The 112,880-nt window shown below is 50.5% G+C and overlaps 1 protein-coding gene across 2 annotated transcripts; it reads left to right on the forward strand.

The window, feature by feature from the left end:
* The first annotated feature begins 11,002 nt into the window (after positions 1-11,002).
* FA2H (fatty acid 2-hydroxylase) lies at positions 11,003-73,749 on the forward strand. Of its 2 annotated transcripts, none has more exons than XM_048817102.2 (7): positions 11,003-11,307; positions 35,800-35,892; positions 58,895-59,037; positions 60,150-60,256; positions 64,442-64,614; positions 65,759-66,011; positions 70,237-73,749. In XM_048817102.2, exons 1-7 carry the CDS (start codon positions 11,041-11,043, stop codon positions 70,314-70,316), a joined length of 1,116 nt encoding a protein of 371 aa, XP_048673059.1. In that variant the 5' UTR covers positions 11,003-11,040; the 3' UTR covers positions 70,317-73,749. The 2 variants fall into 2 exon arrangements, with proteins under 2 accessions (XP_048673059.1, XP_074974338.1); XM_075118237.1 differs by lacking the exon at positions 11,003-11,307 and adding an exon at positions 16,175-16,291.
* The last annotated feature ends 39,131 nt before the right edge of the window (positions 73,750-112,880 follow it).

Raw genomic sequence — 112,880 nt, forward strand, 5'->3', positions numbered from 1 at the left:
AAGCTTTGCTAAAGTCAAGAAACAATAAATCCACTGCTTTCCCTTCATCCACAGAACCAGTAATCTCATCATAAAAGGCGATTAGATTAGTCAGGCATGACCTTCCCTTGGTGAATCCATGCTGGCTGTTCCTGATCACTTTCCTCTCATGCAAGTGCATCAGGATTGATTCTTTGAGGACCTGCTCCATGATTTTTCCAGGGACTGAGGTGAGGCTGACTGGCCTGTAGTTCCCAGGATCCTCCTTCTTCCCTTTTTTAAAGATTGGCATTACATTAGCCTTTTTCCAGTCATCCGGGACTTCCCCGGTTCGCCATGAGTTTTCAAAGATAATGGCCAATGGCTCTGCAATCACAGCCACCAATTCCTTCAGCACTCTCGGATGCAACTCGTCCGGCCCCATGGACTTGTGCACGTCCAGCTTTTCTAAATAGTCCCGAACCACCTCTATCTCCACAGAGGGCTGGCCATCTCTTCCCCATTTTGTGATGCCCAGCGCAGCAGTCTGGGAGCTGACCTTGTTAGTGAAGACAGAGGCAAAAAAAGCATTGAGTACATTAGCTTTTTCCACATCCTCTGTCACTAGGTTGCCTCCCTCATTCAGTAAGGGGCCCACACTTTCCTTGGCTTTCTTCTTGTTGCCAACATACCTGAAGAAACCCTTCTTGTTACTCTTGACATCTCTTGCTAGCTGCAGCTCCAGGTGCAATTTGGCCCTCCTGATTTCATTCCTACATGCCCGAGCAATATTTTTATACTCTTCCCTGGTCATATGTCCAACCTTCCACTTCTTGTAAGCTTCTTTTTTATGTTTAAGATCCGCTACGATTTCACCATTAAGCCAAGCTGGTCGCCTGCCATATTTACTATTCTTTCGACTCATTGGGATGGTTTGTCCCTGTAACCTCAACAGGGATTCCTTGAAATACAGCCAGCTCTCCTGGACTCCTTTCCCCTTCAATTTAGTCCCCCAGGGGATCCTGGCCATCCGTTCCCTGAGGGAGTCGAAGTCTGCTTTCCTGAAGTCCAGGGTCCGTATCCTGCTGCTTACCTTTCTTCCCTACGTCAGGATCCTGAACTCAACCAACTCATGGTCACTGCCTCCCCGGCCGGGAGCTCAGGGAGCCATAACAATTTTGAACAACCGGTTCTAAAACTGCTTCAAAATTTAACAACTGGTTCACGTGAACCGGCTCCAGCTCACCACTGGGTATCACCTGACGTGCTGAGATACCACTGAGCCAGCCTGTTATGCCAGATTGGGCACCCTCTTTACCTGTTTTGCTCAGCTAGGCTATTAAGCCTCTTCCAGCCAAACACACAGGTGGGGCCACACCCAGCTGCACAGAGAGACAGAGATCCACTCTGGAAAGATTCAGCCTTAGGGGCTTGCCCCAACATTCTGATTCCCACTCCCTTTAAGGGGTACAAACCCAAAAGTTTTATGAAATTTTCCCCCTAACCTCAGCGTGGAGGGAGATATGCACAACTTCTTCCACCCCACCCCCAGTTAGAAATTGCATAAACTGGGTTTCATTATAAAAAAGAAATAAGTTTATTAACTACAAAAGTGAATTTTAAGTGAATATCAGAGATAACAGATAGAACAAAGCAGATTTCTGAGAAAATAAAACAAAGTATGCAAGCTAAGCTCAATATACTTAAGAAACAGGATACAAAACGCAATTTCTTACCCTAAATGTTATTTTAGGCAGCTTGCAAAGTTTCTGTGGTTCAGAGTTCCAGTTATATTTCTTTTCAGACTGGACTCCTGTCTCAGTTTGGACTCCCCCTCCCTGACCCGCCGCCTTCCCTTCAGGTGGCTTTAGCAGTCTTTCTTCTTGGGCAGACAGGCCTATGGAGAGGAGGAGGAGACCCATTGCCTTCCTCCCTGCCCTTAAATAGGATTTACATAAAGCGGGAATCCTTTGTTTCCCAAACTTGACCCCCCTGCCCTTACAGTGGAAAGTTACAAGAAGTTCCAGATAATGTTTTAGGGCATGGCTACACTGGAAACTTCAAAGCACTGTCACGGGAACGCTCCCATGGCAGCGCTTTGAAGTGTGAGTGTGGTCGCGCACAAACGCCGGGAGAGAGCTCTCCCAGAGCTCCTGGTAATCCACCTCCACGAGGGGATTAGCTCCCAGCACTCGGAGCCTGTCTACACTAGTGCTTTAAAGTGCTCAGACTGCTGCACCCCTGAGCCAGCAAGTTAGAGAGCTATAAAATGCAAGTGTAGCCAAGCCCTTAGTATCAGGTGACAAGACCCCTTAACTCTGTAGGATCACAGCATCCATAAGCCAGTGGCAGTATGGAGCATCCGCAGGAAGGGCCGAGCTTTTCACAGTCCATTGTCCTTACTGATGGGCCTTCCGCCCTGTCTGGCTTTTCCATTGTGGCACCTGAAGTGGTAGAAGTGGGCGTCACCCAAAGTAGCATAGTTGAAATACAGATACACAGTCAATATTCCTAACTTCAGATACAGAAATGATACCAGCATACAAATTGGATAATCACATTCAGTAAATCATAACCTTTCTAATGATACCTTACAAGACCCATCTTGCATAAAGTACACCTCAGTTATACCATATTCATATCATAAGCATATTTTTCACAAAGAATATGGAGTGAAACGTCACACCACCCCTTCCACTCAACTAAATGTGCCCTTGCTAAGATCCCCCTTCTCCTAGCAACGTCCAGTGGCCTCTCTCTTTGTCTCATCCTCTTTGCCTCTCCCCTGGCTTGCTGCCCTGAGTACAATCCCATCTAAAACCCTGGGTACGTCCTTGGGCAGCCAGGGCCTCCCACCACTTGCAGCTCCACGGCGACACTTTATGTGTAGTGCACTAGCTCGATCAATGCTAGCACACGTACATCAGCACAAGCTGGAAATGACACCCACAGTCGCAGTGCAGATGCGAGCTGAGATAGCATCCTGGTGGCTCACCAGCTGCTCAGTCTCGGCACACTGAAAGCTAAGCTCCCTCTTCTGCCAAAGCTATTTCTCCTTCTCATTACTGCCAGTGGCACCCCTTTCCCTCCTGCCATCCAAGCACGCCACCCTGGTGTCCCAGTCCCATTTTCTTTCTTCTCCCCACGTATTCCTGGTGTCACCAAATCCTGTTGCTTCTTTCTCTAAGCTCTGCTTTTGTCTCCATTGCTATAGCAATGGCCCTTGTCCATGTCCCACCTTTGCTCTTTGGCTTCCCTGATTCTGACCTCTTCCTCCTTCAGCCCATCCAGGGTGCAACTGCTGAGCTCAGTTTCCTTTCCCATTGCTTCCACCTCATCACTCCCCTATTTGAATCACTTTGCTGACTACTCATTGCCTTCTGCATCTAGTTCAGACTGCTGGTCCTCATGGCCAAGACTGTACACAACTCCATTTGTGACTCTCTGGCCTTGTCACCACTGGTGGAGGCGTGTAGGGTATATGTATCTTCATGCATCGCTGCAGTAAAAACTGACTGCAGCCATACTTTGGTGTGTAGCCACATGCTGCAGTGAAAGGCTCTGGCAGCAGGGAGGCAGCGGGACACAACACTGTGAAAAATAGCAGTGTAGATACGGGAGGCACCCCTTGGGTATGTAGAGAGCTGTGTAGGGTATCTACCCTAAGGTTCTGGGGTGTCTTTCTTCACTGAAGCCATGCCTCTCCATGTACAGTGGTATTTACATCCATGCTTGGGAGGGCATGCAGTCTGTGTTCTCTGCTCGCAGCCGTAAGGCTATGTCTACGCTTGCACGTGTCCCTGGGTACTTGTCCTGTACTGATAGCACAGGCACCCCACACCCAACACGTCCACCTGTGCTGTGCTGGGCACATATACCCACCGTGTACACCCACCGTGTACCCACGTACACCCACCGTGTACCCACACCGTGTACCCACCGTGTACACACACCGTGTACACACACCGTACACCCACCGTGTACACCCACCGTGTACACACGTATACCCACCGTGTACACACGTATACCCACCGTGTACACCCACCGTGTACACACGTATACCCACCGTGTACACACACTGTGTATACACGTATACCCACCGTGTACACACGTATACCCACCGTGTACACACACCGTGTACGCACGTACACCCACCGTGTACACCCACCGTGTACACACGTATACCCACCGTGTACACGCTGCCCCTTTTTGGTATGCGATACTAATGCTACCATTTCCCAGAATCCCAGAATTTCCAAGTATCCCAGAATTCAGTGCAGCACAGGAGACACTCTTGGTTCTGCCTTGCTGTGTGTTGCTGTGTGTGTTGGTATCATAAGCTGCCCTCACACATACAGTGATGACAGATCCTGCTCCTCTCTTCCATGTGCCAAACTGGGCGGTGTCAGAGGGTTTCCGTTGATCCTCTCCCCTGGTTCTTGTCACACAGACAGAAAGCAGAAGACCAGAAGTCTGAAGTGCAGGCAATGCGATGTTTATTGGGGTTAGTTCCAAGCAAACATATTCATAGCTCTAAACACCGGCAGAGTCTATTTCCTAGTGTTCCGTTCCCAGCTCTGATGCTGCAGAGCGATTACCCCGTGTCCCCCTTCCCAGCTCTGACGCCACAGAGCCTTGCCTGTGTCTCTGTTCCCCCTTCCCTATGCCCACCTCCTCCTTCTTAGCAGGAGCAAATATACCTGCAGAGCACACTCCTACTCACACCCCTTACAACTTATGGTCATGTTCCATTTTGGAGGGTTGTGAGTTGGGGTCTTTGTCCCACCTTTTTTGTACTGCATGGGAGGCGTAAGGAGTGAGGTTGTGCTCTGGCCAAGGCCAGGCCTTTCTTTGGCTTTTAGTGTTTCTTATGCCTCCCCCCATTCCCCCTTGCCCCTCCTAACTGGTTGCTTGACCTTGGCTTGAGAAAGAAGCCAGACAGCCTTTCAGTGTATGCTCATATATTACACTCCCATCATCCATGTAACACTTTAACTGCTCTATCCCTTATCTCTTCCCATTTTACTAAAAGCCCCATCTGGTTGTGGGAAATGCAACACATGGTGTCTTTGTTCATTGTTCTTCACACATATTGGTATAAGATACAAGAGTATTAAAAAGTCAAACACAAAATTGTGTATCAGGTTGACAAACAAGCCTATATACTAACAGGCGGAAGACTTGGAGCAAGTTCCTGACAATGTGGTTCTGCTCCTGCTCACAGGACAAATGTTCATGGTGCAGTACTGGATACTGGATGGAATATTTGAGACACTGAAGACGGCTGACCGAGAGGGTGAATGAAGATCCAGTGGGCTCGCATGGAACAGATGTGTTGAATACTGCTGGGATTGCAAAGGTATGTCCTTGGTGTTACCCACACACTCTAGGGCACCCACCTTTCCCTTCCGTGGGCTCAGGGTGTATCCTGGTTAATTTACACACTCCCACCCTTTCCCAGTTCTTAGAGCTCTGTGCAAAAAGAATCTAACCTTACCCAGTTCCTAGGACTCAGGACGTAACCTGGTTAATTTAAGTATGCCACCTTACCCAGTTCCTAGGACTCAGGACGTAACCTGATTAATTTAAGTATGCCACCTTACCCAGTTCCTAGGACTCAGGGCATAAGCTGGTTAATTTAATATGCCCCCTAACCCAGTTCCTAGGGCTCAGGGTGTAACCTGTTGATCATTGTAGCCATGGAGATATGTTTGCAGGTTTTGCATCTGTTATTCTGGCAGGGTCTGGTGCAGCTTTGAGTTGGTGTGTCCTGGTCTGTGGGGATCTTGCTTCTGATGAGGAGCTTGGAGAGGCTGGGGGGTTGTCTGAAGGCGAGAAGAGGGGGTTCAGGAAAGATTTCTTCCCAGATGGAGTTCTGATTGAGTATGAGTTGTAGTTTGATGATACCCTGTGGGGTTTCCATTGTGGGGTGCTAGATGACAGATAGGGGTGTGGAAATGTTTTTGTTACATGTTAACAGCTCTGTTTAAGGGTGCTTTTTGGTGAGCACCAATCTTTGGTAAAGTACCTGAAAACAGGTCAGTAAGGTTTGGGAAGGGCTTCGCACATTCCTTCTTCCCACCCCTTTCTGCCTCCAGTGCCCACAGCACTTCCAAGATTGCAAACAATGAATGCTTGTTGAGGATGGAGGAAGAGAGGCAGGGGTGACAGATTCTTCATGGCTCTTACCCTGACCTGGCTCTGGTTTCTGGCCTGACCTGAGCGTGGGGGCCGAAGACCCACAGTCAGGCCATGAGAAGAGCCGCCCAGGCAGCTGTGGGGAGCTGCAGACCTTCCACCTGTTCTGGGCTGGGGTCCGGGGGGCAAGGACATGGATTGCTCTTGGTCCTCCCACCCCGGGCAGGAGGAGGGTCTGTGGCTCCCCACAGCTGCCCAGGCTCCCTGGACCAGGCTCCAGCTTCTGGCCTGGCTAAGGGGTGGGGCCTCGGAGGGAAGAGGGGGAGCAGGGGGCCAGGCCCGTGGCAAAAAGTGGAGGTACAAGGCCCATCCACTTTTGAAAGTGGAAGGGGCATGGCCCCTTGGCCCCCCTGTTCCAGTGCCCCGATGAGGAGTTGTTAAAGCACAGCTCAGGGGCAGATATCTGCATTCTGCACTATACATTTTTTTACTTTTGTTTCCTTTCTCTATGTTGTCACTTGCATTGTTTACAAAGGCATGAAGACGTACATGTACATGTCACTTTTGCTCTGCATTCTGCTGCTGTGGACCGCAATAGATATTTACAAACTTAGCTCATCGTCATGAACCACGGTTTTGTTGTTGATTTTTTTTTTAAGATTGGGAATGGCTGGGGGGTGCGGGAAGGAAAAAAGGATGTGGAAGAGAGAGAGAATTCATTGCATTTGTATGGCATCGGACAGTTACAGGAATCACTGTCATAAGCTGTAAATCCTGCCAACCCATTCAAACCATGTGGCAAACATCCCATTGATCGCACTCACAATTTAAATGACCAGTAACTTTTATTTAAAGGGAATCATGGGGGACAGAACTAGAACAGTTCAACAGGAACTGGAAATAAACAAAAAATGAGTCAAATACCCTGTGAAATGTACAAACATTCACGTCTATGGACCCAGCTCCTTGCCCTTCCCCTTCCCCTCGACCTGGCCGGGGGGAATGGCTGTGGAATATTGTGGGGGAGGGGGACAAGTGGGAATTGTCAGCTGCGTGGAGTTTGAGGGCCAGACACAGGCTGGGTTGCACAGGGACTGGCTTGGGCTCACTGTTCCCCTCCTGCATGCTCTGGGGGGGTCCCCTGCAAGGGTTTTCAGGTGCTGGTCAAGGATGCTGCACTGGGCATCTAGCAGGCTCCTCCCTGGCACAGAGAGCAGGGTTTGAGCCACTGGCTCAACAGCAGCATGGGCAGCAGCTGGCGGTGGAGGAGGAGGAGGAGCAGCAGAAGGAGGAAAAGAAGGAGAAGGTATGTGTTCCCAGAGAGGAGCCAGGGCTATGGCGCCAGGCTGGACCTGAAAGCATTCAGCCACCAGCTGCACTAGTGACTGCCTGAGAGCATGACTTATTCCGTTCAGTACGCAGCACTGCAGCACGTGGACATTTGTCTCAGAAGCAGGAGAAAAGCCACAGCATCATGGACTTGCTCCACATCTTCCACCCAGTTTGGCAGATGGGAGAGAGGAGTGGGACCTGCCATTGTCAAATGTGTGAAGGCAGCATGCAGTACCAGCAACACGCAGGAAGGCGATTCCTAGAGTGTCTCCCGGTGGAAATGCTAGAACTAACATCACGTACCAAGGAGGGGCAGTGTGGAGGCAGACATAAGTATGTACACAGCATGTACCAATGCCCAGCATGGCATTTTGGACTCTCTGTGCAAGTGTGAGGTACATCTGTTAGCAGTACACATAAGAATATAAACATAAGAACATAAGCACAGCCATACTGGTCCATCCAGCCCAGTGTTCTGTCTTCTGACAGTGGCTGATGCCAGGTGCCCTAGAGGGAATGAACAAAACAAAGCACTTTATTGAGTGATCCAACCTGTTTCATCCAGCCCCAGCTTCTAGCAATCAGAGGTTTGGGAACACCTAGAGCATGGGGTTATGTCCCTGACTATCTCAGCTAATAGCCATGGATGGCTCTATCCTCCATGAACTTAGCTAATTCTTTTGAAGCTAGTTACACTTTTAATGTTTACAACATCCCCTGGCAATGAGTTCCACAGCCTGACTGTGCGATGTGGGAAGAAGTTCTTCCTTATGTTTGTTCTAAACCTGCTGCCTGTTAATTTCATTGTGTGACCCCTGGTTCATGTGTGAAGTGAAGGGGTAAATAACACTTCCCTATTCACTTTCTCTTCCCCATTCATGATTTTATAGACCTCTATCATATCCCCCTTAGTCATCTCTTTTCCAACCTGAACAGTCCCAGTCTTATTAAACTCTTCTCACATGGAAGCTGATCCATCCCCCTCATCATTTTTGTTGCCCTTCTCTGTACTTTTTTCCATTATATCTTTTTTGAGACAGAGTGACCAGAACTGCACGCAGTATTCAACGTGTGGGCATACCAGGGATTTATATAGTGACGTGATATTTTCTGTCTAATGGTTCCTAACAGTCTGTTAGCTTTTTAGACTGCCACTGCACTTTAAGCAGATGTTTTCAGAGAATTATACATGATGACTCCAAGATCTCTTTCCTGAGTGGTAACAGTTAATTTAGACTCCATCATTTTGTACGAACAGTTGAGGTGTTTTCCAATGTGCATTACTTTGCATTTGTCAACAATGAATTTCATCTGCTATTTTGTTGCTCAGTGACCCAGTTTTGTGAGATCCCTTTGTAACTCTTTGCCACTGCACTGTTGGGTTGTTGTTGTTGGCTTTTTTGGGTGCCACCTCACCTTTTTCCTGATCATTTATGAATATGTTAAACCTCATTGGTCCCAATACTGATCCCTGGGGGACCCCGCTATTTACCTTTCTCCCCTGTGAAAACTGACCATTTATTTCCTATCTTTTAAAACATGAAAGGACTTCCCCTCTTATCCCATGGTGGCTTACTTTGCTTAAAAGCCTTTGGTGGAGAACAAAAACATGAGGACATGCACAACTAGCCATAGCCCCCTATCCCCCTCTCTTCCCCATAACCTTCCTGCCTAACCATTCCTTTCCTCATCTTCTCCTCATTCCATTCCTCTGGTCTTCTCCTGTGCTGTCCCATAGGCCTGGGTCTGTCCCCCTCTCCTTGTTCACTGAGCAGCCAGTGTTTCCTTATTCTGCACATGCTAATTTTCCAATGCTAATTTTTCAGAGAAAGGTACTTCAGTCACAAAGATATTTATCAGCACAGTAAAGTAACTAATAGGAAATCTGTGTCACACAGAGTTTCATGTTCTTCTCTTTGGGGGAAAGCACAACCCCACCTCACCCGTGTCCCAGTATCCCCTTCCCTTTTTTGTGTGCCTCTGTGCTCCAAACTCGTCCTCGCACCATTATCATCTATTATCCATGCTATGGCTCTTTGTGGCTTGCCCCCACCCTATGTATTATTTCTCATACACTAGGGGAACAATGACTCCTACCTCTGACCAGCCCATGACACCAGGCTTCACTGTCCACTTGTTACATTTTCCAACAAGCACCCTTGTGCTGTGTCCCATACTGCCCCTTATGTGTGGGAGGTGCTCTCTGCAATCATCTGCCAAGCTCCCTCACTGTGCTCCTTCAAATCCCTCCTTAAAACTCCCCTTGGCTGGGATGCTGCTCACAAAAAGCTTGACAAGGGTGAGGCAGCTGGTGTGCAGGCTGTGTTTGTTTGTACAGCGCCTAGCACAACAGGGTCATGGTCCCTGACTGGGCTCCTGCATACTACCACAATACAAACAATTGATAATAATGAAAATGGCCCAGATCTTTGTGTCAGGCTCAGTGCAGGACCCAAGGGAGGAGAAGGTGGATTTACACTATCATTGCTTTCCCCTGATACCCCAGGCCAAGCTTGCCAAGGTCCAGTTCAGCTACCATCATAAGCAGCCTCAGGGCTGCTCTAATTTATGGCTGTCTGCAACAGCCCCCATTATGGAAGCTGGGGATTGTCTGAATGCAACCTCTTCTGGCCATGCTTCATCCCCAAAACACCCCCTGTACTGGGGTCCCCTGAGCATCCTCAGCCAGATTCTCAGGCAAGGTTTCATGCTGCTTTGGGCCCCCAAAGCAGTGCAAAGGGGCCAAGGATCCGGCCCATTGTATTCTCAACCTAGCTGTAGCTAACCTGCACTTTGGGGCGGGCCCTGGGTACCTTGCCAATGTGGTTTCCTGGAAGGTGACACACACAGTTATAAACCAAGCCACTTTTTGTGGATTGTTATGGGTTATTAGTAATAATTACCCATTATAGTTAATAATTAGCCCTATTTAGTGAATAGGGCTAATTATTAACTATAATGGGTAATTATTACTAATAACAGTCACCTGTTCCCTTTCTAGGTCTCCAAAACCTCCGCAAAGTAGCTTCACACCCTCTTCTGGGTGTCCAACCCCCCTCGATGCAGCTCTCCTGTCCTCTGTGGGTGGGGCATCTTGTCCATAACCCAGGCGAGGGAGGCAGCGTGTGTCTCGGGAGGAGCGCGCCGGACTGGCAGGCAGGAGAGCTGGGCTTTGTGCCCTGTTCCCTGCCGGGTGACCTAGGGCAAGCCACAGCCCCCCACTCCGTGCCTCAGTTTCCCCCCTGTAAAATGGGGCTACCGTTTCTGCCCACCTGTCTGACGTGCTTTGCCGGTAGAGGGGGCTGGGCGTTGTCAATAACACTCAGCTGCACCCAGCACCTGGGTCCCCCCCTTCCTCCGGCCGCCCCCGGGAGAGGCGGGTCTGGCTCTGGGCCCCGCCCGCACCTGGCCGCTCTCACCCCGCCCGCCGCCCCAGCCACCAATCAGAGCCCCGCGCGCCTGCTGAATATCCATGAGGCGCCGCTTGGGGGCGTGGCGGCGCTCATGCCTATGCATGATATGGAAATGAGCAGGTGCCGGGCTGGCGACTGCGGGTGCCCCGAGGAGCGGAGCTGGAGCGGCCCGAGCCGACCCGACCCGACCCGACCCGCCATGGCCCCGCCGCCCCGCGCCTACAGCCCGGCCGAGCTGCGGCAGCGCTGCGCCCAGGGCGCCTGCCTGGTGCTGCGGGGCCGCCGCCTCTACGACCTCAGCGGCTTCGTGCGGCTGCACCCGGGCGGCGAGCAGCTGCTGCGGGAGCGGGCGGGCGGGGACGTGAGCGCCGCGCTGGAGGGGCCGCCGCACCGGCACTCCCGCAACGCGCGCCGCTGGCTGGAGCAGTACTACCTGGGCGAGCTGCGCCCGGCGCCCGCCCCGCAGGTACCGGCCCCGGCCCTCCCCCTGCGCCCCCCCGGCCCCGCAGCCTGCGCCCCCCCCCGGCCCTGCCCCCTGCGGCCCCCCCCCCCGGCCCCGCAGCCTGCGCCCTGCGCCTCCCCCCCCGGCCCCGCAGCCTGCGCCCCCCCCTGCCCGGCGCCCCCCCCCGGCCCTGCCCCCTGCGCCTCCCCCCCCGTCCCTGCCCCCTGCGCCCCCCCCCGCAGCCTGCGCCCCCCCCTGCCCGGCGGCCCCCCCCCCGGCCCCGCAGCCTGCGCCCCCCCCCGGCCCCGCAGCCTGCGCCCCCCCCTGCGCCTCCCCCCCCGTCCCTGCCCCCTGCGCCCCCCCCCGCAGCCTGCGCCCCCCCTGCCCGGCGGCCCCCCCCCCCGGCCCCGCAGCCTGCGCCCTGCGCCTCCCCCCCCGGCCCCGCAGCCTGCGCCCCCCCCTGCCCGGCGCCCCCCCCCGGCCCTGCCCCCTGCGCCTCCCCCCCCGTCCCTGCCCCCTGCGCCCCCCCCGCAGCCTGCGCCCCCCCCTGCCCGGCGGCCCCCCCCCCCGGCCCCGCAGCCTGCGCCCGTCCCTGCCCGGCGCCCCCCCCCCGCCGTCCTTGTCCTCTGCGCCCGACGCGCCCCGCTCTTCTTCCCCGGCGCGCTTCCCCGTCCCTGCGCCCCCCCCGCCTGCACCTGTCCCTGCCCGGCGCGCCCTGTCCCTGCCCCCTGCGCCCCCCCCGCCTGCACCTGTCCCTGCCCCCCCATCCCTGCTGCCTGCGCCCCCCCCGCAGCCTGCACCCGTCCTTGCCCTCTGTCCCTGCCCCCTGCGCCGTCCTTGTCGTCTGCGCCCGGCGCGCCCCGCTGTTCTTGCCCGGCGCTCCCCCCCGTCCCTGCCCCCCCCCCCCCGCAGCCTGCCCCTGCCCGGCACCCTCCCCCCCCACAGCCTGCCCCGTGCGCCCCCCCCCGCAGCCTGCACCTGTCCCTGCCCTCTGTACGCCCCCCCCGCCTGCACCTGTCCCTGCCCCCCCATCTCCGCAGCCTGCACCCGTCCTTGCCCTCTGCGCCCCCCCCCCCCCGCCGTCCTTGCCCTCTGCGCCCGGCGCACCCCGCTGTTCTTGCCCGGCGCACCCCCCCGTGTCCCCCCCCGCAGCCTGCTCCCTGCGCCCCCCCCGTAGCCTGCCCCTGTCCCTGGCCGGCACCCTCCCCCCCCACAGCCTGCCCTCTGCGCCCCCCCCCCCCCGCAGCCTGCACCCGTCCTTGCCCTCTGTGTCCCCCTGCCATCCTTGCCCTCTGCGCCCCCCCCGCAGCCTGCACCCGTCCCTGCCCTCTGTGTCCCCCTGCCATCCTTGCCTTCTGTGCCCATCCCTGCCCCCTGCGCCCCCTGACCGTTCTTGCCCTCTGCACCCCCCCCAGCCTGCCCTCCCCCCAGCCTGCACCCGTCCCCGCAGCTCCCCCCGTCCAGCGTGCCCTGCGTCCCCCCGTAGCCCCTGCCTGCCCCGTCCCAGCATGCCTGCCCCATCCCGGCTTGCCCCCCCTCCTCCCCGCGCCCCCTCCCCACGCCCCGTCCCCACCCTCTGCGCTCCCCCCGAGCCTGCTCCCATCCCTGTGCCAGTCCCTGTACCCCGTCCCTGCCCTCTGCACCCCCCCAGCTTGCACCTGTCCCTATCCCTGCCCCTGTCCTCGCCCTTTGCACTCCGGTCCCTCAGGCCCTTGTCCTCGCCCTCTGCACCCTGGGCCCTGCTCCCTTCCCTGCCCCTCTGTGCCCCATCCCTGCATTGCACACACCTCCCCAGTTTGCACCCATCCCTGTGCCCCGTTCTCACCCTCTGCACCCCGGTCCCTCAGGCCCCATCCTCACCCTCTGCACCCTGTGTCCAGCTCCCTTCCCCCCCCCTCTGTGCCCTGTCCTGGTCCCCCTGTCCCTGTCCCATACCTGCATTGCGTGCACACCCCCAGCCTGCACCCATCCCTGTGCCCCGTCCCTGCCTCCTACACCCCAGTCCCATCTCTGCACCATGGGCCCCGCTTCCTTCCCTGCTGCTCTGTGTCCTGTCTCTGCCCCCAGTTCCACCTGTCCCCGTCCTCTGTGCCCCATCCCAGCATTGTGCACACCCCCAGCCTGCACCCATCCCTGTACCCTGTCCCTGTCCTCTACTCCCTAGTACCCTGGGCTCCACTCCCTTCCCTGCCCCTCTGTGCCCTACCCCTACAGTGCACACCCCCTACCCCTTACATCCATCCCTATCCCTGCCCTCTGCACCCTGGCCCCTCCCTGGGCTCCCTTCCCTGCCCCTTTTCCCTCTACACTCTGCATCCATCCCTGACCTCTGCACCCCGGTCCCCCAGACCCCTGTCTCTGCCGTCTGCAACCTGGCCCCTTCCTGGGCCCCCCTCCTTTTCCTATTCCTGCAGTGCATACCCCTACCCCCTGCATCTATCCCTAGGCCCCTGCCTCTGCAACCTGGCCGCTCCCTCAGTCCCCCTCCCTTCTCCTTTGCCCCCTATTCCTGCAGTGCACACCCAACCCCCTTCACCTGTCACCTACGTGCCCCCCTTTCACTTCCATGCTGGCTTATTGCTCATCTTCTGAACTTCAGCACTACCCCTCTACCCCCATCCTCTTCCCCTCTGTTCTTACTGGGATGTGGAAATATGGGGGGGGGGGGGGAGTAACAACACAAGGTTTGTGGTTCACTAGCCCCGCCTTAGCTCACAGCAAATCCCTTTTGCAATCTCTGCTCAGTTCTGAAGTGTTGCGTTGGTGGGGATACTCCCAGAGGTAGAGCAGTTGTTCCTGGATGCCAGGGAAGGAAGATCAGTGGCAGGGCACAAATCCCAGCAGGAGGTGCCTAGAGGTGGGCTGCATTGTATACATCCCCCTCAAGCCTCCCCCCCATCCATACAAACTTCAGAGAATGTCACCACTAAGAATGAAATAATTGTTTCCTTTAGGCTAAACTGAGGGTTTAAAATTTCAAAATTGTTCGCAGAAGTGGGAGGAAAAATGCTTCATTTCTTCATGCAGAGATCCTGGTTCTCAATTAATTAATTCCGTTCTCAGATAGCCTGTGTGCGGCTTTGAAAGGCTTCATTTCTGTGCACGGGCTAAAGGGGCAGAGGCGGGAGGGGTGGTTAACAGCTGATGCGAGAGCAAATGCTACACTCCCGTCACTGCATGGCACTGCCCTCCCTGCTCAATGCTACGCTGTCAATGATTGTACAGGAACAGTGAGCTAGTCTTGTGAGCTCGCACCCAGCCTCTGTCATAAAGCTGTGTACTGACGCACCAGAACTTCAGCAGTAAAAATTGGTCAGGTCTGAGAAATTACCAGACTTCCTCTGAAGGCGAAGAGCAATGTTTTTGTAAAAGTATTTTTGAAGAAAATCCATTCAACTGGTTTTGAGTAACTAGTCTCTCAAATAATTACCCTGATTTTTAAATCTTGATTCCTGTCTGTTTCCTGGTTTCTTATCCCCTCCAGAGGGAAAAGGCTGGTTACTAGAGCTAAATTCAGGTTTTCTTACAAGTACTTTATTTGCTAAAAAATACAGTTGCAGCTGACCACGAAGATCAATGACGGGGTGCTCACCAGGGGTATGACACACCAGGTTCAAACCCTTGCTCTGGAACAGAGCCAAAACAAAATCTTCTGATTTAATCACACTCTGAATTTTTATTTGGTTTGACTGAATTGATTTTTTTTAAAAAATTCTCTGCTGGCACTGGACCAAAACATCAGCTGTTCACCAAGCTCTGTTTGTTGTTGTCCCTGCAAACTTTCCCTAAAGTTAAATCCCCTTCAATTCATGTGCCAGCTGGATTTAAAGAAAAGTTTTGCTTAATCTTCACTATTCACAATAGTGGCAATAGATTGGGCCCAACCCTGCTGCTAATACCAACTCTGTACTATGTGTTGCTCGCTTCCATTAGCAGGCATGGGATGTGATGGGCATCTTCCCAACATGGGAGTCACTGCCCAAAAGCTTTACACTTCAAAAAGACAACAGGCAGAGATGGAGGGTAGGGGAGAGCAGGGGACAAGAGACAGGTAAGCTGGCCGGGTGATGACAGGCTACATGTTGATGAAATACAGCTTGAATGTGTAATCATGTTAAACTACATATTGGACTATCTTAGAGCTCTGCTGTTATCCCTGTAGGAGCTGTGATAGAAATGGGTGTTCAGGAGGGGATGGTAGCTGTACCACCTGACTCAGGAAACATGTCTGGGACGTGGCGTGGTGACCTGGGCTGGAGCAGCAGAACAGAGTCACACTGAGACTGGCAGTATTGGGATCGCAGCAGGGATGGAGGTGCTAAATAGGGAAGATCGTGGCCAAGGAATGCAATTTTAGCAGTGTTTTGTATCAAGTGTTGGAGGCAACATAAAGTAGGGAGTCGGAGAAGAGTCTGCAGTAATCACAGCTGGATACTTGGGTCCTGGCTCAGAGTTCCTGCCGTGGGAATAGAAAGAAAGATGGATCTTAGCTGTATGGCAGAAGAGGCAGCAGGGTTCAGACAGGTAGGGCAAAGGAGAGGGAGGCGTCAAAGCGCACTTGCGCCATATGCACCAGGTTGTTGGGAAGGCCTGTGTGCGGCCTGCCATTACAGTGAAGGGGGTGCTCGAGGTGCGGGGAAGAGGTTTGGGAGAGAAGGTTAGGAGTTCTGTTGTAGCCAGGGCATGGTTGCATTGGGAGGGAAAGCAGCCACAGGGCATTGAGGTTACAGTGTCTGGGGGGGTTGCAAAGACTGTAAATGTGGTGCCTTTAGAAGACTTACTTTGATTTCCCCCTTGTAACTGTGGGGTAGTGATCCTTGTGCTTCCATATTTGTAGGTTTGAGTCTCACTGGCAACTAGACTGTGCTTGAAATGAGGATTAAATGGAGGAAGTACTTGGCTTGAGATGAAAAGATCCAAAAATGGCTCCTTGAAATTTCAAGCGTTTAATACTACTAGTGTCCCTCTTCTACACAACGAAACCACATTGTGCCACAACATTGGTGCGGTAGGTAACTTTGGAGGCTGACTCAAATGCAGGCCGGCTTTCTAGGGCAGGGATAGAAAAATGGTTAAGGAATTATCGTTATTTGAAAACTAGGCTTGGTTCACTCCCTCTGAAGCTGCTGGAGAGAGATCTTATGGCAACAGAAGATTTTCCACCATCCACCTCTGAACCAGCTAAAGAAACTTCTCAAATGTACAGTAAATGCCAGCAGCTGGTAGCATCGCTAGTTGTAAATCAAGCCAATCAGAGAAACGTAAGGCTGGAAGGGACCGTGAGAGTTCATCTAGTCCGACCCACCCCTCCACCCCAGCTGCGGCAGGGTCAAGAATGCTTAAATGCTTATTCTCCCTTGTAAATGTGCTTGAATGTTACAGCTGGAGAAGCCGTACGTCACCACACAGCTTTGTTAGCCACCTTTCAGACAAGGCACAAAGCCTCTCGAGTCAAGAGCCAGGGTCTTAATCCTTGCTTACTTTGACTCTTACTTTTAGTCTCTCCTCCCCCTCCCCACACGCCTTTGCCAATGTTGGAGTGAAGGCGGGCTGTTCTGTGCGTGCATGGTAGCTGTACGGTGAAATGGCATATCAGGCAGTGCTCCCAAGGAGTCCTCATTAGCTTGGCCAGCAATGCTCACATCTTCAATTTAAAGAGCCAGCGACCCATCCAATGCTTGTTTAAAACTTAAACCCCAAGCAACATGCTCTCAGAAGCTAGTTGTGGGTGAGATGTGAGGGTAGTTACCCAGTGCATCTCTCACCAAACTCAAGCACTTGGAAGCAAGGCAGCAGCTACCTAAGGAGGCTATAAATAGTGTGTCCATATAACCGACATGTACAGTATTCTTATCCAGTACAAAGAGCTCCTAAGTCATGTGACAAAGTTCCTCCTCTGCCTTGGTGGGTCCTGCACTTATTGGTGGATTTGCTTGCCTCAGAGATTCATGGCAGCCCTCAGCTTGGCCACTTTTGCTAGTGGCTCAAACCTGCCGTTCATTCAGCTACCCTCATCACTGGCCAGCATGGGGAAAAAGGAAGAACAACAATCCTGCCGATCCACCATGTGGGTTGGGGAACAGACCAGAGACCTTCCCCTCTGGGGGAACCCACAGTCCAGGTCAACTCCTCCTGTGTCTGATCAGGAGTTGAGAGGTTTGGGGGGAACCCAGGCCCACCCACTACTCTGGGTTCCAGCCCAGGGCACTGTGGATTGCAGCTGTCTAGAGTGCCTCCTGGAACAGCTGCACAGCAGTTACAACTCCCTGGACTACTTCCCCATGGCCTCCTCCCAACCCCTTCTTTATCCTCACCACAGATCTTCCTCCTGGTGTCGGATAATGCTTGTACACCTCAGTCCTCCAGCAGTACGCCTTCTCACTCTCAGCTCCTCACACACACCACCAACTCAAGTGAGCTCCTTTTTAAACCCAGGTGCCCTGATTACCCAGTCTGCCCTAATTGATTCTAGCAGCTTCTTAATTGGCTCCAGGTGTCCTAATTAGCCTGCCTGCCTGAATTTGTTCCAGCAAGTTCCTTCTTGTTCTGGAGCTGCCTGTTACCTTACCCAGGGAAAATGGACCTGCTTAATCTGGGACTAATCTATCTCAAAGGGCAGCAGCTTGGGGGCTTGCGTGGGGGCGACCGTCCACAGATCAGTCAAAATGCAGACTCCAGTGGCTCTCCTTGCTTCCGCTGCTGTTCCAGGGCTCTGGCAAGGCTGGTTTCCATATCTGTACTGAGCAGGCCTGAGACTCGGACTGTGCGGCTCTCTGGTGTTTCCCATCTGCAGCCGGCTCACCGGGCGTTCCAAACGAGCCCTAGCTCCAGGTTCGTTGGTGCGGGTGCTGCCACGGGGGGGTGGACTGGTTCAAGAGCAGGTATCGGAACAGTGTTTGGCAGCTGATCATCGGCCATGCCAGGAATCCCCTCTCAAGCAGCAGCTCTTCTCCTACGCCATCCTGGGCTTTGCCCTGTCCGAGGCCATGGGACTCTTCTGTTTGATGGTGGCACTCCTCATCCTGTTTCCTCTGTGACAGCCTCTGGGCCAACCCATGGCTTCCATCACTCTGTGCCCTCTCCAGTTTGTCTGCCTCCTTCACCAGAGCGTTCCAGATTTATACTTAAACAAAAGCTTTTCTCCTGAAAAAACTAAAACAAAACACTCTCCTGTAGCCATCTGGCCTGACCCTGTCACAGTCATCACAAGACTGATGTGGGGAGGGGAGCCTTTAACCTCTGCAATTCCTGAGACTAGGGAGCTGGCTCCTTCCCCTAATGCCCTCACCCCAGTGGGGAAAGTAGCAGTCCAATTCACTTCCCACTGCTGGTCATGTCCATCCGTCTCCCTCCCTGGCTCCTTAACTACTCCCCTGCAGAGAGGGTGCTTGCCACTGCCATCCAGGGATGTGGAGGTGTAGAAAAGAGCCAACACAACAGGCCAAGGGAGCGGAAGATGAGGGCTCTCTCTTCTGCTCCTCCTGCAGGTCACCCAGTAGTGGTTCCACTCACTGCTGGCCTGGGGCTCTGTCTGCTTGCTGGCTGATTTCTAATCTCCTGTCTCCTGCTTTCAGATAAACAGAGGCCGGGGTTATAATCCAAGTAGGTCATTCCAAGGGTCTTCTCTCTGGAGTGTGGAGGGGCTCCCTTGTTGTAAGCTGCCCTGTTTGGGGACACTTGCCAGAGACCCCCTTAGCACTCTGCACCCCCTTCACAGCAGCTAATATCAGCTGGAATCTTGCTGCCTACCCCTGGAAGTGATCTAGCCTGAACTGGTGGCAGGTCTTTCATAACCAAGGCTTCCTCCCTTTCCTTTGGACTGCCCTCCCTTGGGGAGGGTGCCAGAGCCAACGTTTAGTGACCTGCAGGCCATGGGGTGCAAGGTTTCTGTTTGGCTAATTTGTTTTGTTTTGTTTTTGCTTTCTTGGCTTAGTTTAGCCCTTGTAAAAAGAAAAGGAGTACTTGTGGCACCTTAGAGACTAACCAATTTATTTGAGCATGAGCTTTCGTGAGCTACAGCTCACTTCATCAGATGTTCATCAACATCTGATGAAGTGAGCTGTAGCTCACGAAAGCTCATGCTCAAATAAATTGGTTAGTCTCTAAGGTGCCACAAGTACTCCTTTTCTTTTTGCGAATACAGACTAACACGGCTGTTCCTCTGAAACCTGTCTTTAGCCCTTGTGTTTCAGCATGGAGCAGCGAGGGCCGTGCACCAGCTGTCTCTCAGGGACGGCTTTGTAAATCGTCTGAATTTTGGTATCATAGGGTTCCTGTTAGCATTTTTGAAACAAAATTCTTCAGTCTTCCAAATCCTTGAAAGAGCAAATGGTCCCCAGTTTGGAGACTCTTCTCCTTTCTCCCATGCCACTCCCCTTCTAGCCCCCTCCCCCGTGCTCCCAACGAGCTAGCCAGACAAGCAAGTTCCTATTCTGCAGCCTGTTCTGGAGGGGAATGCCGTTCAGATTTAATAATTTTATTAAGATGATGTTAAAATAAAAAAGGTACAAAGTTTAAGTGTAGAAGCTTCTGTTTATCAGGGAATAAGGTACAGATTATCAAGGGGTGCAAAATTCGGTTTAGGATCGGATGGCATAAGGAAAACATAATCTGCAATAGCCCCGATTGGGGCTAAAAGGTTAATGGGTCAAAGTACAGACATGGAGACACGAGGGTATGTTCATACAATGGCTCTGTTCAGGTGTGGAGTAGAATGAGTGATATGATGATGAGGATGGATTTACCCTCCTTTGGTGAGATTTAATATTCAGGTTTCAGAGTAACAGCTGTGTTAGTCTGTATTCGCAAAAAGAAAAGGAGGACTTGTGGCACCTTAGAGACAACCAATTTATTTGAGCATAAGCTTTCGTGAGCTACAGCTCACTTCATCGGATGCATACTGTGGATTACAGTATGCATCCGATGAAGTGAGCTGTAGCTCACGAAAGCTTATGCTCAAATAAATTGGTTAGTCTCTAAGGTGCCACAAGTCCTCCTTTTCTTTTAATGTTCAGTGAGTTTATGGTTCCAGTCAAGAGCCGAGGAAAGCAGACCGTGGAGGGAGATCAGACATAACCTGGCACTAGACAAACTCTCTATCTGGCATCTGCTGATTTAAGTAACAAGTGACTTGCTTGCTGCACGCATGCCCTCAGACTTGGATTTGCTTTGCCTGGGCCAGAAAGGATTTAAATCCCATTCTAATGGCACAGCAAACACTTGTCGCCCAGAGTCCCTGTTAAGAGGACATGTCCCACTTGCCTTCACTGACTGCTTGTGTGTGTGTAATGGTGGTGTAGCCATGTGAGTCCCAGGATATTGGCAATACAAGGTGGATGAGGTAAGAGCTTTGATTGGACCAGGTAATAGCTTTTATTCTCTCACTGACAGGAGTTGAAAAGAGATTACCTCATCCACCGCCTCTCGTTTTTTCCATCTGTAAATGACCCTGTCCTTGTGCAGACACCGCAGCTGTTTGGGCTTTCGGGGAGGCTCATCTCCACCTGCGACGTGGCCTGCGGGTCGCACTCTGAGCATTTGGGGTGTGTGCACACTGCCCACGCTGGGATGGCCGCGGCAGCGCTGTGAAGCGGGTCGTGTAGAGATGCTTTATCGCTGGGGGAGTGCTCTCCTGGCAATTTAAACCCCCACCCCGAATGAGGGGCGGTTGCCCTATTGCTGGGAGCGTAGCTCCTGGGGACAAAGTGTCTCTGCTGGCGCTTTTCAGCGCTAAAATGTTTGTCGCTCGGGGGGTGTTTTTCACAAAAGTTTTAGCCGTGAAGGTGGCAGTGCAGACACAGCCTAAGTCTGTCTTTTTAAGGCCCCCAGGACCTCATGGCGTGTCTTCAGTTTGCCCCCAAGCAGAGGCAAATCCTTCTCGCATAAGTCTGGATTCTACCGTAGACTTAGACACCAGTTCTGATCTCGGTGATGCTGGTGGGGTTACTACTCTGCTCTGTTCTGTGAGAGAGCTTTGCTCTTGTTTCCCAAGGGTGGGAATGCCTGGTGTACTCAAAGGATGCTCAGGCAGCCCACAGCTCTGTGAAATGGGACCTGCATGATTTCCAATAAGCACCTTCCAAATGGTTCCAGTGGAAGAACAAGCCTGCAACTTAGGCTTATCTCCTATTGCCACAATCCTGTGCTAAGGACACCCTATGCAGCTAAAAGAAATTTGTCATGTCTCTGGGTGATTCAGTCTCCCCTGGATCATTGGAATGTAGGCTCTAGGTCAGCTCACTGGACGTCTAGGAGGGTTGGTGTGTATGGCTGAAGACTGGACAGGCAGGAGACACATCCTGGAGAGGGAGGATTTTGAGGAATGCTGCATAGAACTTGGATGGATCTAATGCTGGTTTCTCCAGTCTCTGTTAATGGCTTGAACCTGTTTGACCACATTCTGGCCCTGTGTCTCTTATAAAGATAAGGTCTTTGACAGCAAAGAGGCTGGAGGACTGGGTGTGCACTTGGAACTGGGGTTTGCTGCCTCTCACAGCTCTTGCAGGCAGAATTAGTTAACAGTAGTTCTGAAATGCAGGCAGAAGCCCCCTAGAATGTATGCTGATTTGTTCACTTGAACTTGCAGAGTGGCTTGCTCTGGGATTGATTCTAATGATCCCAGATAGTCATGTTATCCAGTTCTGCAATTGCCACTATATCACATTGACTGAAGGTTAAGAGGCATTCTGCTTTTTTTCACTAGCAAGTCCTTAGAGAGTGTCTTTGAGTTCTGATTACCAGATGCACTGCAGGCACTTCTTGGTGAAGTGGTAGATTCTGAACCAGTAGCCTGAACTGTATAGAAGATTCTCTAAAATCCACAGCCTGGCTGATGCAAGAACTGGAGTCCAGAGCTATAAAATAGGGCATTTATAAACAAGGCATAAAGTTGGGCCCCCATCCAACAGGTCCAAAATTTTGCACAGAAATTGAGTATGGGGATGTTAAATAGTGCTGTATTTACTCAACTTTCTTGGGCATGAATGATGTTGGAAACATAGCTTACATCACTCAGTTCTAATGGGATTTTCCAAATGGAGGTGAGTGCTCATATACTATCGAAATGCATTGGGAGTTGGGTGTCTTGGAATCTCCCTGTCTTAAGTGACTGACTTTTGTAGGCTTAAGTGGTCTAGTTCTCTCTGCCTTGTATGAGACTCAAGGGTCTCTGAGCAGCGGCCTGCGTGAATGTTGTTGTTTGGCTACTGCATGTTCTAATCAGGGTTCCCGATTCCCTAATTTTTAGTTGCTGTTTTCAGAGTTGGTGTCCCATGCGTGCCACCCTTTTGGGGTTAAAGCGTTTCTCATGTCCCAGCTTCCAGGGAGCACTTCTGGGGCTTGGGCTTCCAGGTATTTGAGTGCCTCAGGCAGGCATGTCCATTTCTGCTCATGCTTCTGTGGGTCCTGAGTATGTGTCCTCCAGACAGCCGCTCCCTGGCACATATCCTGGGATGAATCAATAAACCCAATTATCTGAAATAAAACATCACTAGTTTTGCAACCAGAACAGAAAGAAATCAAAGCTAAGTGGGATAATTATAATATAGTCTCTAGTCTGGGTAACAGCCTTGCTAGATTGGGGGGGAAGAAATCATATAATTGAGTCTCTGATTTAGGGAAAATACACTTTGATCAAGGCATCACTGGTGGTATGCTGCTGTGTCAGTAAAAAGCCCCTGTACTATCACATTCCTTGGCTTGGCATGGGTAGGGGTGAACTGCCTGCATCCTCCCTTACAAAAGAAGATCTCCTGTTCAATTCAGAAGTGCTGTAAATATCATGATCGAGAGAGTCCAGCGAAGGGCAACCAAAATGATGAGGGGTCTGGAACACGAGTTATGAGGAGAGGCTGAGGGAGCTGGGATTGTTTAGCCTGCAGAAGAGAAGAATGAGGGGGGATTTGATAGCTGCTTTCAACTACCTGAAAGGGGGTTCCAAAGAGGATGGCTCTAGACTGTTCTCAATGGTAGCAGATGACAGAACGAGGAGTAATGGTCTCAAGTTGCAGTGGGGGAGGTTTAGATTGGATATTCGGAAAAACTTTTTCACTAAGAGGGTGGTGAAACACTGGAATGCGTTACCTAGGGAGGTGGTAGAATCTCCTTCCTTAGAGGTTTTTAAGGTCAGGCTTGACAAAGCCCTGGCTGGGATGATTTAACTGCCTCTGGAAGCCCATCCGTGTTACAAGCATTTCAGTGTGTGGTGGATTCATCTGTGTGAGGGGCTCCTGTCCTGCTCTGTACTGCGTCCGCCTGCTGGCCCCGGTAGTGCCTTTTTGTCTGAATGATTGTCTAGTCATCTCTGCTCCCTCAGGGTAGGGGACGAGACCTAGTCCCGCTCCGTGGTGTTCACAGCGTGACACATGCTCTGTCGGTGCACCACAAATACACCTACTACCCTTGACGGCTGCGTGGGCCCTCAGTTAATGTCCATTTCCCGAGCCCAGTAAAATATTAGGGAAGATTTTAATCTGAATCCCGAAGGGAAGGGGGCTCTAGGAAGTCTGGCTCCGCTTGTAGTACTGGGGAAATACTCCGCCCTTCCTTCCATTACCAAAGCACCCAGTAACTTCAGAATGCTCGACAATGCACGTGGTATCAGGCTGGAACAACCTTGGAGTCTGGAGGCTGCTAGCCCTAGAATGGGTACTGCATGGATAGTGGACCGGCAAGCATCTCACGCGCTCTACCTCTGCTAATGCATCATAAATCTGACCTGGAGGGGGCATATCTAGACGTCCCAAGGGAATTCAGTTGTTTTGACCCAGTCACTCTACTGACAGGCAGTCAGCAAGGCTAGTGAAGATGGCTTTTGTGCTGTGATTATAGCAGTCTTCTCAATGAAATCTCTTTAATGCAGGCCCATGTATGCCCTAGTCATGGCGTGGGACCCCACTGGGCTAGGCACACAAACGCTGAACACACAGATTGTCCCACTATTCGTCAGTGCAGGCCGGCGCGGCATTTGAATGAGTCACCTAGCAAAGAGAAGCTCTTGATCCCATTGTCAGCACCTCATCACTTCTCTTAGGTTTTTTTTTCCTCCCCCCCCTTGCATCCTTCCATCTCTGGCTTGTCTGTTGGAAGCGGTTACTGAGTTGGGAAAGTGAAACAGAAAAAGCCAGTAGAAGCTTCACAGGTTACCATGGACTAGCCCTTATCAGGTGCTGGCTCTTTGCAATAAAGCTGTGATAATGATAGACTGAGCCTTGCACCCTGAGCAGTGCATACCTCTGAGGAAAATCTACCCCAGATGAGAAGCTGTGAAAGGTGCAACCTTCTGTCATGAAGAACCAGGCTTCACGCATTTTTTTAACATGTTCTGCTTTTGTGTTTTCTCTCTCCTCAGGAGGGAAGGGAGTAGTGGGAAAACATGTGCAATTGTTCAATAACCTTATCTAGCAGGCATTGTTCTTTGCTGCTGTTTAATGATCTTTGTGACGCTTGTTTGTAGTAATGGTAATCAATGCAACTGCCCAAATTCAGCACCATAGTAGAGGCTGCCTCCCTTTAAATCTAAAAAGCTCTAACTAGCTAGTTTGGCAGGGAAAATGTCAACAGCAGATATCTCTGGGTGTGTGCTGCTTTGGATTTCTTTTGTTCTACTCAGGTTAATCACTTCATAGGCCAGAGCAGCCCAGTGGAATGTGATACCCAAGGGAGTAAAACGCTGCTTGAGAGTACATGCATACTTCTTATGCGTGCCTGGCTTGCAAAAATCAGACACTGTGTAGTGTTTCCTTCTGGAAATGGTTGGTTTCCCAACATGCAACTAGTAGTATCTGAAGTATTTCATTCATAGAATAGCTAATGTGACGCCAATTTTTAAAAAGGGTTCCAGAAGTGATCCTAGCAATTACAGGCCTGTAAGCCTGACTTCAGTACCGGGCAAACTGGTTGAAACTATAATAAAGAACAATATTGTCAGATATATATAGATGAACATAATTTGTTGAGGAAGAGTCAGCATGGTTTTAGTAAAGGGAAATCATACCTCACCAATCTACGAGAATTCTTTGAGGGGATCAACAAGCATGTGGACCAAGGGGATCCTGTGGATATAGTGTACTTAAATTTTTAGAGAGCCTTTGACAAGGTCCCTCACCAAAGGCTCTTAATCAAAGTAAGCTGCCATGGGATAAGAGGGAAGGTGCTCTCATGCATTGGTAGCTGGTTAAAAGATAGGAAACAAAGGGTAGGAATAAATGGTCAGTTCTCAGAATGAAAAGAGGTCAATAGTGGTGTCCCCCAGGCATCTGTTCTGGGACCAGTCCTATTCAACATATTCATAAATGATCTGGAGAAAGAGGTAAACAGGGAGATGGCAAAATTTGCAGATGATCCAAAATTACTAAAGATAGTTAAGACCCAGGCAGACTGCAGAGAGCTACAAAAGGATCTCTCAAAACTGGGTGACTGGGCAACAAAATGGCAGATGAAACTTAATGTTGATAAATGCAAAGTAATGCACGTTGGAAAGTATAATCCCAACTATACATATAAAATTATGGGGTCTAAATTAGCTATTATCACTCAAAAAAGAGATCTTGGAGTCATTGTGGATAGTTCTCTGAAAACATCCACTCAATATGCAGCGGCAGTCAAAAAAGCGAACAGAAGGCTGGGAATAATTAAGAAAGGGATAGATAATATGACAGAAAATATCATGTTGCCTCTATAAAAATCCATGGTACGCCCACATCTTGAATACTGCATGCAGATGTGGTCGCCCCATCTCAAAAAAGATATATTGGACTTGGAAAAGTTTCAGAAAAGGGAAAGAAAAATGATTAGGGGTATGGAACAGCTGACATATGGGGGGAGATTAATAAGACTGGGACTTTTCAGCTTGCAAAAGAGAGGGCTAAGGGGACATATGATTGAGGTCCATAAAATCATGACTGGTGTAGAGAAGGAAGTGGTGTCTCTCTCTTTTTTTTTTTTTTTTACTACTTTTCAGAACACAAGAACTAGGGGTTACCAAATGAAATTAATAGGCAGCAGAAGGGAGCCTCCCAGTGTGTCTGACTCTGAGGAAGCAAGGAGACGCTTGCACTGCCCAGGGCTCAAGGTCACCTGAATAACTAGACTAGGGGTGAGCAAACTATGCCCCACGGGCCGGATCCAGCCCACGGGATTGCCACCCTTGTGGAGCTGCAGGCCCCACTCTGCTCTGGGAAGCAGCCAGCACCATGTCCCTGCAGCCCCTGGGGGAGGGGGGACCCACTCCATGCATCTGAAGAAGTGGGGTTTTAACCCACGAAAGCTTATGCCCAAATAAATCTGTTAGTCTTTAAGGTGCCACCACCGGCCTCCTCCTTGTTACAGTGGTTGAATTACTGCAGAGTCTATTAGCATCACAGAACAGCTGAGTCCCCACTGCGTTACTAGCTCCGGTGTTGTCAGCACGTGAGTGTCGCCCCATGCGCCCTGGAGCTAGCTGGCCTGCCAGGTTAAAGCGCCGTTGAACTCACGCTGAAGGATTCAGTGTGTTGGCAGGAGTCAGGGTAGGGGCCACGCTTGCTATAGCTCAAGTGAACATTGCAGTGAAGACGAGCCCTTAGTTAAATGGAAAGCGCCCTTACTGAAGCAGTGTTTGCACCCGGAGGTGGAAGTTCTCTGTTCACTGCTTGAGCAGCAGCAGTGTAAGCTGCAGAGGTGATGTTTTGTCTTGATGCCGCTGCGGGGGACAGCAATCGCACTGGAGACTTTTAAGCAGACCCACATCTGCTTTTAAGCAGACCCACAGATCCACTGCTGGGAAGTGGATTGACTTGACCATTCGATGGCAATGCCTTTGGACTGAGGTGCGCAAGTGGCCTAGAGGTGATGGCCTCTACATCCCATTGCCTGCCCCAAGCCATCCTGTTCCTAGAGGCAAATGAGCATATGCAGGTAGTGATGCAGCAGACGTCCTGACGGAGGTCTGCCTACAGAGGAGGTGGTGATTGTTGTACATCAAGGTCCTAAACGTGCAGCTGGGTTTGGATCCTTACATGAAAAGAAGTGAAGCTATCGACGGTTCTCTGCATATCCGAGAGAGGCTCTCAGACGCTCGCGTAGGAAGTGTCTGCCTCACTGTGTCATAAATGCAGCTCACCACTGTTCTCCATACTCTCCCCATGCTTGATTCCGAAAACTCCTCCAGCCCTGATGAAGACCCATTGTGGGGGCTCGAGCTGTGTCAGAACAGTGACTGTGACCTTGTTTCTCATAGCCATGATGGTGCAGGCAGGGCCATTCCTTGGTCTGCCCTCGCTCGGGGAAGCACTAGTACGTTCCTCCATACTTGGGAGTGCATTGGATCCTGAACATTTAGCTGCGGAGGGTTTTGTAAACTCCTGTTTGAACCCTTTCCCACAAAAGAGACCTTTGCTGCTTGCCATGATGCAGAGATGAGGTGACATGACCAGCCATCTATCAGAGCTAGGATCCTCGCCTTGTTCCAGAGTTCCTGCAACCGAGAAGGGTGTTGGCTAGCAAAGAAGGATGTCCAACCTGCTGAAGTGTCCCATGTTAGTGAGCACTCCGGTGAGCTCTCCTTCTGTTGGATGGATCCTTTGCAGTAGCCCAATAACTATAGGGCTTGTGATCCATGTATGCCCATGGGATAATCCAGAGTCCATTGAGGTACTGTCTTGCACTGAGAAGAATCACAGGAACAAAGAATGATGCATTATTACAGTCCAAGCTGTATTACTTGAGCACTCATTCACATTTTCAAGTACAGTTGCTTTAGCTGTTTGCTTTCTACAGACATTGGAATGAACAAGTTCACTGGGAATGCTGCCTGAAATGCCAAATTTTCACCAGTTAGTGTATTTCAGTCAAACAAACATACCACAGACAAATCAAAACAGCCCATAAGTGATGTTCCCTCTAATTTTTGACAGGCTGTGTGCACAAAAAATTTCTTCTGTGCAAATTTTTGTGCACACAGTGTTTTGCCATGTGTGCAGGGTTTAGGATCTGTGTGCACGCTCACAGCTTAGAGGGAACAGTGCCCGTAAGTTAAAGGCACAGAGCAAAGACTTCACAAGCAGCTCATGGGCAGAGATTGGCATAAAACAACTGGAATACCTCAAAAAAACCAAACCTCTAGAACTTCGGATCTGTTCACAGGCCTGGAGGGAAGCTGGGGATGGAGTCTTAGTTGTTGCAAAGTGTGTGCGTAGCTACTTAGAGCAGGGGTAGAGGAGATGATAGCAATCCCTCTGCACCAGACTGCACGATGGCTTGCGCCATTGAGTCTGGTGCAGCTGCGGCACTGGAGGAAAAACATTTAGACTTTTCCTAGCCAAGGAAGCTGACTGTGAAGTCCGGGTTGGGGATCTTCCCAGGGCATAACATCCACCTTAGCCTGAGCCTGGAAACTTGCCATGTGGGGCCATGGTCTCATGGGACTGACAGAAGGGTGAGAATCTTGGATCTTACTTGATTCATATTCAGATAACGCGCGCGCACAGTGCCTTGCAGAAGAGACGGGGAGGAGGTACCGGATGGGGCATTGAGCAGGGATTGCTGGTGGAGGAGAATCTGTCGGGCTTTGATAGATGGGTAGACACCCTGCATGGGAGGACAAACTGCAGCGCCTCTCTCTCGCTGGGCTGAGGAATCTGAATTCATGAAGTGGGCTGGGTGTTTCTGCTTTGACTTCTTGATAACTTGCGCTGTGATAACGCTGCTAGACGGTACCAGGGTGGAAACATGCCCTCCATGCAGTATGTGCGATAAAAGAGGCTGCTAACGCGTCTCTCTAACCTTGGCACACGTGTGCCCTTCTAGCACCCTTTAACTTGCTTTCTAATGGCACCTCTTGTGTTTAAAGTTTCTGCTCGTAAAAGGGATGTTTTACTGAATGTTTCTAAACCAGAGCCGATGCGTCATTAAATTCCCACCTTTCCCACCACCCCCATCAAATCCCGGGTGCATGTGGGTGTCATGCCACCCTCCACTCTGCCCTCGAACTTTCTGAGCAGGCAGGTGACCGTCAAACATCCTGTTCTCTGAGCATTGTTGAGAGCAGCAGCCTGTATGTTCCATTTCCAGCTAGCAGGGAACAACACTTTGCGAGCACCTGCATCATGGGCGGCAGGAATCACAGGCCAGGGGAGGCTGAGCCTCCCCAAACAGCCCTGCATGGCCCTGCCCATGCTCCACCCCCAGAGCCTCTCCTGCTTCCCGCTGGTGCTCTTCCCTCATGGCCAGCCTGCGGTGCAGGACTCCAGGTGGCTGGGGCCAGTGCTCGCATCTCCCACTTGGGGCTGGGTGTCGCTGGGGACTGCGCCACCCTCCTGGTGCTCTGGGGCTGGGGGCACGGGGAGCTGCGCTGCCTGCCTGGCCAGCACTCCGGGCCTGGAGGCGTTGAGGCGGCGGGGCCGGCAGCTGCGGTGGGGGGGGTGTTTGGCTATACTACGGCGGGGGAGGGGAGCAGAAGGGGCAGGGCAGGAGCTAGGAGCTGGCAGTTCATGCACCTCCCATGATCTGCGTTTATAATACTTGGCCTTGTGGAGGGTCGTAACGTTGTCACAGCCCTCGTTCAGGAGTGGTGGACCCTCTAACTTAGGGTGGGGTAGTGTGCAATGTTTGACGAGTGTCTTTCTCTTAAATAGTGGCAGTGGAGCTGGTTCAGCCTGGTGCCTGCCTGGTTTCCAGCCTGGGGGAAGGTGATTTACTGCAGCTGGGAGCAGAGTGGGGAGGGGATTGGGAGCGTCCAGCATCCTGCTGCATGAATTGCCAAGCAGAACAAAAGCACGATTCGCACACTCTTCCCTTCCCAACCCTTTCCTAAATGCTGAGCAAGAGTTTAGTTAGAGGCTTTCTTCCACATGGAAGCATTGGCTTCTGCAATTAAATGTTTCTGCATTTTGCTCCTAGCTATGTTTGGCTAGAAATAGGCCTTTCTGGCATTAATGCTCAGTGGGTGGGGTGGGAACACTAGCGTGTAGGTTGTCACTGTTTACTGTAACCATCGTGTCATCACTGAGCTGGCAGGGTTTAGATAACAGGGAAACACTCTGGCACCCTCTGTCAGTTTCTTGGGACTAGTGCTCCCACCATTGGGCCAGTAGCAATGGTGGGAAACTTTAGGAGAAAGGACAGTGAATGCAGGAGGAATTAAATCCTTCAGTTTTAATCAGGTGCAAGGCCTCTCTGCCTTCTCCCTTGTGGAGAACCTTGTAATGGATCCATAGGCACTGACTTCCCCTCTTTCCTGTGGGTGCTTGACACCCCCCCCCGCCCCCACTCCGCCCCTCCTCTTCCCAGCCCTTCCCCAAAGTCCCTGCCCCAACTCCCCCCCCCCCCCCGCCAATATTCCAACTCCTTCCCCAAATCCCTGCCCCGCTTCTTCTCCACCTCTTCCCCTGAGCACGTCACATTCCCACTCCTTCCCCACCCCGGAGCGTGCTAATGCTGCCAAACATCTGTTTGGCGGCAGCCAGGCAGGAAATGCTGGGAGATGGGCGGAGGAGCGGGGATGCAGTGCACTCAAGAGAGGAGGTGGGGCAGGGGCTGAGGGGGAGCTTGGCTGCCAGTGGGTACAGAGCACCCACAAATTGTTCCCAATGGGTGCTCCAGCCCTGGACCACCCATGGAGACAGCACCTATGAATGGATCTATTCTAGAGCATGGCAAAGGTAATGTTTATTAAACTAATCATGCCTCTACTAGGTCTATACTAGGAGCTGGACTTTCTTCTTTGGTCAAAATGATATATATATATATATATATATATATATATAAAATCATAAATTTATTATATAAACAAATGGAAGAAAGGGGAAGTTGATAATAATGAATATAAATTAGAAGCTAGGAACTGCAGACTATTGATAGGGGAAGCAAAGGGACACAAGGAGAAATCTATTTCCTGCAGAGTTAAGGATAATGAGGAGATTTTTAAAGTATATTAAGAACAAAAATAATCTTAACAATGGAATTGGTACATTACTAGATGGAAATGGTAGAATGATCAATAATACAGAGAAGGGAGAAATGTTCAATAAATATTTCTATTCTGTATTTGGGAAATAAACATATGTCATAACGTATGCTAATACTCTTTCCATTCCACTAGTATCTTGAGGATGTTAAACAGCAGCTGCTAAGGCTAGACACTTTTAAATCAGCAGACACAGATAACTTGCATCCAAGAGTTTTGAAAGAGCTAGCTAAGGAGCTCATGGGGCCATTAATGTTAATTATTCCCCCCCCTCCGAATAACTCTTGAAAACTGGGAATTTCCAGAAGAGTGGAAGAAAGCTATTGTGCCAATATTTAAAAAGGATAAACAGGATTACCCAAGTAATTATAGGCCTGTCAGTCTGACCCCAATCGCAGACAACATAATGGAGCTACTGACATGGGACTTGATTAATCAAGACTTAAAGGAGGGTAATATAATTAATGCCAGTCAACATAAATAGATTAAAAGCTGGAAAACTGAGAGGTCTCAAAATGTAACCTTAAACAGGGAGTCATCATCAAACAGTTGTGTTTCTAGTGGGATCCTGCAGGGATTGGTTCTCGGCCCTATTCTGCTTAACAACTTTTATTAATTAGCTTTATCTTCACTGATAAAGTTTGCAGATGACCCCGAAATTGGGAGAGTGGTAAATAATGAAAAGGACAAATCACTGAGAGAGAGTGATCTGGATTGCTTGGTAAACTGGGTACAAGTAAACAATATGCATGTTAATACAGCTAAATGTAAATGTATACATCTAGGAATGAAGAATGTAGGCCATGCTTACAGGATGTGGTGGACTCTATCCTGGGAAGCAGTGATTCTGAAAAAGATTTGGGGGTCATGGTGGATAATCAGCTGAACATGAACTTTCAGTGTGATACTGCGGCCAAAAGGACTAATGCAATCCTGGGATACATATCCAGGGGAAAGTTGAGTCGGAGTAAAGAGGTTATTTTTCTCTGTATTTGGCATAGGTGGAGGAAGCTCATGCTCATCAAAGCACTGGCTCTAGGCAAGCACTAAGAATAGCTTTTGATGTAGATAACTGTTATGGGCTTCTCAAGGATTCTGACAACTATGTCCAGTGCCCTGATTTATTTTTGGAACTGACTTGTTTCCCAAGTTGGGACTCAACTCATATCTCTGTGGGAGTGAAGGCTACTCTACTGGCCTACATCTACATAATTTAACTGCCGCATTCCCTTTCCTTCCCCCTCCACCTCCATACCATATACCGTATACGTGAGGAGGACTCTTCCTTGGAGACATCTGGGTGGGTTTGCTGACTCTAAAACTTGCTCCAAGGCTGGAGGAAGAATTCACAGGCTAAAGCTCTTCTGCTAAGATGTAGTTAGTTGCAAACAAATGGTGTGTGCTGAGGGATTGGGGGTGTATGTGGAATAATGTAAAATAACTCTGAATTTCCTGTGTGAGTATAATATAAATATAAAGTTTAAGATTACGCTTCAAATACTATGGAGTGGGGAGGAGTTCTACCTCAAAAGTCTCTGTCTTACTACTGTCTATGCAACTTTTGTATTGAGTAAAGCCAAATCCTGTGTTTTGGCAGGGGGTTAGACTAGATGACCCTTGCGGTCCCTTCTAACCCTATAACTGTATGATTTTAAGTCTTTGACAAGCATAGCAGTTAGTTGGTACCCCTATAACAGTCTCCAGATGGGCGGCTTGGCCATGAATCTTGTACACGTTGCAAAGTAGACAGTTATTAAAGGCCTTAGTCTGTGGCCGTCACACAGTGGTTTATGTAACGGTCTATGTGTGGGGATATACAGAGCGTCCTTGGTCTCCCTGGAAGCCTGGCTGGCAGGGTCTGAGAGTGATTATGGATGGCCTTCCTATTTGTATTGGAAGATGGCTAGCTCACTCTTGGATCATGATAAAATCCCAATTGGTGCATTGCTTCCACTCTTGGGTGTGAGGGGTGCTAGAGGGCTTTCCCCTCACCCCCTCCCCCGGTTCTTGTCACACAGACAAAGCAGAAGTCCAAAGTGCAGGCACTGCGATGTTTGTTGGGGTAAGCTTCAAGCAAGCATCTTCATAGATTTACATGCCGCAGAGTCTGTTTCCTAGTGTTTTGTTCCCAGCTCTGATGCCGCAGAGCATTTCCCCTGGGTCCCCCTTCCCAGCTGTGACACTGCAGAGCCTTGCCTGTGTCCCACCTCCCCATTCCCACCTCCTCCTTCTTAGCAGGCCCAAATATACCTGCAGGGTACGCCCCTAGTTACTCTCCTTAGAACTTATTGTCATGTTTTGTTTTGGAGGGTTGTGAGTCTGGGGTCTTCGTTCCACCTTTTTTATATTATGGGAGGGGTGAGGTTGTGTTCTGGCCAAGGCCAGGCTTTTCTTTGGCTTTTAGTGTTTCTTATGCCTCCCCCCCATCCTCCCTTACCTGTCCTAATTGGTTGCTTGACCTTGGCTTGAGAAAGGAGCCAGGCAGCCTTTTAGTGTATGCTCATATACATTGCACTCCCACCATACCCTGTAACACACTAGCTCTATACCTTATCTCTTCCCATTGTACTAAAAGCCCCATCTGGTTGTGAAGAATGCAACACAGTGTCTTTGTTTTATCCACATATTAATAAAAATATAAAAGTATCAAAGTCAAACCCAAAATTCTATTTCAGGCAAACAAAGAAGCCTATATACTAACAAGGGGTCAAAACGGGGAATGGGGCAGAGGCTGGCATTGCTCTTGCCAAAGGGAAGTGAACTGGCCATGGGTTGTGGCCATGCTGATGGTAAATGAGCCATGGTGCAGTGGTAGGTGTATGAGGCTAACTGTGTTGAAAGTGTCTGGGTTTGATTGCTGATGGCTGTCTGTCTGTCTGGAGCTATTCATTTCCATACAGTCTGCTACTTTCCCCCAGTGTTAACCTTAATGCTGGATTTCCCATCTTTCCAATGCTTGTGTGTAAACCCCTTTGAAGCACACATGGCTTGAAAGAAGAAATAAACAAGAAAATTTGCTCTCCTGACTGTAACCCCCTAGTCTAGTTCTCTTTTTGGCTGATTCTTCATGAGCTATAAGTAGGTGATCTCTCCTTACTTCCAGTTTACTTGGCTATTTGGAGCTGTGGGTTTCCAGCTGCTTTTCATAGTGGTTCTCCTTATTTGCTCATCGTCTCTGCTTATGTGCCCCCCCCCCGTTGTCCACAGCAGCTCCTCAACCTTCCACTTCTGCTGTTGCGATGCCTGTCAGGAGCATTGTGCTTCTGAAACCAAAGATGTAGCTCACGAAAGCTCATGCTCAAATAAATTGGTTAGTCTCTAAGGTGCCACAAGTACTCCTTTTCTTTTTGCAAAGATGTCAAAATGCCTGTCTGCAGATGTGTTGGGGGTGGGCGGTGCTGCTGCTTGAAAGGTGTCCTCATGGTAGCCACCTTGGTCACTTGGTATCTAGCTTGCAATGCTGAGAGTGAACTGATGGCCTAGTTAGTAGAAATTAAAGCTGGCTGGGAACTCTTTGATTAAATGCTGTTTCATCGGAAAATACTGTTTTAGTTGAAACCAAAAATTTTGTGGGAATGGGTCAGTTTCAAGAAATTTCCTATTTCAGAAGCTCATTGCAGGGAGAGTTCTGAAATTGTTGAAACATCCCATTTTGTTTTCTAAATGACAAATTCAGTTAGGTTTCAAAATTAAGAGTTTTTTGAACTAAACTGATGGTAAAGACAAAAGTCAAAACTGAAACCCATAATTTGATTGACCCGATCCAAAAATGGTTTGGATTTTTGGGGTGTGAAAATTGAGGGGTTTTTTTGACTCTTCATTCCAATTTTGGGCTGGAATTTTTTTTTTCGAATCGGATGTTTGAAGGACAAAAAAACTGTTTCCCAAGCAGGTTTAGTAGAAATGTTTTTTCTCTGGACAATACAATTGCACCTCAAGATTTTTAAAAAATGGAAAGTGATGCTCGTTGGTGCTCTGATAATGGTGTGCCTGGGACACCACATGCCGCCAAGCATCAGGATTTAATCTGTGAGCGCTTGTTCCACACATGGCTATTCCACACACACAGGTCATGGCTAAGATTTTTCAAAAATGACACTAGTGATTTTTGGTGGTCCAACATTTGAGCAGCCTTAATGGGACTTATTTTCAGAAAATACAGAGCACCCACTCTCTGAAGTTTGGGAAAGCCTCTTTAAGGTTTCTCAAGTTAGACACTAAAAATATGGAGGTGCCCAAAACCTTGGCCCACGTGAATACAGTTGCAGGAAAAAACATTATCAGAACTCAATGACTTCTGTGTAAAGCCTGTATGTATGTATATAACTGACATGATTGTGAGGGGTTAGTGGTGTTTTGCCATTTGTCATGTACCAAAGAACAAAGATTCTAGACTTCTGACAGCATAAAACTAGTGCTTCCCTGATGCATATGAAATCTGCTGCAGGAACTTAGTAAAAATCCTGACTAGCTGCTTAATATGTGGGTCTTAGCTATACGCCTCAGGTTTTATTGCTGCCGGACTAAATTCAAGTGATGTCTTATGGATTTAATTGTTTCTTGTTCTTCTCTAGAGCCTTCTCGAGACAGAGAAACCAGTAAATTCCACAGCTCGAACAATGAACCATAGGATGGATCCTAGATGTAAAACAGTAGATCCAGATAAGGTAAGGAGCTGGTTGTATAGTATTTGCAGAAGTGTATAGTATTTGCAGAAGCATGTTGGCTTCTCGAACACTGTTACTTTGTTCAAATGATCTCCAGAAGCTAACATGTTTGATCACTCTTCTCTGTGTCTGAAAATGGAAATCTTCCTTCAAACCTGTAAGGAACACAGTCCAAATCCAGATCAGGAGCAGAGATGTTCCAAATAAACACAAGGTAGGACAAGAATGGAGTTTTGCACAGATCATCTAGATCCTGCAGGAACGAAACTGGATTGGAGTCACAGCATCTCCATTAGAAGGGCTAGCGTGAGAACCATGGGCACGGGTGAGGGTTATGCCCATAGCGGGATACCACACAGTACCATTGCTGGTTCTGACATTCTGTGAACGTAATTAGCATGCTTATCAAAAGTATTAAAGACTGACGTCTTTTTCCTCCAGACCAGCCACAAAAGCTTCCCCTGTGCTGCCCTAGCAACGTGCCATGCCACCATCTCTTGGAGTGAGGAGGGCATGCATTTTCCAAGCCCATTCAAACCAAGGCCTCTCTGAGAAGTGCACACTAGCAAAGGGGCGCTACGTGTTGGCGATCCACACGCTAGCTTCTGTAGGCCACCAAATAGGCAATGAATGATAATCACTAGCTGCCTGGGCTGCATTTGAGCTGCTGACCTAGGATAAAAGGCTCTGTACCCCCTTCTGCCTCTTCTTCCCCTCCCCAACATCCAAATATGCTTCTTTTGTCACAGTGGTAAATCCAGATTAATTGGAAGAGTGCTCCAGTATCCCAAGTGCAGTCCTGGAGGTCATAGTGTACCCTCGCATGTTCTACGTGCTCACGAATTGTCCACATGTGACTGTGTGAAGGAGAGCTTTCTTCACTGTTGTGCAGCTCCATGCCGTTGTGCCATAATAGAGCAGCCGACTGGGCAGCAAACACCACTCTGGGATATGTAAACAGTGGCGGCATTGTACGTAAACGACAGAAAATTATTGTAGGACTAGAAGAGAATATAGTGATGGTCCAAATGGAATCCAGGATACTGTTCTAGTCCTCTTATTACAAGGGCAGCTGGAGTGCAACAGAGACTGACTTCCATAAGAAGGTTATGGAAAAACTGCATCTGGTGGGAGAAGAGGAGGCTGTGAGGGTTCCTCGTAGAAACAGAGCTGTGAAGGGCAGGATGGACTGATAATACAAGTGTTATTATGATAATACTGATAATATATAATGACAATACTGATATTTTAGTGTCCAGACAGCAAGAGTCATGGCTTGGTACTTCGTTTTGTTCAATCCTCAATACCCAACTGATGCTATTTCCATGTTTTTTGTTGTACACATGAATTAGCCATCGTCTCCTGATCCACGACCTCTTAGAAGGAAATTTCTAAGTTGTTGCATTTCAGAAATGGCCTTTTCCTTTCAAAAGAACCTTGGAACTCCATCAAATGCTTTGGCCTCCATAGGCTCTGTGTTGCCAACCCCCGGGCATTCAAAAATTATGATTCAGGTCCCCCAAATTCATGAGCTCCAGATAACCTGCAGATAACTATGTAAGTTATGTGTAGGGCAGCTGGGGAGGCTTAGCCCAAGTTTCATCCTGAGCTCCTGCAGTGGTGAGTTCAGAGCCAAGAATGCTTGGCCCAGGTGCTGCTGGCTGCAGCGTCCTTGTTCATTGCGGCATTCTAGAGGGTCTTGAAGCAGTGGTGGTCCATTTAGGTATCCGGCAGACTAGCCCATTGAGGGCTTTGAAGATGACCTTGAACTGGATCAAATATGAATGAAGGTCCAAGGTAGTGTGAGGGAGCTCTGGTGTGACTTGTTCTCATTTACCTGTCCTACTTGGATGTACTGCCATGTTTTGAAACTGCCTGCAGTGTCTGTGTGACTTCCCCTACCCCACTGAGGTCGGGCTTTGCCCATGAGGAGTGGGCACACAATTGATCAGTTGGAGGTGGAAAGAGGCCTTCCTGGACACTTCTGCAGTTTGTGCCTCTAGACACAGCGCAGAGCCAAGAATGACACTGCACCTTCCTGATGTTCTACAGACATACTGAGGTCCTAGTGTTTGCGGGATCTTCTGCTTGTCCTCTGTCCACCAGTATCGCCCTGTTCCTGTCTGAGCTGAGTTTGAGTTGACTGCTTATGTACTGCATTCCCTGTTGCCAGCCCTCATCTCGGACTGACACTTGAACTTGCTAAGAATAAGCCTCTCACCATGATGGACATTGTGGGTTGGTCCTGATGTTCGGTAAGAGAACTGCTAGTGTGCAAGAGACTGAATGGATACAATGACCTTGCTAGGACAGGAGTTCTGTGATTAGCAGATGCACATGTAGATCCACAGCTGGCCGCCCTGCACGTGGGACAAGATTTACTTTCCTTTGCAGTGTACAAACTGCTACAGACGTTAGGCACTAGGCTTGCCCGGCCTGTGTAGTGCTCTCCAGTAGCTCTGTCCATCTTGGATGCTGGAGCCTGGGTAGAACTGCTGGGGAATGCTGGCCAGGATGCTATTCCCCTTTGACGTGTACCTTTTTTGATCTTCAGCTTTTACTCTTCAAGCATAGAAAACGCCTCTTAAAATGCAGTGTGCCCCTCCTTCTGTACCATGCTCCAGCGTCACCGCTGGATATGAACGTAAGTCATTGTACAAGGTGTGAACCCGTGACTGACTGCCTGGACTCAGGCAAGCAAGTTATACACTGATATGGTTGTTCTCTCGGTGATGTATGTAGTTAGCGTATAAGAGGCTTTTCCCTCCTCCACACCCATCCACTCCAGAGAGTCAGCATGCTACAATTCTGATAAGGCACTTTCGGCAGGAGGCTGTGGCCTGCCCATCTTTGATCCTTTCCCAAGCACTTTCTTCCCTGGTTTAACTGGAGGTGACTTTCTGGTGGCAGAAGCAGGATTGCAGTTCATGGCTGTTTCCAGACTGCTTGAGATTTGCCAGGCAGCAGCTGCTGTGTGTCTTGTTTATCTTGAGAAGGCACTATCTGAAATTTATGTGAATGAGTCAACTTGCTCACCCCCAGCTGATGGGGCTGCTTATGCTTTGTCACCTAGGTGTGGCTAAATAATGCAGCAGGAGTGATTAGCAGGAGGTGGTTTCTTTGGCAGCAGCCTTGCATCTCCCTGTGTGCAGTTCCCCTGCACACTAACTCTGGGCATCCACAATGAGACCCGTGTTGCAGAGCCAGGCTGTGTCACTTCTAACTAAGAATATGGCTCAGCCTCTGGCTCCTTTGAACCCCAGCCTAAGCAACACCTCCACCAAAACCCCAATCCTCCCCTCCCTGCCTCCCGCTCTGGAGCAGAGCTCAGACTCCGATCTGCCCTTGGCCATCTCCCATGCAGAGGGGCAGCCACAGGGGAGCAGACTTCACGTTTGGAGTGGAGGTGCAGTCTTGTTTGTCCAGAGTCGCTCTGATGCATGGAACTGTCCGCTGCCTAGGTCAGTGGCTCTCAATTGTTCCAGACTACTGTACTCCTTTCAGGAGTCCGATTCATAGAATATCAGGGTTGGAAGGGACCTCAGGAGGTCATCTAGTCCAACCCCCTGCTCAAAGCAGGACCAATCCCCAATTTTTGCCCCATATCCCTAAATGGGCCCCTCAAGGATTGAACTCACAGCCCTAGGTTTAGCAGGCCAAAGCTCAAACCACTGAGCTATCCCTCCTAAACCTACAAAAGTGTCACAGCACATTAGTACTGACAAATTGCTTCTTCCCATTCTTACCATATAATTATAAAATAAATATTGTACTTACATTTCAGTGAATTGTATATAAAAGCAGTATAAACAAGTCATCCACATGAAATTTTAGTTTGTACTGACTTCACTAGTGCTTTTTATGTAGCCTATTGTAAAACCAGGCAAATATCTGAGTTAATGTACCCGGCTGGAAGACCTCTGCGTACCCCCAAGGGTATGCGTACCCCTGGTTGAGAACCATTGCCTTAGGTCAGTAGTTCTCAAACTTTTATACTGGTGACCCCTTTCACATAGCAAGCCTCTGAGTGTGACCCCCCCTCCCCTTAATAAATTAAAAACACTTTTTAATATATTTAACACTATTATAAATGTTGGTGGCAAAGCGGGGTTTGGGGTGGAGGCTGACAGCTCGTGACCCCTCATGTAATAACCTCTCGACCCCCTCAGGGGTCCTGACCCCCCAGTTTGAGAACCCCAGCCCTAGGTCATACAATGTGTTAGGCAACAGAGGTGCATTTGCATCAAGTTGAACACCCACGATAGTCATTACGGCTCTTACCAGATCAGTTCCACCCTCAGGCGTTAAGCATCACACCTTGGCAAAACCCTGCTCCCTGTGGAGGCCACTCCTTGCAGCACTATCAGATACGGCAATAACAAAAAAAAGAAGGGCTGAAGAGTGGGGAAGTGAATGATGATTCCAGTCCCCTCCTCCATGGTCTTGCAAGCTTGCTCCCAGCCTTATCGGTGTTTCACAGCTGTTCCGACGGTCATCCTTCAGTGTGTACATAAAGGGAGTCAAAGTGCAATCTGACTTCTCTAAGCTGAAAAGTGATTTAAAACCAGCTCCTTCGCTCCAAGATGAAGGTGCTGAATTTATTCCTAGGTGCTCCGCTCTGCAAAGCTGAGGCTGTTTGAAAATGAGGGTCACTAGCGTAAGGGTGTGGAATAGAGCAGTGCTTTTCTAGAAAACATGCCCACGCCCAGGAGATCAAAGCTAGGGCTTTACCCTCCGCTGTCCAAATGGTGTGGACTTGAAAAGTAAAGGTTCCCCTGATACCCAAAGCTGTGTCCACATCCAGTGAGAGTGACCTAGTGTGGAGGGAAGCATCTAGATATGTTAAATTCTGGGTAATCTACCTTGGCAGCATAGGCGCCGATTCCATGGGTGCTTTGGGTCTGGAGCACCCAAGGAGGAAAAATTGGTGGGTGCTCTGCACCCATGGGCAGCTCCCCGCCCCCCCCGGCCTAGCTCACCTCCACTCTGCCTCCACTCTTGAGCGCACCTTCCCCATTTCTCCTCCCAGTGCTTGCCGCCGCAAAACAAGCTGTGGGAGGGAGTGGGGAGTAGCGGAAACGCGGCGTGCTCAGGGGAGGAGGCGGGGCTAGGGTGGGGATTTGGGGAAGGAGCCCAATAGGGGCAGGGAGAGGGCAGAGTTGGAGTGGGGACTTTGGCGGAGTAGTTGGAATGGGGCAGGCGGGGGCGGGACAGGGGTGGAGTCGGGGCCGGGGGTAGGGGGACGTGAGCACCCAGCGGCGCCAGGAGAAGTTGGCAGCTATGCTTGGCAGTTTGGCCACAAATCCAGCTGCGGGGACACAGGTGCCATTTTATACTGTACAGCCGTGATTTGGGCAGGCGCACACTTCTAACCAGAGAAATCAATACGGCTGTCCAGCATTTAAGACCCTTGCAGATGCAAGGAGTCTCACCAGAGTGGGGTTAAACTGGCTGCATAATAACTTGTCAGACGTACTTAGGTGTTTGGGCAAGGTGCCCGCAGCAGGTGGAGTGGGAGGACAGGGCGTGAGTAGGGTGTAGTCCTTTTGGCAGTTGGCTAAAGGTGTGCGTGGGGCGGGGGGTGTACGTGTACTCATACAAACTGCTTGGTGTTTAAAGCTCAGCCTCTAGTTCTTTCGGAGAAAGAAAGGACACGTGTTCTCTCTCCCCGTCTCCAAGAGAACTGAAAACAGACCACAAAGAAATGGCATAACTTGCTTGAGAAAGTGTGCCTAGTCTTGCAGGGCTGCGCTATATCAATGCAGGGTTGCTGTCCTGGGGTGTGGAGCCATGTACTCCTGCAGTCGGTGCAGATACTCTCTGGGAGCAGGCAGTAGGCACTTCATAACGAGTGGTGCCACAGTGCAATGCATCGTTAGCTAGGTTACTGGCCCATAGCCCTTCCTGAGCTGTAAGCCCTGGAAATGGATTTCTCCAGTGGCTCTGGAAGTCTGAGTGCTCCTAACTTGACAGAAAGGTTGGCAGTAAACAAGAGGCTGATATTGCTCTTATAGATTCATAGATATTTAGGTCAGAAGGGACCATTATGATCATCTAGTTCGAACTCCTGCACAACACAGGCCACAGAATTTCACCCACCACTCCTGCAAAACACCTCTCACCTATGTCTGTGCTATTGAAGTCCTCAAATCGTGGTTTAAAGACTTCAAGGAGCAGAGAATCCTCCAGCAAGTGACCCATGACCCATGCTACAGAGGAAGGCAAAAAACCTCCAGGGCCTCTTCCAATCTGCCCTGGAGGAAAATTCCTTCCCGACCCCAAATATGGTGATCAGCTAAACCCTGAGCATATGGGCAAGATTCATCAGCCAGATACTACAGAAGATTCTTTCCTGGGTAACTCAGATCCCACCCCATCTAATATCCCATCACAGGCCTATTTGCCATGAATATTTAATTACCAAAACCAAGTTATCCCATCATACCACCTCCTCCATAAACTTATCAAGTTTAATCTTAAAGCCAGATAGATCTTTTGCCCCCACTGCTTCCCTTGGAAGGTTGTTCCAAAACTTCACTCCTCTGATAGTTAGAAACCTTCGTCTAATTTCTAGTCTAAATTTCCTGGTGGCTGGTTTATATTCATTTGTTCTTGTGTCCACATTGGTACTGAGCTTAAATAATTCCTCTCCCTCTCCAGTAATTATCCCTCTGATATATTTAGAGAGAGCAATCATATCTCTCCTCAACCTTCTTTTAGTTAGGCTAAACAAGCCAAGCTCCTTGAGTCTCCTTTCATAAGACAAGTTTTCCATTCCTCGGATCATCCTAGTAGCCCTTCTCTGTACCTGTTTCAGTTTGAATTCATCCTTCTTAAACGTGGGAGACCAGAACTGCACACAGAATTCCAGGTGAGGTCTCACCAGGGCCTTGTATAACAGTACTAAAACCTCCTTATCTCTACTGGAAATACCTCTCCTGATGCATCCCAAGACCGCATTAGCTTTTTTCACGGCCGTATCACGTTGGCGGCTCATAGTCATCCTATGATCAACCAATACTCCAAGGTCCTTCTCCTCCTCCGTTACTTCTAATTGATGCGTCCCTAGCTTATAACTAAAATTCTTGTTGTTAATCCCTAAATGCATGACCTTACACTTCTCACTATTAAATTTCATCCTATTACTATTACTCCAGTTTACGAGGTCATCCAGATCCTTCTGCAGGATATCCCTGTCCTTCTCTAAATTAGCAATACCTCCCAGCTTTGTATCATCCGCAAACTTTATTAGCACATTCCCGCTTTTTGTGCCAAGGTCAGTAATAAAAAGATTAAATAAGATTGGTCCCAGAACCAATCCTTGAGGAACTTGACTGGTAACCTCCCTCCAGCCTGACAGTTCACCTTTCAGTAGGACCCATTGTAGTCTCCCCTTTAACCAATTCCTTATCCACCTTTCAATTTTCCTACTGATCCCCATCTTATCCAATTTAACTAATAATTCCCCATGTGGCACGGTATCAAACGCCTTACTGAAATCTAGGTAAATTAGATCCACTGTTTCCTTTGTCTAAAAAATCTGTTACTTTCTCAAAGAAGGAGATCAGGTTGGTTTGGCACGATCTACCTTTTGTAAAACCATGTTGTATTTTGTCCCAATTACCATTGACCTCAATGTCCTTAACTACCTTCTCCTTCAAAATTTTTTCCAAGACCTTGCATACTACAGATGTCAAACTAACAGGCCTATAGTTACCCAGATCACTTTTTTTCCCTTTCTTAAAAATAGGAACTAGGTTAGCAATTCTCCAATCATATGGTACAACCCCTGAGTTTACAGATTCATTAAAATTCTTGCTAATGGGCTTGCAATTTCATGTGCCAATTCCTTTAATATTCTTGGATGAAGATTATCTGGGCCCCCTGATTTAGTCCCATTAAGCTGTTTGAGGTTTCTCTTCTACCTCAGATATGGTAATATTTACCTCCATATCCTCATTCCCATTTGTCCTGCTACCATTATCCCTAATATCCTCTTTAGTCTTATTAAAGACTGAGGCAAAGTATTTGTTCAGATATTGGGCCATGCCTAGATTATCCTTGACCTCCACTCCATCCTCGGTGTTTAGCGGCCCATGTCTTCTTTCTTTGTTTTCTTCTTATTTATATGGCTATAGAACCTTTTGCTATTGGTTTTAATTCCCTTTGCAAGGTCCAACTCTACTTGACTTTTAGCCTGTCTCACTTTATCCCTACATGTTCTGACCTCAATAAGGTAGCTTTCCTTGCTGATCCCTCCCTTCTTCCACTCCCTGTATGCTTTCTGCTTCTTCTTAATCACCTCTCTGAGTTGCTTGCTCATCCAGCTTGGTCTACAACTCCTGCCTATGAATTTTTTCCCCTTTCTTGGGATGCAGGCTTCTGATAACTTCTGCAGCTTTGATTTAAAATAATCCCAGGCCTCCTCTACCTTTAGATCCATAAATTCTTCAGTCCAAACCACTTCCCTAACTAATTTCCTTAATTTTTGAAAGTCAGCCCTTTTGAAATCGAAAACCCTAGTTGCAGATTTATTTTTGTTAATCCTTCCGTTCAGTTTGAACTGAATTAGCTCATGATCACTTGAGCCGAGATTATCCCCCACAACCATTTCTTCTAGGAGGTCCTCACTACTCACCAAAACCAAATCTAAAATGGCATCCCCTCTAGTCGGTCAGCAACTAATTGCTGAAGGAATCCATCAGCTATCACATCTAGGAAAATCTGAGCCCTATTGTTATTACTAGCACTCGTCCTCCAGTCTATATCTGGGAAGTTAGTCTCCCATGATCACACAGTTTCCATTAGTATTTATTTTATTAAAAACATTAAAAAGGACTCTATCCATATCCAGATTAGATCCCGGTGGTCTATAGCACACCCCAAGCACTATCCCAGGGGAGGCTCTAATAGTTTTCTTCCCCAATGTAATTTTTGCCCAGACGGACTCAGTCATATCCATTTCATCGCTTCTTATTTCTTTACAATCTGCCTCATCATTGATCTACAATGCTACTCCACCACCTTTACCTTTATTTCTGTCTTTCCTAAACAGCACATACCCCTCAATACCTGTAGCCCAGTCGTGACGACTATTCCACCATGTTTCTGTTATCCCTAGAATATCTGGTTTCACTTCCAGCACCAGTAGCTCTAGTTCCTCCATTTTGTTACCCAGGCTCCTCGCTTTTTTGTACAAACATCTTAATTTTTGCTGTTTGGCCTCACTCACATTCTGTACCCTATTAGGCACGGTCATTCTACAGCCAGTAGAACCTATTAGACTGGTATCTACACTACCCTTCCTCCTACCCACGGCTGTATCCTCTCTTACTTCGTTTTCTTTCCTCTCAATGCTAAAATCCGGCGTGGAGATTACCTGGACATCTCCCAGCCATCTCCCCCAAATTCCTAGTTTAAAGCTCTCTTAATCAGTTGTGCCAGCCTCCAACCTAGAAGTCTATTTCCTTCCCTACTCAGATGAAGTCCGTCCCGAGAGAACTGTCCTCTGTCCATGAATGCCTCCCAGTGGCCACACATCCCAAAGCCCTCCTTATAGCACCACTGCCTAAGCCATCTGTTGATAGTCATAATCTTGTCACACCTTTGTTGCCCCTCTCTAGGAACAGGCAGAATCCCACTAAAGATCACCTGAGCCTCGATTTTCCTTACGCGTCTTCCCTAGCCTAGCATAGTCTCCCTTAATACTTTCCAGCGAGAATCTAGCAGTATCATTTGTTCCCACATGAAGGATAATTAGGGGATTCTTTCCTGCTCCCTTTAGAATCCTTTTCAACCTCAGGTCTACATCCTGTATCTTAGCACCTGGAAGACAGCACACCCTCCTATTCTCTGGATCAGCTCTGGTTACAGGCCTATCTATTCTTCTCAGTAAAGAGTCCCCGATCACATAGACCTGCCTTTTCCTGGTGATGGTGCTATTCTCCAGTCTATCCCCTGTTCCCTCTGGCTGCAAGTTCTTTCCATTCCTGTTCTCCCTTGTAATCCTCTTCAATCCATCCTGTATCCTCCTGGGGCTCATATTTGGTGTTGTTTGGAAGAGGACTGGCTGAATGACCCAAAAGCTCCTTTCCAGCCCTCCCACCTAAGAAACCTTTGGCTGCGTCCTCCCCCATAGGACGCAAGGGTTGTCCTAGGCAGGATCCTGATACACAAACATCTCTCCAAAGTAGATCTCCCCCAGTGTGCCTGGAGCCAAAAGGGGTGAAAGGCTGAGTATGAGCCCATAGCCTCACACCCCTGGATGGTTCATTATTGGAGTGAGATGCTGCTGTCCCAGACAGCTAGTGAGAGGCAGTTCAAGCTCCTTAATGGATAAGACCCCATTGTCCACACTCCCCTGTAGACTGGTGGCTGTGTTTTTTAATGTGTCTGTGGGTATCCAGAATTGCACATATTCCAGTGCGTCCTGGCTAAACCAATATCTCTTTGCGCCCCTGCAGAGAGCCAGGAGGCACCTGAGGCCTGGAAAATCAGTCTGGAACACACTCGCGTATTAACTGTTCGCGCAGTAGCTCTCAAACTTTTGTATTGGTGACTCCTTTCACATAGCAACCCCCCATATAAATTAAAAACACTTTTTTTTTTATATATTTAACACCATTATAAATGCTGGAGGCAAACCATGTTTGGGGTGGAGGTTGACAGCTCGCGACCCCCCATGTAATAACCTTGTGACCCCCTGAAGGGTACTAACTCCAGAATCCTGCCAGACCTGCCTCATTTGTCTCCCCCTTTTACAAGGAGATGCTTGCTCTCCTCCTTTGAGCCTCCCTCACTGTTCCAGACTCCAGTTCCCTGTCATGTGGCCAGTCCCTCTCCCCTGCTCAGCCTGCCAACGTGCAACAGTCTGTTTCCAGCTAGATGCACGCCCTTACCATAACCAGGGCTGGGCAAGTAGATTTTGCTCAATATGCAGGTTACATCCCTCAGCTTCAGATGTCCCCTCATGATATATGGTTCTCAAACATCCTTATTAACGGAGCTGGGGGAAGGCAGGGTTACATCTCCACCCCCACACAAACAATTTGACCTCACTAGCTGTTCGGGCTCTGAACTGAGAGTAACACGCAGCTTCCCAGAATGGATCCTTTGCAGCGATGAAGCAGATGTGCTATGAGGCAGGGTGATATACCTGACCATGGTGGGAGACTCCAGAGGCCTGCAAGTGCTTTGAATAGGAAGAGCTGGAAGTGCAAAGTCTAATCATGGTGTCTGGCTGCTTTTAAAAGCCATCTGGGAGTGAATGGCTGTGGAGAGGAAATTCCCTTCGCCAGGGAAGGAAGGTGGTAAATGCAGAACGTTCCCTTCGGCCACTTACGCTCGGGCCATAAACATGGCTGGGAGTGACGCTGCAGACATAGAGCTGGTTCCAATTTGTCCGATGCAGCCAGACTTAAAGCAGCTGGTGCAAATTGGATCTAGTCCATGAGAGCTCCTAGGGCCCATCCTGCGGGCAGAGCTTGCAGCCTTCCCTCTCCCCATCCTGGCGCCATTCTCTACCTGGGAAGCCATTCGTCCTCTCCTCTTCTGTGTCATTCCTGGCATATCTCTGTACAGCTTCTGACAACTCATCCCCACCTTTCCCTAGGGAACTTCAGCTGCTGGGTGGGCCAGCTTTCTCCTTCCCTGGGACCTTCAGGGGAGAGAAGGGAGTGGCTGAGGGGAGGCACTTAACCCACCCACACTGCCTGGAGCAAAGCAGCCTGGACAGTGTTTGAAATGTGGCTGAACCAGATTACGGTTGCAAAGTGATTCTGGGGAGGAGCAGATGAGACGGCTAGATACTTCCTGGTGTAGTCGCTGCCTTAAGCCCCAAGGAAATATTGCTGGTCTGGAAGACGCAATGTCTGGGCATTTTAGCACTGCCTGTCGCTCTGGGGAGGAACGGGCTCCCCTACTGGAGTGGGGGGACTGCAGGGAGAAGCCAGGGTGGGACAGAAAGGAGCGGGCCCAGCTCTTGTATTTCATGAATGAACTCATCTACGTTAGGGGGAAGGGTTTGATGACTTTGTTCTTAAAACTTTTAAATGTGAAAGATTATAAATGATGAAACCTCCCTTACCTAAATAAGGGCAGTATCAGCCAGGTGTGATCACTTCATTTATTAGCTGAGCTCTAATGTTCTGCCCAGTTTCATAGAATCATAGAATATCAGGGTTGGAAGGGACCTCAGGAGGTCATCTAGTCCAACCCCCTGCTCAAAGCAGGACCGATCCCCAATTAAATCATCCCAGCCAGGGCTTTGTCAAGCCTGACCTTAAAAACTTCTAAGGAAGGAGATTCTACCACCTCCCTAGGTAACGCATTCCAGTGTTTCACCACCCTCCTAGTGAAAAAGTTTTTCCTAATATCCAACCTAAACCTCCCCCACTGCAACTTGAGACCATTACTCCTTGTCATGTCCTCTTCTACCACTGAGAATAGTCTAGAACCATCCTCTCTGGAACCACCTCTCAGGTAGTTGAAAGCAGCTATCAAATCCCCCCTCATTCTTCTCTTCTGCAGACTAAACAATCCCAGTTCCCTCAGCCTCTCCACATAAGTCATGTGTTCCAGACCCCTCATCATTTTTGTTGCCCTTCGCTGGACTCTCTCCAATTTATACACATCCTTCTTGTAGTGTGGGGCCCAAAACTGGACACAGTACTCCAGATGAGGCCTCACCAATGTCACATAGAGGGGGACCATCACATCCCTTGATCTGCTCGCTATTCCCCTACTTATACATCCCAAAATGCCATTGGCCTTCTTGGCAACAAGGGCACACTGCTGACTCATATCCAGCTTCTCGTCCACTGTCACCCTGAGGTCCTTTTCCGCAGAACTGCTGCCTAGCCATTCGGTCCCTAGTCTGTAGCTGTGCATTGGGTTCTTCCGTCCTAAGTGCAGGACCCTGCACTTATCCTTATTGAACCTCATCAGATTTCTTTTGGCCCAATCCTCCAATTTGTCTAGGTCCCTCTGTATCCTATCCCTGCCCTCCAGCGTATCTACCACTCCTCCCAGTTTAGTATCATCCGCAAATTTGCTGAGAGTGCAATCTACACCATCCTCCAGATCATTTATGAAGATATTGAACAAAACCGGCCCCAGGACCGACCCCTGGGGCACTCCACTTGACACCGGCTGCCAACTAGACATGGAGCCATTGATCACTACCCGTTGAGCCCGACAATCTAGCCAACTTTCTACCCACCTTATAGTGCATTCATCCAGCCCATACTTCTTTAACTTGCTGACAAGAATACTGTGGGAGACCGTGTCAAAAGCTTTGCTAATGTCAAGAAACAATACATCCACTGCTTTCCCTTCATCCACAGAACCAGTAATCTCCTCATAGAAGGCGATTAGATTAGTCAGGCATGACCTTCCCTTGGTGAATCCATGCTGACTGTTCCTGATCACTTTCCTCTCATGTAAGTGCTTCAGGATTGATTCTTTGAGGACCTGCTCCATGATTTTTCCGGGGACTGAGGTGAGGCTGACTGGCCTGTAGTTCCCAGGATCCTCCTTCTTCCCTTTTTTAAAGATTGGCACTACATTAGCCTTTTTCCAGTCATCCGGGACTTCCCCCGTTCGCCACGAGTTTTCAAAGATAATGGCCAATGGCTCTGCAATCACAGCCGCCAATTCCTTTAGCACTCTTGGATGCAACTCGTCCAGACCCATGGACTTGTGCACGTCCAGCTTTTCTAAATAGTCCCTAACCACCTCTTTCTCCACAGAGGGCTGGCCATCTATTCCCCATGTTGTGATGCCCAGCGCAGCAGTCTGGGAGCTGACCTTATTAGTGAAGACAGAGGCAAAAAAAGCATTGAGTACATTAGCTTTTTCCACATCCTCTGTCACTAATGTTTGGCCCATTCTCCCCTGGGTTGGAGTGCCAGGGCCCTGACTGTGTAGACTGGTGTGCTGGTTGCTTTGCTGATGATAGATTCCAAGTCCAGAAAGGACTATTATGATCATGTACCCTGATCTCCTGTATAGCACGGGCCAGAGACCCACCCCAAAGTCATTCCTAGGCAGAGTCATTCCTAGAAAAACCTCCCGTCTTGATTTAACAATTGTCAGTGATAGAGAATCCACCATGACCCCTAGTAAATTGTTCCAGTGGTTAATTGCTCTTCCTTAAAAATGTACACCTTGTTTCCAGTCTGAATTTGTCTAGCTTCAACTCCCAGCCATTGGATCTGGGGGAAGAGGGGGGAATCAAAGCTCCAAGGGCTAAGCCTCACAGCCCAGCTCCACAGCTTGTACACAGAGAGCAACCCAGAGCTGGCCCAAACGCGCCACTCACCACGTCCCGCTGCCTCCCAGCACGGAGCCTGCAGCTTTTTCCCTCCAAAACTCCCATTAGCTGCCTCTGGTCACCGCTCCAGAAGGGACTGGTTCCATGGAAACCACTCTCTGGGGTGTGAACTTCCACAGCCTGATAGGATCAGAAACCCCCTAAATATTGGGCTCAAGTGACTGGCCAGCCTCTGTCTCGCTGCAGGCAAGGGAATATGAGTGCATGATTGGAATTGCCTGCCGCAGTCGCGTGACAGACAGCCTCGAGCAGAGACTGCTTGTGGACATAGGAAGTCCCCTACAAGCTTCCCTTACTCCCTGCAAGAGCATGAGGGCTGCATGCATTTCCACTCTCTGCTTGCACTGAGGAGACAAGATCGTGTTGGCAGACTGCTCTGCTAGGGTCTGCAGGTGTCTAGAACTGAGTGCTTTTTTTAAAGCAAATTGCATGTTCTCTCCCTTATTTGCTGGGCTGATGCTTGCTTGTAAACACTTGTCCCGGGTGGCAGGAACTCTGGAGCAAGAACGGTGTCGGGAACATGAAACTTTTCCGCTAGTGTCTGATCTACTACCTAGGCATGCAAGCTGTGGATGAGGGGACCATGAGGCAGAAGTTACCAAGAGAATTATATAGCTGTCCTATGGCTCTGGCCTCCCCTTGCATCTCCTTTCTCCTTCCTGTTTCATTGCACTCTGGCCCATGGAATCCGCACCTCCCATCAGCCAGCACCCTTCTCCATCCACAGTCACGCTGCTCCACCATCTGCCTCCTCTGCGCTGAGCTCTTGTGTGGGCCTCCCCACATCTCTCGCCCACACCGTCCCACTGGCTGCTCCCCAAGCACTGCTGTCAGAGGCAGGGGCTGGAGGAAATCAAATTGGTGCTCAAATTTGACTGAGGCAACAATGGCAGTTATGCTGAGACTGCGTGAACCTCTCTGTGGCCAGGGTTATGGGAGGGAAATTGTCCCTATTTGATTAACAAGTGTCCCTGACTTGCTTCCGAGATCCGGCAGCTAACACATGCTGCACCGTGCTGCCAAGTGACTATGTACAAATGAGTCTAGGGGCCAGGAAGAGGAGTTCTGGACATGAACTCCGTGGACTGGTCTTGTGCAGATGGGCCTTTCCCATCGTCCTGTTCTTGTAGGTTTCACCTACTGGGACTGGGAGGGATGGGGGAGGTAGAGAGTGATTTCCTCTGTGGCCAGGCCCTTTGACAACTACAATACATGAAGCTGTTGTCACTGTAGCATGAGTGAAGCCTCCTGTGTTGGCAAGTTAGAATCCTAGAATATCAGGGTTGGAAGGGACCTCAGGAGGTCATCTAGTCCAACCCCCTGCTCAAAGCAGGACCAACTCCAACTACATCGTCCCAGCCAGGGCTTTGTCAAGCCTGACCTTAAAAACCTCTAAGGATGGAGATTCCACCATCTCCCTAGGTAACGCATTCCAGTGTTTCACCACCCTCCTGGTGAAATAGTGTTTCCTGATATCCAACCTAAACCTCCCCCACTGCAACTTGAGACCATTACTCCTTGTTCGGTCATCTGCCACCACTGAGAACAGCCAAACTCCATCCTCTTTGGAACCCCCCTTCAGGTAATTGAAGGCTGCTATCAAATCCTCTCTCACTCTTCTCTTCTGCAGACTAAATAACCCCAGTTCCCTCAGCCTCTCCTCGTAAGTCATGTGTCCCAGCCCCCTAATAATTTTCATTGCTCTCTGCTGGACTCTCTCCAATTTGTCCACATCCCTTCTGTAGTGGGGGAACCAAAACTGGACGCCATACTCCAGGTGTGGCCTCACCAGTGCCGAATAGAGAGGAATAATCACTTTCCTCTATCTGCTGACAATGCTCCCACTAATACAGCCCAATATACCATTGGCCTTCTTGGCAATGAGGGCACACTGCTGATTCATATCCAGCTTCTTATCCACTGTAATCCCTAGGTCCTTTTCTGCAGAACTGCTGCCTAGCCAGTCGGTCCCCAGCCTGTAGCAGTGCATGGGATTCTTCCTTCATAAGTGCAGGACTCTGCACTTGTCCTTGTTGAACCTCATCCGATTTCTTTTGGCCCAATCCTCCAATTTCTTTAGGTCCCTCTGATTCCTATCCCTACCCTCCTACCACTCCTCCCAGTTTAGTATCATCTTCAAACTTGTTAAGGGTGCAATCCACACCATCCTCCAGATCATTAATGAGGATATTGAAGAAAACCGGCTCGAGGCCTGACCCTTAGGGCACTCCACTTGATACCAGCTGTCAACTAGACATGGAGCCATTGATCAATACTCGTTAAGCCCGATGATCTAGCCAGCTTTCTATCCACCTTATAGTCCATTCGTCTAGCCCATTCTTCTTTAATTTGCTGGAAAGAATATTGTGAGAGACCATATCAAAAGCTTTGCTAAAGTCAAGGAATAACATGTCCACTGCTTTCCCCTCATTCACAGAGCCAGTGTAGTGTGTAGCCTCTTGCTGTTTTGTCACCAAAAGGCAGTTTTTGGCAACAAAACTTGCCAGTGTAGACAAGCCCTGAGTTACTGAAATCTTCACATCTTTAAGTCAAGACTTCAAGTTACAGAGAATCCACCATTTGCACTAGTTTAAACCTGCAGGTGACACGTGCCCCACACTGCAGAGGAAGGCAAAAAAAACCCCAGGGTCTTTGCCAATCTGACCAGGGGAAAATTCCTTATCAACACCAAATATGGCTATCCATTCGACCCTGAGCATGTGGGCAAGACCCACCAACCAGACACCTGGGAAAGAATTCTTTAGTAACCCAGAGCCTGTCCTATCTAGTGCCCTGTCTCTAGCTGTTGGGGACTTTTGCTACAGGCAGTCACCGATGGGCCACATACCATTGTAGGCGGTCTCATCGCACCATCCCCACCATAAACTTATCAAGCTCAGTCTTGAAGCCAGTTAGGTTTTTTTTGCCCTCACTGCTCCCCTTGGGAGGCTGCTTCAGAACTTCACTCCTCTGATGGTTAAAAACCTTCATCTAATTTCAAGCTTAAACTTGTTGATGGCTAGCTTCTATCCATTTGTTCTTGTGTCCACATTGGCGCTTAACTTAGATAACTCCCCTCCCTCCTTGGTATTTGTATATGTGATGTATTTATAGAGAGCAATCCTATCTCCCCTCAGCCTTCATTTGGTGAGGCTAAACAAGCCAAGCTCTTTGACTCGCCTCTTACAAGGTAGGTTTATCATTCCTCGATCACCATCCTCTGCACCTGTTCCAGTCTGAATTCATCTTTCTTAAACTTGGGAGACCAGAACACCACGCGATATTCCAGATGCTTGTGTAATGGCAATAACACTTCCCTGTCTCTGAGGGAAAGAGAAAAAGTGAGGCCTGTGGAGTTCTGGAAGGCAGGGTTTGTGCTACCAGAGGCTGGGGACAAAGCTGTCTCATGCTGAGGGCAGGTGCTGGCGAACCGTGGGTGGTGGGTGAACGTGCCCTTGGGGGAGGCTAGCCCCGGGCCCCTCCCCATCTGCACAAGGCCCCGCCCCATCTGTCCCCCTCCACCACTGGAGCACCCCCTCACCTGTCCCCAGCCCCAGAGCTCCAGGTGGTGTGGCCCCAGAGCACCAGGCAGCACAGCTCCAGCACTGGGAGGACGGGTGGCACGGCATGTCTCCAGCCTGGGGGTCTTGTGTGCACCGCAGCTCTTGCCAACAGAAGGGAACAACAGGCAGGAGGAGTCCTGGGGATGGAGCGTAAGCAGGGCCACACCAGGCTGTTTGGGGGAGCACAGACTTCTCCAGCCTACAATATCTGCCGCCTATGCTCACAACCCAGGGCGCCCTGGGGAGTGGCACAGGCAGGCACTGTAATGAGCTGGTATGTGACACTACAGTCCATCAGATAAGCCAAATGACTCATAACATGGCTTGGATGCCATGTTGTCATAGCGACACTCTGACTTCCTTGAGCAATGCCTAGCCAAGTAGCTGGGCCGAAGCAGAATCTGTCCTGAGGCATGGGAGGGATAAAGGAGGAAGCGATATTTATCTCCCTAGATTGACTTGCCTTTCACACAGTCAGTACCATGAGTCATGGTCAGCAGCCAGGCGGCTTCATTAACCAGCTCTCTTCAGCAGGCAGAAACGGGTGCTGGCAGCTCGACTCTTCCTCTCCTGAGAGTCCCAAAGTTACCTCTACTCCACATGCTCTTTTATTGACTACTGGTGTGTCTCAGAAAGGGAGCCTGTCGCTCACACGGAGGGAAGCGAATCCCATGGCACTTGCTTCTGGCATGTGTAACCTTTTTTTGCGCCCTTCAGTTTGGGCGACACAGTTATAGCTACAGTTCGGGGAACAAACCCTGTCCCTTCAGCAAATGTGCTGGGAGCTCTTTGCAGTCAAGAAACTACAAACTCTAGGGAATGCTGTAAGCTCCTTCTCCTTGGGGTCCCGGAAGGCCAATCTAATGGTCACTAGAAGAGGTTCTTTCAAGTTGTGCTGGCTGCTGACTGCTTCAAGTGTCTCTAAAATGAAACATCTCAGGCTGCTCTTGGCACCTTTGCTGACAGTTTGTTTCCTTGCCCTGTCAGGGTTTGGATGCCTGGAAATGTGCTCCAGCCCCTAGTGATCCAGCAGCTTTCACCTTGAGCCTGTGGAAAGCGCCTGAGGCATTGCTGTGTTTGCACATGAGCACCGCAGGTTATCTGGCTCACCCTGCTGTTTGTGGGAGAGAGGGTTAGCATCGTGGTTGGCTTCACTGACGTGCAGTGGGCCTCCACCACCTCCCACCTGGCACCATCAAGCCACCTGTGCTTCCTTGCCCTGACCCAAATACCACAAAGGATAACAGAATTGGCTAACGCATGAAACTGCTGCTGGCTTTGGGTGGGACCGTGTGCTACTGGGCTGCCATCTAGAAACACCCTGCAGCTGTGAGATGCATTAGTCCCACAGAAGAAACCGCTGCACGCTTGCACTGCCTAATCTAGTTGCCCCAACTAGATATGGGCATCTCAGGGTGACCCAGGCAGAGCCCTCCGGCCTAGCCAGACATATGGAGTGTGTCTGTGCACAAGGACGTTGCTCTGGGCATGCTGCCTGCACCTTGTCCGTGTCAGTGGAGCAGGATGTGGAGGGGCCACTGTGCAACCGTGGGAGGGACTGGATGGCAGGACTCATTTGGGCAGCCCTGGAACCCTGTGCGTATAGCACACCTGGCAGCTCTGAGCTAAGGTGTGCCTGGAGCGGGTGTGTGCCAGGCTTCCCAGCTCCTAGAGCCGGAAAAGGAGGCTCCAATGTCAGAGCCACTGGCCCCTTCTGAGGCTGCTGCTCTGGAAGCAAACCTGCAAACTTGACTTGCAGCATCTCTGGGCGCATCTATACTGCCCAAAACCCCACCACAGCCAGTCTGAGCCCAGGTCAGCTGCTGCGGGCTCTTGCTACAGGTCTAAAAATAGCAGCGTAGCCGTTCCCACTCAGGCTCTGAAACCCAGCGAGGCGGGTGGGACTTAGAGCCCGAGCGGGAGCAGCTCTGCTGCTATTTTTAGCCCGATAGCATGAGCCCCAGGCAGATGACCTGGGATCTAAGACTCACTGCAACTGGGATGGGTTTTGTTTTGTTTTTTGCCACGTAGACATGCCCTTTGACTGCACAGATTGCATCTCTGCAACCCCGCTGCGTGTACCAAGGCAGAGCTCTTCAGTCCGGTTTTGTTCAATATCTTCATAAATGACCTGGAGGATGGTGTGGATTGCACCCTCAGCAAGTTTGCAAATTACACTAAAGTGGGAGGAGAGGTAGATACGATGGAGGGTAGGGATAGGCTACAGAGGGCCCTAGACAAATCAGAGGATTGGGCCAAAAGAAATCTGATGAGGTTCAACAAGGACAAGTGCAGAGTCCTGCACTTATGAAGGAAGAATCCCATGCACTGCTACAGACTAGGGACTGAATGCTTCGGCAGCAGTTCTGCAGAAAAGGACCTAGGGGTTACAGTGCACGAGAAGCTGGATATGAGTCAACAGTGTGCCCTTGTTGCCAAGAAGGCCAATGGCATTTTGGGATGTATAAGTAGGGACATTGCCAGCAGATCGAGGGATGTGATCGTTCCCCTCTATTCGACATTGGTGAGGCCTCATCTGGAGTACTGTGTCCAGTTTTGGGCCCCACACTACAAGAAGGATGTGGAAAAATTGGAAAGAGTCCAGCAGAGGTCAACAAAAATGATGAGGGGACTGGAACACATGACTTATGAGGAGAGGTTGAGGGAACTGGGATTGTTTAGTCTGCAGAAGAGAAGAATGAGGGGGGATTTGATAGCTGCTTTCAACTACCTGAAAGGGGGTTCCATAGAGGATGGATCTAGACTGTTCTCAGTGGTAGCAGATGACAGAACAAGGAGTAATGGTCTCAAGTTACAGTGGTGGAGGTTTAGGTTGGATATTAGGAAAAACTTTTTCACTAGGAGGGTGGTGAAACACTGGAATGCGTTACCTAGGGAGGTGGTGGAATCTCCTTCCCTAGGAGTTTTTAAGGTGAGGCTTGACAAAGCCCTGGCTGGGATGACTGAGTTGGGGATTGGTCCTGCTTTGAGCAGGGGGTTGGACTCGATGACCTCCTGAGGTCCCTTCCAACCCTGATATTCTATGATTCTATGTGAAGGGGTACTTCCTCAACTGTGCCCAGGCAGGCAGGGTCTGGATATGCAGCCAGTGGGCCGCCTGCCATCGTGAAGCAGCTGCAGTCTTGTTTGTCAGATCTCCTGGAATTCCAATTTGTGGTCTATATTAGCGCCCAGGGTACAGAAATGCCTCTGCAGGGGGCATGGATGGCTTCAAGGGCCCAGGGGTTTCCTTGCCGTCTCAGGCTGCTCAGACTATGCCATGCGGAGAGAGTTTCTCAGACACAGTCGGATTTTTCTGCACTAACGTGTTTCTTTCTCTGGCTCTCAGTGCTGTGGTAGAGCACACCCAGGGCTGCCTGAGTGACTCCACTATGGCTGTTACAGTCTCTTCACCCAGGACGTAAAAAATCACTACTCCCCTTTCTGCCTCTTGTCCCTGCTGTGCTCCATTCCTCGCCCACCGGAGCTCACACTCCAGCTGTCCTTTCAGTAATTGTTCATCTGGAGTCACCAATTGGTGCAATACCACCCGAACGTGTCCCTCGCCTGCTCTTGGTAAGCACCAAATATCTTTGCAAAGGGGGAATGAAGACATTGCAGAGTAAGCTGCTCTCGTGTGTGGCAGCCTGGAATGGCTGGTCCACCCCGTTCCCACATGTCTCCTGCTCACTTCCGGTGCAGCACTAGGATGGCATGATGGACAGCAGGAGGTGGCAGGTGCTGCAGTGTCATCTCTGAGCGAAAGCACAGCACAGCTCGCTTAGGAGAGCGTAAACCAGGGTGTAATCATTCCTGTGAGATCCGGGCATTCAAACAGTTCGGAGGATTATGGTGTGCAGCACCTCCTGGCACAGAGAATCAGCAAGGGAACCTGAGCAGCCCCAGCGATCTAGCCACGATACCTTGGTCTCCTGTACTCACTGCCTGTGATAAAGCAAGGGTGAGGGCATTTGTAAGTGCTCAGCCTCCAGTGAGCTCTGGCTCCACTGACTTCAGGGAAAGCAACATCAGGCCAGCACAGAGCACTTCAGATCATCCCCACCCTAAATTGTCTTCCCTGTCCCCCACCCAGCTGCCAAACCTCCTACTCCCCCTGTCCCACCAGCGACTCCTGCAGTGAAGCTCTCAGTTGTCTCTTTCATATTCAATTTTAAAAGCTGGCACCAACTGCCACAGAACTTTCATCCTTCTGCACAAACCCCCAAGGGCTTCAGAGGGCTTTGCTGCATAATTTAGGGGGCCGGCTTGCCACAGGGATCTGCCTGTCTGATCACAGTGCGAGGGAGGGGGTGTGTGTGTCTCTCATATATCTCAGTGCAGGTAAACACAGTGTCTTACAAAAAACTCTCTGGACACTTCCATACTTCTAATGCTAGGGAGAAAAAAATTCTGGCCCACAGAGGAGCTCAAATAATAACATGAGTATTAAAGTGAGCAGCACTCACCATTTCCAATACTGAGAGCTGATTGTAATTCTGTGCTGCCATCGTTTAGCCAGCAGTACGATATCTCTCCTGCACCCTCTGGGCTTACGAACCCCCTAGTCTTTCCCTCTGCAGCCACTGGGGGTTTGTGCAGAGGGATGAAAGTTCTGTGGTAGTTCGGTGCCAGCTTTTAAAATTGAATATGAAAGTGACCCCTGGGTTACCAACAATTGAGAGCTTCACTGCAGGAGTCGCTGGTGGGGCAGGGGGAGTAGGGTGAAGAAAGAGGTCCTTTCTTCCCACCTAACTCTAATAGATTCAGCTCCTTGAACCAAACAGCTCAGTCTATGATGGACATACAATGTTACTGTTTTTAATTTTTGCATAGCTGGTCAGCTCCCCTGCCTGGGGAAGTGTCCTAGCTCATATTAATGTAGCAATCTTAACCTTGAGCCTGGGTAAAGCCCCTTAGGTGTTGCTCTGTATAGGGGAGAAGTTCTTGGATGCAGGTTGAATAAGCTGTCTGGCTCACCCTGATGTTCCATGGGAGATATGGACATCACCCAGTAATACTCAGTAAGGGATTGTGCTAGGTGAGGAATGTAAAATGGCTTAGCGACTTGGTTCTAAAGGTTCTTGCCCCCTGTTCTCTGCTCCCCTAGGATCTCGTGGACTGGTACAAACCATTGCTCTGGCAGGTGGGCCATTTGGGGGAGAAATATGATGAGTGGGTGCATCAGCCTGTGGACCGGCCAATTCGCTTGTTCCACTCGGATTTCATAGAGTCCCTCTCTAAAACAGCATGGTAAGTGTCGCCTGAGGGAGGCTTGCAGCAGGTCTGGCCTTGTCTGACCCTCCCCCAGGGCTTGTGCTTCTTGGCACCTCCAAGACCAGAATCTCAATACAGACGTTCATTGTGCGACCATGTCCCCAGGGAAAGGGGAGGGAAGCTGGGCCTGTTGGATACACAGGGAGCTCCTGGGGTCCGACAGGGAAAGCCAGCTCAGTGCGGTGACTCCACAATGGGCCGAGCTCAGATAATAAGACACATCCCATCTGGGAGCTTCTTGGAGCATCCAGGTGTTGCTGGAGCCCTCGCGCTCTCTACTCTGTCACCTACTATCCTCCAGTCAATATTGTGTCCAGTGACCATGGTGAGACTTGCTCCCGCATCCCTCAGTGCCCCTCAGGAGATGAAGCGAAGGGGAGCAGCTGCAGAGCAATGAGAAGTGCTTCCTCCACAGCATTCTTAGGATGGGAAGCAAGAGGCGTGGACACTGAGCCTGAGTCTCTGCTGTAGTTGTGCACAGCCCAAGCCACTGGGCTGACTCCCCTGCAAAGCAGCCTCTGGTACCAGGGCCTGCTCCTTTAGGATGTAGGATGGCTGCCACCTAAAGCTCTTCTCCCAAATAGTTTGAATTGGGTCTCCTCCTCCCTCTCTCTGTTGAGCCTGAGCAGGAGGTGAGGGCCTATGAAGTATAGAACAGCTAGAACGCTGGTTTTGGGGCCACTGATACAGCTGCCCAAATATCCCCCGAAGTACGTGCCCTGTTTGGAATAGCTAAGGGCTAGTCTGCACTAGATACATCACAGTGGCCCAGCTGCACTGATGCAGTGCATCTGGGGAGGATGCTCGATGCTGATGGGAGAGAGCTCTCCTGCTGGCACAAGAACTCCACTCCCAGGAGAGGCAGTAGCTACGTCTGCAGGAGAAGCTCTCCTGCCGACATAGCACTATCCACACTGGCGCTTAGTTCAGTGTAAATTACGTTACTCAGGGGTGCGGCTTGTTCCCATTCCTGAGTGACATACATTCTACCAATACCAGTGGTAGTGTGCACAAGCCCTAAGTTTGCCATAGAGCATGGAGAAGGCTTGTGAATTTGCTCAAACGAATTCCTCTCTTCCACCCTCTAGGTACATCGTTATCATGGTGTGGATCCCCGTGGTGCTGTATCTCAGCTGGTTCTGCTACACATCTCTTGCGCAGGGAACTACCAGACTCTTCTCGTCATTCACAACAGGTACTCCACTCCAGCGCGGTTCCACCTGTCCCTGTCTAATCCGGGTCCCTTAAGCCCCGGAAAGGCGATTGCACTCACCTGCATCCTAGCAGTCCTGCTTTCCTGATGGGAGTCACTAGCATGTACTTTGGCGCAAGCTATCCCACTAGCGTGAAGGGGTCAAATCTGTGCGTGTGCAGCGCCATGGGGATGGGGGGCTGGCTGGCTGGCTTGCTTTCCACCACCCCACCACACTGGTGCATGTTTGAAGCTACAATTAGTTGCATGGAACAGTAGCAAATTAACCCTTTTTGTCAAGTACAGCTTTTGAAATAACATCCGATCTCCTTGAAACCCAGTCACAGCCATGGTTGCCTGCATCCATCCCACGCTCTGGGCTAAGTGTTACAGCTGGTGAGCAGCACCAGATCACTGGCTTGCTGCAGAAGTCCGGTTGCTGGGGGCTGTGGTCTGGGGCAGCTGTAATCCATCCATCACGGTGGTGCTTTTGGGCAAGGCCTATAAGAGGAAGAAAATATTGTACCAGTCCAGTGACTTGTGCCAAGTGTGCAACGCTTCTCTGTCGTCTGTCCAGCCCCCAAAGCTTCCTACCGAGCGCAAGCCCATGGGCTGCAGGAGATTCGGCTCCTGTGGTGCTTCACTCCAGACACACCCGGCAGGCCTGCATTATCCAGCTCCCTGTGGCCGGATCCTGAGCAAAGATGCAAGCCATTTCCTCTTTGGCCCACTTTACTAGAACACCTTGTCTAGCCCTTCCGGGTGCCTCTACACAGTAGGGGGGAGATGTAATTCCAGGTTGGGGAAACACTCACGCGCTAACTCTGCTGGAGCTACCATGCTGAAAATAGCAGCAGGCACCCAAGTAGAGTCCCGTCAGACCCTGTAAATAGTGGCGTCTCTGTAACTTGAAGTCTTGGTTATTTTTAGTAAAAGTCACAGACAGATCACGGGTAATATGCAAAAGTTCACAGAGCCCATGACTGTCCATGACTTTACTAAAAATAACTGGGGGACAAGGCTAGGTAGGGGGGAGGAATGGAGCCCCGTGGGGGGGACTGACAGGCCAAGCCTCCCCCCCACCACACCATAGCAAGGGGCACAGCCCCAGTTCCAGCAGGGGACGCAGCCGGGGGGGGGGGAACAGCCACTGCTCTGGAGCTGGCTGCAGCTGCAGGATGGGTGCACGGCTCCAGCTGCAGCCCCCACCAAGCCCAGGATGGTGTGGGGCTGCAGCTCCTGGCGGAAGCCGCGGGACTGGGGCTGCAGGGTCCTGGTTCTAGCCAACCCCAGTTGCAGGGCATGGGTGTGCGCCTCCACCTCCTGAAGTCCTAGAAGTCCCAGAGGTCCGGTTAAGTCACAGAATCCATGACTGCCGTGATCGCCATGATTAAATCATAGCCTTATTCCTAGTAGGAACTGGAGACAAGCTCCTGGGAGGAGTTTGCAACAATTCCAGCGTGGACACTGTCTAGTTATCTTTACAAGGAAAAAGGCAAGAAATTCAGCTGCATAAAAGCTGAGATTCCACTTTTTTGGGGTCCCCCAAATCAAGGGGACCCACAACTATGGCGCTTTGGGGGCTGCAGAGACCATCTCCAGTGGCCTTTAACCTGCTGTGGGGCATGCTGCTCGCAACTCATCCCTGCCCACTTCTGCAGCTGAATAGAAGCAAAAGAAACAGCCAGCGCTGTAAGTCTGCAGCCCTGCTCGGTTGTTCGACAAGCCCATCCCTCAGTGCTGCTGGTGCTGGACAAGCCTCGCACAGTGTGTGGCTTGTTTGTGTGAAATCCCCCACTGGCCACCCTCCTGCCAGCAACAATTGCAGCTAGACCATGTTGACGTCTTTGTTTCCAATGTGCTGTTTTCCTCCCTGAGCTGCATTCCTTTGGAGATACTACTTGGTACCAGCGTGGGCTGTGGCCAGGGGTGGGTGAACAGCAGGGGGAGGCTGGAGGGGGCGCTCCTCCTCCTCCTTTTGGCAGGCTGACCTGGTGTCATGTGGCCATGCCCCACCAGAGCCTGCCGTGGTGGCACGGGTACAACTCAGTGAGCTGGAGGGGGTGCTGCATTTGGAGAAGATCATTGGCAAATGCTGTTAGCTGGGGTCTTAAAGGGACCCCTTCAGCTTGGAATCGAGGGGGGTTTGGGGTTTTTTTTGTTTTTTTTAAAAGCTAGTCAAAAGTAGCTTGAAGTGCTGCCCCTGTGCCCCACCTCCAGCCGGCCTTTGTGCCTTTGTTATGAACAATCGCGTTTATGGCAGCAGTGCCCAAGGGCCAGCTAAGAACAGGCCCTCACTGTGCCAGGTGCTGTACAAACACAGTAGCAGACAGTCTCTGCCCTGCAGTGCTTACAGCCGAAATAGACCAGGCAAATGCAGGTGAGGGAAGGGCTAGAACACATGAGCAGGGTGAACAGTGCGATGGCAGCCTAGAGCAGGGTAATTCCATAATTGTTGTTATTTTAGGGGCTGGGGGATCAGCTAAATGGAAAGAGCAGGGACAGGGCAAGAGCCAGAGCCTGAGAAGGGCAGATGTGAAATGAAGCTGTAGTGAAAAGACCATGAGGCAGGGAACAGCTTGGCGCAAACAGCCAGTGACGCAGGGCTCAGGAAGTCCAGTCAAACCTGTAGCTAGATCTCCGCCTGTCGAGAGGATCCAAGTGCCCTGCATTAGGAGCCAGCCAGGAGGGGCAGCAGCAGCTCTTGCCAAGGCTTTGTGACGCGAAGCAGACTTCCTCATGTGTGTCTGTTGGTGCCCCCCGCCCGCTGCAGTGTTCGCTCTGCTGTGCTCTCAGCTGGGTTAGGGAGAGCACCGCTACGCATTCGCAGAGTCACCTGGGCAACCGATTTGTTCTGGGTTGAGGCTTTCTCCCCTTCTTCCCCCCCCCTCGCCCCCAAAGCTAATTGTGAGTCTTCTGTGCCGTTGGCTGAGGTCTGATCTGTGACAGGTCGTCCGTCACAAGAGGAGGGGCTTGTCTCACGCCCATTTTAAAGATCTGAAGTGTCAGACCAGTAGTAGTCGGATTCCTGGCCTCAGCTGGTAGCAAGTTGAACAGTCTGTGTCGGTGGGCGGGGGTTACCTTGTTCCTTTTTCAGTAAGAACTGCTGTCTGCAGGAAGCATCCCCTAGGGAACGGGGCTGGGGGGCACCGTGGGGGCATACTCCAGGCTGAGACTGAGGGCTGCGTGTGTCACTAGAAGTACGAACTACAGCAGCATTCAGTGGGGAAGTGGGTAGGTACCACATGGCCCGAGTGCTAGGGACTCTCACTATAATCCAGTGAACATCCCCCCGCACACACAGCCCAAGGAGCTAGCTTTGCTTCTGCAGAGTAAATGACTGGGAATCATACAAAGATGCGTGTTTGAGCCACACCATGGGAAAACAGCCCTCCCATTGATGTGCTCTGCCTAGCTCCCGGCGTCCTGATAGAGGCAGATCTGTCTATGGAACAATGGGAAAGCGCTCCAGCCTGGCAGCAGCCTCCATGCCACCTTCCCCTTCAATGCCCAGAGAAGATGATGGCAGAAGCATCAGCTGCTCAATTAAAATTCTGGCTTGGGGGTAGGGGGTTCAGTCTGAGCTGGGAGACTCCATGGTACAGATGGTGGTTCTGCTGCTGGAAGCAGATTGAGAGGGGCTCTGGCCCTTTCTAATGCGAGGGGTATCAGGAAGTAAGAGGGGGTGAAGGAGCCAGAGGGTGCAATGGGCAGGGCGCAGGGGGTGCGAGGGAAGAGATGGGATGTGCTGGCAGAGTCTGGAGAGAGGAGGAGATGCAGAAGGAATGGAGATCACTGAAAGCATCTGAGCCCCGGGGACAGGGCGGGTGGACATGGTCAGTGCTGCTCAAGGGGAGGAGGAGAATCTTGACCACAGCATTTGGAGGGTGGAGAACTGAGAAACCAGAGGTGTTTGCAGTGGCCAAGTCAAGAAATGACCCATGGCCATGAAGCAGGCTTTAGCAGTAAGGCTAGCTTATTGCCGGAACAGAGCCTGGCTGGCAGGGGAGAGGAGAGGAGACTCCTGGCTCTCCAAGAGGGTCTGGATGGATATGTCTGAAGCTGCTAAAGGGGAAATACAATAAATCTGGGAAGTACAAAGTAAATGTGACGTGATCCCCTATCTTGCTTGCTAGCAGTGGTAGTGATGCATGGTTGCTGATAGCTGCATGTCTCCTTGTCATGTAGAGTATTCCATCCCTGTGCACAAGTACTTCTTCCCATTCATCTTCGTGCTGGGAATGTGTCTGTGGTCCTTAGTAGAGTATCTCATCCATCGGTTTCTCTTCCACATGAAGCCTCCTGCTAGTAACTATTATCTCATCACACTGCATTTCTTGTTGCACGGCCAGCATCACAAGGTGAGTAGTGCTCACCCCTGCTTGCAATGTAGGGAGTGGCACAACGGATCTCTGGAGATAACAGGCTCGGGCATGGGAATTGTAGAGCCTAGTCATGCATGTCAGTGACTCGTGTCCTCTCTCTGCTTAGAAAAGGAGCACCGCCCAGTGCTATTACACTTGCCCAGAGCAACGGTTTTGCCACGAAAGCTAAAATTCAAGGTCTGACTGACATTGCGGAGCCGTGCTTAGACACGCACAGGGCCAGCTCCAGTGGCAACCTGCCAGTCTCTTGGCACGTGGCATTTCAAGCCATATGCAGCAGGACTCCAGATGTAGGGGCGTTTGCCTGGAGTTTCTCAATGGTGACTGGAAACGCTTTGGCACCTGTGAAGCCTGCAGACGCAGGGTTGTTTCTCAATGACTCAAAGCAGGGTGAGGCACCATGTCCCTTCTAAGACAGTAGATGCTTTAGCCCTAGTGATGGGGAAATGCGGAAGCCTTGAGTCTTGTTGGATAACTAGAAGTTGGGCGAGTTGATTTGTGATTTAATATCCCAAATCCATGAATGCAGTGCCAGCTCCTTGGCTGGTGGAAATCAACGTCACTCGATTGAACTCCAAGGAGCCATGCCAGTCTGCACCAGGTAGGGGTCTGACCAAGTTGAGACTTAGATGGTTAAAAGTAGCTTTTAACAAACTTACCCTTCTGTGGGCACCTGAGCTGCCTTGGCAACCTCTAGCTTTGTTAGTGTTGGGAATGGTGGCAGAGTAGCTTTAGAAGAGGCCACTGCTGCAGCTAGAAGAACCCTAACCCCCTGAAAGGCGGAGGGGCCAAGATCCAAATCAGCTTCCCCTGGGAGCTGGCCAGCGTAGCCAATCTACCACCCCTGCACCTGCAACAGGCGCTAGTAGACGCTTCTGACGCTGCTCGGAAGCTCCCTCATGATGCCTTAAACACAGCTCCTTTGACCGGTGAGGGGCTCCACCGTAGCTGGTTGTAGACCACAGGAGCAGAGGCAGATGTGTTTGTAGCTTCTGATCTGATGCTAATTGTTCATATTGCCCCCCCTCTCTCTGGGTCACTTGAACCAGGAGAGTATCCCACCTGGATTCCTTAAACGCGCTAGGAACTCACCCTGCCCATTGTGCTCCTCTGCTTACAGTCTCCATTCGACAGCTCCCGTCTGGTCTTCCCTCCCGTGCCTGCATCGCTGGTGATTGGCTTTTTCTACACTCTCTTGCGCCTGCTCCTGCCTGAAGCAGTTGGCATTTCCATGTTCGTTGGCGGGCTGTTTGGTTACGTCGTCTACGACATGACTCATTACTACCTGCACTATGGCTCGCCAAAGAAAGGCACCTACCTGTATGGACTGAAGGCTTATCATGTGAAGCACCACTTCGAACACCAAAAATCAGGTACCTGCCCCTTTCCCCTCCTTCCCGCTGTGCCTCGGAACAGACACGCGGCCAGCGAACACCACTGACCCCCGGGGAGCCTGAGACCACAAAGCTGAGCCAAGGTCAGACTGTGCTCGTTAGGTCTGCATCATCCATGCCTTGGGGCTGGGGATGGCGTGTCTCTGAACCATTGTTCATCTCCCAACCCCCCCCAGTCTTTACTCTTCTCCCTTGAGTCAACTGGAGCTCCACGCCTGTGTGCGTAAACCTCCTGGAGACTTAAAACTGGCCCCATGCTTTTAATCACAGGGGCCTAACTTTCAGTACCCAAAGCCACATTTAGGCAAAGAAAAACGTGGCCTGATCCTCACAAATTCTGAGCCCTGGCAGCCCCTACTGGGGTCAAGAAAAGCTGCAAGTTCTCAGCAACCACTTATTGTGGTGCCTAAATGTGGCCGTGGGTACCTGAAGTTAGGCACATCTGATTAAAAGCATGGGCCCCGTTTTGAGTTTCCAGGAGATTTACACATGCAGCGGAGAAGTTGAATCGGACTCAGTGGAGGCGTTCCAGACTGGTGGTTATGGCACAGACACATATACCACACCCCAACCTGGGTTTGCAAATGGTGGTGGTACGTTCTCTTGTCAGTCCGTTTTCCTCCAGTTACTGTCTGACGTGTGAAGAAAACATGGGATGCTTTTTCCCCCTCTTGATTCACGTTAATCAGGGCTGAAATCAAGCTCAGGAAATTCCAGTGCATATGGCTGACTCCACTGAGCCTTAACTCTGCCCCATGTGTATGTGCCTTGAAATAGTCTTAATACTGCACAGTATATGAGCACATGGTTAAAAATTAAGACAAGTTGTGTACTTGAGTCGTAAAACTTACTTTGATTTATTAAATGTGCAGTTTTAATACTCTACAATTACATACAAACATATATAAAAAATTAATTTGAATCAGTTGCAAACAGATGCTTCCTAGTCTACCAAGAATCCTATTTCAGAGCTTTTTACATTTGAAACAAGCCTTAGCTACTCCCTTGTGTGTGCAGACATAGGTAACAGGGCCTGTGCACAGATGCACACGTGTACCTGAAGTTGTAGAAAGTTTCCTTGTTACCAGAGCCCTAGTATGCGAGGTGAAGTTGAGCTTGTGTGATTCTATTGGTGTAAGAGGGCGGAGTTAAAGTGGTGCATTCAGCCGTGACTTCTGCACTTGGGAGGATTTTAAGCCTGTAAATGAAGCTATGGTCATGTAGAGGCTGGGTGGATTTCAATAATGTTCCTCTTTGTTAGAAATTAAGCCATCTAGTCAGCTGCAGCTCTGCAAGGGCTTGACAGGTATGTGGATGGGAAAATCTAGGTGCTGAGAAGTGTGTCCAAAGGTTTTAAGAAGTAGGTGCTGCTTTCTGAATTGGCACTAAAATGCAGCAGTGCTAAGGGCACTCTCCCACTGGGCTTGTAGCCTTTCTGATGGGGTATAATGCAAGTCCTGACTGCTTCTGGTAATTAAAGCGCCTGTTTAAATGTTAGGCAGGGGTCAGGGTGTTGGCCCCAACGACCAGTGAAAATAGCCCTTTGGGTGACTAGTCTGTCATGCTAAATTTCCACCTGTAACTTCGCTTGGGTTTTTGTAGAGTTCACTTCCTGCTAAACTGCTGTGTGAATCAGCTGCTGCACTCTTCCGCAGAGGTGGCTGCATTTCAGTGGTGGGAGAAGGACTCAATCCTCTAACAAATTTTTGTTAAAGCTCTGAGGTTACGTCTCCTCTGAGCACCCTTTATAGGGATGTGTCGAGTACATACACTGCATGCCCCACTCGTCCACGAACAAAGAGCAATGTAGATGCTGCCGGAGCCTTTCCTCGCTGCCTCCCCCATGCCAAAGCCTTTCACTGACCCATGTAGCTACACGCCGCAGTGACAAACAAGATGCATCCACGCTGTGGTGTGAAGCTACATATGTCCCATGTGCTGCGGCCGCTGGTGGTGTGCACTGTAGATGTAGCCTGCCATTGTTTCAATTAGGGTGAAAGGTTCTTATAGAAATTAAAGCTCAGATGTAGCCTGCAGCATGGAGTATGAGACTTATATCCTCGGGCATTGCCTAGCCAGCATTATCTGACCAGCCCTGGGCTCTCTGCATCTTCCTCTTCCATTAGCCAGTGAGGATGCGCTACCCGAGCTGCCTGCAGGATATGCAGATAGAGAGGCACATCCCTACTGCCTCATGCTGGGGGAAAGGTCAGGGTCCAGGGTACCCCTTTCTGCTTCTCCAGTGATCCTTGGCCCAGGAGCGCAGCAGTTATCTCCATTTTCCAGATGGGGAAACTGAGGCACACTGGGATTAAATGATTTTCCCAAGGCTACACTGTCCCCACAGTACAGGCACCCTAAAACCATGCTGCTCATGCCATGCTCTGCGGCGGGGCCGAGGTCTCCAGACAGGCAGGAGAAAAGTGCTGTACATAGGGTAGCTGTTGCCGTCCTGACGGCAGGACATTGGCTGCAAACGCTCCCCTCCCACAGGCAGCTGGCCCCTGCGCTCCTCCCCTCTCCTGAGGCCGTGGGTTCTCTGATCCATGCAGTGCTCGCAGTCAGGGGCTGTTTCTAGAGGAGACCTGGGTTGTTCAGGTTGGCAAGGGTTGGCTGTGTTAGTGGTGACCCGTTTGGGGCCCAGAGGGAGGGAGGTGGTCCCTCCTCTGCTTCTCATTCCATGGCTGCTTTTAGTCACCAATGTGCTTAAAAACCCTCCAGCTTTCCCCAGGAACTCCTGCAATTCACTGGAAACGCTCTGCCTCTCCCGCTGTCCAAGCAGAGCCCCAAAGGCCAGTGCTGGGTTTTAAAAAAACTCCCTTGCATCTTACCAGTGTCTCTTTCAAATGGAATGAATTCCATAAATCAAAGGTATTCCTCCCCATTAGCAAGGCCTTAGTCCCCTTACAGCCCTCGCTCCACTGGGAGCGGTGGGGAGCGTGGAGGCCCAGCCCTGTGCACTAGTCCAGTGCAGAATATTCATTGGGTATTGTGGGTAACCATGGCACAGAAGATGCAGTGGCATGAACCCTGACGCCGGCTAGCAACCCACGCACATACGCAGGATCCCCAGTGGGCTCATGGGCCTGGAGCATGGGAGGATCTGTACTAAATTTAATATTAATCTTCAAATGCAAAATGAGCAAACACTCTGGATGGTGCCCCAGCGCTCTGCCGTGTTCAGCAAAGCAGCAATGATCCTTGGAGCAGCACTCAACAGCACTCAGACATGCCTGCATTTGGTGGGGGGACTAGTGCTCATGCAGCTTTCTGAGCCATGGCTCCTTCTCCCACCACTGAAATGCAACCACCTCTGAGGGAGAGTGCAGCAGCTGATGCACACAGCAGTTTAGGCAGGAAGTGAACACTACAAAACCCAGTTGAAGATATGGATGGAAATTTAGCATGACAGACTGGTGCAGAGCACTTGTTGCCACAGCTTCCCTGACTGTCGATACTGAATATCTAGTTGGGGGGAGGGCGGGAGATGCAGCCGATTTCATAATGTTTTCCCTCCCTCCACCTGAGCCAGGAAAACCCTTTCCAAACAGGAGCCACCACATACAGTGCCTGTGCCAGGTAACCGTTCTCTGGGAATGCACAGGGACCTGGCACCAGCATGGGCAGCTCACCCCTTGCTCCTGGGAGTTGGCAGTGTGAGGGAAATGTCCCCGAGATGCTGTGTCAGAGAAGGCTCAGACTGACAGCTGCTCCTAGGCAGCTCACACTTGGGGGCTGAGGCGCGCAGGTCTGACTCCCCTCCCATCGCGTTGGCGGCCCAGCACTTCGGTTGTTACTTGCCTCAGAATCCGCTGGTGGCTGCAGTTAGTCTAAATTCACCTCTGAGGAGCAGCGGCATTCCACCCAGAATGCACCTGGCCTGGGGTCACCATACACTGACCCAGGTGTCTGTGCTCCCTGGGCGTCTCCGCTCTCACTGACTGAGGCGGGGTGGGCAGGGGTCCTAATGCGACAATTCCTAGTTCAGCCCCAGCGGGACCTTGGGCGAGTTCCTAACTCTATCCTGGCCTCCCTGGCTCTACAATGGGGACCCTTCCCCACCACTCGGGCTCCATTAATGACAGTGAGGTGCTCAGACAAGAAATGACGAGGACCATATAAGACAGGTCAGGTGACTCTTTTTTGAATGCCAGTTCACACAGCCTCTCTCTCTTCTCTCTCCTCTCCTGCCTCTTCCCCCAAGGCTTTGGCATCACTAGTAAATTTTGGGACCGTCCATTTAAAACACTAATCCCGGAGGAAACCTTTGAGGAAGAGGATTAACATCCATGGCTCCCCCGCTTGGCATCTGGCTCCCGTGTCCCTGGTGCATCACGCTGCCACCTCCCTTTCCACCAGCCGCAGGACGTCGGGAGGGCACCCACCTTTGTAGAACTGAATGACTGGGAGTAAAAGCCCCTTGACCGCAGAGGGAGAAGACTGCCCTGTGTTGCTGGCTTTTGTCGCTTCAACCTCACGGCACTCTGCCTGGCTCCTGGGAGGTAAAGGCAGGTATTTGTCCCAAGAGGGATCTGCACAGCATTCTCTAATGATGCTTGAAAGGTTGTCACACCACTCAGTGTGGAGGAGCAACTTTGTGTTTTTGCAGTGAGTCTGCCAGGAGACAAGTGGCTGCTGTGTAAACGCTCTGGGTTTCTTTTGCTCTGAGCTCGTCAGCAAGGAGGGAGGGAGGAGTGGGGACAAGAACTAACTGCCAAGCCAAGAGGTGCATCTAAACTATCCCAGCAACCTGCCTTGTAAACACCAGAGCAGGCTGCAGCCAGGGAGACTTCGGATCCCATGATGCACTGCACTCAACATCAGACTGTCCTGGCCCAGTGCTGACCTGGCTCTGGTCAAGGGGAAGCATTGCATGCTGGGACCTTTATTCTCTATGGGCGGCATCTCCCCATTACAGGTGGGAAAGGGAAGTCTGGGCCTTAGGGGAAGACTTGGCAGGCAGGCACACGCAGCCCAGCTGTTGGCACTGGAGTGAGGGGATAGACGCTTCAGCTCTCCAAATGCCAGGGGCTGGCCCCACCGCTGAGGGCTTGTTAATTCCAAGTAAAGCATGACAATACACTGAGGAGGGGGTGGGGCTGCAGCTTCACTGCCTGCTCTGCAGTCAGGGCCGGTGGGAGGTGTGCTGCCATTTGTTCCCCAGTGCACTGGCTGTGCAGTCAAAATCCCGCCTGCCCAGCACACACGTGCATTGGGTACAAAGCTTTTGGCTTTGGTGCCACATGGCAAAATCGTGCCTGCGACACCCTCCCACCTTGGAACCAGCCAGTCTGTCGTCCCCCTGCTCTCCACCGTGTGCCAAAGCACCAGGAGATCCAGCCTCTTCCTGGGGGGTTGCCTGCCCTCCAGAGGGCAGAGTATCCCAGCTCGCTGCACTGCCAGTCTGCCACATCTCCTGCATTGGTGTCCGAGTGGAGAGGGGCCCATGGCTGGAGGCTCTCTGGACATGGTGGCCAGCAGGAGAGGAATTGCAGTAATGATACTCCGGCTTCTGCCCCAGCTCAGGTCCCTTCCCTCTGTCTGTCGGGTTTGTTGGGGCAGGGTAGGATGTTCCTTCTCCCTGCCCCAACTCAAATCCTTGTAACAGCCAAAGTGAAGGACACTGCCTGTCCAGGCCAGCCCCGCTGGAAGCTAGGAGTCCTTGAGCCCAGGGGAGGAGGAGGGTGCTGCAGTGAATGGCCGCCCTAGGGCCTGCTGGGAGCAGAACCCCCTCCTTTCCCATCTGACCTCCCCAACTGGGGGGCCATGCGCTTTCCTCTGGGGCTCCAGAATGGCGGTGTCCTTTCTGGCTGGATGGGGTGTTTGGAATATGGATGCCGGTGACACCAGGAGCCGCTGGGGGCCCCTCTGAACCCGGCTGAGCTCTTGGGCCACCGCACGGCCTGTGGAGCCGGAACTGCCCTTCCAGCTCCGTCCGGGCTGGGCAGCACCTGCTGTCTCTTGCCTCCATTAGCCCTGCCCTTTCTGCCCAGTGGCTGGCACTGGCAGCTGAGCACAGACACAGAGCGAGTGACCCCTGGGTGGGGGGCTGGGACTCCCCAATGGGCACTCAGTGCTGTGGCATGCCTTTGGGCTGTTGGCTCCCTCGTAGAAGAGGAAAGCAGTGGTGCTGTCTTTAACTTTCCTCTCCGCTTTCCCCTTGGCTCTCAGCTCCACGCCTTTACCTGTCCCCTCCGGTAAGGCAGGAAGAGAGGGGTGAGGGAAATGAGAAGGGGCTTGTACGGCTCGGTCATTTGGCCAAAAAGCAAGTGATGGAGCCGGCAGCCTTTGCCTGGGCTCTCCTGGCCCCTGGGTCCTACCCCAAGACGGTTGCTCTGCATCTGCTGCTCAGCACAGATCCCTTGTGCTGCTGGCTGGTTCAGAAGCATCTGGCTTAGTCCCTGCTCTTTGTGGGAGCCAGATGTTACAGGAGCAGAGGTGCCATCTGTGTTCTCTGCGAGTGCCACCTCTGCCCAGTCCCGTCCTGGAGACACATGACAGCGGGCGAGTGTGCAGAGTTCCAGGAGAAGTCTTGCTCCCCTTAGAACTAGCTTAACGTCTGGTGCTGGGGCCAGTGGGCTGGGGGGGGGCCCTGAGAACTCTGCCTTTCTCACAGTGGGCCAGACTGTCCACAGCTGACTTGCCAAGGTAGGGGATTCTTAGATCCCCAGACTTTCCTTCTCCTCCCCCATGGTGGGCCACTGATACACGGGTGGAATCTGCTGCACAGCATGCCCTGATAGATGAAGTGCCAAACATGCGCCCGCCTCAGGCTTCCTGCCCTCCCTGTTCCTGGGGCTGCTGCAGGCATGCCCACTCTACTTTTTGCTCCTCCTCGGCTGGCCGTGTTCTCTAACTCTCCCTCTGCCTTGCTGGCCTAGCAGTCTCCTGCTGCTCTCTGGGTCCCCTTGCCATGTGTCTCCTTCCCAAATTCGGCACCTTGCTCCACAGCTCGGGGAAAGAGCACCCAGCCGCCAGAGCATCCAAAGTGCAGCTAGCCGCCTCCAAAGCGTCCTCGCCCCCAGGAGACCGCACTGACTGCTAGACAGTGTTCATATGGCATCCAATACCCCCCCTCCCCCCAGCTTGGTGGGAGGAATCCAGGACGTTAATGTTAAGCATCATGCAGTGTTCATGACCTTGATGTTAAATAAGCTCCTAGAGTCTGGAAGCTGCTGCTAATGTGCTTGCCAAACCTTCAATTGACTAACCCCTGGTGGGAGCCTCTCTCATTTTCATATGACTGCTCTTGTATTGCAAACTAGGCTGTGCCCTGGTACTGCTTTCCCCACTCCAAGATCTGAGGCATGTAGCACTTGTGACTCTGACCAGATCACTTCAGAGGGGGCTTTTTTCAAGTCACCCCCACCCCACCAGCTGGGATCTGGGGGGATCCCAGCTGGGGCGGGAGGGAGTTGCTCAGGGAGCCCAGCTGAGCCAGCGGTAAAGGTTTTGCAGGTTTGTGTCTTGCCTTCTTCTAACCCAGTGTACAATATCTTTTTTGCCAGATTTATCCTGTTAATGTTTTTTGTAGACATTGGCTACTTGAAACTTAAACTCCAATGAATATAATTGCTAAGAGGCCTCTTACTTTTGATGATCCTATGACTTGCTTTTCCCTAATGTCTACTGCTGACATTTAAAGGTTTGAAATAAAGTTATCCATAAAACTGTAGACATGACATAATTGTAAATAAACTGTATATTTTGAAAAAAATGTTTAAAAAGTGTGTAGATGTGTGACTTCTTGGGATGCTCCCAGCCCAGAGGGAGGGCAACTAGACTGGTTTACCTTAACAAGAGACCACACCCAAGCCTGAAAAGCCCCATGATGTCACATCTACCTGTGGTTCCTAGGTACCAGTGCTGGTGCGTGGTTTCAGATGTCTCCAAGCAGGCAGTTCTAGAAGGAATTTCCCTGGAATCTTTCCCCACTTCACCATCCTCCATCCCCGTCCCCTGAGACAAGGCAAAGTGCTCAGCCGTGGCACCTGCAGAGCAGCAGCTCTTAGCAAAGCTGGGGGAACTGAATGTCCTTCAGACTTCTGGGCATCCCTGTTGGCCATGAATGGGGTGGGAGTACATAGGTTTTCCCTGGACTTGTGCCAATCACTGGGGGAGATGGGGAGCAACCATGAGTCAGCCTGCATCGGCACTGGAGAGACATACCCACACTAGCGCTAAGAATGAAGGGTAGCGGTGGTGGCGTGAGCAGCAGGAGGGTGAACCGCCCCAAGTGCGATCCTGTGTGAAACCCTGGGTCCATCTGTGGGGGGTCTCACCCGTGTAACTGCTGACCACAGCCCAGCAAACTGGCTGGCAGGGGCTACCTGCACTTCAGCATGGTGGTGGATTTGGGGTTGGAGGGAGAATTACTGGTTTGGCCTCTAGCGTTCAGGCTATAATGTCTTGTAATAGCCGCCAGGGGTAGCCCATGCTGGTTAACAGGATGGCCCTAAGGCAAGGGCGTGCTGCTGTCTAACTAGGGCAGAGGGATGAAATGGAAGCAAACCCATCCTATGGTGAGGCGTGCAGGGCAACAGCCCATGGCCCCTCACCCATGCAGTGAGTTCAGCAGCTGACCTGCCCGCAGCCCAGCCCTCTCCTTCCTGCCCACCAGGTGCAGTGGGCCCGTGCCCCTGCCATGGCTGAGCCGAGGCAGCTGGCATGGCTGAAAGCCTGCTCCTGACTCAGCAGCTAGGTGCACCATGAGCTCTGCTGACCCCTGTGGTTGCCTCCCCCTAACTAAAGAAGCTGGCTGCAGCTTATTTCTCACCTTGGACACAGGGCTTTTGTGTGCTGGACGTGGGGGTAGCTGCAGATTCTCCATCCTGTGGGGTCTTCGCAGCAAGGCCTTTCTAAAGGGTATGCTCTATTTTGACCCCAGGCAACTGGACTGGACGCAGCAGTTACTGGGTGAATGATGGAGAGATGCTGCAGGAGGGACCCGCTTTTCTGACCTGGAAATCTACCAACCCAGGCAGAAGGTGGGGATAGCGGTGCAACAGTGTGTGTGTGTGTGGGGGGTCTTATTATTTAAAGAGTCTGCAAAACTAGTGAGCGGGCAAGAGTGAGAAGGAGCAGGAAAAGCCATGGCAAGGTTCTGTTTTGTTTTATTCACACTTGGTACCGTCCAGGGGCCAGGCAAGCGCTGAGCAGTCGGAATCTAACAGAAAGGGGAGTTGGCAGCTCGACATACAGAGACTCTGCCGCTGCTCAGTGGAGTGAGTAGGTCGGTGCCGGAGCCAATGCTAGAACCCAGAGGGCCTGCTGGCCCATCTCTCTTGCTCTAGCCAATAGCCAGCATTGCACCCCCAGGTCCCAGTCTCAACCACTAGCTCATTCTCCCGGGTCGGTGCTGTGTGTTAACTTAGACACGAGTGTGCCTTCAAACACAGGCCAGAGTCAGTGTATCAGGTCTGACGGGGGGAAGGGCAGCAGTACCCCCTCTCTGGCTGCAGGTTGCCCCCAGAACAGACTGTGCCCTTGGGAGACATGGTGTGTTAGTGCCACCCTGTGCCCACCTGCTGTAACTACAATCTTAGGGGTGTATTCAAAGCTAAGGTCCAAAATGCCTTTGGGCACCTGGAACACAGACTCCACCCTGCATCCAGCCCAGCACTGATCGCAAGAGAGGCCCTTTCCAGCCGCTATCAGCACCCTGTGATACCTGAGGGGGCAAGTCTGCTTCCACCCACAGGAACACTCGCAGGAGGGGTATTTACACAACACGCTAACAGGGATAAATCCTAGTGTAACCCTTCTGCCCGTCAGAGTTGGCAGCAACAAGGGCCGGGTTCAGTATCTAGGGGATCCATTCCAATAACACAATGCAAACCGGCTCGAGCCCCCACCCAGTGACCTGGGACAAATACATACCACCCCCGCTGGGCGCCTCCAAGAGGCAATACTTCCCCTCTCGCAAGCACAGAGTCTGAGTGTAGCAAAAAGCCTTTTAATAACAGAGAGAAACAATGTGGCATTATGTTGGGGAAACACCACCAACAGGATTCATAACACAGCCCATGAGCAAAAAACCCACCCCAAGCAAATTGGGGCATGTCCCTTTCCCTTTGGTTCTTGAGTCCAGCAACCCCAAATCACCCAAAGTCCCAAAAGTCCAAAGACCCAAAAGTCTCTGTCCCTGGTCAGGGCAGCCCCAGAGTTCAAAAGTTTATCTGCAGAGCTTTACCTCCCAACCTGGGTGGAAATGGGACGGGGGTAAGAGGCACCTTACATGAGCTGAAGCTGACTGCCCCATAGCTCCATAGCTTCACTCTGCTCCGCTCCGCCAGCCACCCCACAAACTCCTTCGCTCAGCTTCGCTCAGCTCCGCGGCCCACAAGCAGCTCCTGCCGTCCACAAACTGCTCCACGTCGAACTGCTTCACCATCCTGTCCACAAGGCACTCCAGCCATCCTGCAAACTGCTCCACAATATATCTTCAGGCTCCCCCACTACTTAACACAACACTCAGTGATTTCAGCTCTTTGGTGAATTCAGCTTGTAGTAGGGGAGCCCCAGTGCACCATTAGCCCAAAGTGAATTCAGCTCAGCAGCCTGTAACTAGACTTCTAATAAAATCAAAATCAGCTCTGATATTCCACAGTGTAGAGAGGAGGAAGTACAATTAGCATGTAAGGTCCTCACCAAAAGGCCCATGCTACCAAGTATTAATACTTGTCCCCAGCCTCTCTCAATTCACAGAGTTTTGGAACCCATGACCCTTGCCTAGCGAGTGCTACTTAGTTGATGGTGAATCCCTCCATCATAACAAAAGGCCAAGTACAGTTCCAAGCACAGTTCCCATAATCAGGGTAATAACAATTTATTCTTCCTGCCCCAATAACAGAGACACTGGGGATCCCACAGCAGCCAAAGTGACCATTTGGGCAGCTATGGTCTCATTCTAGGAGGGGTGGGTGTGCCTATGCAAATGAGATCAGCCCCTGAAGTTCTTTTCCACAACTTGCCACACCTCACCACCAGATGTCAGGGTGTAGCTCATCCTGACACTGCTTACGCTAGAATCAAGGCAAGCAGCATTGATTCTGTACTAGGGCCACAGGGCTGACCTATTTTGACATGGAAAACCAGAGGGTGCTGGGGGAGGGGGAAAAACCATCATCAAGAGCACACGTTAATGGCAATACACACTCTGACAGACCTGCTGCCACACAGGGCCAGAGGGACCCAAAGGCTGGTCCCTCTCTGGGCCCCCATGCAGTACAGGTGTTAGCAGTGCCACTACATCCCTGCTCAGTCTCTCACCATAAAATCACAGAATATCAGGGTTGGAAGGGACCTCAGGAGGTCATCTAGTCCAACCCCTGCTCAAAGCAGGACCGATCCCCAACTAAATCATCCCAGCCAGGGCTTTGTCAAGCCTGACCTTAAAAACTTCTAAGGATGGAGATTCCACCACCTCCCTAGGTAATGCATTCCAGTGTTTCACCACCCTCCTAGTGAAATAGTGCCACCACTGAGAACAGCCGAGCTCCATCCTCTTTGGAATCCCGCTTCAGGTAGTTGAAGGCTGCTATCAAATCCTGCCTCACTCTTCTCTTCTGCAGACTAAATAACCCCAGTTCCCTCAGCCTCTCCTCATAAGTCATGTGTCCCAGCCCCCTAATAATTTTCATTGCTCTCTGCTGGACTCTCCCCAATTTGTCCACATCCCTTCTGTAGTGGCGGGACCAAACCTGGATGCAACACTCCAGGTGTGGCCTCACCAGTGCTGAACAGAGGGGAATAATCACTTCCCTCGATCTGCTGGCAATGCTCCTATTCAAACAGCCCATTATACCTTTGGCCTTCTTGGCAACAAGGGCGCTCTGTTGACTCATATCCAGCTTCTGATCCAGTGTAATCCAGGTCCTTTTCTTCAGAACTGCTGCTTAGTCAGTCTGTCCCCAGCCTGTAGCAGTGCATGGGAGTCTTCCTTCATAGAATCATAAAATATCAGGGCTGGAAGGGACCTTGGGAGATCATCTAGTCCAACCCCCTGCTCAAAGCAGGACCGATCCCCAACTAAATCATCCCAGCCAGGGCTTTGTCAAGCTTGACCTTAAAAACCTCTAAGGAAGGAGATTCCACCACCTCACAAGGTAACCCATTCCAGTGCTTCATCACCCTCCTCGTGAAAAAGTGTTTCCTACTATCCAACCTAAACCTCCCCCACTGCAACTTGAGACCATTACTCCTTGTTCGGTCATCTGCCACCACTGAGAACAGACAAACTCCATCCTCTTTGGAACCCCCCTTCAGGTAATTGAAGGCTGCTATCAAATCCTCTCTCACTCTTCTCTTCTGCAGACTAAATAACCCCAGTTCCCTCAGCCTCTCCTCGTAAGACATGTGCCCCAGCCCCCTAATCATTTTCATTGCTCTCTGCTGGACTCTTTCCAATTTGCCCACATCCCTTCTGTAGTGTGTGGCCCAAAACTGGACACAGTACTCCAGATGAGGCCTCACCAATGCCGAATAGAGAGGAACGATCACCTCCCTCGATCTGCTAGCAATACTCCTATTTATACAGTCCAAAATGCCGTGAGCCTTCTTGGCAACAAGGGCACACTGTTGACTCATATCCAACTTCTTGTCCACTGTAACCCCTTGGTCCTTTTCTGCAGAACTGCTGCCTAGCCACTGGGTCCCTAGTCTGTAGCAGTGCATGGGATTCTTCCGTCCTAAGTGCAGGACTCTGCACTTGTCCTTGTTGAACCTCATCAGATTTCTTTTGGCCCAATCCTCTAAGTTGTCTAGGGCCCTCTGTATCCTATCCCTACCCTCCAGCGTATGTACCTCTCCTCCCACTTTAGCGTCATCTGCAAACTTGCTGAGGGTGCAATCCACACCATCCTCCAGATCATTAATAAAGATGTTGAACAAAACCAGCCCCAGGACCAAGCCCTGGGGCACTCCACTTGATACCGGCTGCCAGCTAGACATGGAGCCATTGATCACTACCCGTTGAGCCCGATGATCTAGCCAGCTTTCTATCCACCTTTTAGTCCACTCATCCAATCCATACTCTTTTAACTTGCTGGAAAGAATAGTGTGGGAGGCCGTATCAAAAGCTTTCCTAAAGTCAAGATAGATCACATCCACTGCTTTCCCCATATCCACAGAGTCAGTTATCTCATCACAGAAGACAATAAGGTTGATCAGGCATGACTTGCCCTTGGTGAATCCATGCTGACCCTGATCACCTTCCTCTCCTCCAAGTGCTTCAAAATGGATTCCTTGAGGACCTGCTCCATGATTTTGCTCAGGACTGAAGTGAGGCTGACCAGTCTGTAGTTCCCCGGGTTCTATATTTTTCCCTTTTTTAAAGATGGGCACTATATTTGCCTTTTTCCAATCATCCGTGACCTCCCCCCATCACCACAAATTTTCAAAGATAATGGCCAATGGCTCTGCACTCACATCAGCCATCTCCCTCAGCACCCTTGGATGCATTAGATCTGGACCCATGGACTTGTGCACATCCACTTTTTCTAAATTGTTCTTAACCTGTTCTTTCACCACTGAGGGCTGCTCACCTACTCCCCATGCTGTGTTGCCCAGGGCAGCAGTCTGGGAGCTGCCCTTGTCTGTGAAGACTGAGGCAAAAAAAGCATTGAGTACTTCAGCTTTTTCCACATCACCTGTCACTATGTTGCCTCCCCCATTCAGTAACAGTCCCACACTTTCCCTGACCACCTTCTTGTTGTTAACATATCTGTAGAAACCCTTCTTGTTACCTTTCACATCCCTTGCTTGCTGCAACTCCAATTGTGCCTTGGCCTTCTCTGGATTAAGTTTAGAAGTGTGAGCAACAAAGGTGATGTCGTGGTCGGAGTCACTGGATCAGGGGGATGAGGTGGACGAGGCTTTCTTCCGGCAACTAACGGAAGTTACTAGATCGCAGGCCCTGGTTCTCATGGGAGACTTCAATCACTCTGATATCTGCTGGGAGAGCAATACAGCGGTGCACAGACAATCCAGGAAGTTTTTCGAAAGTGTAGGGGACAGTTTCCTGCTGCAAGTGCTGGAGGAACCAACTAGGGGCAGAGCTCTTCTTGACCTGCTGCTCACAAACCAGGAAGCAACAGTGGATGAGAACCTGAGAGGCAGTGACCATGAGATGGTCGACTTCAGGATCCTGACACAAGAAAGAAAGGAGAGCAGCAGAATACGGACCCTGGACTTCAGAAAAGCAGACTTTGACTCCCTCATGGAACTGATGGGCAGGATCCCCTGTGAGAATAACATGAGTGGGAAAGGAGTCCAGGAGAGCTGGCTGTATTGTAAAGAATCCTTATTGAGGTTTCAGGGACAAACCATCCCAATGTGTAGAAAGATAAGTAAATATGGCAGGCGACCAGCTTGGCTTAACAGTGAAATCCTTGCTGATCTTAAAGACAAAAAAGAAGCTTACAAGAAGTGGAAGATTGGACAAATGACCAGGGAGGAGTATAAAAATATTGCTCAGGCATGCAGGAGTGAAATCAGAAAGGCCAAATTATACCTGGAGTTGCAGCTAGCAAGGGATGTTAAGAGTAACAAGAAGGGTTTCTTCAGGTATGCTAGCAACAAGAAGAAAGTCAAGGAAAGTGCGGGTTCCTTACTGAATGAGGGAGGCAACCTAATGACAGAGGATGTGGAAAAAACTAATGTACTCAATGCTTTTTTTGCCTCTGTCTTCATGAACAAGGTCAGCTCCCAGACTACTGCACCGGGCAGCACAGCATGGGGAGGAGGTGACCAGCCCTCTCTGGAGAAAGAAGTGGTTCGGGACTATTTAGAAAAGCTGGACGTGCACAAGTCCATGGGGCTGGATGCGCTGCATCCGAGAGTGCTAAAGGAATTGGTGGATGTGATTGCAGAGCCATTGGCCATTATCTTTGAAAACTCATGGTGATTGGGAGAGGTCCCGGATGACTGGAAAAAGGCTAATGTAGTACCCATCTTTAAAAAGAAAGAAGAAGGATCCTGGGAACTACAGGCCAGTCAGCCTCACCTCAGTCCCTGGAAAAATCATGGAGCAGGTCCTCAAGAAATCAATTCTGAAGCACTTAGAGGAGAGGAAAGTGATCAGGAACAGTCAGAAAGCAATTAGATTAGTCAGGCATGACTTGCCCTTGGTGAATCCATGCTGTGATGAAATAACTGGCTCTGTGGATGAGGGGAAAGCAGTGGATGTGTTGTTCCTTGACTTTAGCAAAGCTTTTTACACGGTCTCCCACAGTATTCTTGCCAGTAAGTTAAAGAAGTATGGGCTGGATGAATGGACGGTAAGGTGGATAGAAAGTTGGCTAGATTGTCGGGCTCAACGAGTAGTGATCAATGGTCCATGTCTAGTTGGCAGCCGGAATCAAGTGGAGTGCCCCAAGAGTCAGTCCTCAGGCCGGTTTTGTTCAATATCTTCATAAAAGATCTGCAAAAAGAAAAGGAGTACTTGTGGCACCTTAGAGACTAACCAATTTATTTGAGCATGAGCTTTCGTGAGCTACAGCTCACTTCATCAGATGAAGTGAGCTGTAGCTCACGAAAGCTCATGCTCAAATAAATTGGTTAGTCTCTAAGGTGCCACAAGTACTCCTTTTCTTTTTGCGAATACAGACTAACACGGCTGTTCCTCTGAAACCTGTCATAAAAGATCTGGAGGATGGTGTGGCAAGTTTGCAAATGACACTGAACTGGGAGGAGAGGTACATATGCTGGAGGGTAGGGATAGGCTACAGAGGGCCCTAGACAAATTAGAGGATTGGGCCAAAAGAAATCTGATGAGGTTCAACAATGACAAGTGCAGAGTCCTGCACTTAAGACGGAAGAATCCCATGCACTGCTACAGACTAGGGACCGAATGGCTCGGCAGCAGTTCTGCAGAAAAGGACCTAGGGGTTACAGTGGACGAGAAGCTGGATGTGAGTCAACAGTGTGCCCTTGTTGCCAAGAAGGCCAATGGCATTTTGGGATGTATAAGTAGGGGCATTGCCAGCAGATCGAGGGACGTGATCATTCCCCTCTATTCGACATTGGTGAGGCCTCATCTGGAGTTCTGTGTCCAGTTTTGGGACCCACACTACAAGAAGGATGTGGAAAAATTGGAAAGAGTCCAGCGGAGGTCAACTGTTGCGGTTCAAATACAAGACAGAACAAGGCTTTAAGCAAGCAAGCAGGCTGGTCTGCCGATGGGCTGGTCCCCTGTCAGCTTTCCACCCTCTCTTTTATTCTTTCTCTCCCCCCACCCCCCGCATTACATACTCCAACAGATAAAAGGAATACACTGGCTTTGTTTAATATTCTTATTTACCAATATCTATCTACCGCATTCCTTGCTCTCGGGCCTTGAGCCCAGTCCTGGGAGGCTTCCCACGGTTCATGTCATCCGGGTGAGATTTCAAGGTTCATGCCCTTGAGAGGAGCCATGTCTGCACTGCTCCTACACAACACTCCGGGTGTGCCCTGAATGTTTCCAAGTGCATGAACCTTGCATGAATGCTACATCCCCTCCTTTTTTGTTTATTTGTGCTCGGCCATCTCATGGTAGCCATCAATTTGCTTTTGCAAGCCAATTAACTCCCGGACAGACAAGGTCATAACTCGTGGAGCCTGCCAGGGCGGGTCTCGACAAAGCCTTAACAAAAAGAAAATACATTGCACACAGCAACAGCAAAAAATAAGCCCAAGAAGGTAAGGTGTAGTTGGCTGGGTGGGGGAGGGTTTGGGGCCATTATATATTAATATCGAGGGTGGTGTCCAGCTTTACAAGTAAGTCACGGCCCCAAATATTGAGGTGGACAGGGAGCACAAAAGAGCGGATCGTAGCAAGGGCACGGCCTGGTTTAGAGACCGTGATCCAAGACAAGCTTTGGCACCCGGGTTTCTACCCCCGATCCCCCACAACTCTTTAGAAGGAACTGTTGGCCAACTGACAGGCCAGTCCTAATCATGAATCACCATAATGTCAGCTCCAGTGTCCACCAGCCCTGTAAAAGGAAAATTATTTAAAAGAAGTGTTAACTGAGGTTTCGAGGGGCAGAGCGACATTGTTAGAGCAACAAGTTGAGAGGACATGTCGTGAGGCGGCGACTGAGACAGCGTCGATCCAAAGCCACCTCCGCCCCGGGCTCAATCCTCACAAAATGGGGAAGAGATGGCCAGCCCTCTGTGGAGATAGAGGTGGTTAGGGACTATTTAGAAAAGCTGGACGTGCACAAGTCCATGGGGCCGGACGAGTTGCATCCGAGAGTGCTGAAGGAATTGGCGGCTGTGATTGCAGAGCCATTGGCCATTATCTTTGAAAACTCGTGGCGAACTGGCGAAGTCCCGGATGACTGGAAAAAGGCTAATGTAGTGCCAATCTTTAAAAAAGGGAAGAAGGAGGATCCTGGGAACTACAGGCCAGTCAGCCTCACCTCAGTCCCTGGAAAAATCATGGAGCAGGTCCTCAAAGAATCAATCCTGATGCACTTGCATGAGAGGAAAGTGATCAGGAACAGCCAGCATGGATTCACCAAGGGAAGGTCATGCCTGACTAATCTAATCGCCTTTTATGATGAGATTACTGGTTCTGTGGATGAAGGGAAAGCAGTGGATGTATTGTTTCTTGACTTTAGCAAAGCTTTTGACACGGTCTCCCACAGTATTCTTGTCAGCAAGTTAAGGAAGTATGGGCTGGATGAATGCACTATAAGGTGGGTAGAAAGCTGGCTAGATTGTCGGGCTCAACAGGTAGTGATCAATGGCTCCATGTCTAGTTGGCAGCTGGAATCAAGTGGAGTGCCCCAGGGGGTCAGTCCTGGGGCCGGTTTTGTTCAATATCTTCATAAATGATCTGGAGGATGGTGTGGATTGCACTCTCAGCAAATTTGCGGATGATACTAAACTGGGAGGAGTGGTTGATACGCTGGAGGGCAGGGATAGGATACAGAGGGACCTAGACAAACTGGAGGATTGGGCCAAAAGAAATCTGATGAGGTTCAATAAGGATAAGTGCAGGGTCCTGCACTTAGGACGGAAGAATCCAATGCACCGTTACAAACTAGGGACCGAATGGCTAGGCAGCAGTTCTGCGGAAAAGGACCTAGGGGTGACAGTGGACGAGAAGCTGGATATGAGTCAGCAGTGTGCCCTTGTTGCCAAGAAGGCCAATGGCATTTTGGGATGTATAAGTAGGGGCATAGCGAGCAGATCAAGGGACGTGATCATTCCCCTCTATTCGACATTGGTGAGGCCTCATCTGGAGTACTGTGTCCAGTTTTGGGCCCCACACTACAAGAAGGATGTGGATAAATTGGAGAGAGTCCAGCGAAGGGCAACAAAAATGATTAGGGGTCTGGAACACATGAGTTATAAGGAGAGGCTGAGGGAGCTGGGATTGTTTAGCCTGCAGAAGAGAAGAACGAGGGGGGATTTGATAGCTGCTTTCAACTACCTGAAAGGGGGTTCCAAAGAGGATGGCTCTAGACTGTTCTCAATGGTAGCAGATGACAGAACGAGGAGTAATGGTCTCAAGTTGCAGTGGGGGAGGTTTAGATTGGATATTAGGAAAAACTTTTTCACTGAGAGGGTGGTGAAACACTGGAATGCGTTACCTAGGGAGGTGGTAGAATCTCCTTCCTTAGAGGTTTTTATGGTCAGGCTTGACAAAGCCCTGGCTGGGATGATATAACTGGGAATTGGTCCTGCTTCGAGCAGGGGGTTGGACTAGATGATCTTCAGGGGTCCCTTCCAACCCTGATATTCTATGATTCTATGATTCTCTGTGGCTGGCGCCTGATAGGGGACTAAAATCAATTGTGCAATTATCCGTCCACGCGGGAGCGACTGCGGAAGATGGGTCCACACCTGAACCTTAATAACGCCGGTGTAATGGGCGTCAATGACCCCTGGGATGACAAAAAAACCCTGTTTCCCAGCGTGTGAGCGAGGGAGAACCAGACCCACAAATCCGGCAGGGAGAGGTCCCATCACCTGTGTAGGTATGACGCAAACCTCCCCCGGTAACTGAAAATCAGCGTCCTCCTGCATAATCAAATCAAGCCCTGCACTTCCGGCAGTCGCCGCCCTCAAGGAGTCTATGGATTTTAAGGCAGAGGAACAGTTGTCTGAGTGGGGAACACCCCCGTTTGGCCCTGGGTTCGGGGAGGACCCGTTGTGCGGTTTCCCGACCCGCTACGACACTGATTAGCCCAGTGATAGCCCTTCTGACACTTGGGGCACTTCTTTGAGGGGTGGGCGGGCGCTGTCAATGAGCAGCACTCCCGCTGAAAGTGACCCTCCTTACCACAGCGATAACAACGCTTCCCCTCCTTCCCGCTTTTCCGCAGGGCGGCGGCCAGAACCCCAGCTTTATGTGCTTGTGTGCCGATGTTTTGGCATGCCCGCAACATGTCTGACAACTCTAGAATGCCAGCGGCTTGTGCCGCCTGGAGAGCATGGCAGCAATCCTCGTTCGCATTTTCAACCGCCATTTTTAACAGAATCTCCTGAGCTGCCGCAGGGTTATCCACCTGTTGGAGGATAGCCTCCTGCAATCTGTTGGTAAAATCCATAAAGGACTCTGCTGCACCCTGATGGATACTGGCAAAGCTTTTGGTAGGCTTGCCTGAATCCGGGACCTTCCGGAAAGCATGCTGGGCGCAGGCAGAACTAATGGGGAAGAAGGCCTGCTGGAGTTGAGACTGCATCTGAACGGTAGCAGACGGGCCCTCCCCTGCTACCTGCTCATAAGTGACACCTTGTGCTATATATACCTGGGCTTGGCGTTCCGCCATCTGCCGATACTCACTAAGCCAAATAACATACTGACTGGGTGTCAGCATCATGCGCAACGGCGCCTTCCAATCTTCAGGGACCAGGGTGTACCCAGTACCTAGCCCTTCAAGGAGACCACGTACATACTTGCTAGTGAGGCCGAACTCGCAAATCACTTTCTTTACCTCTCTGATCACCGAGTAAGGCAAACTGACCCAGTTTGCAAGCTGGTTGCCCCGGCCATCATCCTGCCAGGTCACCGGGCAAACGGAGACCAGATCAGCTAATTCCTCTGCTGTAAGATCTGGGCGAGTCTTCGCTGCGTGAACCATTTGTTGCACCATCGAAAGCCCCTGAGCAGATGCGGATGACCCCCCAGGGGGCCCCGGAGCATGGGGCCCCACAGGGGGACGGTGACCACTCACCAGCTCCAGAGGGGAAGACAAAGGAGGCAGCGGTAATTGAAGCACTGGGGGCGAAGCAGGGGGAGGGATGGCTGCAGGAGCGGATGGGGGTGGCGAGATCGGCATCCCCTCTGTTGGCGTGGGAGAGGGTCTTTCCGAGGTGACACGCTGTGTCGCATCACCAGGAGGGGGGATGGCTGCAGGAGCGGACGAGGGTGGCGAGATCACCAGCATCTCTATTGGTGCGAGGGAGGGCCTTTCCGAGGCAACACACTGTATCGCGTCGCGGCAGAGGTGCCAGGCATGTAAAGCCTGCACGGGCGCCCAAGGCTCTTTGTGCAATGTCTGGCCCAACCGCTCCCAGTCCGCTAGCTTAAGGGTTCCGGTTTCAGGGTACCACGGGCATTGCGCACTCACCTCCTGTAGCAGGAGAGCGAGTTCTCGAGTGGGGCAATCATGCTGAGCCTTACACAGCAAATACTGTAGCTCATTGCGGTGTTGCACTTGCAAAGCAGAGAGGGAGCTTCCCATACTTACCATGACGAAAAATACTCACCGGGATCCGCGAAGCGGATGAGTGACGCGTCTGAAACCCTTGCCGGGCGAGGTGAGTGCTGAGGGCCCCACGTTTGGGCACCAATTGTTGCGGTTCAAATACAAGACAGAACAAGGCTTTAAGCAAGCAAGCAGGCTGGTCTGCCGATGGGCTGGTCCCCTGTCAGCTTTCCACCCTCTCTTATTCTCTCTCCCCCCACGCAATACATACTCCAACAGATAAAAGGAATACACTGGCTTTGTTTAATATTCTTATTTACCAATATCTATCTACCGCATTCCTTGCTCTCGGGCCTTGAGCCCAGTCCTGGGAGGCTTCCCGCGGTTCATGTCATCTGGGTGAGATTCCAAAGTTCATGCCCTTGAGAGGAGCGGTGTGTGCACTGCTCCTACACAACACTCTGGGTGTGCCCTGAATGTTGCCAAGTGCATGAACCTTGCATGAATGCTACAGTCAACAAAAATGATTAGGGGACTGGAACACATGACTTATGAGGAGAGGCTGAGGGAACTGGGATTGTTTAGTCTGCAGAAGAGAAGAATGAGGGGGCATTTGATAGCTGCTTTCAACTACCTGAAAGGGGGTTCCAAAGGGGATGGATCTAGACTGTTCTCAGTGGTAGCTGATGACAGAACAAGGAGTAATGGTCTCAACTTGCAGTGGGGGAGTGTCAAGGTTCCTCCCCCACTCTGAACTCTAGGGTACAGATGTGGGACCTGCATGAAAACCTCCTAAGCTTACTTTCACCAGCTAAGGTTAAAACTTCCCCAAGGTACAAATTAATTTTATCCTTTGTCCTTGGAATATCCACTGCCACCACCAAACTCTGACTGGGTTTACTGGGAAAAGTAGTTTGGACACATCTTTCCCCCCAAAATCCTCCCAACCCTTGCACCCCACTTCCTGGGGAAGGTTTGGTAAAAATCCTCACCAATTTGCATAGGTGACCACAGACCCAAACCCTTGGATCTGAGAACAATGAAAAAGCATTCAGTTTTCTTACAAGAAGACTTTTAATAGAAATAGAAGTAAAGAAATCACCTCTGTAAAGTCAGGATGGTAGATACCTTACAGGGTAATTAGGTTCAAAACATAGAGAATCCCTCTAGGCAAAACCTTAAGTTACAAAAAGGACACACAGACAGGAATAGTCATTCCATTCAGCACAGTTCTTTTCTCAGCCATTTAAAGAAATCATAATCTAACACCTACCTAGCTAGATTACTTACTAAAGTTCTAAGACTCCATTCCTGGTCTATCCCCGGCAAAAGCAGCATGCAGACAGACACAGACACTTTGTTTCTCTCCCTCCTCCCAGCTTTTGAAAGTATCTTATCTCCTCATTGGTCATTTTGGTCAGGTGCCAGCGAGGTTACCTTTAGCTTCTTAACCCTTTACAGGTGAGAGGATTTTTCCTCTGGCCAGGAGGGATTTTAAAGGGGTTTACCTTTCCCTTTATATTTATGACAGGGAGGTTGAGGTTGGATATTAGGAAAACGTTTTTCACTAAGAGGGTGATGAAACACTGAAATGCATTACCTAGGGAGGTGGTGGAATCTCCTTCCTTAGAAGTTTTTAAGGTCAGGCTTGACAAAGCCCTTGCTGGGATGATTTAGTTGGGGATTGGTCCTGCTTTGAGCAGGGGGTTGGACTAGATACCTCCTGAGGTCCCTTCCAACCCTGATATTCTATGATTCTATGAATGGAGAAAAGAGCCAGGGCCAGCCCACAGGGAGCAGCTTACTCCTCAGAGGATGCTCCCCAGCATGAGTGGGGCCAGGGCTGAGCACACATCTCCACCCACACCATCCTGCCAGCTGCCACTCGCCTCCCATAAGTGTTTGGTTTGCTGCCTGGTGTGGCTATACTGCAGGGGCCTGCTCCACAGCCAGCCCCCAATCCTGATTCCCCCTGATGGTGCCATCTACCCTGGGCTCTGCCTCCCTGAGGCACCAGGCCTGGGGCATCTTCACTTGGTCTAACCACTGAGCTTGTTACTCTGCTGGTGTGTGTCCCAGAGCATGAGGCTACCCATGGAGAACATGATCCCAGCCGCCTGGGGGTCGGCACTGGTAGGGAGATGAGAGTGGGTCCCCCCAGGGGTAGCTGAGGTTCCAACAGGCCAGTAGAAGCCCTCACCCCCGGGGGGGGGTGCACAAGGCTGCCCTGTTCTGAAGCTAGGGTTGCCAACTTTCTACTCACACAAAACCAAACACCTTTGCCCTGCTCTGCCTTCCTCTGAGACTCCACCCATGCCATGCCCCTTCTCCGAGGCCCCGCCCCCGCTCACTCCATACCCCACCTCCCTCTTTCGCTCACTCTGCTCACCTTCACCCCCACTTGCTCATTTTCATCAGGCTGGCTCAGGGGCTGGGGTGCAGGAGGGGGGTGAGGGCTCTGGCTGGGGGTGAGGGCTCTGGGGTGGGGACAGAAATGAGGAGTTCAGGGTGAAGGTGGGGGCTCCAGGCTGAGGCAGTGAGTTGGGATGTGAGAGTGAGTGAGGGCTCTGGCTGGGAGTGCAGGCTCTGGTGTAGGGCAGGGGATGAGTTATTTGGGGTGCAGGAGGGGGCTCCAGACTGGGGCTGAGGAGTTCGGAATCATAGAATCATAGAATATCAGGGTTGGAAGGGACCTCAGGAGGTCATCTAGTCCAACCCCCTGCTCAAAGCAGGACCAATCCCCAATTAAATCATCCCAGCCAGGGCTTTGTCAAGCCTGACCCTAAAAACTTCTAAGGAAGGAGATTCTACCACCTCCCTAGGTAATGCATTCCAGTGTTTCACCACCCTCCTAGTGAAGAAGTTTTTCCTAATATCCAACCTAAACCTCCCCCACTGCAACTTGAGACCATTACTCCTTGTCCTGTCCTCTTCTACCACTGAGAATAGTCTAGAACCATCCTCTCTGGAACCACCTCTCAGGTAGTTGAAAGCAGCTATCAAATCCCCTCTCATTCTTCTCTTCTGCAGACTAAACAATCCCAGTTCCCTCAGCCTCTCCTCATAAGTCATGTGTTCCAGACCCCTCATCATTTTTGTTGCCCTTCGCTGGACTCGCTCCAATTTATCCACATCCTTCTTGTAGTGTGGGGCCCAAAACTGGACACAGTACTCCAGATGAGGCCTCACCAATGTCGAATAGAGGGGGACGATCACGTCCCTCGATCTGCTTGCTATGCCCCTACTTATACATCCCAAAATGCCATTGGCCTTCTTGGCAACAAGGGCACACTGCTGACTCATATCCAGCTTCTTGTCCACTGTCACCCCTAGGTCCTTTTCCGCAGAACTGCTGCCTAGCCATTCGGTCCCTAGTCTGTAGCTGTGCATTGGGTTCTTCCGTCCTAAGTGCAGGACCCTGCACTTATCCTTATTGAACCTCATCAGATTTCTTTTGGCCCAATCCTCCAGTTTGTCTAGGTCCCTCTGTATCCTATCCCTGCCCTCCAGCGTATCAACCACTCCTCCCAGTTTAGTATCATCCGCAAATTTGCTGAGAGTGCAATCCACACCATCCTCCAGATCATTTATGAAGATATTGAACAAAACCGGCTCCAGGACCGACCCCTGGGGCACTCCACTTGATTCCAGCTGCCAACTAGACATGGAGCCATTGATCACTACCCGTTGAGCCCGACAATCTAGCCAACTTTCTACCCACCTTATAGTGCATTCATCCAGCCCGTACTTCTTTAACTTGCTGACAAGAATACAGTGGGAGACAGTGTCAAAAGCTTTGCTAAAGTCAAGAAACAATACATCCACTGCTTTCCCTTCATCCACAGAACCAGTAATCTCATCATAGAAGGCGATTAGATTAGTCAGGCATGACCTTCCCTTGGTGAATCCATGCTGGCTGTTCCTGATCACTTTCCTCTCATGTAAGTGCATAAGGATTGATTCCTTGAGGACCTGCTCCATGATTTTTCCAGGGACTGAAGTGAGGCTGACTGGCCTGTAGTTCCCAGGATCCTCCTTCTTCCCTTTTTTAAAGATTGGCACTACATTAGCCTTTTTCCAGTCATCTGGGACTTCCCCCGTTCGCCACGAGTTTTCAAAGATAATGGCCAATGGCTCTGCAATCACAGCCGCCAATTCCTTTAGCACTCTCGGATGCAACTCGTCCGGCCCCATGGACTTGTGCGCATCCAGCTTTTCTAAATAGTCCCTAACCACCTCTTTCTCCACAGAGGGCTGGCCATCTACTCCCCATGTTGTGATGCCCAGCGCAGCAGTCTGGGAGCTGTCCTTGTTCGTGAAGACAGAGGCAAAAAAAGCATTGAGCACATTAGCTTTTTCCACATCCTCTGTCACTAGGTTGCCTCCCTCCTTCAGTAAGGGGCCCACACTTTCCTTGGCTTTCTTCTTGTTGCCAACATACCTGAAGAAACCCTTCTTGTTACTCTTGACATCTCTTGCTAGCTGCAGCTCCAGGTGCGATTTGGTCCTCCTGATATCATTCCTACATGCCCTAGCAATATTTTTATACTCTTCCCTGGTCATATGTCCAACCTTCCACTTCTTGTGAGCTTCTTTTTTATGTTTAAGATCCGCTAGGATTTCACCGTTAAGCCAAGCTGGTCGCCTGCCATATTTACTATTCTTTCGACTCATCGGGATGGTTTGTCCCTGTAACCTCAACAGGGATTCCTTGAAATACAGCCAGCTCTCCTGGACTCCTTTCCCCTTCATGTTAGTCCCCCAGGGGATCCTACCCATCCGTTCCCTGAGGGAGTCGAAGTCTGCTTTCCTGAAGTCCAGGGTCCGTATCCTGCTGCTTACCTTTCTTCCCTGTGTCAGGATCCTGAACTCAACCAACTCATGGTCACTGCCTCCCAGATTCCCATCCACTTTTGCTTCCGTCACTAATTCTTCCCTGTTTATGAGAAGCAGGTCAAGAAAAGCTCCCCCCCTAGTTGGCTCGTCTAGCACTTGCACCAGGAAATTGTCCCCTACGCTTTCCAAAAACTTCCTGGATTGTCTATGCACTGCTGTATTGCTCTCCCAGCAGATATCAGGAAGATTAAAGTCACCCATGAGAACCAGGGTGTGCGATCTAGTAGCTTCTGCGAGTTGCCGGAAGAAAGCCTCATCCACCTCATCCCCCTGGTCCGGTGGTCTATAGCAGACTCCCACCACTACATCACCCTTGTTGCTCACTCTTCTAAACTTAATCCAGAGACACTCAGGTTTTTCTGCAGTTTCGTACTGGAGCTCTGAGCAGTCATACTGCTCCCTTACATACAGTGCTACTCCCCCACCTTCTCTGCCCTGCCTGTCCTTCCTGAACAGCTTATAACCATCCATGACAGTACTCCAGTCATATGGGTTATCCCACCAAGTCTCTGTTATTCCAATCACAGCAAAATTCCTTGACATCACCAGGACCTCCAGTTCTCCCTACTTGTTTCCAAGGCTTTGTGCATTCGTATATAAGCACTTGAGATAACCTGCTGATCGCCCCTCATTCTCAGTATGAGGCAGGAGCCCTCCCCTCCCAGACGTTCCTGCCTGTGCTTCCACCCGGTATCCCGCTTTCCCACTTACCTCAGGGCTTTGGTCTCCTTCCCCCGGTGAACCTAGTTTAAAGCCCTCCTCACTAGGTTAGCCAGCCTGCTCGCAAAGATGCTCTTCCCTCTGTTCGTAAGATGGAGCCCGTCTCTGCCCAGCACTCCTCCTTCATGGAACACCATCCCATGGTCAAAGAATCCAAAGCCTTCTCTCCGACACCACCTACGTAGCCATTCGTTGACTTCCACGATTTGACGGTCCCTGCCCCGGCCTTTTCCTTCCACGGGGAGGATGGACGAGAACACCACTTGCGCCTCAAACTCCTTTATCCTTCTTCCCAGAGCCACGTAGTCTGCAGTGATCCGCTCAAGGTCATTCTTGGCAGTATCATTGGTGCCCACGTGGAGAAGCAGGAAGGGGTAGCGATCTGAGGGCTTGATGAGTCTCGACAGTCTCTCCGTCACATCGCGAATCTTAGCCCCTGGCAAGCAGCAGACTTCTCGGTTTTCCCGGTCAGGGCGGCAGATAGATGACTCAGTCCCCCGGAGGAGAGAGTCCCCGACCACCACCACCCGCCTCCTTCTCTTGGGAGTGGTGGTCGTGGAACCCCCCCCCATCTCAGGACAGTGCATCTCATGCCTTCCAACCAGCGGAGTCTCCTTCTGCTTTCTCCCCCCAGACATATCATCTGGTCCACTCTCCGCAAAGGTACCTGTGGAGAGAACATGAAAGCGGTTAGTTACTTGTGTCCATGTTGCTGGAACCCGGACATTCCCCCTTCTTCTTCTGGAGGTCAGAAGAAGGGGTCTTCCGGAGTGTGGGAGGGGGCTCTGGGCTGGGGATGCTGGCTCTGGGGTGAGGCTGGGGATGAGGGGCTTAGGGTGCAGGAGGGTGCTCTGGGCTGGGATTGAGGGATTTGGAGGGTGGGAGGGGGATCAGGTGTGGGGCAGGGGGTTGGGGTATGGAAGGGGATCAGGGAGTGCAGGTTCCAGGCAGCTCCCAGAAACAGCGGCATGTTTCCCCCTACGGCTCCTACGTGAAGGCACAGCCAGGTGGCTCTACCCACTGCCCCATCTTCAGGTGCCGCCCCACAGCTCCCATTGGAGCACAGAAGCTAGCAGCAGGGAGCCTGCTAGGCCCACACAGTCAACGGCCCGGTCAGTCACTCGGTCACCCTATTTGAGGCATCAAGGAACTATGATGTGACTGGAATAACAGAAACTTGGTGGGGCAGTTCACATGACTGGAGCACTGTCATGGATGGGTATAAACTGTTCAGGAAGGACAGGTATGGGAGGAAAGGTGGAGGAGTTGCATTGTATGTAAGAGATTGCTTTGATTGCTCAGAGATCCAGCCCTGGTTTACACTAGGACTTTAGGTCGAACTTAGCGGCATTAAATCGATGTAAACCTGCACCCATCCACACGATGAAGTCCTTTATTTCGACTTAAAGGGCTCTTAAAATCGATTTCCTTACTCCACCCCTGACAAGTGGATTAGTGCTTAAATCGGCCTTGCCGGCTCGAATTTGGGGTACTGTGGACACAATTCAACGGTATTGGCCTCCGGGAGCTGTCCCTGAGTGCTCCATTGTGACCGCTCTGGACAGCACTCTGAACTCCGATGCACTGGCCAGGTAGACAGGAAAAGAACCGCGAACTTTTGAATCTCATTTCCTGTTTGGCCAGCGTGGCAAGCTGCAGGTGACCATGCAGAGCTCATCAGCAGAGGTGACCATGATGGAGTCCCAGAATAGCAAAAGAGTTCCAGCATGGACCGAACGGGAGGAATGGGATCTGATCGCTGTTTGGGGAGAGGAATCCGTGCTATCAGAACTCCGTTCCAGTTTTTGAAATGCCAAAACCTTTGTCAAAATCTCCCAGGGCATGAAGGACAGAGGCCATAACAGGGACCCGAAGCAGTGCCGCGTGAAACTGAAGGAGCTGAGGCAAGCCTACCAGAAAACCAGAGAGGCAAACGGCCGCTCTGGGTCAGAGCCCCAAACATGTCGCTTCTATGATGAGCTGCATGCCATTTTAGGGGGTTCAGCCACCACTACCCCAGCCGTGTTGTTTGACTCCTTCAATGGAGATGGAGGCAATACGGAAGCAGGTTTTGGGGACAAAGAAGATGATGATGATGATGATGAGGTTATAGATAGCTCACAGCAAGCAAGCGGAGAAACCGGTTTTCCCAACAGCCAGGAACTGTTTCTCACCCTGGACCTGGAGCCAGTACCCCCCAAACCCACCCAAGGCTGCCTCCTGGACCCAGCAGGCGGAGAAGGGACCTCTGGTGAGTGTACCTTTTAAAATACTATACATGGTTTAAAAGCAAGCATGTGAAAGGATTACTTTGCCCTGGCATTCACGGTTCTCCTGGATGTACTCCCAAAGCCTTTGCAAAAGGTTTCTGGGGAGGGCAGCCTTATTGCGTCCTTCATGGTAGGACACTTTACCACTCCAGGCCAGTAACACGTACTCGGGAATCATTGTACAACAAAGCATTGCAGTGTATGTTTGCTGGCGTTCAAACAACATCCGTTCTTTATCTCTCTGTGTTATCCTCAGGAGAGTGAGATATAATTCATGGTCACCTGGTTGAAATAGAGTGCTTTTCTTCAGGGGACACTCAGAGGAGCCCATTCCTGCTGGGCTGTTTGCCTGTGGCTAAACAGAAATGTTCCCCCCTATTAGCCACAGGGAGGGGGGAAGGTTGAGGGGGTAGCCACGAGGTGGGGGGAGGCAAAATGCGACCTTGTAACGAAAGCACATGTGCTATGTATGTAATGTTAACAGCAAGGTTTACCCTGAAAGAGTGTAGCCACTGTTTTATAAAATGTGTCTTTTTAAATACCGCTGTCCCTTTTTTTTTCTCCACCAGCTGCATGTGTTTCAATGATCACAGGATCTTCTCCTTCCCAGAGGCTAGTGAAGCTTAGAAAGAAAAAAAAAACGCACTCGCGATGAAATGTTCTCCGAGCTCATGCTGTCCTCCCACACTGACAGAGCACAGACGAATGCGTGGAGGCAAATAATGTCAGAGTGCAGGAAAGCACAAAATGACCGGGAGGAGAGGTGGCGGGCTGAAGAGAGTAAGTGGCAGGCTGAAGACAGGGCTGAAGCTCAAATGTGGTGGCAGCGTGATGAGAGGAGGCAGGATTCAATGCTGAGGCTGCTGGAGGACCAAACCAGTATGTTCCAGTGTATGGTTGAGCTGCAGCAAAGGCAGCTGGAGCACAGACTGCCACTACAGCCCCTGTGTAACCAACCACCCTCCTCCCCATGTTCCATAGCCTCCTCACCCAGACGCCCAAGAACGCGGTCGGGGGGGCCTCCGGCCAACCAGCCACTCCGCCACAGAGGATTGCCCAAAAAAAGAAGGCTGTCATTCAATAAATTTTAAAGTTGTAAACTTTTAAAGTGCTATGTGGCATTTTCCTTCCCTCCTCCACCACCTCTCATGGGCTACCTTGGTAGTCATCCCCCTATTTGTGTGATGAATGAATAAAGAATGCATGAATGTGAAGCAACAATGACTTTATTGCCTCTGCAAGCGTTGATTGAAGGGAGGAGGGGCGGGTGGTTAGCTTACAGGGAAGTAGAGTGAACCAAGGGGCGCGGGGTTTCATCAAGGAGAAACAAACAAACAAACAGAACTTTCACACCGTAGCCTGGCCAGTCATGAAACTGGTTTTCAAAGCTTCTCTGCTGCGTACCGCACCCTCCTGTGCTCTTCTAACCGCCCTGGTGTCTGGCTGCGCGTAACCAGCAGCCAGGCGATTTGCCTCAACCTCCCACCCCGCCATAAACGTCTCCCCCTTACTCTCACAGATATTGTGGAGCACACAGCAAGCAGTAATAACAGTGGGAATATTGGTTTCGCTGAAGTCTAAGCGAGTCTGTAAACTGCGCCAGCGCGCCTTTAAACGTCCAAATGCACATTCTACCACCATTCTGCACTTGCTCAGCCTGTTGAGCAGCTCCTGACTACTGTCCAGGCTGCCTGTGTATGGCTTCATGAGCCATGGCAGTAAGGGGTAGGCTGGGTCCCCAAGGATACATATAGGCATTTCAACATCCCCAACAGTTATTTTCTGGTCTGGGAATAAAGTCCCTTCCTGCAGCTTTTGAAACAGACCAGAGTTCCTGAAGATGCGAGCGTCATGTACCTTTCCCGGCCATCCCACGTTGATGTTGGTGAAACGTCCCTTGTGATCCACCAGAGCTTGCAGCACTATCGAAAAGTACCCCTTGCAGTTTATGTACTCGCCGGCTTGGTGCTCCGGTGCCAAGATAGGGATATGGGTTCCGTCTATGGCCCCACCACAGTTAGGGAATCCCATTGCAGCAAAGCCATCCACTATGACCTGCACATTTCCCAGGGTCACTACCCTTGATATCAGCAGATCTTTGATTGTGTGGGCTACTTGCATCACAGCAGCCCCCACAGTAGATTTGCCCACTCCAAATTGATTCCCAACTGACCGGTAGCTGTCTGGCGTTGCAAGCTTCCACAGGGCTATCGCCACTCGCTTCTCAACTGTGAGGGCTGCTCTCATCTTGGTATTCATGCGCCTCAGAGCAGGGGAAAGCAAGTCACAAAGTTCCATGAAAGTGACCTTACGCATGCGAAAGTTTCGCAGCCACTGGGAATCGTCCCAGACCTGCAACACTATGTGGTCCCACCAGTCTGTGCTTGTTTCCCGAGCACAGAATCGGCGTTCCACAGCATGAACCTGCCCCATTAGCACCATGATGCATGCACTGGCAGGGCCCATGCTTTCAGAGAAATCTGTGTCCATGTCCTGATCACTCACGTGACCGCGCTGACGTCGCCTCCTCGCCCGGTATCGCTTTGCCAGGTTCTGGTGCTGCATATACTGCTGGATAATGTGTGTGGTGTTTAATGTGCTCCTAATTGCCAAAGTGAGCTGAGCGGCCTCCATGCTTGCCTTGGTATGGCGTCCGCACAGAAAAAAGGCGCGGAACGATTGTCTGCCGTTGCTCTGACGGAGGGAGGGGCGACTGACGACACGGCTTACAGGGTTGGCTTCAGGGAGCTAAAATCATCAAAGGGGGTGTCTTTACATCAAGGAGTATTTCAGGCAGGACTTCACGGAGGGTTCCAATAAGAAATGGTGCACCTAAGTTATTGTTCTTATTGGAACAAGGAGGTTAGCCTGGCCTCTGATTGATACATGGCTAGATTTACCTCGCTGCACCTTCTCTGTGAGTGACTGCAGTGTGACCTAGAGGAATGAGTCCCTGTAGCCAGACAGCCAGCCCCCCCCCCAGACCAGCATTGCTGGAAACACAGGAGGAAGCCGGAACAGGGCACTTAACATATATTCCAGCACAGCCTTTGAAGCTGTGAAAGCACAGGTGTGCTGCTACAATGTGCCTCTGGGAACAGATACAACGATTAAGCTCACAGCAGGCAGAAGCCCTGTGACAGACATGGCTCTTAGCCCCTACTAAATAGCGTGATGCACACACACCAACATCCTAGGTGGGAAAATATTTACCCTGATAAAAGAAATGTCCAGTAGTCGAAACTTACTGTTCCTCTCCCTTGCAAGTGTAAACTACTCTTGCGAAAGCTGGCGTCACCCAGACAGACCAGCCTCAATTTGGCATAAGAAAGGAGAAAGAGAATAAAGGAGTACAGAGGTATAAGTAGGGGACCTACAGCACCATGATTTTTGAGTGCTTTTCACTATCTATCTGCTGGTCAGATAAGTGACAGCCTCCCAAGGCTTCTGCAGCTAAGAGGGTCCCTACGCCTTGTCCCTTATTCGTCTTTCCGCGGAATTGAGTGACCGATCCTGGCTTGGCACCGCTGGAATCGAGAGATGCAAGGAGGGTAAGAAGCACCCACACCTGATCTCCTATCTTTAGTGTACACATATTTTGAAATAGAGCTCTATACTTTGTTTTCTTTCTTTGGGATTGTGGCTTCAGTTTTGTAACTTGTTTGTGTGTGTAACATCTCTACATTTAAATAAGTAGGCACTAGCAATTTTGTAACCACATGATTAGAATCTAGCTTAATAAATTTTGGTAACCATTTATGCATAAGCCTGACTTGTTTTCTCTGGTTTACTGTAAAGCAGCCATCACAATTAAAGAACCTCAGCCGTTTTGGCTCTAAAGCCTGGCCATTAGGTGAGAGTACTAAGAGCCTAGCGTTGAGTTGTGCCGCCTCCACGGGGCAAACTCTTGGGGCACCTGTCAGTCAGTCCTGGCTGCCCGCTGCGAAGGAGCTCTGAGCTCTAGCAGTTAAAGTCACGGGTGTGGAGAGGCTCTTAGTGCTGCCATTGGGGCACCTGTCAGTCAGTATTGACTGCCCGCTGCGAAGGAGCTCTGAGCTCTAGCAGTTAAAGTCACGGGTGGTTAGGACCTTGGGGCATCCGTCAGCCTAGCCCGGGCTGCCCGCCGCGAAGGGACAGTGCGTCCTAGCGGTTAAAGTCACGGATGGTATAAACGGGCATAGCTGGCACCTCACCAAACATCCTTGGCCGTCGGCTAACAGAAATTGGCGTCACAAACAGGATTGTGATATAGGCTGCACTACAGTAACACAATGAAACCAGTCATGATAAGCACCACAGAATTCCCTGAGCTGGAGAAAAGTTTGACCCAAGAGGGATGGGGAAATCCTCTGTGGAGCAAAGAACTGCTGGAGAAATATTGGGGAAAACCAGCAGAGATCTGGCAGCATTTCTGTAACTGGAGAACTGCCTGCAAGATGAAGAAAGGGAAAGGAAAAGGTGCTTGTATATGGCTGCTTACTAACATTTGGCAAGCTGCCTGTAAGGATTATCATAGTCTGGCAATAGAATAGGCTACAACAGGAAAGGGACACACTGCGCCAGGAATGCCAGAATTTAGATACCAGAGTAAGAACACTGAATAGGGATATGGAACATCTTCAGAAAAGATTACTTCCCTTAATTGAGAAAGAAGGGATAGAACGAAGGGAAAAGCTGGAGACTAAAACACGCAGTATCAACCGGGCTAAAGTTGAGACTGCTCTCTGGCTAGACCCTGAGGAATGGGATGGAGACATTTGGGATTCAGCAGATGAGTCCCCCTCCTCTGAGGAGGAAGGTCCCTCTGTAAAATTAAGACCAGCTATCACACATCACAAATCAGAAGAACATGAGGAAAATTTGAGTGGGGCAGAGCTGGATGAAGAAGGGGATGACAATTATCCATCCACCTCTTCAAAAACAAAGAAGGGAGGTAAAAAGGGAAAAGGGAGTAAAGCTCCAACACACTTTACCAAAATTACCACCCGCCAATATACTCCCATGGAGTTAAAAACAATCCAGGGAGATTTTGCTAAAAAGCCTGAGGAAGGTATAATAGAGTGGCTGGTCCGCCTCTGGGACACTGGGGGGGGGGGAAATATACGCCTGACAGCCCAAGAAACTGAGCGCCTTAACTTAGTGCAGGAATATTCCTGGAACACTCAGAGGGGAACACCCCTAAAACACTTTGGTCTCTGGCTTGTCGATGGGCAAGAGGAATTTACCCAGCAGACCGAGATGAACCCACAGTAATGCACTGGACCAACATAGATGAGGTAAAAACAGCTCTATTAACTGTGGCTGTCATTAGCATGCTTGGCCAAAACCCTCAAGAGTTAGCCTATGAAAGCCCATGGTCAGGTAGATGTAGATGATCTCAGACCCCTGCTTAAGGGAGTTCCGAGTAACCACAGGGCTATGGCACTGTCCCTTAGATCAGAAGCTGCAGCACATAACAGTACCTTTCGGGCACTGCTAAACCTTCTGGTGTCATACTTTAGAGAATTCGGAGACATCAGAGCACTGACAGGCAAAGCTAAGATGCGTTCCCTTCAGGGAAACAGGGGGGCACCATCTAAAGGACATAAAAACAAGCGAGAGCCAACCCAGGAGGAAAAGGAGCTTAGAGCCAAGTTGTGGAGACAATGTCTGGCTTTAGGTTATCCCAGAGATGTGATAAATGGACTGCCCACAGAGCGGCTAAAATTATTCACCACCTTTAAAAGAGCTGACTGGGAGACAACTAATGCTACTCCCAGTGCACCTCTGCAGCTCTCTCCTCTTTCCCCACCTGCAGACACCCGGTATACTCCATTGCTGCAGCAACTGCAAGAGTTACCAGAGCAGGGAAACTAGCTTGCGGGGGTCAATCTCCTCTCCTAATAAACCAGCTTAAATCCAAAGAGGAGAAAACAACAGCAAAAGACCCCCGGATACATGTTACTGTAAATGACAAACACATTATTCCTTTCTTAATGGACACAGGGGCTCAAAGGTCCATGATTAAGCGAGAAAGTTTTCAGGGCTCGACACCTACTGGCGGAAAGCAGGTACTTGTTACAGGAGTAAATGGCAGTACCATAACTTACCCATTAGTTAAGATAAAACTGGATATCCCCTTGCAACCCCACCATCAGCCCCGAAAATATGAGGTGATTTTGGGCAATGCCAACATACTGGGCATGGACGTTTTAAGAGGAAAGAAGGGAAGGATTAATGGGGAAAGATGGGCTTTTGGAGTCAGTTCTGTTCCTCATGCCACCCACCGGGAAGAGGAAAGCCCTCCCCACTATTCTGTAAACTTACTTAGCAGCACGCCTGCTCTCCCGCCCTCAACAGTAACAAGCATAAAGCAGTATAATGTCCCAGCTGAGGCCATAAGCCCTGTTACTGACCTGATCAAAGATTTGGAACAGCGAGGAATTTTAATTCGTACCCACTCTCGCTTTAATTCTCCTGTGTGGCCAGTCAAGAAACCAAATGGCAAATGGAGACTCACTATAGACTATAGGAAGCTAAACAGTAACACTGGACCATTAACTGCAGCAGTCCCTAGCATAACAGATATTGTAAACACCATACAAACCTGGGATAAACCCTGGCTAGCAGTATTAGATGTAAAGGACATGTTCTTCATGGTCCCTTTGCAACCAGCTGACCAGGAAAGATTTGCTTTTACTTGGAAAGGTGTACAATACACTTTTACCCGAATGCCACAAGGGTTTAAACACTCACCCACTATTTGCCATGGGGCACTGGCAAAGGTCCTAGATGACCTTATACTGCCACCCAATGTACAAACTGTGCAATACATTGATGACATCTTAATAGGTGGGAAAACCTCAGAAGAGGTACAGGAGGCTATGAATCAAATCAAAGGAGCACTAGAAGCCCTTAATTTAGAGTTACCAGCTGAGAAATGCCAAGGTCCCTCCCAAGAGATAAAATTCTTAGGTACTGTATGGATGGGAGGTAGGAGGTCTGTGCCTAATGACACTGTGCAAGAGCTAAATCAGGCACCCTCCCCTGAAAGTAAAGATCAATTGAGACAGATTTTGGGAACCCTGGGGTTTTGGAGAAAACATGTACCTGGCTTTGCCATTATAGCCAGACCATTGTACAATTTGTTAAAGAAAAGTGCTGCCTGGGAATGGGCTCCTGCCCATGAGGAAGCCCTCAGGCAACTGATAGGGGAGATACACACCTATCAGGCTCTGGGTCCCATACATCCTGAAGCCCCATTCCATTTGTACCTAACTGTGGGAGCCACTGGAATGTCTTATGCTCTCTGGCAAGAAAGTGACACTGCTCCCAGACGACCAATTCAGTTTGGTTCCAAGTCATGGCAAGGGTCACAGGCTAACTACACACCTTATGAGAAGGTGCTTCTGGCAGCTTACACAGCCTTGAGAGAAACTGAGGAATTAACTCAGGATAAGGACATCACAATTCACACTCCTCTTCCAATCATTAAACCTATATTGGAAGGGAAAGAGTTACCACCTGGTGTAGCACAAAAATTGACTATCCAAAGATGGGCACTTTACATACACCACAGGGTAGGGAGTGCAGACACTGCACAAAACCCCACTATGATTCAGGAATCCCTATGGAAAGTAGGAATGCCTGATGAATACCGCCTACCTCCACAGCAGTCTCCCATTAAGGATGCTGCCCCATTTGATCCTTCTAAGCCTGAGGGAGTATGGTTCACTGATGGCAGTGCCAGGCTGGTTAAAGGAAAATGGAAGGGAAAAGCTGCAGCAGTGCCTGCAGACCCCTCTGCAGCACCCCTAACTGCTGAAATTGATGGGTCAGCACAACTTGCAGAATTGGCTGCAATTAAACTGGCCTGTGAAGCAGGAGCCACTGCAGTATATACGGACTCCTATGCGGTATGGGCAGGTGCCACTCAGTGGATCACTAACTGGAAAAATAACCACTGGGAAATAGGAGGTAAACCAGTCTGGGGACTGGAATACTGGAAGTGGTTATATCAGCATGCCCTGCAACAACCCCTGTCTATAGGACATGTCTCAGCTCATCAGAGGAATAATACCCCAGCTGCACAGTTAACCAATTTAGCCGATGCAGCTGCCCAGCTCTTTACCACACAAGTAGAATGGGAACGCTTATATTCATGGTTACATGATAATTTAGGACACACAGGAAGTGATGAGTTAGTGCGGCAAGCACATATCAGGGGGTGGCCTATCACCCCCAGACAGGCTAGAAACCTGGTGCAAGCCTGCACTATTTGTGCTGAGACTAGAAAACATATAGCAGAAGGACAAAGGTTTGCCAGGCTAAGAGATGGAAAAACACTATGGGCAACCTGGCAGGTCGACTATGTCGGACCACTGCCCACTACAAGGCAGAGGTGGAAATACATCTTGACTGGGGTAGAAATTGTTTCAGGGATTGGTTTTGCATATCCAACCCGATTGGCAACAGGGTTGTCCACAGTTATGGGACTAAACCGCTTAACAGCAATTGTCCCAATGCCTCAAGAAATCCAATCAGATAATGGTTCACGTTTTAAGACTAAACTTGTAAGGGAATGGACCCTTAACCATGGAGTCCAATGGACCTTCCACCTTCCATATCGACCTCAATCTAATGGCATGGTCGAGCGCTGGAATGGGTTGCTAAAGAATCACTTGAAGCCTACTGATGGCACATGGGGAGACAGACTGGATGAAGTGGTGCAGAGATTAAACAACAGACAGACTCCTACAGGAAGTCCAATCAGCAGGGGATTCTTCCCTACAGGGAAAGCTATCTCCCCTGCCAGAACACCACTGCACAGTTCCAAGTATGCTCCCGGAGACACTGTTGTGATTAAACACCCAGCCCTGGGAACCTTTACCTGCGTTTTGCACGCCTATAAAGAGAAAGGTGTATGGAGTGCCTTAAATGCTGATAAAACGCTAATAACCATTACAGAGGCTTGGATCGCATCCAAGACCGGCTGACCATGTGATTTATTGCAGGAATGGTCCCATGGTTCCGAGCAACCTGCCAGCTAACCTGTCAGCAAAATGGACCATGCAGCAGACCTGTTTGATCACTAGAGACTACTAGGGACTGTTGATATATTTGCCATTACTTATAATAGCAGGTGTAATTTTTGCTTTTGGTTTTAAAATAAGTTTTTTAGCTAGAACACGACCCACCAGAGATATGTTCCTGCAAACCCTCATGATCCTTCTGTTGGCTCCAGTCACCTTGGCAATACCAGAACATCCTCTTCGGGGAGCAATCCAAACCATCGCCTCAGCTGCTGGTGCTACAAATTGCTGGATGTGCACCTTGCTAGATTCAACCAATGGACTGGGAATTGAATTTGTACCACTACATGCAGTGGCTGAGAATGGACAAACCTCATGGATGCAATGGTTAGCTCAACACTTGGGATTTTCCCTGTCCCCGTTTTTACATTCGGTTGTGAATACTCTTTTAACCATTTTAATTATTGTAATTGTTTTTTGTGTAACTTTATGTATTATGAAGCGTTTGATTCAAACTGCTCTTTCCTCCACGCAAGTCAGATACCTAGAGCTAAAAAGGGATCCTAACCAATTCCGCAAACCCTCATCCTCTAATTTAGTTGTTGGGTATTTCTAGATTTCCCCAAGGAGGGCAAGAGGTGCTGGCATCACCGCCACCTTGCAATCTGGAATGTAGTGTGGTGCATCAGGGGGTGGAATGTAGCCAGACAGCCAGCCCCCCCCCGACCAGCATTGCTGGAAACACAGGAGGAAGCCGGAACAGGGCACTTAACATATATTCCAGCACAGCCTTTGAAGCTGTGAAAGCACAGGTGTGCTGCTACAATGTGCCTCTGGGAACAGATACAACGATTAAGCTCACAGCAGGCAGAGGCCCTGTGACAGACATGGCTCTTAGCCCCTACTAAATAGCGTGATGCACACACACCAACATCCTAGGTGGGAAAATATTTACCCTGATAAAAGAAATGTCCAGTAGTCGACACTTATTGTTTCTCTCCCTTGCAAGTGTAAACTACTCTTGCGAAAGCTGGCGTCACCCAGACAGACCAGCCTCAATTTGGCATAAGAAAGGAGAAAGAGAATAAAGGAGTACAGAGGTATAAGTAGGGGACCTACAGCACCATGATTTTTGAGTACTTTTCACTATCTGTCTGCTGGTCAGATAAGTGACAGCCTCCCAAGGCTTCTGCAGCTAAGAGGGTCCCTACGCCTTGTCCCTTATTCGTCTTTCCGCGGAATTGAGTGACCGATCCTGGCTTGGCACCGCTGGAATCGAGAGATGCAAGGAGGGTAAGAAGCACCCACACCTGATCTCCTATCTTTAGTGTACACATATTTTGAAATAGAACTCTATACTTTGTTTTCTTTCTTTGGGATTGTGGCTTCAGTTTTGTAACTTGTTTGTGTGTGTAACATCTCTACATTTAAATAAGTAGGCACTAGCAATTTTCTAACCACATGATTAGAATCTAGCTTAATAAATTTTGGTAACCATTTGTGCATAAGCCTGACTTGTTTTCTCTGGTTTACTGTAAAGCAGCCAACACAATTAAAGAACCTCAGGCGTTTTGGCTCTAAAGCCTGGCCATTAGGTGAGAGTACGAAGAGCCTAGCGTTGAGTTGTGCCGCCTCCACGGGGCAAACTCTTGAGGCACCTGTCAGTCAATCCTGGCTGCCCGCTGCGAAGGAGCTCTGAGCTCTAGCAGTTAAAGTCACGGGTGTGGAGAGGCTCTTAGTGCTGCCATTGGGGCACCTGTCAGTCAGTATTGACTGCCCGCTGCGAAGGAGCTCTGAGCTCTAGCAGTTAAAGTCACGGGTGGTTAGGACCTTGGGGCATCCGTCAGCCTAGCCCGGGCTGCCCGCCGCGAAGGGACAGTGCGTCCTAGTGGTTAAAGTCACGGATGGTATAAACGGGCATAGCTGGCACCTCACCAAACATCCTTGGCCGTCGGCTAACAGACGTGCTGGCAAGACCCATCAGCATATTCCTCAGCACTTCGGGATTCATTCCCACAGAACGAAAGGGAAGACAGAGCACGCAGTACAAAAAAACATTGAAAGATGGCACCAAATGTGGCCAGAAGCACAGGGAATGCTGGGATGCGAAGCGATGCATCACGGGACATTGGGACATGACCCAGAGTGCCCCGCACTCCCTGCCTCCTTCCCACAAGCCACAGCTCCAGAATGGGAAGAGGTGCTCTGTGGGATAGCTGCCCATAATGCACTGCTCCCAATGCCGTGCAAGTGCAGCAAATGTGGCCACCCCACTGAGCTTGTAGCTGTCAGTGTGGACAGACTGCAGTGCTTTCCCTCTGCGCTCTACAAAGGCGGGTTTAGCTCACAGCACTCTACATCTGCAAGTGTAGCCAGGCCCTAAGTCATTTTTCACTTCTTCTTTCCCTATTTGATATCATGTAATGAGAGGCCTTCCATGGATGCACAGACAACTTGAATTCCTGACTCTTGAGAGCTTGACCTCACAACTGTATAGTTCTTGTGATGAGTTTTTGAACTCTACTCTACAGTGTGTGTGTCCCAGTGGCACCTAAATCCCTATGGGGCCAAGTGCTGCACATTGTTTACAGGCACTGAGTCAGATCCTGCCTGGAAGATCCTGCAGTCCAGTTGGATGAGAGACAGACGGAGGGGAGGAGAAAAAGAAAGGATTATCCCCATTTGATAGACTGACTCATTTAAATCACATGGCGTCTGCAACAGAGCTGGCAGATCTCCGGAGCCATGTGACCTTCCTTTTTGCTGGGAGTGTGTTATGTGTGTCATACTAAGGCTCGTGCAACAGGAGGAAGAACTCTGGCCGCTGACTTGGACTCGCACTGCAGGGCAGTTGCCTAGCAGCTGCCTAGCTGCTCCTTACGTGCTTCAGGAGAGGGGTTCCTGTCCTGCCCCCGGCTCCTTGGGTATCTCCAAAAGATGCCTCTTGCAGCAAGCTGCTCTGGGAACATGTTTTTGATGTGTGTGTAACGATGCTGCCCTTGGTGGGAGCCAAGTGAGAGTACCAAGTCAGGACAAACTGCTCAGAGCAGGGCAGTCACAGCCCCAGGCTAGGGTTCCTTTGCACACCAAAGCAAACCAAACCAGCCTGTCACAAGGTGTCACAGGTTTCTTCCCCCTTGTCCCTGCACCCTGCGCTTGAGCTGGCAAAAGAAAGGGTCTTAGACACCTCTTGCAGGTGCTTCACAAATGTTTCTTTATTTACAGTGATTGTACAGTCCCAATTCCCCCCGACACCTCACTGGGTCCTCTGGCCTTTGAGGCTTGTGTCAGCCAGCAGGGATAGAGCCACAACCCTTCTACCTTCCTGCCTGGCTAGCCTCTCCTCACTGAGCTCCTCCCTGGGTTTATATGCCTGCCCAGTCCTCAACCCAGCTGGTTCCACTTGGCTTAGCAGATCACCCTGAGCCTACCCTTGTTAGGGCCTGTAGCTGGGCTCCCTGTTAAGGGTTTCAGCCATGCCCCCAATCACCTTATAGGGAAGCAGGGGGAAGCCCTGCGACACAGCCAAACACAGAAGACTGGTTATGAAAACCAATACCCCAGTAAAAGAAAAAAGGTTCTCCTGATCCCAAGGACCAAGCCCCAGATCCAGGTCAAATGATAACTTAGATCTCACCCAAAATACATGCTTATAGCCAATTCTTATTAAGTAAACTAAAATTTATTAAAAAAAGAAAAGAGAGTGTTGGTTAAAAGATCAATATACAGACAAATTCAATTCTTGAGGTTCAGATACGTAGCAGAGACGAGTTTGTAGTTGCCAGAAGTCCTTTTAGAAATAGTCCACAGGTTATGGTCCAAAGTTCATATTCAGGGATGACTGGGGATCTCAATCCTTGTGGTTTAAGGTTTCTCCCTCTTGAAACCCAAACAGATCTGAGATGAAGAAGGATCATGTCCCCGGGTTTTTATACATTTCCAGCAGCCTTTTGGCCTGAGAAAACAATAGGTTTCACTTTCCTTCTCCCAAACATCATGGCAATTAGCCCAGGGTAATTTATCCTTTAAACAGTTCAGACACCGGTTATCACAACCTTCAACAAGACATATAGACAATAATACTATTTTACTCAAGTGTCTTCCTAAATGTTAATACTCCTTTTTTGATCTTTGAATCAAAGCCATGGCAATAGACAAGACTTGCTTGCTTACATCACAAGACCTGAGCAAACAGCTACCCTTCTATCTCTAACAATGCAGGCTTGCATTTCAAAGCTCTATTCATTTACATATCTTCCTAACAGGTCTTCAAAGTTCGGCCATGGGACAGGTCAGTCTGTGAGTTAATAACTCTTTCTGGCCCTATGTCACCTTTCAATGAGATATAAAAATTTTATTAAGATGATGTTTAAAAAAAGTGAACAGTACAGAGTTTAAGCATAGAAGTTTCTGGTTATCACGGAATAATGCACAGATTATCAAGGGGTGCAAAGTTCAGTTTAAGATCGGGTGGCGTAAGGAATACATCAACTGCAATCTCCCTGATTGGGGGTAAAAGGTTGATGGGGCAAAGTACAGACATTGAGCTATGAGGATATGTTGTTCATATAATGGCTACATTCAGGTGTGGAGTATGAGTGGATACTGTTATGATGGATTGACCCTCATTTGGTGAGATTTAACGTTCAGTGAGTTTATGGTTCCAGTTCATATGGTCCAACGGACAAAGTCTTCTCGATTCCTTTCTCAAAGTCAAAGCATGATGTCGCTCTGGCTCACACCTCCTGGTACTCTCAGTGGCCGGTGATGTGTTCAGTTTAGATGTCCCTGGACCATCGGATGAGGCGCCGCATGAGCGGTACCACACACTGATCCTGCCCGCACTTGTTTCAGGGGTCCCAGGCTCCCAGGGCTCTGACGATCAGGGCATCTGTCAAGGTTCCTTCCCCACTCTGAACTCTAGGATACAGATGTGGGAACCTGCATGAAAGACCCCCTAAGCTTATTCTTACCAGCTTAGGTTAAAAACTTCCTCAAGGTACAAACTTTGCCTTGTCCTTGAACCGTATGCTGCCACCACCAAGCATGTTAAACAAAGAACAGGGAAAGAGCCCACTTGGAGATGTCTTCCCCCAAAATATCCCCCCAAACCCTACACACCCCCTGTCCTGGGGAAGGCTTGATCAAAATCCTCACCAATTTGCATAGGTGAACACAAACTCAAACGCTTGGATCTTAAGAACAATGAAAAAGCAATCAGGTTCTTAAAAGAAGAATTTTAATAGAAGTAAAAAAATCACCTCTGTAAAATCAGGATGGTAAATACCTTCCAGGGTAATCAGATTCAAAACATAGAGAATCCCTCTAGGCAAAACCTTAAGTTACAAAAAGACACAAAAGCAGGAATATACATTCCATTCAGCACAGCTTACTCAGCCATTTAAAGAAAACAGAATCTAACGCATATCTAGCTAGATTACTTACTAACTAACAGAAGTTCTGAAACTGCATTCCTGATCTGTTTCTGGCAAAAGCATCAGACAGACAGACCCTTTGTTTCCCCCGCTCCCGATTTGAAAGTATCTTGTCTCCTCATTGATCATTTTGGTCAGGTGCCAGTGAGGTTATCTTAGCTTCTTAACCCTTTACAGGTGAAAGGGTTTTGCCTCTGGCCAGGAGGGATTTTATAGCACTGTATACAGAAAGGTGGTTACCCTTCCCTTTATTTTTATGACAGCATCCATCTGCACCCCATAGTCCTTCGCTCTCAGGCCAGGGGGGCATACTTTTCCAGCTTACGAGCTCGGGCTTCGCGAAAGGCTGGGTCCTGTTCTCAAAGGAGACCATGCCGTTGACGAGGATGATCTTTTTCTGAGCCTTGTCGGTGATGACAACGTCAGGTCGCAGCTGGCTGTCAGTACCGGGGATGGCGCAGTTCACAGAGACCTCCCCCAGGCACGGTGCTATGGCTTTCACCAGGCAGTTCTGGATGGCATTGTGACGCAGCTGCCAGGCTCTGGAGTGGGGCTTGCAGATACACAGGGCAGGGTCTCGTTGGAGTAGCCGCACTTCCTACAATGCTTGTCTCGGTTCCTGTGGCGGACGACTCCGTTGAGCGGGACGCAGTTGAGCTGGGCAAGGTGGATGAACACCTTGTCCAGTCAGTGAAATGGGTGAAGCCACTCCCAGTGAGGAAGTGGTTGCTGACGTCCCACTTGCAGGTCAACTCGAAGGCTTTACCCTGGTCCGGTTTATGCTTCAGGGTTTCCACATACAGTGAATGGCTGGCTGCCTTCAGGGTCCTCTCCAGCATGCTCCGGGGCTCAGGGTGATGATGGTGTTGTCGGATCTGATCTGTGGCACCAGGACTCCCAGCACCTGGTGCTCCTCGCACAACTCCCAGTGACAGCCGATGCGCTTCCCCAGGCGATGTGTGGCATTGCGAGGGTGGGACCACAGTGAAGCAATGTGACGCCTGTCCCATCCAAATTCGCCATCCAGGGAACCGCTCAGGAAGGTGGCAATGTCTTGGTTGGAGGGGGCTCTGCCGATCTGCTTCTTTGTTGCGTCATGGAGGGCATTTGCCGCCATGTTCTTACCATGGAGTTGGGACACGTCAGCAGGCGGAAGCCATGGGTGATCACCGCGATGTCACACAGGTCGCCCATGCGGGGGATGTTGGTGCCGCCATGCCTGTGGGCAATGTAGACCAGCTCATTGCTGGCTGTCTGGTAAAGCAACAGCCACTTCTTCACCAGCTGCCAGACGATCTTGTCTGCCTTGTTGAGGGGCACCTGCACCACGGCGGATCCTCTTAGGACAAATGAGATGTGGGGGATCAGAAAGGTGTTCAGGGCATTTATCTTCTGCCATGGTGCCAGCAGGGAGGTGTCGATCTTGGTAGCATCCTGCAAGATCTCCTGGATGGTGTCCTTGGGTGTCTGCAGGACACGGAATTCCATCGGCGTGCGGAGGTGCTGGTGTGCCTTCCCCTCTAGATCTGGAACTCCGTCGCCTGCACCGAGTCCCTTGTGCTGCCGTCAATGTGGAGAGCTGCGCACTTCTTTGCATTGAAGCGGAGCCCCATCCAGTCGGCAGCTCGACTGGAGGCTCTCTGGGTCGTCCGCGGTCAGGACCAGGTCATCCGCGTAAGCCAGGATGCTCACCCTCTCACCATGGACGTTTAAACCATCTGCGCTGTTGGAGATCGCTCACAGCAACGGCTCCATGGCGAGGTTAAAGATGATGGGGCTGAGGGGACAGCCCTGCTTAACTCCGCTCCAGATCGGGACCTCGGCGGTCTCCCCTTCGACCGAGCGAATGGTGGGGCTGCACCCCTTGTACAGCTCTCGGATCACACGGAGGAAGTTCTCTGGCATCTCAAACTCCTGGAGCGTGGTAAAGATGTGGTGGTGGGACATGGACCCAAAGGTGTTAGCCAGGTTGAGCCACGCTACCACACACTGCTTCCATGCCCTTCTGGCTGTTTGGATGGTGGTTTGGAGGACGAAGTTGTGTTTGTAGCAGCCCTCGCAGGACATGAAGTCTTTCTGGATGGAGCTGATGGCTCCCCAGGTCACTGACCACTCCGTGATCCTCAACGCCAGACAGCTGGCATACAGTTTGTACACCGTGGAGCAGAGGGAGATGGGCTTCCAGTTGCTGGGGTCGTCCCACTCGCCCTTCTTGTATACCAGCACCGTCATGGCCTTCTTCCAGGAGCTGGGAGTCCAGCAGACCTGCTTGCACTGGTTGAAGAGTGTGGCAAGGACCAGGCAGCTGGGATCTCATTTTCTCAGGAGGCTGTAGGGGATGCTTGCATTTCAAAGCTCTATTCATTTACATCTCTTCCTAACAAGTCTTTAAAGTTCAGCCATGGATCAGGTCAGTCTGTGAGTTAATTAACTCTTTCTGGCTCTATGTCACCTTTCAATGAGATATATTACACTAATAAGGTCACAGTCTGCCTTACCAGACTGTGGGGTTTAGCAGTGTCCTCTTTGGCACCTGAAGTACAAATGCTTTCAGAGGAGATTTCCTTAACAAAACCACATGGGCTGAATCATGACCTCCCACCCACCCAGGCTTCTCTGCAGGGATTGGGGAAATGGGCTCCTCGCCCAGGCTGAGGAGCTGTTCCACAGATATGCCTGCCACCCATAGAGAGGGGAGCATCTCCAGCTCTCTGTTCTTCCCATGGACTCCTTCCTGTCTTGCTGTATTATCTCAATAGACATGACTTTTAGGAAAGATCATCGCTCCTTCCCTGCAGCCCCTGCTCGTGAAGGAGTCTCTTTAGAAGGAATCTGCACTTTCTCCCTTAAGGGGTGGGACAGCAGCTTTCAGGGGCTATATGGAACTTAGGTGCTCAGGCAGGGTATAATAGAGCTGGCTCAGGGCAGTGTAGCAAACAGATGCTTCCCCTGATGCTTTCCTGTCATGTTCCAGAATCTGTTTTCATGTCAAAAAAAGATCCGATTCTCTCTAATGTGGTGTATTGAAAGCTGTGGTCTTATCACAGTGGTTTTCAAACTTCTATTTCTGGCAACCCAGTTGAAGAAAATTGTTGATGCCCGTGACCCCACAGAGCTGGGGATGAGTGGTTTGGGGTGTGGGAGGAGCTCAGGGCTGGGGCAGAGAGTTGGGGTGTGAAGGCTGTGGGGTGGGGCCAGGAATGAGGGGCTCAAGGTATGGGATGGGGTCAGGGTTCTGGACTGGGGTTGCAGGCTCTGGGGTGGGGCCGAGGATAAGGTGTTTGGGGTGCATGAGAGGGCTGTGGGTTTGGGGGGGCTCAGAGCTCAGGTAGGGGATTGGGGCACAGGCTTACCTCAGGCCACTCCCAGTCAGTGGCACAGCCAGGGTGCAGAGGCAGGGTTCCTGCCTGTCCTGGCACCGTGGACAGCAGCAGTCTGGCTCCTAGGCAGAGGCACACAAGTGGCTCTGTGTGGCTCTCACCCACAGGCACCACCCCCTACAGCTCCTGAGTGCTGAGCCAGTACTTGGGGTCAGGGCAGTGCACAGAGCCCCGTGGTCCCCCTGCCTAGGAGCTGGACCTGCTGCTGGCCGCTTCCGGGGTGTAGCGCGGTGTCAAAACAGTTAGGGACTAGCCTAACTTAGCCCGGCAGCACAGCCAATGGGACTTTCAATGGCCCAGTCAGCAGTGCTGACCAGAGCCACCACCACCCAGTGCCGGGTCATGACCCACAGTTTGAAAACCAGTGGTCTATTGTTTTAAATTCTATGGAGTTTTCCTTCTCCTACATGCAGGCAGGATGCTCTGTGGGAAAGTGTGCGATTGGAGTCCTGTTGTAGGGAGAAGCCTGCTTTGTCTCTCTGTTCTGGGAT

Source organism: Caretta caretta, chromosome 12, assembly GCF_965140235.1.
Source record: "Caretta caretta isolate rCarCar2 chromosome 12, rCarCar1.hap1, whole genome shotgun sequence".
NCBI lineage: Eukaryota > Metazoa > Chordata > Testudines > Cheloniidae > Caretta > Caretta caretta.

Excerpts from the sequence above, each read along its gene's own strand:
- FA2H (XM_048817102.2), top strand. The coding sequence starts at position 11,041 with ATGGCCCCGCCGCCCCGCGCCTACAGCCCGGCCGAGCTGCGGCAGCGC. Across the intron at positions 64,615-65,758 it reads TGCACGGCCAGCATCACAAG|TCTCCATTCGACAGCTCCCG; the intron begins GTGAGTAGTGCT and ends CTCTGCTTACAG. Across the intron at positions 66,012-70,236 it reads CTTCGAACACCAAAAATCAG|GCTTTGGCATCACTAGTAAA; the intron begins GTACCTGCCCCT and ends TCTTCCCCCAAG.